The 144179-nt window shown below is 43.0% G+C and overlaps 5 pseudogenes; 1 reads left to right on the top strand and 4 right to left on the bottom strand.

Annotated features, from left to right (window-relative positions):
* Nucleotides 1–97722: 97722 nt before the first annotated feature.
* On the top strand, nt 97723–98688 carry LOC128046846 (olfactory receptor 5W2-like; annotated as a pseudogene).
* A 3745-nt stretch (nt 98689–102433) lies between these two features.
* On the bottom strand, nt 102434–103379 carry LOC128046845 (olfactory receptor 5D13-like; annotated as a pseudogene).
* Nucleotides 103380–109562: 6183 nt separating this feature from the next.
* Nucleotides 109563–110514, bottom strand: LOC128046844 (olfactory receptor 5D13-like; annotated as a pseudogene).
* Nucleotides 110515–116499: 5985 nt separating this feature from the next.
* LOC128046843 (olfactory receptor 1165-like) lies at nt 116500–120407 on the bottom strand (annotated as a pseudogene).
* An 11856-nt stretch (nt 120408–132263) lies between these two features.
* On the bottom strand, nt 132264–142863 carry LOC128046842 (olfactory receptor 1165-like; annotated as a pseudogene).
* Nucleotides 142864–144179: the final 1316 nt, after the last annotated feature.

Below are 144179 nucleotides of genomic sequence, written 5' to 3'. Positions count from 1 at the left end.
CTTCATCTTATGGGATATAATACAGAATTTCCTTCACCATTCATTTTCCCTCCCTCTTGGTGGACTCCTACTCTTCACACCTCCCATGCCTTCCCCCCATCCTTCTCAATGGTCACCCGACTTCCCTCCACTGAGAAAATAAAGCAGTTAAGGCAGGATGTCCACAGCTCCTTTCTTCACAGTTAGCCATCCACCTGAATCTGTGCCCACAGAGTTCTTTCTCTCCTATTAGAATACTGAAGCTAACATCTCAACTTGTTCACCACATCTCATTTCCTCTTGCTTACTTCCACCCAGCCTCTCTCTCTCTCTGATCCCCCTCTCCTGCATCAATAGTTTTTTCCCCACTCTGCTGGGTCACTCCTTAATTTTTCAAACAGCTTTATTATCCTTCCCATCAAAAGGAATTCTTTTGACACCACTGTGCCTCCCCCTTTTGTTTAAATTCTCAGCTCCTCTGTGCAACTAATCTTTTTATAAAGTTCTTGCTACTATACACTTGTGATTTCCAACTTTTCTCCTTCAATTCTCACAACTATACACTTGTCATTTCCAACTTTTCTCCTTCAATTCTTTCCATATCTACACCAATCAGATTTTTGTTCTCTCCATGCTAATTAGCTCCATGTTGCTATAGGCTTTGTGTAAAACCTACAGGAATTGACACCATTGAGATTCATCCCAAGTTCTGAAAACATTCTTTCTGTGTCTCTTAATAATGTGATGAATTTATGTCTTTTGGTGGGAAATTAAGGGGGTTGACCTCAGGAGCTAGACCTTAGGTAACAATTTAAAGCAAATCTTTTAGACTATATTTATTTCTCTCTCTCTCTCTCTCTCTCTTTTTTTTTTTTTTTTTTGAGAGTAGTGTTTATTTTATTATTATTATTTTTTTAAATTTTAAAATCTTTAATTCTTACATGCGTCCCCAAACATGAACCCCCCTCCTACCTCCCTCCCCATAACATTTCTCTGGGTCATCCCCATGCACCAGCCCCAAGCATGCTGTATCCTGCGTCAGACATAGACTGGCGATTCGATTCTTACATGACAGTATACATGTTAGAATGCCATTCTCCCAAATCATTGCACCCTCTCCCTCTCTTATTTTCTCCCTCTATTTTTTTCTCTTAACTTCATGGCTTGTTTTGACAAAATACTTTATGGACACTATTCTCTTAATAATTTCAATATCAAAGTAAATTTCAAGATATGTTTTTTAAAATATTTTAAATTATACAAATATTTACAAAAATTAATTGCATTCAGTAAAATGGATAATAGCTCAATTGCTATTAAGGAAAATACCTATAGTCTATCAGAATTTCTATCTTTGTTACACCTTATTGTCTGTGATGAATGTTGAGAAGCAGAGACAAAAGAGAACAAAGTGCTGAAGCTGTGAGTTAAAGTTATTCTGGATGTTTTAGCTAATAGAAAATACCTCACCAATGTGAATATAAATGCTATCAAAGAAAGGAAATGTGCAATATTTTCAAGTAATTTGTTTAACAGCTACTGGGATACTGTGCCTGGTACTGATCATCTATCTCATTATCCCAAATGGATGAAGTGAAAATTTTTGTATATATTGAATGTATATGGTGGCTTAGATAGTGGCAAGATATAAAATACACAAACACCAATTTATTTCCTATTAATATTCTAGCAATATAACCATAAGAAAACAGAATGGAAAAAGACACCGTTCACATGATACCAACCTCAGTGCAATATTGTCCAAGGTGTAGATGACAATATCTACACCAGGCTGAGGGAAGGCAGGTACACGTTCTTGAAATCCTCAGGATCAAAATCTCAGCACATAGGCCAAGGAATCTGAAATTTTAAACTATTTTCCAGGTAATTCTTCTGTTCTCTAAAATTTAGGTTCCCTGACACAGTAAGTAAGAGGACACATATGATGTGAATTTGAGCAAATTCCTAAAACTAGTTCAGTTCAGTTCAGTCGCTCAGTCGTGTCTGACTCTTTGAGATCCCAAGAATCACAGCACACCAGGCCTCCCTGTCCATCACCATCTCCCGGAGTTCACTCAGACTCACGTCCATTGAGTCCATGATGCCATCCAGCCATCTCATCCTCTGTCGTCCACTTCTCCTCCTGCCCCCAACCCCTCCCAGCATCAAAGTCTTTTCCAATGAGTCAACTCTTCGCATGAGGTGGCCAAAGTATTGGAGCTTCAGCTTTAGCATCATTCCTTCCAAAGAAATCCCAGGGTTGATCTCCTTCAGAATGGACTGGTTGGGTCTCCTTGCAGTCCAAGGGACTCTCAAGAGTCTTCTCCAACACCACAGTTCAAAAGCATCAATTCTTCGGTGCTCAACTTTCTTCACAGTCCAACTCTCACATCCATAAATGACCACAGGAAAAACCATAGCCTTGACTAGACAGACCTTTGTCGGCAAAGTAACGTCTCTGCTTTTGAATATACTATCTAAGTTGGTCATAGCTTTTCTTCCAAGGAGTAAGTGTCTTTTAATTTCATGGCTGCAGTCACCATCTGCAGTGATTTTGGAGCCCCAAAAAATAAAGTCTGACACTGTTTCTACTGTTTCCCCATCTATTTCCCATGAAGTGATGGGACCAGATGCCATGATCTTCGTTTTGGCCTTTTGGCTAAGATCAAGTGTAGTATCAAGTGTAAAACTAGTTAAGCTTTCGTTTCGTTTGTTTGTTGTTCCCCTTCAAAAAACAAATAATGATAATATCCACATCATAAGACATTTTGGAAAAATAAGTGAAATAAGATAAGTGAGTGGTTTGAGGCATTATAAGTAATGGTTGTTAGATATTGAATTTATGTATTGAAACAAGAATATAAAGTATGTAGAAAGAAGCTTCAGATGGAAAGACAATTCAGGTCTTAAATAAATAAAATAACAAAATTACTTAAGGATACTTTTTCCCCAAGATTTATTTTTTTATTTTTGGGTGAGATGGGTCTTCCTTGCTGCACATGGGATGTCTCTAGTTACGAAGAGCAGGGACTACTCTTCATTGCAGTGTGCAGGCTTCTCATGGCAGTGGCTTCTCTTGTTGCAGAGCACAGGCTCAGTTGCCTCGTGGCATGTGGAACCCTCCTGGGCCAGTGACTGTACCTATGTCCCCTGCACTGGCAGGCAGATTCTCAACCACTGGGCCGCCAGGGAAGTCCAGGAATACTTTTAAAATCATATAAACTGAGAAGCATACTATGTTCCTACTGGAATAGAGGTGGGGAAGACAAGGGAAAAGCAATATTTGTAAAGAAATGAATTTTTTCAAGGTCAATTTTTAAAATTTCAGATAGCTCTATACAAAATATCAGATAGATAATCTTGTAACTCAACAAAATGAAGTTAATGGTCATCTTAAAGTACATACAGTGGAGAAAAAAAAATTATCCAGCCCTTCACACACACACACACACACACAATGCAGAAGCAAGCAGATAAAAGGTCACTTTCATTGCCAGACGCCATAATGCATAGTTATAATACAATTAACAATATTGTATCACTATCAAACTGGGAAGACACAATGATCAAACTGAAGAGAAAATGCAGAAATCTACGACTTCAGGGAGATCCAACCAGTCCATTCTGAAGGAGATCAACCCTGGGATTTCTTTGGAAGGAATGATGCTAAAGATGAAACTCCAGTACTTTGGCCACCTCATGCGAAGAGTTGACTCATTGGAAAAGATTCTGATGCTGGGAGGGATTGGGGGCAGGAGGAGAAGGGGATGACAGAGGATGAGATGGCTGGATGGCATCACTTATTCAATGGATGTGAATCTGAGTGAACACTCCGGGAGATGGTGATGGACATGGAGGGCTGGCATGCTGCATTTCATGGGGTCGCAAAGAGTTGGACACAACTGAGCAACTGAACTGAACTGAATTGAAGAACAAGATAACAGCATATGATAGAATTTTTTCTTTTAGGTCAATAGAGAAAATATAAATTACTTAAGGCATAATAATTGGATTATTGATTAAGTAGTTAGAAAAATGGAACCTTATTTCAAATTTGTCTCAAAATTTATTAAACATAAAATTAAACTATAAAAAAGGAAATTGGAATGTAATAAATAAGTATATGTTTGGAAGCATTCTGTATATTATTTTTGTAGCAACAGAACCTAATATCAAAATTATCAATGACCTTAGGAAGTCAGGCTTGATTAGTAAAATGTAAGAAGAAATAGGCAAGAAAAGAAGGAAGAGGTGATGGAATATTTACAATCTTTTGATTATAAGAAAATGAGTCAAGAACATTCCAACAAGCGGAAAAAACTGCTGGCTAACATTAAACCACATCAGCACCACAGATGGTTGCTTAGGTTACTGGATGCTCTCACCTTGCTAAAGTGAAGTTGCTCATGCCTGACTCTTTGTGACCCCATGGACTGTTGCCTACCAGGCTCTTCCGTCCATGGGATTTTCCAGGCAAGAATAATGGAGTAGGTTGTCATTTCCTTCTCCAGGAGATCTTCCTGACCCAGGGATTGAACCTGGATCTCCCGCATTGTAAGCAGATACTTTACCGTCTGAGCCACCAAGGAAGTCCAGTCACCTTGTTAATAATATAATAATTAGCAAACCTACAATCAAATCTTCAAAGGCAATAGATATTAATCAGGAATGGAATGACAGGTAGAGCTCCAGGACTATCTATGGTCGGACCATTCTGAAAAATGCACCCTTCTATCCAGTATGGTGGCCATAACCTATTTCCCACATCTTCTGTCTTAGATGGGTCTTTGACTTGACCTCTGCTGTTTCAGCATATTCTCATGCCTCCTAAACCCAAGGACCATTTTAATTTCATGAGCATCCACAGCCAGCAAGGGATAGCCATGCAACATGCACATGTACATGCACTTTCCTCCACATTGTGATTGTTAAAATTGCGTCCCCTTCCTAAAACTTCCATAATCATATATACCTTCGAGAAGGTAGCAGTGTTTTACAAGCTCTCAAGGGACCTAATTAAAGAGTGGGTGGGAAAGACACGCACGAGAGAGGTACTTAAGCATAACAGTTTCTTAAAGGACAAATGACCCTTCCAATCAGCAAATAGGTACAAACTTTCTGTCAGTTTGATAATGGACATCAATGATTTTGACAATATGCATATATTTTAATCCAGCAATTTTACTTTTTTCCAATGTGTTTTATTGTGGTAAAATACACAGAACATAAAATTTGCAGTCTCAAACATTTTCAAGTACCCAGCTCAGTGGTATTAATCATATTCCTAATATTGTACAACCATCACCACTATCCATTTTCAGAACCCTTTTCATCTTGTAAAGTTGAAATTCTATAACCATCCAACAATTACTTCTCATTCTTTTCCCCCAAGTCTTGGGCAACCACCATTCTACATTTTATGGCTATAAGTATGATTATTTAGATACCTCATATAACTCGAATCATACATTATTTGCCTTTTTGTGACTGGCTTATTTCACTTAGCATAATATCTTCAAGTTTCATCTGTAGATAATGTACTGTAGCATATTATCTTCCTTAATGCTGAATTATATTTCATTGCACGTATACACCACATTTTTTTATCCATTGATTCACTGTTGGATACTTGGGTTGTTTCCATGTTTTAGCTCTTGTGATAATGTCACTAGGAATCTAGGTATACCAATATCACTTTGAGATCTTGTTTCAATTTTGGAATATATATATATATATATGGGTTAAGGTTATATGGGTTAAGGTTAGGGCTAAAGAATTTCTAGATCATATGAAAATTATATTTTGGTGAGGGTGGGGGGAGCCACCATAATGTTTTGCTTACCACAGTAACTATCCCATTTTATGTTTCCACCAACAGTGCACAAGTTTTCCAGTTTCTCAGCAACATTTGTTTTCTGCTTTTTTATAGTGACTATCATAACGAGTTCAGTTCAGGTCAGTCGCTCAGTCATGTCTGACTCTTTGTGACCCTATGAACCAAAACACGCCAGACCTCCCTGTCCATCACCGACTCCTGGAGTTTACCCAAACTCATGTTCATTGAGTAGGTAATGCCATCTAACCATCTCATCCTCTGTTGTCCCCTTCTCCTCCTGCCTTCAATCTTTCCCAATATCAGGGCCTTTTCAAATGAATCAGCTCTTCGCATCAGGTGGCCAAAATATTGGAGTTTCAGCTTCAACATCAGTCCTTCCAATGAACACCCAGGGCTGGTTTCCTTTAGGATGGACTGGTTGGAACTCCTTGCTGTCCAAGGGACTCTCAAGAGTCTTCTCCAATACCACAGTTCAAAAGCATCAATTCTTCAGCACTCAGCTTTCTTTATAGTCCAACTCTCACATCCATACATGACTACCGGATAAACCATAGCCTTGATTAGATGGACTTTTGTTGGCAAAGTAATGTCTCTGCTTTTTAGTATGCTGTTTAGGTTGGTCATAACTTTCCTGCCAAGGAGTAAGTGTCTTTTAATTTCATGTCTTCAATCACCATCTGCAGTGATTTTGGAGCCCCAAAAAATAAACTCTGACACTGTTGCAATTGTTTCCCCATCTACTTGCCATGAAGTGATGGGACCAGATGCCATGATCTTCACTTTCTGAATGTTGAGCTTTAAGTCAACTTTTTCACTCTCTTCTTTCACTTTCACCAAGAGGCTCTTTACTTATTCTTCACTTTCGGCCATAAGGGTGGTGTCATCTGCATACCTGAGATTATTGTTATTTCTCCCGGCAACCTTGATTCCAGCTTGTACTTCTTCCAGCCCAGCATTTTTCATGATGTACTCTGCATATAAGTTAAATAAACAGGGTGACAATATACAGCCCTCACGTCCTCCTTTTCCTAGTTGGAACCTGTCTGCTGTTCCATATTGTTCTTAATGAGTATGAGGTGACAAGTCATTGTAGCTTTGATTTGTATTTCCCTAATAAATAGTGAAGTTGAACATCTTTCCATGTGCTTATTGGCCACTCATATACTTTCCTTGGAGAAATGTCTATCCAATCCCTTGGCCTGTTTTTGAATCTGTTGTTTGTTTTTTTATTGCTGAGTTTTATAAATTCTCTACATATTCTTTCTGTTTTTACTTTTCTTTTCTTTTTAATTTTATTTTCTTTACTTTTAATTTTTTTTCCCAAAATTTCTGTTCCTTCAAAGCCTTGTGTCAAGGGCTGTTTTTCAACAGATAGCAGTGAGAGAGCTGCTCTGCTATTTACAAAACCCCGACCCAGAAGCAGGTCATCTACAAAAGTGTTCTCTATATATACCTGAACATGATTTGCTTACCTGATACCTAATTTCCAAATATTGTCTTCCATTTGGTGGATTGTCTCTTTTAGGCTGTTGATAGCATCTTTTTATGGTGAAGTTTTAATTTTTTAAATAAATTCAATGGGCCTGTTTTTCCTTTTTTTTTTTTTTTTTTTTTTTAATCTGTGCTTCTGGTATCATACCTAAGAAATCATTGCCAAGTCCAATGTTCTGAAATTTTTGTCCTATGTTGTCTTCTTAAAGTTTCGTTCGTCTAGGTTTTACATTTAGGCCTTTGATTCATTTTGAGTTAATTTTTCTACATGATGTTAAGTGTCCAACTTCATACTTTTGCACGTGGATATCCAATTCTCCCAACACCATTTGTTGAAAAGATTGCCCTTTCCCCACTAAATAGTCTTGGCATCCTTGCCAAAAGTTATTTGACCTTAAATTCAACATCTTACTCCTGGACTTTATTCTATTCCATTGGTTGATATGTCTGTCTTTGTACCAATACCACACTGGGTTTTTTGTTTGTTCATTTTGTATTTATTACCATACTGTTTTGATGACTGATTTTGTAGTAAGTTTGGAAATCAGGAAATATGAGTTCTTTAGTTTTATTCTTTTTTAAAGATTGTTTTGGTTATTCAGGGTCCCTTGAGATTTAAGGATGAGTTTTCCTATTTCCACAAAAGCCATCATTGGGATTTTGAAAGGGACTGCATCGAACACATAAAACTCTGGCTCTTCTATGACCGAGGTGATTTGCTCTTCCATTGCCCCGTGGCTTCAGTTCATCTCCAGCAGGAAAGCGAGGCTTCCTACTGGCACAGGGGTTGAGCTGGATCACAGTCCCCCTAGTCTCCTGAACAGCATTCAAAGGAGGGGCTCAATTTCAGGGATCCTCGAAGGGACACATTTGGGAGCTCTGAACCCGGTGTGGCATTTGGAGGTGGCTGTTTTTGAGGGGACGCAAGTGGCGTTAGGGACTCAAGGGTAGGACTTTGAAGTCTGTTTTCTGAGCGTCCCTCGGAGGCAGGGTTTATAGAGACTGGGTTTAGGTGGATGTTTGGGGAGACCCTTAGGATCCGTGTATGTATACTTTCATTCATGGGGTAGGATTTGGTGTGCTTCCCCAGGAAAGAGGCAAAGTTTGAGGTTCCTGAACTCAAGGCGGAATTTGGGGAGGGCTTGATTCAGGAAGGGTCTTGGTGATGGTGGGAACAGGCGGGACTGATGTGGCATGCAGAGGTATCTAATGACCTTTGTGACCTCTGCTTCTAATATGATGTCTTGGGTATTAAAGGCTGAGAGACTGGACACATTGGGGCTCACATGTTGTTTTAGGAAGAGGAGCTCCCAGCCCAGGCTGTAGAAGGAACGCTGGAGCCTAGCATGCTAGGCTCTTTCCAAGGGGCTTTCCTTTGCCATGGTTTTATTCGCTATGCATGAGGAGATGGGCTGTTGAGGGAGACCATTTTGGACCTTTTCGCACCTGGTTCGTTGGAAGTATCAGCTTGTGAATTATTCACAAGGGAGTGGTTCATTTTGCTTAAGGGGCGTGCTGAAAGGGGTGCCTTGCAGTCTGCCGGGCAAATTTAGATCACACTGATAAAGCATAAAAAGGTGAGTAGTGGCCCGAGTTTTCTGTGGCTTGTCTAGGGGCATTGTGCATAATTCATGAGGGGCGTAGCTTTTAGGGCTTCATCTGCATAATCAGCTGGTAGCCTTTCCTTAGAGGTTTCAGGATTTAAGTTTTGTGTATTGCGAAGGGATGAGGCCTGGCACATTGTTCATTCGTGGCTGCCCAATAATCCCAGATTATCAAAAAAGACTCTAGATTCAAGTCACATCAATCCTTGCCAGCTGTGTGATCTTTGGCAGATCTGTGAACTTGAAAAAATGAGTCTGAGCATAATGGTGATCAGGTTAGTTTGCACTCATTTAGCAGCTTTATTATACCGTTTAATCCCCACAACAACCCTGGGAGGTAAGTTATTATCGTCCCACTTTGTAGATAAGGAAACTGGGACACCAGGAGGCTAAGTAATTTTCTTAAGGTTACTCACAGTTAGTGAGTGGCTGAGCCAGGATTGAAATCCAGTTAGTCTAGTTCAAGAGTCTGTAGTTTTCAATACCATAATGTCTCTCTCCCACCCACCCAATTCACTGGTATATCTACTACTGTTAGTCGTATAGCACCAGGTGGCCAGGCACTGTTCTGAGCCTATTTAAACTTCATCACAAGGTAGGTGACTATTGTTCTCATTTTATGGGTGGGGAAACAATGGCCCAGAGACGTGTCTGGTCCCAGATCAGAAAGCTAGTCATCAATGTGTGGAACTGATTTTTGTGATGATTTGAGAACTCAGGAGGTCTCCTTTGACCTGAGACCTGAAGGAACTGATTCCCTGCTCTGCATTCCTGAGACAAATGGCAAAACGCTTGGAAAGGACTCCCCAAAGGAACCACCACATAGCAGGCAATCGGTTAACATGATCTATTATTACTAAATAGAAATGTAGTGGGTGTTTATCATGTGCCTGGGGCTTTGGTATACAGTTGTATCTCTGGTGACCTGGTCGTCTGTGCTACCTATTTAATGAACATTGGTGGCTTAGTGCTGTTTTACATTGTAAATCTGGAAGGGTATTTCAAGGCATTATTTTTTAGATAATGCCCCAAGTTGGGGGTTTCTCTGGTGTCTGGGTATACCCTCACCCATAACTAATTTTACATCAATAAAAATATTATATTTACATGTTACCTTTACACTAATGCTTAAAAAATGTAATAGTTCTCTGTGCCAGCACTGCTCTGAGTTTATTTCATAGTTTATACACTCTTTTCATAGTGACACGTTTTGCCTTTATGATGTAGGTGGGTTCTACTACTACCCCCATTTTACGGTTGCAGAAGCTGAGGCAACTGCCAAACACAGGTAGTAAACCTGGATTTGGGTGGACCAAAGCCGCTCTGGTTCACTTGCAGTTAGTTAACGGTGGGGAGGCGGCACCTCCACTTTCCCCTGGGTTTCCCCTCCGGCTCTGCAGCACCTTTCATTATTCATGAACAGGAAACGGTGACCATGTTGCCTTGGCTGAAATACCATAATCCTTACTTGCTGGGCAAGGGCTGTCTGGAGTATTTCTGTCCATCCAGCCTCATGCATAATTTATGAGTAACTGGGTGGGGCCTTTCTTGACCTCTCTGAGTTTCCAGGTTGGGCTGCTGCAGTATCACTATTCATTATTCATGAGCCAGGTGAGATTGTTTTCTTGTGTTAGCCCTATTTCCCTGTTTACAGGGTATTAGATGCAGCAGTGGGTGGTCCTGTCTCTTTTGTCCTTGCCCATCTTATGCATTATTCATGAGATGTGGCCTCAGTCTCCTTGGCTTCCAGGCTGCAACAAGATTATTCATTATTCATGAGCATTGGGGTGTGGCTTCCATGTTTCAACATTGGCTTTCTGGTTGCAGGGCGTTAGTCAACCAGCCACCTGGCCTCATACATAATTCACGATCAGAAAGTGTTGTTGGGAGCCGCGTTAGGCGTTACTGACAAAATGGAGACACAGTCCCCAGCCCCTTCTCCTCATTCCGCAGGCACGGATCCTGGGATGAAGGAGTTAGGCCTTGTAATTCTGACTTGTCTTTTCCTCTCCTCAGCTGAACTGACTGAAAAGGAATATAAAGGTGCTTATTGTTCTTGAGAGGAGCATGAGAAGGCACAAAGCCTGCTGCAGCATTGCTCAGAAAATAATTCATAATCATTGACATTTGTTCAAGGACTTTTACAAAAAAGTGTTCCAGGATGAGCACATAGGCTGCAGCTGGAGGCCATGGGAGAGATTGATATCTGAAGCCTATTTGCAAGGAGAATATTTATGGCAAAGGAGTTTACTGAATTTAGGGCTTAGAAATAACTTAAAAAGTTAGAAGTTAAAGATTTAAGGAGTGTTGTAAAGTTAGCATATTTTACTATAGCTAATAGAAGTTAGGAATTTTCAGAGACGCTATAGCTAGAAGCCTTTTTAAGAGATAGTGAGCTCAGGATGTTAGGGGCAAACAGGATTTAGGAAGAGAGGTAGTAAACTAAGGAATGTAGCATGAGTTACAATGTAATCACAAGTTAACTATAGGACACATTAGAAGAGGTAGATAATAGATGATAAGGCTGGTTCCGAGAGAATCACTGAAGCAGGAACTCTAAAGGACAACAATGATTTATGGAGATAATAAATCTGGGAGAGAGGGAACTGAAATGTCAAACCTCTGGCCTGATGCTTTTATAAAAGTATAAAAGAGAATCTTAAACTTGAAATAAACAGGCAGTCCACAAGAAAATTGGGAAGGCTGCCTCATTCGCCGACACCGTCCACCTCTTCAGGTTGAATCCCTGGCTGCTGGAGTTGAACTCCGGCAAGCGTGTCCTTGGTGGCCTTTCTGGGTTTCCATGGAAGCCTGGCTGTAACAATGTATTCATTATTTACGTTTCCCGGGAGTGCCCTCTATGTCGTTTTACCTGTTTGCTTAGTTACTGCCAGAGTAGCCACCAGATGGTGCTATTCCCCTTTGAATGAGTCATGATTCATTAATGTGAGCGGCCTGCCTATATACGGGTTTCTGAGGGGGTGGGGCCCAAGGTTTTGTTCTGGCCTGGGGCTCCGTGGCCGCCCTCTTGTGTCAGCGGCTGCGGAGGTGGCAGGAACAAGCAGAACCACTACGACCCGGGGAGGAGAAGTCGGCGGCGGCGATTCTAGGTGGCCCAGGCGGCGGGGAAGAGGAGGAGGTGGTGGCCGGGGTTGGCTTTGGCTCCTAGAGGATTTGGCGGCGGCGCGACCCGGGGAACCGGCATTGGTAACAAATGGCCTTTCTCAGCGCCTTGGCCGGGACAGGGGTTTCTGGATTGGATGGTGTTGGGCCGGTGCTGGGCCAAGCTAATGTCGGGGCGGGTGGTGATGACTCGGACGGAGGGATCGTTGAAGAGAAGTGGGGGGGTACATTTTGGGCGGGGCCGATATTCCCCATCTGGGACCAGCCCAGTCCCTCGGGCTCCAAAATCTGACCTTAGGCTCAGACCTCCAGAATCTGCTATTAGAGACTCAGCCAGCATTCCTAATCAGGGAACTGGCCCTGTGCTGCGTCTTGCATGGCAGATCGGAACTTCCCCCAGCAATGGAGACTTAAACGGGATCGACATTCCTGGTCAACGCCTCCTACCAGGGTATGTCATTAAAGACCTACCCCCAGAATCTTTCTTCATTCACCCTTCGTTCCTCAGAATTTGTCCTCGCAGCTTCCAAGAGGGGCCAAACCTCAGGGAGGGTCCATTTGATTTCATTTAACCTTCTCTGGCATCTTCCTTCAGAGCCACACTCCACAGGCGCGCGCGCGCGCGCGCACACACACACACACACACACACACACACACACAGCCCTTAGAGCTTTCAAGGAGTCTAGACACTGTAAAAGGCTATTTGTGCTTGGCCTCCATGTCAGAGACCACGCCTCCACATCCCACAGGTCTCCCAACCCACTTTGGCTCTAGCAACTTCCCTCCGAAACCCTTCTGGGCCAGCATATCTATTCAGAGGTCCACTTCAGCATTCACCTTTAGAGACGGCTTTCATTCCTAGAATCTGTCCTTAAAGTCTTCCTTTAAGAGAATGCCTCCTTTTTTTTTTTTTTTTTTTTGTGTGTGGTCCCAGTATTCTCTTTAAAGACTATCCTTTGCGAGCCTCAACATCTCTCCCATCAGACACTCCTAACCCCCAGTGTCTTCCCTCAGAGCTTCCCAGGGGACCAGACACCAAGGAGGAATTGCTTGGACACATAATCCTCCATCAGAGATCTCTCTGCCAGCCTCTGCCCTTGCAGACCCTATTGGCTAGCCCCTTGCATCAGAGACCTGCCTCTCAAATCCCACCCTTCACTCAACCTCTGCCTTCAAAAGCCAGCCAGGGTTCTAGCTTTTCTCAGATTGCTTAAGGTTGCATCAGGCCTCAGAATCTTCCCTCAGAGCCTTCCAGGATCCCAGCATCTTCATTCAGAGTTTCAGCTTCATAGAACCCCAACATCATGGTCAGTTGTCCCTTCCCACAACAGGTCTAGTTCTCCACAGAATAGAAAACCCCTCCTCAGCACCGACTCTCGGAGCCTCCATGGGCTTCCACATAATTGGTCAGAGAAACCCTGCTACTGAAATCTTAACGGCCAAAACTGTCTGGGCTCAACCTCTCCTTTCCACTCCTTGGAGCAGTTGTGGTACCTAGCATGTACCAATCAGAGATCAACACGAGGCCTTTGTGCTGTATTAGAAATCCCTCCATAACCCCACCCTGGGCCTCAGCATCCACACTTGTAGCCGCCTGGATCTCTGACATCAAGGTCAGAGACACCTTTTCCCCTGCAAGTCTCTGTTAATTTTGGTCAAAGATTTCCCTCTGCCACCAGTGTAGACCCCCAGGGCCCCAGCATCCCCCTCATGGAGAGCACCCCTGTCCCCAGACCCCATCATCTTCCTGAAACCTCCTTGGGCCCCAGAATCCCCCATCCATTCCCTGTGTAGCCAATGGGGCCTCCAGTGCAATTTCCCCGCCCTTTCCTTAAAGCTCCTTTTCCAAAGACCCGGATTTGAGTCTTAACAACCTTGCCCAGTCACACCCTGGCTGTCCACCACCCCCACCCCACCCCTGCCCCCCGCCCCAGACTTCTAACATCCCCTTTCCTGTATCCCTCTGATCCTCCAGAGGCTCAGGCAACTGCTTCCTGATGCTTCTCATTTATATTCCTAGGGATTTCTCAGTTAATCCCTCTTAGGAAGCTTGACAGGCCCCAGCATCCTGTGCCCTACCTTCTCCTCATGCTGATGACTTGACCCTGCAGCTGCCAACTCTGAAGCCTGCTCCAGGGCTCCTACCTCAAACCGTCTCTGGTTTGGGTGGTAGAGAATGCTCAGGCTTCAAAATCAGCAGTTTGGAGATCTCAGGAAAGCTCTGAAGCTGAGTCCTGGTTCAGGTTTGCTGAACATTTGGTAGTACATGTGTCTTAATTGGGGCCTGAGCATGTGTTGAGAGAGAAAAAGTATTGATTTTATACTTGTGGTGGAGGATCTTTAGATCTGCTCTGGGGTTTTTGCCCCAGACCCCTTTCTGCTTGCCCTAAGACTGGCCTGTTCCCAATCTCTGTAACTGAAGCCCTTTCTCAGACCATCTGCTGAAACCTGCTTAGACCCTCACTGCCGGCACTAGGGATCCAGATGTCAAAGTCTAGATAGCAGAGATCTCTCTGGCCCTGAACCATTTCTAATTTCAGGTGCAGGGAGACAGTGTGTGCTCAACAACCAAATCAGTGGCAAGGCAAGGAGATAACTAAGTAATGGAGACCTCTCTGGAGGTATCTGGGGAGGAGCTTAAGTCGCTGAGTTCTGACCACAGACTTTGACTTTTTTAACCTCCCTAGCAGCCCCTTGACCCCACTCCAGTGTTCTTGCCTGGAAAATCCCATGGAAGAGGAGCCTGGTAGGCTGCAGTCAATGGGGTACCGAAGAGTCAGACACGACTGAGCGATTTCACTTTCACTTTTCACTTTCATGCATTGGAGAAGGAAATGGCAAACTACTCCAGTGTTCTTGCCTGGAGAATTCCAGGGACGGGGGAGCCTGGTGGGCTGTTGTCTATGGGGTCACACAGAGTCGGACATGACTGAAGTGACTTAGCAGTAGCAGCATTGAACGCATAGGTGACATTGGTAGTATTGACATATTTACAATATTAAGTCTTTGAATCCATGAACAAGGAATATGTTTCCTTTTTGTAATAATTTCAGAAATGTTTCATAGTATTCATTGTAAAAGTTTTTCACCTCTTAGCTAATTCCTAAGTATTGTATTACTTTTGATACTATTGTAAATGAAATTGGTTTGTAATATCCTTTCAGACTGTTGATTGTTAGTACATAGAAATGCAACCGATTTTGTGTATTGACTTTGTATTTTACTAACTTTACTGATTTTCCATTGTTTCACTTTCGATTTTTTGTGTCTTTGAATCTAAAGTAAGTTTTAGGTATACAACTTACAACCAGACCATGTGTTTTCATCCATTCTGCCAAACTTTTTCTTTTGATTGGAAAGTATAATTGTTACATTTAGTAATTATTGATACAAAGTGACATCTGTCATTTTTCTATTTGCTTTCTATATGCCTTACAGCTTTTTCTTTTCTTTTTTTGTCTCTCATTTCCTACATCACTCTCTTATTTTATGTTTAGTTGATTTCTTTGCATTGAAATGTTTAAAATCATTCTCAATTATATATATATATATATTATGCAGGTATTTTCTTTATACTTACCATGGGAATTATATTTCACATCCCTAACTCTTTAAGTTTATATTACAGTAACTTCAATAACACAAAAAGCTCTTCTTCTTTACAACTCATCCCTGTCCCTCTCAGTTATCAATGTCAAAAAAATATATCTTCATACACAGTATGCCCAAAATCATAAACTAATAATTCTTTTAAATGCATTGTAGAAAACAAGATTTGAAGTTGCAAACCAAAGTTACTGCCGGGAGCCAGCATGAGGAACTCCGCCCATGGCAAAGGTCATGAGGAAAGAGGCTCGGCATTATGCAAAGGCGGGATCGAGCCTCAGGAGACCCCCTGTTCCCAAGCATTTACCCCCAAAACCAGAGTCTGCCTACTTTACTGTTTTTTGCTCTCACCTACACCTCTGACTTTATGGGGGGCTGTCCCCCACCACCTCTCTCAGAGAAGGAGTTAACTTGCAGCTCCAGTCAATAAAAATTGACATTAGTGTTTCAACTAACAAACTCCTCTGAAGGTTCTCTAGCCTGCCTGAACAGATTCGTCTGGCCACATGTGATTGTTTACAGCCTCCCAACAGTGAGAGGCACGAGATGCTTTAAGCTTTCTAAATACAGATTCTTTTGAGAAGTTAGAAAATTATTAGTATAGTGTAGTGGGTTGATTAGAAATTATATTGGTGAAGGGTTTTTCATTTGTTGAGCCAATATTTGCTGCTAAATCTCCATATTCCCTGCCCTTATAATGAATATAATTAGCATATAGGAGAAATAAGTATTAACCTTTGATATTAATCATGTTAAACCTTAGGCTAAGTAAATTCCTTTCTTGATTATAACCCCCTGCACCCTCACCCTATAGGAATGCAACTTTATCTGGTATGTTTGGAGGGTGGCGCCTAGGTTGGAGGATAATTACTTTACAATATATATATATATATATTTTGCCATACATCAACATGAATTGGCAACAGATATACATATTCAAGCTGGTTTTAGAAAAGGCAGAGGAACCAGAGATCAAATTGCCAACATCTGCTGGATCATCAAAAAAGTAAGAGAGTTCCAGAAAAACATCTATTTCTGCTTTATTGACTATGCCAAAGCCTTTGACTGTCTGGTTCACAATAAACTGTGGAAAATTCTGAAAGAGATGGGAATATTGCACCACCTGATCTGCCTCCTGAGAAATCTGTATGCAGGTCAGGAAGCAACAGTTAAAACTGGACATGGAACAACAGACTGGTTCCAAATAGGGAAAGGGGTATGTCAGGGCTGTATATTGTCACCCTGCTTATTTACCTTCTATGCAGAGTACATCATGAGAAATGCTGGACTGGAAGAAACACAAGCTGGAATCAAGATTGCCAGGAGATATATCCATAACCTCATATATGCAGATAACACCACCTTTATGGCAGAAAGTGAAGAGGAACTAAAAAGCTGATGAAAGTGAAATTGGAGAGTGAAAAAGTTGGCTTAAAGCTCAACATTCAGAAAACGAAGATCATGGCATCTGGTCCCATCACTTCATGGGAAATAGATGAGGAAACAGTGGAAACAGTGTCAGACTTTATTTTAGGGGGCTCCAAAATCACTGCAAATGGTGACTGCAGCCATGAAATTAAAAGACGCTTACTCCTTGAAGAAAAGTTATGAGCAACCTAGATAGCATATTCAAAAGCAGAGACATTACTTTGCCGACTAAGGTCCAACTATTCAAGGCTATGGTTTTTCCTGTGGTCATGTATGGATGTGAGAGTTGGACTATGAAGAAAGCTGAGTGCCAAAGAATTGATGCTTGTGAACTGTGTGGTGTTGGAGAAGACGCTTGAGAGTCCTTTGGACTGCAAGGAGATCCAACCAGTCCATTCTGAAGGAGATCAGCCCTGGGATTTCTTTGGAAGGGATGATGCTAAAGGTGAAACTCCAGTACTTTGGCCACCTCATGCGAAGAGTTGACTCATTGGAAAAGACTCCAATGCTGGGAGGGATTGGGGGCAGGAGGAAAAGGAGACAACAGAGGATAAGATGGCTGGGTGGCATCACTGACTCAATGGACGTGAGTCTGAGTGAACTCCAGGAGTTGGTGATGGACAGGGAGGCCCCGCATGCTACAATTCATGGGGTCACAAACAGTCGGACATGACTGAGTGATTGAATCTAACTGAACTGATACATGTGTCCCCTCCTATCCTGAAACTGTCTCCCACCTCCCTTCCTACTGTATCCCTCTGGGTTGTCCCAGAGCACCAGCTTTGGGTGCCCTGTTTCATGCACTGAACTTGCACTAGTCATCTATTTTACATATGGTAATGTACTTATTTCAATGCCATTCTCTCAAATCATCCCACCCTCACCTTTCCCCACTGAGTCCAAATGTCTGTTCTTATCTGTGTCTCCTTTGTTGCCCTGCATGTAGGATGGTCAGTACCATCTTCGTATTTGTCTTTCTCTTTCTACCTTACTTCACTCTGTATAATAGGCTCCAGGTTCATCCACCTCATTAGATCTGACTGGAATGTGATACTTTTTATAGCTGAGTAATATTCTATTGCTTTTGCTTTTTAATTACTGTTGGTTCCCTGACACTCTGTTCTGCTCTCTGTCTGAAAAGGGAAGACAGGGAGCCCTGGTCTTTGCAATTCCTCAGGATTTCAGTGCACTCAACTTTGCTGCTCCCTTCCAGTTAGCCAGAAAAGGGTCTAGGAAAGATGGAGACAGGTCAAGGGAAAAGCTGGGTGTGCCTCTCCCTTTTTGTCTTCCAGGCAGCGAAAATCCACTGTTTCAGACTCTTCATAATTCTAGGTTTTCTGGGATACTCTGGCTTTGGAGTCTGGGAGCATCAACTCACCATTTGTACCTCCAGCCCAGTTATTGTATTTTTTGTTGACATTGCCCCACAATCCTGTTCACCTTGTCAGCCATGGATGCATAAGCAATTTCCTGTGTTGCCTATGCAGTACAAAAAGCCCCTCTATTTGAAATGCCTCAAACAGTTATGATTGTCCTGTTAGACCCTGATTGATACAGAGGCAATTGCTTTAGTCCAGGCAAGAAACAATCCTGTTTGGGCCAGGATTTAATGGCTAGAGACTAAAATAGAAAAACAGAAAAACAATCACAACTTCGGGATTGGGGGAAACTTCAAAAAATTTATAAATACTCTCAGAGAGATACAAAAAAATATACTCTAAACATGAAAGAACACAACACTATGATAAAAATTTTAAAAAACAAGGTAAAACTATTTAAAGTTGGAAATATGATAGCTTAAAAAATAACTCAAGTGAAGTATGCTGTGGACTGAATGTTTATATCCTCATAAAATTCATAGCTTGAAGCCTAAACACCCAATGTGATGGTCCTCAGAGATGGGTCTTTGGGAGGGAATTTTCCATGATGGGATTGTGTTGTTATAAGAAAAAGGAGACCAGAGCCTCCTTTCTCTCTCTCTCTCTCTCTCTCTCTCTTTCTCTTTTCCATATGAGGACACAGCAATAAGATGATGGTCTGCAAACCATGAGGAGACTGATAATCAAATACCAGATTTGCTGGCATCATTAGCTTGGACATCAGCTTCCAGAACAGTAAGAAATTGAGTTTGCTGTTTAAGCCACCCAGTCTATGGTATTTTTGTTACAGCCTCCTGAGCTGACTAAAACAGGAATTTGCAAGGAAGTCTAAGAAACTCCCAGAAAGCAAGTCAAAACAACAGCAGAGACTAAAATTGTCAGAGATGGAAAATCGGGGAGCAATCTAGACAGTAGAGAGGACATTACTAAACAGTTAATTTGGTATTTACTCAACTTTCAAATCTGTAAGAAAATGACAACTGCCCGATGTCAAATTTTCCCACACAACTTCCCACACATGAGTGATTAAAAGCACACAAGAGATACACTTTCAGCATCACCAGAAAAGAGAGATTACCAAACCTGTAAACCAAATTCCAAATTCCATGCAGCTTCCACCACCACCAAGCTTTTGAGTGTGAAGAGCATGAAAAGGGTGATGAGAGAATCTGTACCAGCAGAGAGGACCACGGGGGACACAGAAAAGCAGAACAAATCACCAAAAGTGCTGGCGAACTTAGGGCCTGGAAAATTACAGAGAAGGACTTGGAAATATCTAGAACCAGAATGGTAGCTATAACAAACTAGTGCTGCATGGAAAAAGGAGGAAAGAAAGCAGAGACAGGAATGGGATTTAGGTCTTCTGATGGAATAATGGTGCATTAATATCACATTTACTAAGAATGCAGCTAAATGGAAAGAAAGAAAAGCAGGATCAGATCATTAATTGTTATATAGATAATAAGTAGGAAACAAGGATACCTCTAAAAACTCCAGATGGGATAGTAAAATGCTGAAAAAGAAAAAGGGTAAATTAGGAACACAAGAAACTTCTAGATAATATATGCTTCTTTACTAACTACCACGTGAAAATATTTAAGAACAAGAAAGACATACCAAAGAACTATCTCAGTAGAACACAGTCAATTCCTTTAGGATTGATTGGATTGATCTCCTTGCTGACCAAGAGACTCCCAAGAGTCTTCCCCAACACCAAGTTTTGAAAGTATGTGATAAAATACTTTGCAATAAACAGTGAGATTTGCAGATAGTTTTTATGAAATTAGATACATTTACTTTGCCAACAAAGGTCTGTCTAGTCGAGGCTATGGTTTTTCCAGTGGTCATGTATGGATGTGAGAGTTGGACTGTGAAGAAGGCTGAGTGCCAAAGAATTGATGCTTTTGAACTGTGGTGTTGGAGAAGACTCTTGAGAGTCCTTTGGACTGCAAGGAGATCCAACCAGTCCATTCTGAAGGAGATCAGCCCTGGGATTTCTTTCGAGGGAATGATGCTAAAGCTGAAACTCCAGTACTTTGGGCACCTCATGTGAAGAGTTGACTCATTGGAAAAGGCTCTGATGCTGGGAGGGACTGGGGGCAGGAGGAGAAGGGGACGACAGAGGATGAGATGGCTGGATGGCATCACTGACTCGATGAACGTGAGTCTGAGTGAACTCCAGGAGTTGGTGATGGACAGGGAGGCCTGGCGTTCTGCAATTCATGGGGTTACAAAGAGTCGGACACGACTGAGCGACTGAACTGAACTGAACTGAAATAGTATAATATTAACAAGAAATACATCTTCCTTATGTTTCAAGAGCCTTGAAAGTACTCTAAAATTTTACCAAATAATAATAATTTTAAACATATTAAACAGTGGAACTTATTAGAAACATGAACAATATCTACATATGGGGAAAAATATCTAAAAAGGAGGGGGTACTCATTATTTTCAAAAGCAAAAATTGTGGGGGAAAAAAGATTTAAACAAGTGTAAATAATACATCTATGTGATAAAATTGTTGTTCAGTCTCCCAGTCGTGTCTGAATGTTTGTGATCCCATGGACTGCAGCACACCAGCACTCCCTCTGCCTCACTATCACCCAGAGATGGCCAAAGTTCATGTCATTATATCGTTGATGCCATCTAGCCATCTCATCCTCTGTCAGCCTCTTCCCTTTCTGCCTTCAATCTTTCCCAGCGTCAGGGTCTTTTTCAATGAATCAGCTATTCACATCAGGTATCCAAAGTATTGAAGCTTCGGCTTTAGCATCAGTCCTCTCTACAAATTCAAGATTGAATTCACTTAGGATTAATTGGTTTGATCTCCTTGCTGTGCAAGGGACTCTCAAGAGTCTACCTCAGCTCCACGTTTTGAAAGTATGTGATAAAATACTTTGCAATAAATGGTGAGATTTGTAGGTACATTTTATGAAATTAGATACATTTATAGTATAATATTGGAGAAGGCAATGGCACCCCACTCCAGTACTCCTTCCTGGAAAATTCCATGGATGGAGGAGCCTGGAAGGCTGCAGTCCATGGGGTCTCGAAGAGTCGGACACGACTGAGCGACTTCACTTTCACTTTTCACTTTCATGCATTGGAGAAGGAAATGGCAACCCACTCCAGTGTTCTTGCCTAGAGAATCCCAGGGACGGTGGAGCCTGGTAGGCTGCCATCTATGGGATCGCACAGAGTCAGACACAACTGAAGCAACGTAGCAGCATAGTATAATATTAGCAATGCATAAAAATAATGTATAAAACTCAAATATGCAAAGAAAAATCAACAAAACTTTGGATTATTCAATAAAATTAGCATATTATTTTTTAACTGTATAGTTATTTGTGCACATTTTCACATATCAATGATTTCTAAATGTCTCCAATTGCACTTTCATAATGAAAGTAAAGGGATAACATAGAAAGACTATAAAAGGAAATTAAGACGTTATTAGACCCTTGAAAATAGAACTTGCTATACCTAGAAACCATGAAAGGATGAAATAGATAAATAGGCAAATGGCATAATCTAGTGACTCACATTTTATAAGAATATATAGTAAACAAGCACATGGGAAAATGCCCAGTCTCAGATAGGAGCAAAAAGAAAAACAGTGTAAAATTAGTAAGCTAAAGAATAAGACACCATCTTGACAAACTGAAATGAAGCAGAAACTTAAAAATCTTTGGAGTAAAAATTGGAAAGTGACCTATTAAAAGTATATATATTCATTGTGTATATATATTCATTGTGTATGCATTTGTGTGCACACACGTATGTATAAACACACCCATTGTTCCTAATCATTGATTGAAAAACTCCATCTCTATATTTCTACACTAAGCACCGAGTTCCAAAACAGATAATGCTTTCTCACAATGCAAACCAAAATATACTAACAGAAAAAACCAAAAATATATAACTGGAAAATGACAGGTTGACTCACCCACACATACACACACAGACATATATAGACACATTCACTTGTGACAAAAATGCTATTCACTCAGTTTCAAATTGTGTTTAAAATTTTTCAATAAAATATTTATATCTGAAAAGGAAAAAGTTTAACAAAACACAAAATTTTGCAACTGTGTAAATTAAAAAGTAACAGTTAATATTCATGAAATACTGTATGTTGAGCATTGCTCAATGTTTCATACATTTAAGTTTGTTCAATCTTCACAACTCTATAAGTAAAGTATTGCCCCAATCTTATAGATGATGGTACATCTAAAATTTCATAAACTAAAAACTTATAAAATTCCATACACTAAAAATTGCATATAATAAATTTGAAACATAGCAAATATTAGAGAACATGATGATAGTGGAGGAGGTGGATGTGGAGTACATCTCTCCATAGATACATCAGGAATGCACCTTCAGACACAGAAGTGCATGCAGAACACCAGCTGAGAATGAACAGGAGTACCTGACCAGCAGAAAAGAATATATAGAACTACACAAAACTCAGTAGGATGAAGGGACTAGGGGAAAAAACAGGAGTGTTAGTAGGACTGTACCTGCCCTCAGTGGGTGGGGGAACTGAAGCAGGGGTCCAATCCCCACATTGGGGCATTTGTCTGAGTCAGAGGAGAAATGATAAAGGTTTAGAGTGAAGCAGCTGATCTCTGGCAGCCTAAATGGAATGAGAATCAGACAGTCCTTGCCACAGCTATACATACCCCAAACAAGGAAGCAGGTCCCCCCAGAAGGCACAGCAGGTGGGAGCTGGAGTTTAGGGATTGTGGAGCAAACCCAGGGTGAGGGCTGCTGTTGACTGTGGAGACAGATCAAGGGGATGTAAGGGAGGAGATGGTGGTGGGAAATGCCTGTTTGGAGAAGCTGGGCAGGCATGGAAGCAAGCCGATACTGCTGAGTCACGCATAGAGGGTGGAACCATCACCATAGCCTCTCTCTCCCCAGCCGCCAGCATCAGCAGCTGAACAATAGGCTGGCCCATCAAATGCCTGATGCACCCACACAGGGTGGTACTTTAAGTGACTGATGTGCCAAACAACAGAGTAGGACCCCACCCAGGGTGCCCCTTTAAGTGCCTGACAAGCTAATCTACAGAGAAGGACCCCAGCCAGGGGGCCTCCTCCATGTGCCTGATGTTTCGAACAACATAGAAGGACCCCAGGCAAGGGAGCCTTCTAAGTGCCTGAACAGGCAGAACTACGGAGAAAGACTGATAGAGGGCTTCTGATTGCCAGCTGCAAGAGGCTCAAAAAAAGTCTCTGATAGGGCCATAACTCTTTCTTTCTTTCCTTTCTTCTCAACATATTTGTTAGTTTTGTTTTCATTGCTTTATTCCCCAATTAGCACCTTGTTTTAGTTTGGTTTTCCAGTTCATGCTTTAGTTGGTTTTGTTTTTAACTGGTAGGTTTAATTTTTGGTTTACATTGTTCACCAAGTCAATTTATTGTACTTTGTTTTTGTTGGACTGTTTTGATTTTGCTTATGTGTATATGTGTCTGTGTGTATATTCAGTCACACTTATTGTTAAAAACCTCTGCCTCTTTTGCCTTTCTGTGGAAATTTCTTCTTTGTTTCCTTTTTTTGTTGTTGTTCTTCCTTTTTATCTCTTTTTCTTTCTCTTTGTTATAATTTTAAGTCTTAATTTTTAAACCTGTTATATTTCTTCTACACTGAGTCTTTTGTTTGGTTTTTCTACTGTTCTTTTCCCCTTGCAGTTAATCTTTAATGTATATAAACCTTCATCTACCTCTATTCAACTTTGCCAGTTTATTCTTTTCTTTTATTTCCTTTCCTCTCAACATATTTGTTAGTTTTATTTTCATTGCTTTCTCCACACTTTGCACCTTGCTCTAGTGTTGTTTTCCAGTTTATGCTTTAATTAGTTTTGTTCTAAACTAGCAAATATAATTTTTTTATTTCCTTTGTTCGCTGGGTCAATCTACTTTACCTTATTTTTCTTGGATTCTTTTGGCTTTGCTTTTGAGTGTATATATGCGTATAGGTATAGCTTCCACTATTTTAAGCATTATTTGTCAGATTTTGTAACTGCCATTTGCCTTGGATTCCTTTTTGGTTTATTGCTTTTGGATATTTGTTTTAATCTCATGTAATGCCATAACAAACAACTTGTGGAATCTTTGTTCCTGACCAGAGATCAAGCCCTGAACCTTTGGAGTGGGAGCACTGACTCCAAGACCCTAGACTACCAGAGAACTAACCGTAAGAAGTATCAAATAGTGAGAACCCACATAAAGGAAACCACTTGAATACAAGGCCCTGCATCACCCAACCATCAGTAGAATCCTGTGCAGGACTACTCATCTAAACAACAAGCAAAACAAACATATAAACCCAACCATCAATAGACAAGGTTACCACCTCACTCAGCCTTGCCCATCAGAGGAAAAACAAACAAACAAAAACTCAGCACAAGTGTCACCCTATGCAAAGCTTACTTAAACCACTGGATCAGCTTTAGGAGGGAGGAAACCAAAAGAAGGAAAAAATTCAACACTGAAGACTGGGAAAAGAGACTTCAAGCACAAAACATTAAAAATAGTAATGAAAAGGCAGAGAAATACTACACAAATGAAGGAAAAACCTAGAAACAGAAGTGCAAATAAATGAAGAGGGAATAGGCAAACTACCTGAAAAAAATTCAGAATAATGATTGTAAAAAGATCAAAAACTGTGAAAACAAAGTGGAGAAAATACAAGAATCAATTAACAAAGACCTAGAAGAATAAAAGAATAAACATACAGAGACAAACAAAATGATTACTGAAATTAAAAATGCTCTAGAAGGAATAAATAACAGAATATCTGAAGCAGAAGAACTAATCAGTGAACTGGAAGACATGTTGGAAATAACTTCTGTAGAGCAGAATAAAGTAAAAATTAAAAAAAAAAAAAAAAGGATAGTCTCAGAGACCACTGGGACAATATCAAATGCACCAACATTTGAATTACAGGTGTCACAGAAGAGGAAGAGAAGAAGAAAGCATATGAGAAAATTTGAAGAGATTATAGAGGAAAATTTCCCCAGCATGAGAAAGGAAATAGCCATTCATGTCCAAGAGGCACAAACAGTCCCCTACAGGGTAAACCCATGAAGAAACACACTGAGACACATACTAATCAAACTAACAGACTAAACGCAAAGAAAGAATACCAAAAGCAGCAAGGGAAAAACAGCAAGTAACATACAAGGGAAACCCCATATGCTTAACAGCTGATCTTTCAACAGCAACTCTGCAGGCCAGAAGGAAAAGGGAAAAGGCAAGATATATTTAAAGAAATGAAAGGGGAAAATCTACAACCAAGATTACTGTACCCAGCAAGAATCTCATTCAAAACTAATGGAGAACTAAAAAGCTTTACAGACAAGAAAATTTAGCTATACAACGAATGTTAAAGGGACTTATATAGTCAAGAGATACAGGAAAAGAAATAAAGATCTACAAATTCAACCCCAAATAATTAAGAAAGTGGCAATAGGGACATATATGTCAATAATTACTTTAAATGTAAATGGATTAAATGCTCCAACCAAAAGACACAGACTGGCTGAATGGATAGAAAAACAAGACCCATATATATGCTGCCTATAAGAAATTCAATTCAGACCTAAAGATACCTGTAGACTGAAAGTGAGAGGATGGAAAAATGTATTCCATGCAAATGGGAAGCAAAAGAAAGGTAGAGTAGTAATCCATATCAGACAAAAGATTACCTTAAAATAAAGAATATTACAAGAGATAAAGAAGGACACTACACAATGATCAAGGGATCAATCCAGCAGGTAGATCTAATAATTGTAAATATCTATGCATCGAACACAAGGACCACCTCAATACATAAGACAAACAGTAACAGACATAAAAGGAGAAACTGACAGTAACACAATAGTAGTAGGAGAATTTAACACCAACTCACACCAATACACAGGTCATCAAAACAGAAAAGTAATATGGAAACACAAGTCTTAAATGATACACTAGATGAGGTGGATATCATTGATATCTTCAGGACATTCCACCCAAATACAGAAGAATATACCTTCTTCTCAAGTGCACATAGAACATTCCCCAGGATAAATCACACCTTGGGTCAGAAATCAAGCCTCAGTAAATTTAAGAAAATTGAAATAGTATCAAACATCTTCTCCAACCACAAAGCTATGAGACTAGGTATCAATTGCAAGAAAAAACCTGTAAGAAACACAACACATAGAGATTAAACAACACATTTATAAATACCCAACAGGTTACTCAAGAAATCAAAAGGAAAATCAAAAAAATTCTAGAAACAAATGAAAATGAAAACACGACAACTCAAAACCTATAGGATGCAGCAAAACTAGTTCTAAGATGGAAGTTCATAGCAATACAATCCCACCTCAAGAAACAGGAAAAATATTGAATAGACAACCTAACCTAAAACAACTGGAAATAGAAGAACAAAGAAAACACCAAAATTAGTAGAAGGAAAGAAATAATAAAGATATGAAAGAAGCAATAGTGAAGATTAATAAAACTTAAAATTGGTTCATTGAGAAGATAAACAAATTTGACAAACCATTAGCCAGGCTCATCAAGAAAAGCAGAGAGAAGAAACAATTCAACAAAATTAGAAATGAAAAAGTAGAGATTACAACAGACAATGCAGAAATGAAAAGGGTTATGAGACTATTATGATCAACAATATGGTAATAAAATGGATAACTGGGAAGAAATGGACAGATTCTTAGAAAAGTTCAATCTTCCAAGACTGAACCAGACAGAAATAAAAATTATGAACAACCCAATTAAAAGCACTGAAATTGAAGCTGTGATAAAAAGTCTCTCCAAAAACAAAAGCCCAGGACCAGATGGCTTCATAGGAGATTTCTATCCAACATTGAGAGAAGAGTTAATACATATCCGTCTAAAACTCTTTCAAAAAAATTGCAGAGGAAGGAACACTGTCAAACTCGTTCTATGATGCCACAATCACCCTGATACCAAAACCAGACAAAGAAAACACAGAAAAGGAAAATTACAGGCCAATATCACTGATGAGAATAGATGCAAAAATCCTCAACAAAATCAGCAAACAGAATTCAGCAACACATCAAAAAGCTCATATACCATGATCGAACTTGTTTTATTCCAGGGATGCAAGGATTCCTCAAAAGAAGTAAATCAATCAATGTGATATACCATATTAACAAATGGAAAGATAAATACCATATGATAACCTCAATAGATGCAAAAAAAAAATCCTTTGGCAAAATTTAGCACCCATTTATGATAAAAACCCATCAAAAAATGGGCATAAAAGAAACCTACTTCAACATAGTAGAGGCCATATATGATAAGCCTACAGGAAACATTCTTCTCAATGGTGGAAAAATGAAAGCATTCCCCCTAAGATCAGGAACAAAACAAGGGTGTCTACTTTCACCACTATTATTCAGCATAGTTCTGGGAGTCCTAGTTACAGCAATCAGAGAAGAAAATGAAATAAAAGGAATCCAGATCGGAAAAGAAGAAGTAAAGCTCTGTTTGCAGATGACATGATACTCTACATTGAAAACATTAAAGATTGTAACAGAAAATTACCAGAGCTAATCAGTGAACTAAGCAAAGTTGCAGGATACAAAATCAATACACAGAAATTACTTGCATTTATATATACTAACAATGAAAAATCAGAAACAAATTAAGGAATCAATCCCATTCACCGTTACAACAAAAGTAATTAAATATGTAGGAGTAAACTTACTTATGGAGACAAAAGAACTGTACATTGAAAATTATAAGACACTTATGAAATAAATCAAAGATGGCATAAACAGATGGGGAGATATTCCATGTTCCTGGGTAAGAAGAATGTGAAAATGACTATACTACCAAATACAATCGACAGATTCAATGCAATCCCTATCAAATTCCAAATGACATTTTTCACAGAACTAGGAAAAAAAATTTCACAATTCATATGGAGACACAAAAGACCCCGAATAGCCAAAGCAGTCTTGGGAAAGAAGAATTGAGCTGGAGGAATCCACCTTCCTGATTTCAGATTATACTATAATACAAGTATATACCATACATCAAACTAGTATGGTATTGGCACAAAAACAGAAATATAGACCAATGGAACAAGATATAAAGCCCAGAAATAAGCCCACGCACCTATGGGTACCTTATTTTTGACAAAAGAGGTAAGAATATACAATGGGGCAAAGAGAGCCTCTTAAATAAACAGTGCTGGGAAAACTTGACAGCCACCTAAAAGAATGAAATTAGAACACTTCCTAACACCACACACAAAGATAAACTCAAACTGGATTAAAGATCTAAATGTAAGACTGGAAACTGTAAAACTGTTAGAGGAAAACATAGGCAGAACACTTAGTGACATAAATTGAAGCATGATCCTCTGTGACCCACCTCCCAGAGTAAAATAAATAAAAATAAAAGTAGATTAGTGGGACCTGATTAAACTTAAAAGCTTTTTCACAGCAAAGGAAACTCTAAGCAAGGTCAAAAGACAACCCTCAGAATAGGAGAAAATAATAGCAAATGAAAAAATTGACAAAGGAATAATTTCCAAAATATACAAGCAGCTCATACAGCTCAATACCAGGAACCCAGACAACCCAATCAAAAAGTGGGGAAATGACCTAAACAAACATTTTTCCAAAGAAGACACACTGATGGCTAACAAACACATGAAAAGATGCTCAACATCACTCATTATTAGAGAAATGAAAATCATAACTACAATGAGGGCAACCCACTCCAGTGTTCTTGCCTGGAGAATCCCATGGACAGGGGAGCCTGCCAAGCTCTAGTCCATAAGGTAGCAAAGACTCAGACACAGCTTAGCAACTGCACAGACATAGAAAACAAATTAGTGGTTACCAAAGGAGAGACAGAAATGTGGTGGGACAAATTACATGTATTGGATTGAGAGATTAAAAATTCTTATGTTTAAAATAGCATCAAGTTTATTTTGTATCAGGTAAAGAATTATGGCCATTATTGTATGATTACATTTAAAAGTATAATCTGTAAAAATACTGAATCACTGTGTTGTACACCTTAAACTACTATAATATTATAAATCTACTATAGTTCAATAAAAAATTTAAAAAATAAAATTTAAAATAAGTAAAAACTAAGCAGTGAATTTTCCACAGAGAATTGATAAGGACTGTATTTTCTGGATGGTACAAATCACCAGACATTTAATAAAGGAAATTTCCATGAAAAAAAAAAAGTGAGATTACACCTCACACAGGTCAGAATGGCCATAATCAAAATTTCTACAATGAATACTTGAGAGGGTGTTGAGAAAAGGGAATGCTCTTGCACTATTGGTGGAAGTATAAACTGATACAGCCACTATGGAAGACAGTATGGAGATCCTCTGAAAAGAAATAGGAATAAAACCACCATATGACCCAGCAATCCCACTCTGAGGAAACCAAAATTTAAAAAGATACATGTATTCCATTGTTCATTGCAGCACTATTTACAATAGCTAGAATGTGGAAACACCCTACATGTCCATCAACAGCTGAATGGATAAAGAAGTTGTACATATACACACTGGAATATTACTCACCTATAAAAAAGAAAAAATTGAATCAGTTTTAATAAGGTGGATGAACCTAGAACCTTTTATACAGAGTGAAGTGAGTCAAAAAGAGAAAAATAAATATTGTATTCTAATGCATATATATGGAATCTAGAAAATGGTACTGAAGAATTTATTTACAGGGCAGCAATGGAGAAACAGACAAAGAGAATAGACTTATGGACATGGGGAGAGGGGAGGAGAGGGTGAGATGTAAAGAAAGAGTAAAATGGAAACTTACATTACCATATGTAAAATAGATACCAATGCGAATTTGCTGTATGGTTCAGGAAACTCAAACAGGGGCTCTGTATCAACCTAGAGGGGTGGGATGGGGGGAGAGATGGGAGGGAGTTTCAAATGGGAGGGGATATATGTATACCTATGGCTGATTCACTTTGAGGTTTAACAGAAAACAGCAAAATTCTGTAAAGAAATTACCCTTCAATAAAAAATAAATTTAAAAAACAAATATTAAAAGAGGATTATGTTTTAGATTTTGAGTTTTTCTTGTTTACTTTTTTGTATGTTTCCCATATACAATTTTTTTTTTTTTTGTAACTGGGATAAAACAACAATGACCTTTATTTTTTAAATTAATTATTTGACAAAAATATAAATCAAATAAATATAGTGAAGAAACAATAAAAAAATGTTTGCTCTCAGATACTAGCAACAAAGGAAATAAATTGGAGAGAATGTGAATAGTGTACCTACATTAAACATATGATTTAATCCATAGTGTCAAGATCAAGTATGTATTGAAATGTTATTGATTAAGATAATATTCTTTTTTTAAATTTAAATTTAATTTTAATTAGAGGCTAATTATTTTACAATATTGTATTGGTTTTGCCATACATCAACATGAATCTGCCACGGGTGTACCTGTGTTCCCAATCCTGAACTCCCCTCCCACTTCCCTCCCCATAACATCCCTCTGGTTCATCCCAGTGCACCATCCCCAAGGATCCTGTATCATGCATCGAACCTACACTGGTGATTCATTTCTTATATGATATTATAAATGTTTCAATGCCATTCTCCCAAATCACCCCACCCTCTTCCTCTCCCACAGAGTCCAAAAGACTGTTCTATACATCTGTGTCTCTTTTGCTGTCTTGCATACAGGGTTATTGTTACTATCTTTCTAAATTCCATATATATGTGTTAGTATACTGTATTGGTGTTTTTCTTTCTGGCTTACTTCACTCTGTATAATAGGTTCCAGTTTCATCCACCTCATCAGAACTGATTCAAATGTATTCTTTTTAATGGCTGAGTAATACTCCATTGTGTATATGTACCACAGCTTTCTTATCCATTCATCTGCTGATGGACATCTAGGTTGCTTCCATGTCCTGGCTATTATAAACAGTGTTGTGATGAACATTAGGGTACATGTGTCTCTTTCAATTCTGGTTTCCTCAGTGTGTATGCCCAGCAGTGGGATTGCTGGGTCATAAGGCAGTTCTATTTCCAGGTTTTTAAGGAATCTCCACACTGTTCTCCATAGTGGCTGTACTAGTTTGCATTCCCATCAACAGTGCAAGAGGGTTCTTATCTCTCCACACCCTCTCCAGCATTTATTGCTTGTAGACTTTTGGATCACAGCCATTCTGACTGGCATGAAATGGTACCTCATTGTGATTTTGATTTGCATTTCTCTGATAATGAGTGATGTTGACCATTTTTTCATGTGTTTGTTAGCCATCTGTATGTCTTCTTTGGAGAAATGTCTATTTAGTTATTTGGCCCATTTTTTGATTGGGTCGTTTGTTTTTCTGGAATTGAGCTGCAGGAGTTGTTTGTATATTTTTGAGATTAGTTGTTTTTCAGTTGCTTCATTTGCTATTATTTTCTCCCATTCTGAACCCTGTCTTCACCTTGGTTATAACACCTATCCTACTCAAACTCTTCCAGAAAATTGCAGACGAAGGTAAACTTCCAAACTTATTCTATGAGGCAACTTTCACCCTAATACCAAAACCTGACAAAAATGCCACACAAAAAAGAAAACTACAGGCCAATATTACTGATAAACATAGATGCAAAAATCCTTAACAAAATTCTTGCAATCAGACTCCAACAACACATTAAAAAGACCATATATCATGAGCAAGTGGGCTTTATCCCAGGGATACAAGGATTCTTCAATATCCGCAAATCAATCAATGTAATACACCACATTAACAAATTGAAAAATAAAAGCCATACGATTATCTCAATAGATGCAGAGAAAACCTTTGACAAAATTCAACATCCATTTATGGTTAAAAACAAACAAACAAACAAAAACAACAACAAAAAAAAAACCCTCTCCAAAAAGCAGGAATAGAAGGAACATACCTCAACATAATAAAAGCTATATATGACAAACACACTGCAAACATTGTCCTCAGTGGTGAAAAGTTGATAGCATTTCCCCTAAAGTCAGGAACAAGCAAAGGGTGCCCATTTTCACCACTACTATTCAACATAATTCTGGAAGTTTTGGCCAAAACAATCAGAGCAGAAAAAGAAATAAAAGGAATCCAAATTGGAAAAGAAGAAGTAAAACTTTCACTGTTTGCAGATGACATGATTCACTACATAGAAAACCCTAAAGACTCCACCAGAAAATTGCTAGAGCTAATCAATGAATATAGTAAAGTTGCAGGATATAAAATCAACACACAGAAATCCCTTGCATTCCTATACACTAATAATGAGAAAATAGAAAAAAAAATAAGGAAACAATTCCATTAACCATTGCAATGAAAAGAATAAAATACCTAGGGATATATCTACCTAAAGAAACTAAAGACTTAAATATAGAAAACTATAAAACACTGGTGAAAGAAATCAAAGAGGACACTAATAGATGGAGAAATATACCATGTTCATGGATTGGAAGAATCAATATAGTGAAAATGAGTACACTACCCAAAGCAATCTATAGATTCAATGCAATCCCTATCAAGCTATCAGCGGTATTTTTCACAGAGCTAGAACAAATAATTTAACAATTTGTATGGAAATACAAAAAACCTCGAATAGCAAAAGCAATATTCAGAAAGAAGAATGGAACTGGAGGAATCAACCTGCCTGATTTCAGGCTCTACTACAAAGCGACAGTCATCAAGACAGTATGGTACTGGCACAAAGACAGAAATATGGATCAATGGAACAAAATAGAAAGCCCAGAGATAAATCCACACACCTATGGACACCTTATCTTCGACAAAGGAGGCAAGAATACACAATGGATTAAAGACCATCCCTTTAACAAGTGGTGCTGGGAAAACTGGTCAACCACTTGTGAAAGAATGAAACTAGAACACTTTCTTACACCATACACAAAAATAAACTCAAAATGGATTAAAGATCTGTAATGGATGTAAGACCAGAAACCATAAAACTCCTAGAGGAGAACACAGGCAAAACACTCTCTGACATAAATCACAGCAGGGTCCTCTATGGCCCACCTCCCAGAATACTGAATAAGATAATATTCTTAATGTTTATCAATTGTGCACAAAAATTTAAGATAAATGCAAACAAAATAACTTCCAGATCAAGCAAAAATAAAACTTTAAAAGTATATAAAGAAAATCTACAAGTAATAGAATACTTATCAGCAATCTCAGTTTTGAAGCAACAGGAGAAACCGCAGAATGATAAACTAACATACTTGAACATAAAATATTTACAAGTTTCAAAAGGAAGAAAAAACAAAGAAGCAACAGATTAGTGGGGAAATTAGCATTACAGTTTGGAAATAATCATGTTTTAAATCTAATTTTGTATTTTAATTTATCTTTGTATTAACATCTCATTAGATATCTGGGAAAAGATTAAACTATCTCACACACAAAACTGTATAGAGGTTTACAAATAGTAAAACATAAGAGAATATGATCCCAAATAGTAATCAAAATATAACTAATTAGAACAATAGCTAGTTATATTTCACTTAATAGAAAAAAATATAGTGTAAAAATGATATAAACAGCCAAAAGATTGTATTTATCTCGAACCTAGATTATCATAGCTCATTTAAAATTTTACAAGGCTTTGAAGAAACTGTTTTGGCAGAAAATAATCTCACATCATTTGATTCCCTACTTCCACATAGGGGACTTTGATTTTATGAATTTATTTTAAACCCAATGAATTAAGTCTTGCATTCTATTTTCACAGCTATTCTTAAAAATAGGTATTATAATCCCCACTTGGAAAAAGAGAATGTTAAGGCTTAGAGTGGTAGAGTCAATCATCCAGTGCACGTATCAGAACTCTATCTCTGCTTCTGGAGATTAAGGTTTTCCATGGATATATACAGTCAGCAGTCCCCAGGCATCATGTGTGAGACAGGCCTCCTCTTGAAGTACGAGGGGGAAGTTGGGATTCCTCTCGAGTGAAAGCCGGGGAATTGGCCCTCATCTCGAAATGAGGTGGAGAAGACGGGGTTCTTCTCAAGTTGCGATGAGTATCTTGGGAATCTCTCGAGTTGCCAAAACGGTATCAAGCCTCCTTCCAAGTTGTGAGGGGGAACTTGTGATTGCTCTCGAGTCGCTGCAGGGAAATCAGGCCTCATCTCGCATTGAGGGAGGAATCTGGTGGTTTCTCTTGAGCTGTGGGGGGAAGCTCAGGATTCCTCTCAACTTGCAACAGGGACCTCAGGGAAGCTCTTGTGTTGCCTTAGGAGAGTCATGCCTCCCTTCAAGTTGCAAGGGGGAACTCAGGATCCCTTGCAAGTCACTGCAGGGGAATAGGGTGGGAAACTCGGGGTTCCTCTCCAATTGTGACAGGGATCTCAGGGTTCCTCTCGAGTTGCAACAGGGGAGTCAGGCCTTGTCTCATGTTGAGTCATGGAAATCCACTTTCCTCTCGAGTTGTGAAAGGGATGTCAGGTCTCCTGTCAAGTTGAGGTGAGAAACGGGATTTTTCTCAAGGTGCAACAGGAAAGTCAGACCTCCCTTCATGTTGTGAGGGGAAACTCGGGGTTCCATTCGAGTCGCTGCAGGGGAATCAAGCCTTATCTCGAGTTGAGGAGGAGCTCAGATTCCTTCCGACTTGCAGTGGGAAACACGGGGTTCCTCTTGAGTGGCAATGGGATCTGGTTATACCTCTCGAGTGGCAACAGGGGAGTCAGGACTCCTCTCGAGTTGAAGTGGGGAAGTCGTGTTTCCTCTCGAGTTGCAGCAGGGGTGTCAGGCCTCCTCTAGAGTTGCAGCAGAATCTTGGGTTTCTTCTCTAGTTGTTGCTGAAAAGTTGGCATTTCCTTGACAACTGCCACAGTGGCCTGAGAGCTCCTCTCAAAGTGCAAGAAGAAATCAGTGTTCCTCTGTATTTGCATCATGGGATGCAGGATTGCACTGGAGTTGTGGGGAAGTCAGGGTTCACTTCAAGCTTGGTTGGTACTCAGGGTTCCTGGAAAGTTGCGGTGGGACCTCCAGTCGAGTTCTCTTGGCACAACTCATCACTTACAGGGATGGGCAGGGAGGCTTCTGTCTTGCTTGTTGCAGTGATGGGTGACTACTCACTTGTTTTGGCAAGGGACTACTCTATCGTTTTGGTCAGGGTCCACTCTGTAGTTCCAGGGTTTTGAGTCTCTCTAGTGGTGTGCAAGCTCTTCTCTCCTTGTGGTGTGAGGTTCGTCCGTATTAGCAGAAGAGGGGCTCCTGTCTGTGTGTGATGTTTAGCAGGCTCCTCTCAAGTTGTGGTGGAGAGCTCCTCTTGAGGGGCGTGGCTGTGTCCTCTCTGGTTGGGGTGTCCATGTCTCAGTGGGGGAGGTCCTTCCTGCTTTGGCATTATGGGTTCCTCACTTCTATTCATGGGATTGCGGCTCTCTAGTTCTGAGGGCCTGCACTCGACTTTCGGATAAGGCAATGACAACCCACTCCAGTACTCTTGCCTGGCAAATCCCATGGACAGAGGAGCCTGGTAGGCTGCAGTCCATGGGGTTGCACAGAGTCGGACATGACTGAAGCGACTTAGCACCAGCAGCAGCAGCACTCGACTTCCTTCAGGGAGCTAGCCTCAATTGGAGGCAGAAGGTCTTCTCTCTAGGTGTGATATCCTGGGGTCACCTCTCAAGTTGTACCTAGGGAATCCACTTCAGTTTTGGCCAGAGAGCCCCTCCGTCATTTGGTGCAGTGGCCCCTTTTCTTGCGCCAGCCTTAGGATCCTGTGAAATTACAGTGGGGAACACGGGATGGCTCTTGAGTTGCAGCATATGACTCGGGGCTCCTTTACAGTTGTGGTGGAGACTCCTCTTGAGCTACAGTGTGGCAGATCCTCTATAGTAGTGAAGTGCAAGCTGGTCCCTGTCTAAGTGCAATGTGTGGGAGGCTACTCTCTAGATACGGCTTGGGGTCCACTCTCATTGCAGTGGGTGGCCACTCTATTTCCTGTGGATCAGCTCATTTCTAGTTGAATTTGCCGCCACCTCTCTCATTGTGGCTGGGGGACACCTCTTTAACCGTAACAGTTGGGATCCTCTCTAGATGTGGTAGAGTGCTCTTCTCAAATTGGGAGGTGGGTGACCTCTCTGTAGTTGTAATGAGAAGGGGCATTTTTTTCCTAGTTGAGAAGTGCAGGAAGCTACTGGCTATTTTTGGCAGGGCTGGCCTCCTGCTTAGTTGCACTATGAGGCTCCCTCTCTAATTGTGGTAGAGGGCTCTTCTCCAGTTGGGGTGGGATAGGCTCTTCTTGGTTATCCTCTGCAGTTGCATCAGGGTGTTGGGATGGGGAACTTGGGGTTCCTCCCGAGTTGTGGCAGGAAACTTGGGGTTTCTCTTGAGTTGTGATGGGGAACTCAGGGATCCTCTCGAGTTGCAACAGGCAAGACAGACCTTCTCTTGAGATGTGAGGGGGAAGTTGGGACTCCTCTCGAGTGGAAGCAGAGGAATGGTCCCTCATCTTGAGATGAGGCGGGGAAACTCAGTGTTCCTCTTGAGTTCCGCCGGGAATCTTGGGGAAACTCTCAAGTTGCCAAAAGGTAGTCAGTCCTCCTCTCGTGTTGCGAAGGGGAAATCATGATTGCTCTATAAGTTGCTGCAGGGTAATTGGACCTCATCTTGCTTTGAGTGGGGAATCTCATGGTTTATCTCAATTTGTGGATGGAAACGTGGGATTCCTCTCCCGTTGCAACTAGGACTTCAGGGAATCTCTCCTGTTGCCCAAGGGAAGTCAGGCCTCCTTCCGCCTTGCCATGGGCACCTCGGGATTCCTCTCAAGTCACTGCAGGGGAATAGGCCTCATCTTGAGTTGAGGCAGGAAACTCGGGGTTCCTCTCAAATTGCAATAAGTGAGATGAGGGGAATTTTTGGATTCATCTTGAGTAGAAGCAGGGGAAATGAGGTGGGAACACGGGGCTCTTCTCTTGTTGTGGCAGGTAACTCGGGGAACCACTGGAGTTGCATAAAGTGAGTCAAGCATCCTTTCAGGTTTTGAAGGGGAATGCGAGATTGATCTAGAGTCACTCTAGGGGAATCAGGTCTCATCTTGCGTTAAAGGGGGAATTTCATGGTTATTCTTAAGTTGCACTGGGAAGCTCGGGGTTCCTCTCGAGATGTGATGGGGACCTCAGGAAATGTCTCTTGTGCTTCAGAGAAGTCATTCCTCTTTTCAATTTGCGATGGGCAACTCGGGATTCCTCTCGAGTTGCTGTAGGGGATTGGGCCTCATCTCAAGTTGAGGTGGGAAACTTGGGCTTTTTCTAGAGGTGTAACAGGGGAGTCAGACCCCCCCTTCATGTTGTGAGGGGAACTCGGGGTTCCTTTCGAGTGGGATTAGGATTAGGGTTAGAGGTTAGGTTTAGGGTTAGGGTTAGAGGTTAGGGTTAAGGTTATGTCTGCAGGGGAATCAGACATAATCTGGAGTTGAGTGGAAGCTCGGTGTCCTTTGAACTTGCAGCAGGAACTTCAGGGTTCCTCTCGAGTTGTCATAAGTGAGACAGGCCTCCTTTTGAGGTGCAAGGGGAAAGCTGGGATTCCTCTCAAGTCAAAGCAGGGGAATTGGTCCACATCTCGAGATGAGGTGGGGAACACGCACTCTTCTCAAGTTGCAATGGGAACTCGGGGTTCCTCTCAAGTTGTGATGGATATCTCAGGAATCTCTGGAATTGCATAAGGTGTGTCAAGCCTCCTTTCATGTTGCAATGGGGAACATGGGATTGTCCTCAAGTCATTACAGGGGAATTGGGGCTTATCTCATGTTGAGAGGGGAATCTCATGGTTTATCTCGAGTTGTGGCAGGAAGCTTGGGGTTTCTCTAGAGTTGAGAGGAAGACCTCAGGGAACCTCTCGTGTTGCCTCAGGGGAGTCAAGCCTCCTTTCAGCTTGTGAGGGGAACCTTGGGATTCTCAAGTCGCTGCAGAGGAATAGGGCCTCATCTCGAGTTGAGGCATGAAACTCAGGGTTCCTCTCCTTTGTGACAGGGAACTCGGGATTCCTATGAAGTTTCAACAGTGGAGTCAGGCCTCGTCTCCTGTTGAGTCATGTAACTCCGCTTCCTTCTTGAGGGTAAAAGGGATGTCAGTCCTCCGATCGAGTTGAGGTGAGGATCTCACCTATTTCTAGAGGTGCAACAGGGGAGTCAGATCTCCCTTCGTGTTGTGAGAGGAAACTCGGAGTTCCATCCGAGTCGCTGCAGGGGAATCAGGTCTTATCTTGAACTGAGGAAGAACTCAGTGTCCTTTCAACTTGCAGCAGAAACCTCAGGGCTCCTCTCAAGTTGCAATAGATGAGACAGGCCTCCTCTTGAAATGTGAGGGGAAAGTCAGGACTCCTCTCAAGTCGAAGCAAGGGAATCAGCCCTCATCTCAAGATGAGGTGGAGAACATGATGTCCTTCTCAAGCTGCAATGGGTATCTTGGGGAACCACTGGAGTTGCATAAATGGAGTCAAGCTTCCTTTCAAGTTTCAAGAGGGAAATCAGGATCGCTGTAGAGTCACTGCAGGGGAATCAAGCCTCATTACACCTAAAGTGGGGAATCTTGTGGTGTTTCTCGAGTTGTGACAGAGAAGCTCTGTGTTCCTCTCAAGTTCAGATGGGGTCCTCTGGGAACCTCTTGTGTTGATACAGTGGAGTCAGGCCTCCTTTCGAGTTGCAAGGGGCACCTCGGGATTCCTCTAGAGTCTCTGCAGGGGGATAGGGCCTTATCTCTAGTTGAAGTGTGAAACTTGGGGTTCTTCTCCAGTTGTTACAAGGATCTCGGGTTTCTATTGAGTTTTAACAGCAGAGTCAGGCATTGTCTTGTTTTGAGTCATGGAACTCTACTTTCCTGTTGCGTTGTAAAAGGGGTGTCAGACTTCGTCTCATATTGAGGCATGAACTCTGTTTTCATCTCGAGGTGTAAAAGGGGTGTCAGGTTGTGGAAGAGAATTCAGGCATTTTCTAGAGGAGTCAGACCACCTTTCGTGTTGTAAAGGGAGACTCGGTGTTCCATTCGAGTCGCTGCAGGGGAACCAGGACTTCTCTCGAGTTGAAGAGAAACTCGGTGTCCTTCTGACTTGAGGCAGGAACCTTGGGGTTCCTTTTGACTTGCAATAGATGAGAAAAGCCTCCTCTTGACGTGCGAGGGGAAAGTCGGAGTTCCTCTCAAGTCAAGGCAGGGGAATCGGCCCTCATCTTGAAATGAAGTGGGAAACACGGAGCTTTTCTAGAGTTGCAGCAAGAATCAAGGGATTCCTTTCAAGTTGCCATGGGTATCTCGGGGAACCTCTGGAAATGCATAAAGGGAGTCAAGCCTCCTTTCGAGTGTTGAGGAGTAATGCGGGATTGCTCTCGAGTGGCTGCAGGGGAATCAGTTCTCATGTTGCATTGAGGGGGAAACCTCGTGGTTTTTCTCGAGGTGTGGCAGGAACCTCATGGTTCCTCTCGAGTTGTGATGAGGCGCTCAGGGAAACTCTCATGTTGGATAAGGTGAGTCAGGCCTACTTTCGAGGGTGAAGGGCACCTCGGGATTCGTCCTAAGTCCCTGTAGGGAAATATGGCCTCATCTCAAGTTGAAGCGGGAAGCTTGGTGTTACTTTCCAGTTGCAGCAGGGATCTTGGGGTTCATATTTGTTTCAACAGTGGAGTCAAACCTCATCTTGTGTTGAGGCATGGAACTCCGCTTACCTCTGGAGTTGTAAAAAGGGTGTCAGGCCTCCTATAGTGTTGAAGCAGGGATCTCGGGCTTTTTCTACAGGTGCAACAGGGGAGTCAGACGTCCCTTCGTGTTGTGAGGGGAAATTTGGGGTTCCACTGGAGTCGAAGCAGGGGAATCAGGATTTATCTCGAGTTGAGGGAGACCTCAGTATCCTTTCGACTTGCGGCAGGATACTTCAGGGTTCCTCTCGAGTTACAATAGGTGAGACAGGCTTCCTCTTGAGGTGCGAGGGGAAAGTCAGGATTCCTCTCGAGTCAGAGCAGGGGAATCAGCCCTCTACTCGAGATGAGGTTGGAAACATGGAGTTCTTCTCCAGTTGCTTCGGTAAACTCAGGGTTCCTCTCGAGTTGTGACAGGTAACTCGTGGAAAGCTCTAGAGTTGCAAAAAGGAATTCAGGCCTCATTTTGAGTTGAGAGAGGGAAATCAGTATTGCTTTCAAGATGCTGCAGGGAATCAGGCCTCATCTTACATTGAGGTGGGAATCTTGTGGTTTTACTCGAGGTGCAGCAGGAAGCTTGGGATTCCCTTCGAATTATGAAGAGGACCTCAGGAAACCTCTCATGTGGCTCAGAGGAGTCAGGCCTACTTTTGAGATGTGAAGGGCACCTTGGGATTTCTATCGAGTCACTTCAGGGGAAAAGGGCCTCATCTTGAGTTGAGGCAGGAGACTCAGGATTCCTCTCCATTTGCAACATGGATCTCAGGGTTCCTATCAGTTTCAACAGGGGAGTCAGGCCTCATCTCCTGTTGAGGCATGGAACTCCGCTTACCACTGGAGCTGTAAAAAGGGTGCCAGGCCTCCTATAGTGTTGAAGCAGGGACCTTGGGCTTTTTCTAGAGGTGCAACAGGGGAGTCAGACCTCCCTTCGTGTTGTGAGGAGAAATTTGGGGTTCCACTGGAGTCAAAGCAGGGGAATCAGGACTTATCTCGAGTTGAGGGGGAACTCGGTGTCCTTTTGCATTGCAGCAGTAAACCTCGGGGTTCCTCTCGAGTTGCCGTATGTGAGACAGTCCTCCTCTTTTGATGTGAGGGGAAAGTCAAGATTCCTCTCGAGTTGAAGCAGGGGAATCTGCCCTCATCTCGAGATGAGGTGGGGAACACTGGGCTTTTCTCGAGTTGCATCAGGAAAGTCGGGGTTCCTCTCAAGTTGCAAGGGGGATCCTGGGGAACCACTTGAGTTAATAATGGTATTCAAGCCTCCTTTCGAGTTTCGAAGGAGAACTCAGGATTCCTCTTGCGGTGGTAGAGGGGAATTGTACCTCATCACGACTTGATGCCAGAAATCAGTGTTCATTTCCTGTTGCAGTGGGAATCTCAGGTTTCCTCTCTCATTGTGAGAGGGATCTCAGGTAACCTGTCCAGGTCTCCTTTCCAGTTGTGAGGGGGAACTCAGGATTCCTTTTGAGGTGCTGCTGGGGAATCAGGCTTATCTCAAGTTTAGGCAGGAAAATTGGGTCTCTGTTCAATTTCTAACAGTATTCCCCAGATTCCTCTTGAGTTGTGATGAAAATTTTGGGGTTCCTCTTGAGTGCAATGGGGATCTCAGGGAACAACTCAATTTGCCTCAGGGGAGTCAGGCCTCCTTTTGAATTGCGAAGGGGCACCTCTGGATTCCTCTCCAGTTGCTGCAGTGAAATAGGGCCTCATTTCCAGTTGAGGCAGGATACTCAGGGTTCCTTTCCGGTTGCAACAGGCATCTTGGCGTACCTATTGAGTTTCAACAGAGGAGTCAGGTCTCGTCTCGTGTAGAGGCATGGAACTCCACTTTCCTCTCGAGGTGTAAAAGGGATGTCAGGCCTCCTATTGAGTTGAGGTGGAGAACTTGGGCTTTTTCTAGAGGGGCAACAGGGGAGTCAGACTTCCCTTCATGTTTTGAGGGGAAACTCGGGGGTTCCATTCAAGTCACTGCAAGGGAATCAGGCCTTATCTCCACTTGAGGGGGAACTCGGTGCCCTTTCGATTTGCGGCAGGAAATTTGGTGTTCCTCTAGAGTTTCAATAAGTGAGACAGGCCTACTCTTGAGGTGCGAGTTGAAATTAGGGATTCCTCTCTAGTGAAAGCAGGAGAATAGGCCCTCATTTCGAGATGAGGTGGGGAACACAGGGCTCTTCTCAAGTTGTGGAGGGAAACTCGGAGTTCCTCTTGAATTGTGTCAGGTATCTTGGAGGAACTTCTGGAGTTGCATAAAGGGAGTCAAGCTTCCTTTCAAGTTTAGATAGAGAAATCAGGATTGCTCTGGGGGTGCAGCAGATGAATCAGGGGTCATCTCGCATTGAGGGGGGAATCTCATGATTTTTCTCGAGTTGTGGCAGGAAGCTCAGCGTTCTTCTTTAGTTGTGACACAGACCTCAGGGCACCTCTCATGTTGCCACAGTGGAGTCAGGCCTCCATTCGAATTGCAAGGGCCCCTCGGGATTACTCTTCATCGCTGCAAAAGAATAGGACCTCATCTCCAGTTGCGGCAGGATACTCGGTGTCCTTTCAGCTTGCGGCAGGAACATCAGGGTTCCTCTTGAGTTGCAATAGGTGCGACAGGCCTCTTCTTGAGGTGATAGTGGAAAGTCGGGACTCCTCTCAAATTTAAGCAGGGGAATCGGCCTTCATCTCGAGATGAGGTGGGGAACACTGGGTTCTTCTCGGGTTGCAGCAGGAAACGGGATTCCTCTCGAGTTTTGATGGGTAACTCAGGGAACTTCTGGAGTTGCATGAAGAGACTCAAACCTCCTTTCAAGTGTCAAGAGGGAACTTGGGATTGCTCTCGAGGCACTGCAGAGGAATTGGGTCTCATCTCACGACGAAGAGTGAATCTCATGGTTTTTCTCCAGTTGTGGTGGGAAGCTGTGGCTTCCTCTCGAGTTGTGATGGGGACCTGAGGGAACCTATCTTGTTGCCTCAGGTGAGTCAGGCCTTTATTCGAGTTGCAATGTGGAACTGTGGTTTCCTCTCAAATCCCTGCAGGGGAACCTGGTCTCATCCCAACTTGAGGTGGGAAACTCTATGTTCCTATCAAGTTGTGGTGAATATCTCGGGATTCCTCTCCAGTTGCAATGGAGATCTCAGGGTACCACCTGGGTTGCCTCAGTGGAGTCATGCTTTCAAGTTGTGAGGAGGATCGTGGGATCCCTCTTGTGTCATAGCAGAGGAATTGGCCTTCATCTCAAGATTTGGTGGAAACATGGTGTTCTTCTTGAATTGTGGCAGGAACCTCGGGGTACCTTTCAAGATGCAGTGGGAAACTTGGGCTTCCTCTCAAATTGTGACGGGGATCTGAGGAAACCTCTCTAGTTGCAAATAGAGAGTCAAGCCTCATTTCAAGTTGCCAGGTGGAAATCGGCATTGCAATCTAGTCGCTGCAGTGGAATCTGGCTTCATCTCAGGTTGAGGGGGGATTTTGTGATTTTTCTTGAGTTGCGGGAGGAAGCTCGGGGTTCCTCTCGAGTTATGAAGGGGTTCGCAGGGTACCGCTTGGGTTACTTCAGGGAAGTCAGGACTTCTTTTGAGTTGCGAGGGGCACCTCGTGATTCTGCTAGAGTCGCTGCAGGAGAATAGGGCCTCATCTCGTGTTGAGGAGGGAAACTCAGGGTTCTTTTCTGGTTGTGAAGGTATCTCAGGGTACCTATCGAGTTTCAAACAAGGGAGTCAGGCATCGTCTCCTGTTGAGGCATGAAAGTCGGCTTTCCTCGAGAGTTGTAAATGGATGTCAGGCCTCCTGTTGAGCTGAGATGGGGAACTCAGGCCTTTTCTAGAGGTGAAATTGGGGAGTCAAGCCGCCCTTCATGTTGTGAGGGGAAGCTCAGAGTTCCATTCCAGTTGTTGCAGGGGAATCAGGGCTTATCTCGAGTTGAGAGGGAAATCAGTGTCCTTTCAACTTGTGTCAGGATCCTCTGTGTTCCTCTTGAGTTGCAATAAGTGAGACAAGCTGAAGCAGGGGGATTGGCCCTCATCTCGAGATGAGGTGGTTAACACTGGGTTCTTCTCATGTTGCAGCAGGAAACTTGGGATTCCTCTTGAGTTGCAATGGGTATCTTGGGGAACCTCTGGAGTTGCATAAAGGGAGTCAAGCCTCCTTTCAAGTTTTGAGAGGGAACTCAGGATTGCTCTCGAGGTGCTACAGACGAATTAGGGGTCATCTTACATTATGAGGGCAATCCCTTCGTTTTTCTTAAGTTGTGACTGGAAGCATGGGGTTCCTCTTCAGTTGTGACTGGGACCTTAGGGGACCTCTTGTGTTCCCACAGTGGAGGAAGCCGTCCTTCCAAGTTGCAATGGGTACCTCAGGATTCCTATCAAGTTGCTGCAAGGGAATAGGGACTCATCTCGAGTTGTGGTGGCAAACTCAGGGTTTCTCTCCAGCTGCGATAGGGATCTTGGGATTCCTATAGAGTTTCAACAGGAGAGTCAGGACTCGTTTCGTGTTGATTCATGGAAATCCGCTTTCCTCTAGAGTTGTAAAAGGGGTGTCAGGCCTCCTGTTAAGTTGAGGCAGGGAACTCTGGCTTTCTCTTCAGGTGCAGCATGGGAGTCAGACTTCTCTTCTTGTTACAAGGGGAAACTAGGGGTTCCTTTCGAGTCACTGCAGGGCAATCAGGCCTTATCTCGAGTTGAGAGGGTATTCAGAGTCCTTTCCACTTGTGACATTAATCTGGGGGTTCCTCTCGAATTGCAATAGTTGAGACAGGACTCCTCTTGAGGTGCAAGGGGAAAGTTGAGATTCCACTAGAGTCAAAGCAGAATTGTCCCTCATGTTGAGATGATGTGGGGAACACGGGGCTCTTCTCAAGTTGTGGCATAAAACATGGGGCTCCTTTAGAGTTACGATGGGTATCTTGGGGAACATCAGGAGTTGCATAAAGGGGATCAAGCGTCCTTTCAAGTTTCGAGAGGGAACTCAGGATTGCTCTCGAGATGCTGCCAACAAATTGTGCTTAATCTCACATTGAAGGGGTAATCTCTCCTAATTTCTCCTAATCTCTCCTAATTATTTTTCTTGAGTTGCTGCAAGAAACTCAGGGTTCCTCTCCAGTTGCTAATGGGAGCTCAAGGAATCTCTCGTGTTGCTACAGTGGGGTCAGGCTTCCTTTCAAGTTGCAAGGGGCCCCTAGGGATTCCTCTCACAGGGAAATAGAGCCTCATATCGAGTTGAGTCATGAAACTCAGGATTCTTCTCCAGTTATGACAGGGATCTCGGGGTTCCTATCATGTTTCAACAGGGAAATCAGGCCTCATGTTTGTTGAGGCATGGAACTCCACTTTTCTCTCGAGTTGTAAAAGGGATGTCAGGTCTCCTGTCCAATTGAGGCAGGGAGCTGGGGATTTTTCTAGAGGTTCAACAGGGGAGTCAGACCGCCCTTCGTGTTGTGAGGAGAAACTGGGGGTTCCATTCGAATCACTGCAGGGCAATCAGGCCTTATCTCGAGTTGAGGGAGATCTCAGTGACCTTTTGACTTGCGGCAGGCACCTTGGGGTTCCTCTTAAGTTGCAATAGTTGAGACAGGCCTCCTCTTGAGGTGTGAGGGGAAAGTCGGGAGTCCTCTGGATTTGAAGAAGGGGAATCAGCCCTCATCTCGAGATGAGGTGGGGAACACGGGGCTCTTCTCCAGTTACAGTGCGAATCGGGGTTCCTCTCGAGTTGCAACAGGTATCTCGGTGAACCTCTAGTGTTGCATAAAGGGAGTGAAGCCACATTTTAAGTTTCGAGAGGAAACTCAGGATTGCTCTCAAGGTGCTTCAAGGGAATCGGGCCTCATCTCGTGTTGAGGGTGAATCTAGTGATTTTTCTTGAGTTGCAGCAGGAAGCTCAGCATTCCTCTTGAGTTGTGATGGGGACCTCAGGGAACCTCTTATGTTTCCACAGTGGAATCAGGTCTCCTTTCAAGTTGCAAGGGGCCCCTTGGGATTGCTCTCGAGTCGCTGCAGGGGAATAGGGCCTAATCTTGAGTTGCAGCGGGAAACTCAGTGTTCCTCATGAGTTGTGACGGGTATCTCAGGGAACCTCATGAGTTTCATAAAGGGAGTCAAATCTCCTTTCAAGTTGCGAGAGGGAACTCAGGGTTGGTCTCACGGCCCTGCAGGGGAATAGGGTCTCCACGATGAGAGGTGAATCTCATTGTTTTCATTCATTTGTGGTGGGAAGTTCTGGCTTCTTCTCAAGTATCAACGCATATCAGAGGGAACCTATCCTGTTGCCTCAGGTGAGTCAGGCCTGTTTTTGAGTTGCAATGGGGAACTGGTGTTTCCTCTTGTGTTGCTGCAGTGGAATCTGGCCTCATCTCAAGTTGAGGTGGGAATCTTGAGTTCTTCTCGAGTTGCAACGAGTATCTCAGGATTCCTCTTGAGTTGTAACGGGGTTCTCAGGATACTGCTCGTGTTGCTTCAGGGGAATCATGCCTCCTTTCGCGTTGCAAGGGGGGGGGGGGCGGTCTCGGGGTTCCTCTAGTGTCAAAACAGGTAAATTGGCCTTCATCTTGAGATTTGGTGGGAGCACGTGGTTATTCTTGGGTTGTGGCCAGAAACTCAGAGTACCTCTCAAGTTGTGGCTGGAAACTTGGGCTTCCTCTCAAGTTGTGATGGGGATCTGAGGCAACCTCTCTACTTGCAACTCGAGAGTGAAGCCTTGTTTCCAGTTGTGAGGTGGAAATGGGCATTTCACTTTGTTGCTTCAGTGGAATCCGGCCTCATCTCGGGTTAAGAGGGGATCTTGTAATTTTTCTCGAATTGCAGGCAGAAACTTGGGTTTCCTCTCGAGTTGCAACGGGGATCTCAGAGCAACATTCGGGTAGACTCAGGGGAGTCAGACCGCCTTTTGAATTGCGAGGGGAACCTCATGATTCCTTTCAAGTCGCTGCAGGGGAATCAGGCCTTATCTCGAGTTGAGAGGGAATTCGGTGTCCTTTTGACTTGTGGCAGGATCCTCGGTGTTCCTCTCAAGTTCCAATTAGTGAGACAGGCCTCATTCTTGAGGTGTGAGTGGAAAGTCGGGATTCCTCTTGAGTTGTAGTAGGGGAATAGGCCCTCATTTCAAAATGAGGTATGGATCACAGGGCTCTTCTCAAGTTGGGGTGGGAAACTCGGGCTCCCCTCTAGTTGCGATGGGTATCTTGTGGGAACCTCTGGAGTTGCATAAAGGGAGTCAACCCTCCTTTCAAGTTTCAAGAGGGAACTCGGGATTGCTGTCGAGTTGCTGCAGACAAATCGGGCCTTATCTCGCATTTAGCGAGGAATCTCGTGGTTTTTCTCGAGTTGTGGCTGGAAGCTCAGAGTTCCTCTTGAGTTGTGACCAGGATCTCAGGGAACCTGTCATGTTGACACAGTGGAGTAAGGCCTTCTTTCGAGTTTCAAGGGGTACCTCGAGATTCTCGAGTTGCTGCAGGGGAATAGGGCTTCATCTCGAATTGAGGAGGGAACCTCAGTGTTCCTTTCCTGTTGGGACAGAGATTTCGGAGTTCCTATCAAGCTTCAACAGAGGAGTCAGGACTCGTTTTGTGATGAGTCATGGAACTTCGCTTTCCTCTCAAGTTGTAAAAGGGGTGTCAGGCCTCCTCTGGAGTTGAGGCAGGAAACTCAGGCTTTTTCTACAGGTGCAACATGGGAGTCAGACTTCCCTTACTGTTACGATTGGAAACTCAGGGTTCCATTCAAGTCGCTGCTGGGGAATCAAGGCTTATGTCGAGTTGAGAGGATACTCAGAGTCCTTTCCACTTGCGGCATTAATCGTTGGGTTCCTCTCCAATTGCAATAGGTGAGACAGGCCTCCTCTTGAGGTGCGAGGGGAAAGTCAGGATTCCTCTAGAGTTGAAGCACGGGAATCGGCCCTCATCTCAAGATGAGGTGGGGAACACTGGGCTCTTCTCAAGTTGGGGTGTAAAACTTGGGGCTCCTTGGGAGTTGAATAGAGTCAAACCACCTTTAAAGTTTTGAGAAGGAATTCAGAGTTGCTCTCAAGGTGCCGGGAGAAGGCAATGGCAACCCACTACAGTACTCTTGTCTGGAAAATCCCATGGATGGAGGAGCCTGGTAGGCGGCAGTTCATGGGGTCTCTGGGGGTCGGACACGACTGAGTGACTTCACTTTCACTTTTCACTTTCATGTATTGGAGAACGAAATGGCAACCACTCCAGTATTCTTGCCTGGAGAATCCCAGGGACGGGGGAGCCTGGTGGGCTACCATCTATGAGGTCGCATAGAGTTGGACACGACTGAAGCAACTTAGCAGCAGCAGCAGCTCAAGGTGCCACAAGGGAATCAGGCCTCATCTCATGTTGAGGGGGAAATCTCATGATTTTTCTCGAGTTTTGGCTGGAAGGTCAGAGTTCCTCTCGAGTTACAATGGGGACCTCAGTAAACCTCTCATGTTGCCACAGTGGAGTCAGGCCTCCTTTCAAGTTGCAAGGGGCCCCTTGTGATTCCTCTGGAGTAACTGCAGGGTAATTGGGCCTCATCTTGAGTTGCAGTGGGAAACTAGGGCTTCTTCTTGAGTTGCCATGTGTATCGGGAAACTTCTGGAGTTTCATAAAGTGAGTCAAGCCTCCTTTCAAGTTGAGAGAAGGAATTCAGGGTTACTCTGGAGGTGCTGTAGGGGAATGAGGCCTCATCTCACGTTGAGGGGAGAATCTCGTGGTTTTTCTTGAGTTGCGGCAAGAAACTCAGTGTTCCTCTCTAGTTGCAATGGTATCTCAGGGAACCTCAGGCCTCCATTCGAGTTGCAAGGGCTGCCTCAGGATTCCTCTCTCTTGGCTGCAGGGGAATAGGGCCTCATCTTGAGTTGCAGTGGGAAACTTGGTGTCCTTTCGACTTGTGGTGGGAACATTGGGGTTCCTCTCAGATTGCAGTATGTAAGACAGGCCTCTTCTTGAGGTGAGAGTGGAGAGTCATGACTCCTCTCTGGTTGAAGCAGGGGAATCACCCCTCATCTCGACATGAGGTGGGGAACAAGGCATTTTTCTCGAGTTGTGATGGGTATCTCAGGAAACATGTCAAGTTGCTTCATGGGATTCAGGTCTCCTTTCTAGTTGTGAGGGGGAACTCGGGATACATTTCGAGGTTTTGCAGGGGAATCAAGCCTCATCTCAAGGTGAGGCAGGCGACTTGGGTCCTTTCTCGAGTTGTAACGGGATTCCTGAGGTTCCTATTGAGTTGTGTCAGGAATCTTGGGGGTTTTTTTGAGCTGTGACAGGGATCTCAGGGAACCACTCGATTTGTCTCAGGGGAGTCAGGTCTTCTTTTGAGTTGTGAATTGGAACTCGAGATTCTTCTCAAGTCGAAGTACAGAAATCGGGCCTCATCTCAAGATGTGGTGCGGAACATGGAGTTCTTCTCGAATTGTGGCGAGAAACTCAGGGTTCCTCTTGAGTTGTGACAGGGATCTGGAGGAAGCCCTCGAGTTGCCAAAAGGGAGTCAAGCCTCCTTTCAAGTTGCAGTGGGGAACTTAGAATTGCTTTCTAGTCGCTGAAGGGAGAACGGGCCTCATCTCAGGTTGAGGGGGGATCTCGTGGTTTTTCTTGAGTTGCGGCATGATGGTCAGGTTTCATCTCGATTTGCTATGGGGATCTGGGGGAACGTATTGAGTTGCAAAAGGCTAGTTAAGCCTCCTTTCGAGTTGCGATGGGAAACTCTGGAATGCTCTCGAGTTGCTGAACGGGAATGGGGCCTCATTTCGGGTTCAGGGTAGATCTCGTGTTTTTTCTAGAGTTGTGGCAGGAAGCTCAGGATTACTCTCCACTTTCAACGGGCATCTGGAAGAACCTCTCGAGTTGCAAAATGGGAGTCAAGCCTCCTTTCCAGTTGCCTGAGGAAACTCTGGATTCCTCTCGAGGTGTTGCATAGGAATCCGGCCTCATATCCTGTTGAGGCAGGAAACTTGGGGTTCCTCTCAAGTTTTGATAGGGATCTCAGGGTTCCTCTCAAGTTGTGACAGGGATCTCAGGGAACTTCTCTATTTGCCTCAGGGGAGTCAGGCCTCCTTTTGTGTTGCATGGGGGAACTCGGGATTCCTCTAAAGTCAAAGCAGGGGTCTCAGGCATCATCTCAAGATGTGGTTGGAAACACGGTGTTCTTTGCAAGTTGTGGCTAGAAACTCATGATTACTCTCGAGTTTCTCCATGGGGATCTGGGCGAACCTCTCGAGCTGCATAAAGGTAGTCATGCCTCCTTTCCAATTGCCTGGGACCGGGATTGCTCATGTGTAGCAGCAGTGGAATCGTGCCTCATCTTGGGTTGAGATGGGATCTCGTGGTTTATCTTGAGTTGTGGCAGAAAGCTTAGGGCTCCTCTTGAGTTGCAGTGGTGATGTGTGGGAACCTCTTGAGATGAAAAAAGCAAGTCAAGCCTCCTTTCAATTTACAAGGGGTAACTCGAGACCACTATCTAGTAGGAGCAGTGGTGGTTAGGAACTCGGTGTTCTCGTTTCTACAGGAAACTCGGGGTTTCTCTGGAGGTGTGATGGGGATCTGGGGAAACTTCTCGAGTTGCAAAAGGGAGTCAAGCCTTGGGATTGCTCTCGAGTCACTGTAGGGGAATCAGGCCTCATATTGAGTTGAGGTGGGATCTGGCTTATCTCCTGTTGCATCAGGAAACTCAGGGTTCCTCTCAAATTGTGACGGGGATCTGGGGAACCTGTCGAGTCAATCTTCCTTTCGTGTTGTGAGGGGGAACTTGGGATTGCTTTCGAATCACTGCAATAAAATCCCGCCTAATTTCAGCTTGAGGGGTGATCTTCTCGTTTTTCTCGAGTTGCAGCAGGAAGCTCGGGGTTCCTCACGAGTTGCAACAGGAATCAGGTGGAACCTCTTGAGTTGCAAAAAGGGAGTGAAGCCTCCTTTCTAGTTGCCTGGGGGAATTTGGGATTACTCTCGAATATTTACAGGGGAACCGGGCCTCATCTCCGTTTCAGGAGGAATCTTGTGGTATTTTCTGAGTTGCAGTGGGAAGTTTTGGGTTCCTCTTTAGTTGCGAAGGGGATATGGGGAATCTCTGTTCTGCCAACAGTGAGTCAAGTCTTCTTCCCAGTTGTGAAGGGGAACTTGGGATTGCTGTTGTGTCGCTGCAGTAAAATTCCGCCTCATTTTGGGTTGAGGGTGGATCTTGTGGTATTTCTCAAATTGTGATGGGAAGCTCGACATTTCTCTCAAGTTGCCACTGGAATTTCGAGGTTCCTCTTGAGTTGTGACAGGGATCTCAGGGAACCACTCTAGTTGCCCTAGGGGTGTCAGGCCTCCTTTCCTATTGTGAGGGGAAACTTGGGATTCCTCTCGAGGTTCTTCAGGAAATTCAGGCCTCATCTCGAGTTGTGGGGGGAAGCTCGTTGTTCCTCTTGAGTTGCGACAGGTATCTGGGGGAACCTCTCAAGTTGCAAAAAGGGAGTCAAGCCACCTTTCCAGTTGTCTGGGTGAACTACGGATTGCTGTTGAGTTGCTGCAGGGCAATCAGGCCTTCCTCTCAAGTTGCCACAAAAACTCAGGGTTCCTCTATAGTTATTGCTGGAAACTCAGGGTTTCCTCGAGTATTGCTGCAAGGGACTCTGGGATCCTCTAGGAGTGCAGCAGGAAATCAGTGTTCTTCTAGATTTGCAGCAGGGGATGCAGGATTCCAGTGGACTCTTGGTGAGGAACTTGGAGTTCTCACAGTGCTTGATGACTTTGAAGAGGTGACATGAATATGGCACCCAGCCCTCTCAAACACATTCTGGTAACCTGCTTCCTCATAGGCAGTACTGCTATAACCTAGGAATGTATTTGAAGGCTCGGAAAGTGCACAGAGACATACAACCCTTACTCGGAAATTGAGGCCCTCAGGGCAGGCCTGGATATCTGACTTCTGAGAAAAGAAAGCATTGCTGCAAGATAGAGGTCTGAAAAACACTCTCTGGATGCCTTTCCTTCCATAAAGAAAGATAGCTTTCCCAGATTCCTGTGTGCAGAGAGTCACACACTGCTTGAAAGCACTTGCTTGGAAGTCATTTTTCAGTGGCAATGGCCCCTGAGGCCCTGCACCCAAGGGCCTCGCACCAAAGGAAAGTCAAGGCAACCTCCAAACAGCTGTTCTGTCATGTTTCCTCTGCAGAAGACAGCTAGTGAGCCTAGATTTGTCTAGAACATTCTTGGATATTGCAGTGACACACCCTGTGTTTCAATGCGTAGAGGACAAAATTCACATTTTTCTCTCGGGAAGTCTTAATGTAGTGCAGCCTAGCAACTGCTTGAATATCCATCAGGTTGCTGGGTGTTTTTTTTTTTTTTTTCCTTCTGACAGAGCTAGCTTTGTTCCCCACTTTGGGATTTCTGAAGCAAGGTGGTGGCCCGCAACTCCTTGCTTGGGGCCCATTTGAGGTGCAAGGTCACCTCAATGAGGTGACCACAGTATGGCACCCAGGCCTCTCAGATACACTCTGGCAGCCTGCTTCCTCATGGGCAGTACTGAGAGTGTCAATTCCTAGGCAGATTGATAAGAAGTCCAGGGTCCCCAAGGAGAAGAAAAGGGTCTGGGCTCTCGAAGGAGGAAGCTTCAAGAGAAAGGAGCTCTCGAAGGCTCTCTTCTGGAATTCTCAAGGTGGAGAAAAAGGCAAAAATTTTTTTTGTCTACATTCCTTCAGTTCAGTTCAGTTCAGTTCATTTCAGTCACCCAGTCATGTCCGAGTCTTGGCGACCCCATGAATCACAGCACGCTGGGCCTCCCTGTCCATCACCAACTCCCGGAGTTCACTCAGAGTCATGTCCATCGAGTCAGTGATGCCATCCAGCCATCTCATCCTCTGTCGTCCCCTTCTCCTCCTTCCCTCAGTCCCTCCCAGCATCAGAGTCTTTTCCAATGAGTCAACTCTTTGCATGAGGTGGCCAAAGTACTGGAGTTTCAGCTTTAGCATCATTCCTTCCAAAGAAATCCCAAGGCTGATCTCCTTCAGAATGGACTGTTTGGATCTCCTTGCAGTCCAAGGGACTCTCAAGAGCCTTCTCCAGCACCACAGTTCAAAAGCATCAATTCTTCAGTGCTCATCCTTCACAGTGCAACTCTCACGTCCATAGTCTTAGTCAATTACACAACTCAGCTTAAACTCTGTACTAGGGATTATACAACAGCAACGTATCCTGCTTGGCGACAGTTTCTCCTTTCTGAAAACCTTCTGACTAATCCTGATATTATAGAATGTATATTATTGGAGTGGGTCTTGTAGGATCTTTCTATTGTTAAATTCTAATCTTGTTATCCTAAACGGTAAATTGTGGGAGTGGGTCTGGTAGAATTTTCACAAACTTGAGACATTCTTTTGATTCATTGTAATAACTAGTTAAAAAGTATATAACTCCATTGCTAACACTAGCAAAGGGGTACTTTTCCTACCCTCTTCTGACGTCTATGTCAGAAGCTTTTCCTATCCCTTTTATACTTTAATAAAACTGTATAACACAAAAGCTCTGAGCCATCAATCCTTGTCTCTATCCCTGGATTGAATTCTTCTCCTCAGGAGGCCAGGAATCACAGTGTCTTCCATGGTTCAGCAATGACCTTTCATCTTGGGGTCTTGTCCAGGATTCTTCAGGAGAAGATAAGAATGCTCTGAGTTCTAGTTCTTTGTTCTCCTTGTAAACACATTTTCTGCTGTACTTTACTAACTATGATGTGCTTGCATGAATGAATGAAACACCCTGTGAGAAGCAAGTGAGGAGCCCTGCTCTGCGATTCCACGGTAATCTCATACGGCTTATGGCAGAAACCTGTCTGGGGGGTTATATTGACTTGCCAGTGCCAAGAGGCACCCAACGTCTCCTTCAGGGATCGATCAGAAGTAGGCAAATCATGTGGACTGAACTCTGCTTTCTCAGTCAAACTTTCTGATCTCTTTGACAATTTCATAACTTCTTGGGAATTAGAGGTACTAAACTAATCTGTTGGATCATAGACTTTCAAGGGACTTGTGATCTATGCCATTACTGTGTACTATTACTTAGGTCCTAAACTTGGATTGGTAGTCAGGAAACACCTAGCCTCGCTAGGAATCAAAAATTCAGAAGCTAAATGGAGCTCTAGCTTCAACAGCATCTCTGAGGTTAAAGGTTACTCAGATTGAAAGTACACTGAGTTTCTTCCTTTGGTAATGCTAGCTCTTAGTGGACCAGAGGAGGCTTTCCAGCGGCTTTTGTCCCAACTCCTTAGATATTTTTTCCTGTGGAATATGTGGGAATGAACTGGAAGGACTGACTCTATCAATTTTTCACTGGCCAGCCCTTCACCTTCTCTTTTTCTATTGCTTATACTGGTGTGGCGATGCTTGGAAGGGACATCTCAGTTTTATGTTCCTACAGGTCTTATTGTGGTCAGGAATATACTCAGGGGCATGCACAGGCACTCAGGTGACAAATGTTCTCTGCAGCAGTCTTAGCTTGGGAGGCATTCTGGAAGTTTACTCTGATTCCACCCTGGGTGGCATCAGAGGCAGCAAGGTTTTAATGGTGAGGAACTGCTCATCAGTCTGGGATGCCATCAGGTCTACCCCTGGCACATCTCCACCCCACCTCTGTGGTAGAACCGGGAGGGACGAGTATGGTGCCTGTGTCAGTAAGAGACAGACTAAGTCTGACCAGGAAGGGAAGCTTTCATGTAAAATCTGTCTCCACCCCCATCTAGAGTAGAGAGGGACACCTCTGGTAGAATAGTGGCACTGGTCGCTTCTTTCTCTCTTACAGATGGGAGCTAACGATTCCAGGCTTGCTCTTTTTAACTGTATCCAGAAAAACTGGGATAGATTTGATCCCCAGAGCTTAAAGAAAGCACACCTGGTCTCCCTATGTGATACTGCATGGCCACAGTATCCACTGGAGGATGGTGAATGGTGGCTGGTTGGAGAGTCTCTTAATTATAACACTGTTTTACAATTAGATTGATTCTGTAGAAAGAAAGGGAAATGGGTAGAAGTAGCATATGTATTGCCCTTTTTCTCTCTTCGAGATATGCCAGACTTATGTCCTAAGAGTATAGATTTGAGTGTGAAACCTTCAGCTACCTCCTGTCTTCCTATTTTGCCCCTGTATCAGGGGCCCCCAACTGAACAGGCTGAGACTCAGGGCACCCCTCCAGTAGGGGTTGCCTCAGTCTCAGTAGAAATTCAAACAGTATCAATTGTGGTTGAGACTATTTAGAGGACCCAGAAAAGTATATTAGAACTTTTCACAAACATAAAGGTGTTACTCTGCTTTATGACCTTACTTGAAGGATATGATGCATATCTTGGGACAAACGCTGACTCCTCACTCAAAATGACAAGCTTTTGGAAAAGCGGTTGCTTATGCAGATGAATGGCTTGGTAATGAATCAGTAGGAAAGAGGGAGGATGAGATAGCCGCCCTCCCCACTGGGAATCAGGTGGTTCCAACTATTGAACCAGACTGGGACTATACCATGGCTAAAGGAAGATGGGATCAGTCTTTTTTTCAGATGTACATTTGAAGGACTCAGGCAAGTGCATGCTAAGACTTTAAACTATGCTAAATTGGCAAACAAAGAACAGGAGGAAAAGGAAGCTCCTGGTAAATTCCTACATAGACTGAAAGAAGCCCTTTGCAGATTCACCGAGATTGATCATGAAAGTGAAGAGGAGAGAGTGATCTTAAAAGATTTCTCACTCAATCGGCTCCAGATATCCACTGTAAGCTATTAAAACAGGCATATGGACCAAATCAGTCTTTAGATAATCTGTTGCAACTGGCTCAAACAGTCTACTATGGTAGGGAACATGAGGGAAAGAAAGAAATGCAGAAAAAGACAAAGGAACAGGTGGAAGCCCTCATAATGGCTTTAAGAACCATTCTTAAACAGCCTGAGGAAATTCCCAGAGGGAACCAGGTGAAAAGGGATGAGCTTACTCTTACTGTGGAAGGGAGGGGCACCTCAAGCAGGATCCCTCAGGCATCTAGGCCACACCCTGCTCCATGTCGGATCTGCAAGGGATCACACTGGAGGAGAGACTGCCCCCAGAGGCGTAGGTTTCAGGGGTCGGACTCTCAAGACAATCAAGACTTAAGGTGCCTGGGGGGTCCCCACACACGTCCTAAGTACACCTGAGGAACCCAGGTATTAATAACTGTTGAGGGCCAATCCGTTGATTTCCTTTTAAATACTGGGGCAACTTTCTCTGTGCTTACTGAAGCCCCTGGCCCACTTTCTTCCCAATCTGCTTCTGTGGTGGGACTGTCTGGACAAGCCAAAAGGTATTATTTCAGTTGTTCTTTAAGCTATAACTGTAACTCTGTGCAATTTTCACACGAGTTTCTGATCATGCCAGTGTCTCTCTCACTCCTTTTGGGGAAGGATATACTGAGCAAGGTCCATCACTCTGTTTTCATGAATATGGAGCCCTCTCTTTCTCTCCCTTTAATTGAACAAAACGTAAATACTAGAGTGTGAAATGATGAAAAATCTGTGGGTCAAGCACAAAATGCTATTCCTGTAGTTGTCAAGATCAAAGATAACAATTTTAATCCATGAAATTATCCCCAAGTTTGGGCTGCCACAGAGCCTTCAGAGTGACAATGACTCTGCCTTTAAAGCTGCCATAACTCAGTGCGTGTTTAAAGCTCTAGGAATAGAATATCACTTACACTGTTCCTAGAGACCCCAATCCTCAGGAAAGGTTGAAAAGGCTAATGATATTATCAAAAAAGATCTGTGCAAATTAAGTCAAGAGATGCAGGACAGTTGAACTAAAGTTCTACCGATAGCCTTAATGAGGGCTCAGACTGCCCACCTAAAGAAGGGACTATCCTTCTTTAAATGTATTTATGGAAGGCCTTTCTTATACACAGACGTTGTTATAGACCCTGAAGCCTTAGCATTATCTTATTATGTAACTCAGCTCTCAGCTTTTCAACAGAACTCCAGGAGGTGACTCCTAACCCAGGCTCTGTGTCAATTAAGCCTCTATTTGAGCCAGGAACAGAGGTCTGATAAAAATATTGGGATCTGGGGGACAGTCCTTCGAGCCCCTCTGGAAAGGCCCTTACCAGGTTATTCTTTCTTCTCCCACAGCTGTCAAAGTGCCAGGAATTGATTCATGGGCACATCACACTCAAGTTAAGAGGTGGCACCCTGACCAGAACTAAGTGACATCATTTTATGTCTTTACTTTCTATGTTCTGACTTTGTACTTTTCAGATAATCTATGTGAGTCTACTTCTGCTGACCAAAAATCCTGAGTCTGCCAGTTGATCCTCAAGACAATGCCTTCCTGTCCTGGGCTCACTCCTACGCTGCATTCCACAATTGATCTAACTGCTTGGTCTGTGGAGCACTCCCCTCTTCATTGGTGGAAGGTTTCCTGTGGTGGTAGACATCTCTACTTCAAGGAAAAACTTTCTCCAAGTCTGTGAATACCTTCAACAACAATCATATGTGATGCCTCTTCTTAAACTGATGACATCTAACAACCCTAAGATGTACTGGTGCAACACTTTGTACTTTAACTATGGACATAATGTGACTTTTAATTTTGATTCTACATTGTCTCGGTTTAATGACTATTTCACTACACATAAGGCAAACGAGTCTAAATCTAATGGTTTTTTACCTGACGTTTATCAAATATGGGATAAGATTAAATGGGTAACTTCTGAAAAAGGACATCTAATATCTACTGCCCCTATATGCTGGGAACAAATAGAGCCATCCCCAGAAGTTAGCCAACAACTTAGTTATAATGATTGGAAACAATTGGGATTTTTGCCTCAGAAAATATGCAACATAATCATTTCCATGTTTTCAAACCCCAGCTCAGGTCCTCCCTTTGGCTGGCCAGGCACTAATTAAGACTGGATATCTCAGTCACACTGGCTTGCTCCAAACGGGACCTATTGGATATGTGGCTCTTACCTATGGGCATGGCTTCCCCTTGGTTGAATAGGGAGATGAACCCTAGGTCTTGCTTTTACTCATGGCTTTATATTTCAGAGCTTCCAAAAAAGCCTGCTAATTTACCACACCTTAAAACTCGGTGGGCAAAGTCTGTATTTCACTGGTATGGTTATTTGGCTGCAGTGTTTGTTCCCTCTCTGAGAAATACAGATGTTATGCTATGAGCAGATGCTTTGACTAATTTTACACAACAGGCATTACAAGAGTCTCTTAATTCAGCTCTTAATGCTAAACAAGCACAAATTAGAAAGGGGGTCTTACAAAACATATTGGCCTTAGATATTCTGACAGCTGCACAAGGAGGAGCTTGTGCCATTATTCATACCCAATGCTATACATATATGTCAGATAGGAGCACTAATGTTTCTAATTTTACTAAATATATGAACAAGATGTTTGAGGCTATGGATACTCCTGAAGCCTCAATTACCTCACTTTAGGGGATGTTAACTAGCTCCCCATGGTGGAAAACTATCTTAATTACAATAATTCTGATTGTTCTTTTTTTGTTCTTTGCTCCCTGCATCTGTAACTGTGTAGCTGGATTTTCTTCTAGTTGCATGAAAGCTTTTAAGTTACAAATGGTTGTCCAAGCTCCTATGAGTGCCACAGCCTCCTCCAACTATTACTTGAGGCCCCTGGATCACAAACCCTTAATATGAGGGTTAAGAGAATATGTTGCCTCAATATAGGGACAATGCCCCTTATCAGCTCTGAAGCAGTTATGGAATGAGAATGATGCCCCTTTCCCTAGGCAACATAATTCTCCTAAAAGAAAAGGGGGGGATTAAAGAGTCGATTCCTAGGCAGACTGATAAGAAGTCCAGGGTCCCCAAGGAGGAGAAATGGGTCTGGGGCTCTTGAAGTGGAGATAGGGTTCCAGAAATCTCAAGGAGGAGGAAAGGACAAATTATTTGTTTGCATTCCTTAGTCTTAGTCAATTACACAATTTGGTTTAAACTCTGTACTAGGGATTATACAACAACAATGTATCCTACTTGAGGACAGTTTCTCCTTCCTGAAAACCTGACTAATCCACCTGATGAGAAGAGCTGACTCATTTGAAAAGACCCTGACTCTGTGAAAGATTGAGGGCAGGAGGAGAAGGGGATGACAGAGGATGAGATGATTAGATGGCATCACTAACTCAATGGACGAGTTTGGGTAAACTCCAGGATTTGGTGACGGACAGGGAGGCCTGGCAGGCTGTGGGGTCACAAAGAGACCAACACAAATGAGCAACCAAACTCAACTTAACTGAATCTTGATATCTTAGAATGTATATTATGGGAGTGGGTCTGGTAGGATCATTGTATGTTTAAATTTAATCTTTTTATTCTAAATGATAAATTGTGGGAGTGGGTCTTGTAAAATTTTCAGAAACTTGAGAAATTTGATTGAATCATTGTAATAACTAATTAAAAGGTATATTACTCCATTGCTAAGACTAGCAAGGGGGTACTCTTTCTGCCCTCTTCTGATGTCTATGTCAGAAACTTTTTCTATCCCTTTTATACTTTAATAAAACTCTATTACACAACAGCTCAGAATGATGAAGCCTCGACTCTGACCCCAGATTGAATTCTTCTCCTCCAGAGGCCAAGAATCCCGGCACCTTTCAGCAAGAAGTTTTCAGTAGTGCTATGACCGAGGAATGTGTTTGCAAGGCTCAGAAAGTACAGGGAGACACACGGCCCTGACTCTAGAATTTAGACCCTCAGAGCAGATCTGGAGGTCTGACGTCTGAGAAGCAAAACAGTTGCTGCAATATAGAGGTCTGAAAACACACTCTCCGTGGATGCTTTTCATTCAAAGTAAGATAGCTTTCCCAGACTCCTGAGTGCTGAGATACACAACTTCTTGAAAGCACTTGCTTCAAGGTCATTTTTGGGTGGCCCCTGAGGCCCTGAACCTAGGAAAGGATCCCACACTCACAGGGAAAGTGAAAGTAACAAACAAATGTCTGCTGCATCGCAGTTCCCCTGCTGGAGAGATCTAGTGAGCCTAGGCCTGTTTGGAAAATTCTTGCATCCTGTGAGTATGCACACTGTGTGTCAACCTGGATAAAAGCTTTGGGGGCAAAATTCTCATTTATCTCTCCAGGAGCCCTAACTGGATACGGCCTAGAAACTGCTTGAAAATCCATCCAAAGTCTCCTTTCTTCCTTCTGAAAGACCTAGCTTAGCTCCCCACTTTGGGAATTCGGGAGCAAGGAGGCAACCTGGAATTCCTTGCCTGGGGCACATTTGAGGTGCAAAGTGACCTCGACCTGGAGACCACAGTATGGCACGCAGCACCCTCAGAAACACTCCCACAGGGCAGTAACTCTATAAACTAGGAGTATTTTTGCAAGTCTCAGATAGTGCAGGGATACACATGGCCCTGACTCTGGAATTTAGGGCCTTGGAGCAGGCCTGGAGGTCTGACGTCTGAGAAGCAAAACAGTTGCTGTAAGATAGTGGCCTGAAAGCACAGTCTTTGAGGATGCCTTTGTTTCCTGAAAAGAAGATAGCTTTCCCAGCCAGCTGCAGGCCGAGAGTCACAAACAGCTGGGAGGCATGGTCTGGGGGGTCATTTTTCAGTGGCAATGGCCTCTGAGTCCCTGAGCCCAGGGAGGGCTACCACACTCCCAGGGAAAGTCAGGGCAACCTCCACATGGCTGTTCCATCACGTTTCCTGTGTAGGAGAGAGCTCATGAGCCTAGGTCTGTTTGCACCGTGCTCGGATCCTGCAGGGAGAACCTCCTGGTTGTCCAATTGTATCCTGGGACTAGGGGCTAAAAATCGCATTTTTCTCCCGGGGAGCCCTAATTCGGGGTGGCCCAGTAACAGCTTTCAAATGCATCCTGTTGCTGTTTTTTTCCTTCTGACAGACCTACCTTTGCTCTCCACTTTGAAATTTCAGAAGCTAGGGGCCAGCCCGCCACTCAGCCTGGGGCCAATTGGCGGTGCCAGGTGCCCTTGACCAGGTGACCTCAGCATGGCACCCTGCCCCCTCAGATACATTCCCAAAGCCTCCTTCCCTGTGGGCAGGACCGTGCTGACCTAGGAATGTGTTTGCAAGGCTCAGAAAGTGCAGGGAGACACATGGCCTTGACTCAGTAACTGAGACACTCTGAGCAGTCCTGGAGATCTGACGATTGAGGAGCCAATATCTGCTGTGAGATAGAGACTTGTAAACACACTCTGTGTGGCTGCCTTTCATGCCTCCAAGGAAGATAGCATCCCCAGCTTCTGGTGGGCTGACTGTCACACCCAGCTGGGGAACACTGGCTGGGAGGTCATTTTTTAGTGGCAGTGGCCCCTGAGGCCCTGCACCCAGGGAGGGCTCCCACACTCCCAGGGAACATCAAGGCAACCTCCACAAGGCTGATCCGTCATGTTTCCTCTGCAGGAAAGAACTAGTGAACCTAGGTCTCTCTGCACTGTGCTCGGCTCCTGCAGGCAGAACACCCTGAGGGCCCACCTGGATCCCTGGTCTTGGGGCCTAAATTCACATTTTTCTACTGGCAAGGCCTAACATGGGGCAGCCAGGAATGGCTTGAAAAAGCATCCTGTTACTGTTTTCTTCCTTCTGCCACAGGAAGAAAAGGCAACCTCCACAAGGCCATCTCCACAAGGCCATCTCCACAAGGCTGTACTGTCACGTTTGCTCTGCAGGAGAGACTCATGAGCCTAGGCCTCTCTGCACCATGCTGTGGGTAGAACATCCTGGACACCCAGCTGGAGCCCGAGCCTAGGGGTCAAAATTCTCATTTTTCTCCCACAGAGCCCTAATGCGGGACTGCATAGCAACTGCTCTCAAAAGTCTCCCATTGCTGCTTTCTTTCTTCTGACAGAGCTAGTTTTGCTCCCTGCTTCAGCATTTCGGCAGCCAGGGGGCGGCCCACCACTCCTCGACTGAGGCCTATGAGGGTGTTAGGCACCCACTGCCAGATGACTCCAGTATGGCTCCGAGACCTCTCAGACATGCCCCTGCAGCCTCCTTCCCCATGGGAAGGACCGCACTGACCTAGGAATGTGTTTGCAAGGCTCAGAAAGTGCAAGGAGACACAAGGCCCTGACTCAGGAATTGAGGCCCTTGGAGCAGGTCCAGAGGTCTGGCGTCTGAGGAGCCACGCACTTGCTGTAAGATAGAGGCCTAAATACGCACTCTCTGAGGCTGCCATTTCTGCCTCCAAGGAAAATAGCATCCTCAGAGACCTGTGTTCTGAGTCAAACTCAGCTGAGAAGTGCTGGCTGGGAGGTCACTTTAGAGTGGCAGTGGCCCCTGAGGCCCTGCGCCCTGGGAGGGCTCCCACACTCCCAGGGAACATGAAGGCAACCTCCACACAGCTGTTCTGTCACGTTTGCTCTGCAGGAGAGAACTCGTGAGCCTAGATCTGTCTGCACCATGCTTGGATCCTGTGGGGAGAACACCGTGGGTGCCCAATTGGATCCCGGGCCTAGAGGCCAAAATTCACATTTTTCTCCCAGGGAGCCCTAATGTAGGGCGGCCCAACAGCTGCTCTCAGCTGTCTCCCATTGCTGTTTTCTTCCTTCTGACAAAGCTAGCTTTGCTTGCTGCTTCGGCATTTCAGCAGCCATGGGGAGGCCCACAGCTCCTCGCTTTAGGCCCATGGGGGTGCCAGGTGCCCTCGACTAGGTGACCTCAAAATGACTCCTGGCCCCCTCAGACACACTGTCACAGCCTCTTTCCCCATGGGCAGAACCATACTGACCTAGGAATGTTTTTACAAGCCTCGGAAAGTGCAAGGAAACATACAGCCCTGACTGGGGAATTGAGGCTTCCAGAGCAGGCCCAGAGGTCTAGCGTCTGAGAAGCCAAGCACTTGCTGCGAGATAGAGGCCTGAAAACCCACTCTCTGGGGCTTCCTTTACTGCCTCCAAGAAGATAGCATCCCCAGCCGCCTGTGGGCTGAGAGTCACACCTGGCTGGGAAGCAATAGGTGGGAGGCCATTTTACAGTGGCAATGGCCCCTGAGGCCCTGCACCCAGGGAGGGCTCCCACACTCTCAGGGAAAATCAAGGCAACCTCAACAGGTCTGTTCTGTTACGTTTGCTCTGCAGGAGAGAGCTAGTGATCCTAGGTCTGTCTGCACCATGCTCAGATCCTGCAGGGAGTACAACCTGGGCGCCCACCTGGATCCCGAGCCTAGGGTCCAAAATTCACATTTTTCTCCTGGGGACCCCTAAAGCTGGGTGGCCCAGCAATGATTGCAAATGCCTCCAGTTGCTATTTTCTTCCTTCTGACACAGCTAGCTTTGCTCCCTGCTTCGGCATTTCAGCAGCCAGGGGGCGGCCTGCCACACCTCTCCAGGTCCCCATGGGGTGTGTCAGTTGCCATCAACCAGGTGAACCCAGCATGGCTCCTCGGCCCCTCAGACACACTCCCGCAGCCTCCTTCCCCATGGGTAGGACAGCACTGACCTAGGAAGATGTTTGCAAAGCTCAGAAAGTGCAGGGAGATACAAGGCCCTGACTCGGGAAGTGAGGCCCTCAGACCAGGCCTGGAATTCTGGTGTCTGAGGAGCCAAGCACTTGCTGTGAGGAAGAGGTCTGAAAATCCACTCTCTGGGGCTTCCTTTCCTTTCTCTAAGGAAGATAGCATCCCCAGCTGCCTGTGGGCTGAGAGTCTCACCTGGCAGGAAACACTGGCTGAGAAGTTATTTTTGGTGGCAATGGGCCCTGAGGCTCTGTACCCAGTGACGGCTCCCACACTTCCAGGGAAAGTCAAGGCAACCTCCACATTGCTGTTCCCTTTTGTTTGTTCTTCAAGAGAGAGCTAGTGTGCCTAGGTCTGTCTGCACTGTGCTCGGATGCTGTAGGGAGAACACCCTGGGTGCCCACATGGATTCCAGGCCTAGGAAACAAAATTCGCATTTTTCAACCAGGGAGCCCTAAAGCATGGCAGCCCAGCAACTGCTTGCAAGGGCATCCCGTTGCTGTTTGTTTCATTCTGCCAGAGCTAGCTTTGCTCCCCGCTTCAGCATTTCTGCAGCCAGTGGGTGTCCTGCCACTCCTCACCAGGGGCCCACAGGATGTTCCAGGCTCCCTCCACCAGATGATCCCAGTATGGCACCTGGCCCCCTCAGACACAGTCCTACAGCCTCCTTCCCCATGGGTTGGACCACGATGACCTAGGGATGTGTTTGCAAGGCTTGGAAAGTGCAGGGAGACAGAAGGTCCTGACTCGGGAATTGAGGCCCTTGGAGCACACTCAGAGGTCTGGAGTCTGAGGAGCCCAGAACTTGCTGTGAGACAGAGAAATTGGTCCTAATCTTGAGATGAGTTTGGTAATGTGGGGCTCTTCTAAAGTTGTGGTGGGGATCTCGGGCTTCCTCTCGTGTTGTAACGGGTAACTTGGGGGAACCCCTTGAGTTGCATAAAGGGAGTCAAGCCTCCTTTCAAGTTGTGAGAGAGAACTCAGAATTGCTCTCGAGGTGCTGCAGAGGAAAAGGCCCCCTACCTCATTGAGGTGGGAATCTTGTAGTTTTCCTCGAGTTGCAGTGAGAACCTTGGGGCTCCTCTCGAGTTGCGATGAAATTCTCAGGGAACCTTTCATGATTCCTCAGTGAAGTCAGGCCTCCTTTCAAGCTGCGAGGGGCACCTTGAGATTCCTCTTGAGTCACTGAAGAGGAATAGGGTATCTTCTCTACTTTAGGCGGGAAACTGAGGTTTCCTCTCCAGTTGCAAGAAGGATCTCGGGGTTCCTATCGAGTTTCAACAGGGGAGTCAGGCCTCGGCTCATGTTGAGGTATGGAATTCCGCTTTCCTCTCATGTCGTTAAAGGGGTTTCAGGCCTCCTGTTAGGTTCAGGTGGGGAACTTGGGCTTTTTCTAGAGGTGCAACAGGGGAGTCAGACCTCCCTTCATGTAGTGAGGGGATCCTCGGGGTTCCATTTGAGTCGGTGTAGGGGAATCAGGCCCTGTCCCATGTTGAGGGGGAACTCGGTGTCCTTTTGACCTGTAGCAGGAACCACAGGGTTCCTCTAGAGTTTCAATAGGTGAGACAGGCCTGCTCTTGATGTGCTAGGGGAAACTTGGGATTCCTCTCGAGTCTAAGTAAGGAAATCGGCCCTCATCTCACAATGAGGTGGGGAACAGGAGGCTCTTCTCGCATTGTGGCAGGAAACTCGGAGTTCCTCTCTAGTAACAACGGGTATCTCAGGGAACCTCTTGAGTTGCATAAAGGTAATGAAGCCTCATTTCAAGTTTCAAGAGGGAACTTGGGATTGTTCTTGAGGTGCTTCAGGGGAAAAGGGCCTCATCTCTCATTGAGGACAATGGTTTTTCTCGAGTTGGGACGGGAAGCTTGGGGTTCCTCTGGAGTTGTGATGGGGACCTCAGGGAACCTCTCCTGTTGCCTCAGGGAAGTCAAGTCTCCTTTCAAGTTGCGAGAGGGATAGGGAATTGCTCTCAAGGCACTGCAGGGAAATTGGCCCTCATCTCGCATTGAAGGAAGAATCTCGAGGTGTTTCTCAAGTTGCAGCGGGAAGCTTTGTGTTCATCTCGAGTTGCAACGGGGACCTCTGGAAACCTCTCATGTTGCTTCAGGTAAGTCAGGCCTCCTTTCAAGTTCCAAGAGTTACCTCGGGATTTCTCTCGAGTTGCTGCAGGGAAATCGGGCTTCATCTAGAGTTAAGGCAGGAAACTCAGGGCTCCTCTCAAGTTGAGACAGGAATCTCAGGATTCCTATCCAGTTTCAAAAGGGGAGTCAGTCCTCCTCTCATGTTTAGGCATGAAATTCTGCTTTCCTCTTGAGTTGTAAAAGGGGTGTCAGGCCTCCTGTCGAGTTGAGGCAGCAAACTTGGGCCTTTTTAGAGGTGTAACAGGGGAGTCAGACCTCTCTTCTTGTTGTGAGGAGATATGCGGGGTTCCATTCGAGTCAGTGCAGAGGAATCATGCCTTATCTCAAACTGAGGGAGAATTTGGTGTCCTTTTGAATTGCAGCGGAAACCACAGGATTCCTCTAGAGTTTCAATAGGTGAGACAGGCCACCTCTCAAGGTGCTAGGGGTCAGTTGCGATTCCTGTTAAGTCGAAGCAGGGGAATCGACCCTCATCTCGAGATGAAGTGAGGGACATGGGGTTCTTCTCGAGTTGTGGTGGGAAACTCGGGGTTGCTCTCATGTGCTGATGGGTATCTCCGGGAACCTCTTGAGTTGCATAAAGAGAGTCAAGCTTCCTTACAAGTTTGAGTGAGAACTCGGGATTGCTCTTGAGGCATTGCAGGGTTAAAGGGCCTCATCTGGGGTTGATGGGGGAATCTCATGGTTTTTCTCTATTTGCAGAAGGAAGCTTAGTGTTCCTCTTGAGTTACGATGGGGATCTCAGGGAACCTCTCATGTTGCCTCAGGGAAGTCAGCCCTCGTTTTAAGTTTCAAGTATCACCTCAGGAAATCTCTCGAGTCTCTGCAGGGGAATTGGGCCTCATCTCGAGTTAAGGCTGGAAACTCAGGGCTCCTCTCCAGTTGAGACAGGGATCTTGGGATTCCTATCAACTTTCAACAGGGGAGACAGGAATCGTCTCGTGTTGAGGCATGGATCTCCACTTTCCTCTCTAGATGTAAATGGGATCTCAGGCCTCCTGTCGTGTTTAGGCTGGGAAGTTGGGCTTTTTTGTAGGTGCAACAAGGAGTCAGACATCCTTTCTTGTTGTGAGGGGATACCAGGGTTCCATTCGAGTAGGTGCAGGGGAACAAGGACTTATCTCAAGCTGAGGGGAAAGTCGGTGCGCTTATAACTTGTGGCAGGAACCTCGGGGTTCCTCTCGATTTGCAATATATGAGACAGGCCTGCTCTTGAGGTACTAGGGGAAAGTCGGGATTCCTCTTGAGATGAAGCAGGGGAATCGGCCCTCACCTCAAGATGAGGTGGGGAACATGGGGCTCTTCCCCAGTTGTGGTGGGAAACTCAGGGTTCCTCTCTAGTAGTGACCCATACCTTGAGTTACATAAAGGGAGTCAAGCTTCCTATTGAGTTTTGAGAGGGAACTTGGGATTGTTCTTGAGGCGCTGCAGGAGAAAGGGGGCTCATCTTGCGTTAACAGGGTAATCTCATGATTTTTCTCGAGTTGCAACGGGAAGCATGGGATTCCTCTCGAGGAGTGACAGGGACTTCAGGAAACATCTCATGTGGCCTCAGGGAAGTCATGTCTCTTTTCGAGTTGCAAGGGGGAGCACGGGATTGCTCTCGAGTCACTGCAGGGGAATGGGGCCTCATCTTGAAGTGAGGGGGGAATCTCGTGTTGTTTCTCGAGTTGCGTCAGGAAGCTTTGGAATCATCTCAAGTTGAGACAGGGAACTCAGGGAACCTCTCATGTTGCCTCAGGAAAGTCAAACCTCCTTTCAAGTTGCAAGGAGCACGTCGGGATTCCTCTCGAGTCGTTGCAGGAGATTAGGGACCCTTCTCGAATTGAGGTGGGAATTTCAGGGTTCCTCTCCAGTTGTAACAAGGATCTCAGGGTTCCTATCGAGTTTCAACAGGGGAGTCAGGGTTCATCTCATGTTGTGTCATGAAACTCGACTTTCCTCTTGAGTTGTAAAAGGTGGGGTCAAGCCTCCTTTTGAGTTTCGAGGGGGAACTCAGAATTGACCTCCAGGTGCTGCAGGGGAAAATGGCCTCATTTGGCATTGAGGAGGGGAATCTCATGGTTTTTCTCGAGGCGTGGCAGGAACAATGGTGTTCCTCCCGAGTCGTGATGGGGACCTCAGGGAACATTTCCTGTTGCCTCAGGGAAGTCAAGTCTCTTTCGAGTTGCAAGAGGGAGAACAGGATTGCACTCGAGTCACTGCAGGGTAATCGGGCCATATCTCGCATGAAGGGGGAATCTCCTGGTGTTTCTCAAGTTGGTGGTGGAACCTTGTGTTCCTATCGAGTTCCAACGGTGACCTCAGGGAACCTCTCATATTGTGTCAAGAAAGTCAGGCCTCCTTTCAAGTTGCAAGGGACACCTCGGAATTCCTCTCAAGTTGCTGCAAGGGAATAGGACCTTATTTCGAGTTGAGGTTGGAAATTCAGGGTTCCTTTCCAGTTGTGACAGGGATCTTGGGGTTCCTATCTAGTTTCAACAGGGGAGTCATGCCTTGTCTCATGTTGAGACATGGAACTCCGCTGTCCTGTCAAGTTGTAAAAGGGAAGTCAGGCCTCCTATCCAGTTGAGGCAGGGAACTTAGGCTTTTTTGGAGGTGCATCAGGGGAGTCAGACCTCCTTTCCTATTGTGACGGGATACTCCATGTTCCATCCAAGTTGGTGAAGGGGAATCAGGCCTTATCTCGAGCTGAAGGAAAACTGGTTATCCTTTCGCCTTGTGGCAGGAAAAGCGGGGTTCCTCTCTAGTTTGAACAGGTGAGACAGGCCTGCTCTTGAGGTGCGAGGGGAAAGTCAGGATTCCTCTTGAGTTAAAGCAGGGGAATTGTCCCTCCTCTCAAGATGAGGTGGGCAACACGGGGCTCTTCTCAAGCTGCAGCAGGAAACTAGGGATTCCTCTCGAGTTGCGACAGGTAATTCTGGGAACCTCTTGAATTTCATAAAGGGAGTCAAGCCTTCGTTCACATTTCAATTAGGAACTCTGGATTGCTTTCAAGTCTCTGCAGGGGAAAAAAGCCTCATCTAGCTTTGAAGGGGGAATCTCGTGGTTTTTCTTGAGTTGCGGCCTGAAGCATGAGGTTCCTCTCGAGTTGTGATGGGGGCCTCAGGGAACCTCTCATCTTGCCTCAGGGAAGTCAAGTCTCCTTTCGAGGTGTGAGGGGTGGGTGGGATTGCTCTCGAGTCACTACAAGAGAATTGGGCCTTATCTCTCATTCAGGGGCAAATTTCCTGATGTTTCTCGAGTTGTGGCAGGAAGCTTTGAGTTCCTCTCATGTTGCGACATGGTCCTCTGGGTGCCTCTCATGTTGCGACATGTTCCTCTGGGTGCCTCTCATGTTCCTCTAGGGAAGTCAGGCTTCCTTTCCAGTTGCAGGGGACACCTCATGATTCCTCTCGAGTCCCTTCAGGGGAATAGGGCCTCATCTCGAGTGGAGGTATGAAACTCAGGGTTCCTCTCTATTTGCGACAGGGATCTCAGAGTTCCTATCTCATTTCAACAAGTGAGTTGCCTTCATCTTGTTTTGAGGCATATAACTCCTCTTTCCTTTCGAGTTGTAAAAGGGATGCCAGAACTTCTGTCAGGTTCAGGTGGAGAATTTGGGCTTTTTCTAGATGTGCAACAGGAGAGTCAGGCCTCCCTTCGTATTGTGAGGAGATAGTAGTGGTTCCATTTGAGTTGGTGCAGAGGAATCAGGCCTTGTCTCAAGCTGAGGGGAAACTCGGTGTCCTTTTGATTTGTGGCAGGAACCACGGGGTTCCTCTTGGGTTTCAGTAGGTGAGAAAGGCCTCCTCTTGATGTGCTAGTGGAAAGTTGTGTTTCCAATGAGTCGAAGCAGAGGAATCGGCCCTCATCTCGAGATGAGGTGGGGAATACGGGGCCCTTCTTGAGTTGTGACAGGAGACCCAGTGTTCCTTTCAAGTGATGACATAATCTCGGGGAACCTCTTGAGTTCCATAAATGGTGTAAAGCCCTCCTTTCGAGTTTTGAGAGAGAACTCAGTATTGCTCTCGAGGCGTTGCTGGGGAAAAGGGCCTGATCTTACGTTGAGGGGGGAATCTCTTTGTGTTTCTTGAATTGTGGTGGGAAGGTTTGGGATCCTCTCGAGTTGCAATGGGGATGTCAGGGAACCTCTCATGTTGCCTCAGAGACATCAGGCTTCCCTTTAAGTTGTGTGGGACACCTCGGGATTCTTCTCGAGTCACTGCAGCTGAATAGGCCCTCATTTCTTGGTGAGGGGGGAATCTTGTGGTTTTTCTCGAGTTGCGATGGGAAGCTTGGGGTTCCTCTCGAGTTGAGATGGGGACCCCAGGGAAGCTCACCTGTTACTTCAGGGAAGTCAGGCCTCCTTTCAAGCTGTGAGAGGCACTTCGGAATTTCTCTCAAGTTGCTTCAGGGGAATTGGGCTTCATCTTGAGTTGAGGCGGGAAACTCAGGTCTCCTCTTCAATTGCGCCAGGATCTCTTGGTTCCTATCGAGTTTCAACAAGGGAGTGAGGCCTCGTCTCGATGCGGCATGGATCTCTGCTTTCCTCCCAAGTTGTAAAATGGGTGTCAGGTCTCCTGTCACGTTGAGGTGGAGAACTTGGGTCTTTTTGTAGGTTCAACAGTGGAGTCAGACGTCTGTTCATGTAGTGATGGCGTATCTGGGGTTCCATTCTAGTTGCTGCAGGGGAATAGGGCCTCATATCGAGTTAAGGGGTAACCTTGTGGTTTTCCCCAGTTACGGTGGGAAGCTTGGTGTTCCTCTCGAGTTGTGACAGGGACCTCAGGGAGCCTCTCATCTTGCCTCAGGGAAGTTAAGTCTCCTTTCAAGATGCACGAGGGAGCATAGGATTGCTTTCAAGTCGTTGCCGGGGAATAGGACTTCATCTCAAGTTGAAGCAGGATTCCTTTCCATTTGGGACAGGGATCTTGGGATTCCTATCGAGTTTCAGCTGGGTGTCAAGCCTTGGCTCGTGTTCAAGCATGGAACTCTGCTTTCCTCTTGAGTTGTAAAAGGGGTGTCAGATTTCCTGTCCAATTGAGGTGGGAAGCTGAGGCTTTTTCTAGAGGTGCAACAAGGGAGTCAGACCTCCTTTCCTGTTGTGAGGGGATACTCAGTGTTCCATTCAAGTCGATGCAGGGGAATCAGGCCTTATCTTGAGTTGAGGGGGAACTTGGTGTACTTTTGACTTATAGCAGGAATCTTGGGGTTCCTCTCGAGTTTCAATAGGTGAGAAAGGTCTCCTCTTGAGTTGCAAGGGGAAAGTCGGGATTCCCCTCGAGATGAAGCAGGGGAATCAGCCCTCATCTCATGATGAGGTGGGGAACACGGGGCTCTTCTCAAGTTGTGGTAGGAAACTCGTGGTTCTACTTGAGTGGTGATGGGTATCTCTACACTTGAGTTGCATAAAGGGAGTCAAGCTTCCTATTTAGTTTCAAGAAGGAACATGGTTTGTTCTTGAGGCGTTGCAGAGGAAAAAGGCCTCATCTTGTGTTAATGGAGGAATCTTGTGGTTTTTCTCGAATTGCGGCAGTAAGTTTGGGGTTCCTCTCAAGTTGCAAGGGCAACTTCGGGGAACCTCTCGTGTTGCCTCAGCGAAGTCCTTCTCCTTTTGAGTTGGGGGAGGGGGAACATGGGATTGCTCCAGAGTCCCTACAGGGGAATCAGGCCTCATCTTTTATTTAACGGGGAATGTCTGGTGTTTCTTGAGTTACAGCAGAAAACTCGGGGTTCCTCTTGAGTTTCGATGGGGACCTCAAGTAGCCTCTCTCCTGGCCTCAGATAAGTCAAGTTTCCTTTCGAGTTACATGGGGAGCTCAGTATTGGTCTCGAGTCCCTGCAGGGTAATTGAGCCTCATCACACACTGATGGGGGAATCTCGTGGTTTTTCTCGAGTTGCCACAGGACTCGAGGTGCGATGGGGACCTTAGAGAGCCTCTTGTCTTGCCTCGGGGAAGTCTAGTCTCATTTCGAGTTGTGACGGCGAGCGGGGGAGAGCTCTCAAGTCACTGCAGGGGAATCCCACCTCATCTCATTTATCAGGGAATCTTGTGGTGTTTGAGTTGTGGCAGGAAGGTTTGAGATCTTCTCGAGTTGTGACTGGGACCTCAGGGAACCTCTCATGTTGCTTCAGGGAATTCAGAGCCCCTTTCAAGTTCCGAGGGACACCTCGGGATTCCTCTAGAGCTGCTGCAGAGAAATAGGGCCACTTCTTGATTTGAGGTGGGAAACTCAAGGTTCCTTTCCAGTTTCAAGAGGAATCTCGGGATTCCTATCGAGTTTCTACAGGGGAGTCAGGGCTCATCTCTTTTTCAGGCATAGAATTCTGCTTTCCTTTCGAGTTGTAAAAGAGGTGTCAGGACTCCTATTGAGTTGAGGCGGGGAATGTCGACTTTTTCTAGGGTGCAACCGGGGAGTCAGACCTCCCTTCATGTTGTGAGGGGACACTTGGGGTTCCATTCAAGTCAGTGCATGGAAATCAGTCCTTATCTTGAGTTGAGGGGAACTCGGTGTCCTGTCGACTTGGGGCAGGTACCGCAGGGTTCCTCTCGATTTTCAATAGTTGAGACAGGACTCCTCTTGAAGTGAGGGGAAAATTGGGATTCCTGTCGAGTCCAAGTTGGGTAGTTGTCCCTCATCTGAAGATGAATTGGAGAACACGGGGCTCTTCTCGAGTTGTGTCGGGAGACCCAGGGTTCCACTCGAGTGAGGATGGGTATCTCGGGGAACCTCTTGAGTTGCATAAAGGGAGTCAAACTTCCTTTCGAGTTTCGGTAGGGAACTTGGAATTGCTCTGGATGTGCTGCAGGGGAAAAGGGCCTCATCTCGCATTGAGGAGGGAATCTCATGATTTTTTTCAAGTCGTGGCAGGAAGCTTGGGGTTACTCTCGAGTTGTGATGAGGACTTCAGGGAACATCTCGTGTTGCCTCAGGAAAGTCAAGTCTCCTTTCAAGTTGCAAGGGGGAGCGTGGGATTGCTCTCAAATCACTGCAGGGGAATCGGGGCTCATTTTTCTTTGAGGCAGGAATCTCATGGTGTCTCTCAAGTTGCGGCAGGATGTTTTGAGTTCCTCTCGAGATGTGATGGGAACCTCAGGGAACTTCTCATGTTGCCTCAGGGCAATCAGGCCTCCTTTCAAGTTGCATGGGCCACCTCATCCTCTCAAGTCCTTGCAGGGAAATAGGGCCTCATTTCGAGTTGAGACGGGAAACTCAGGGTTCCCCTTCAGTTGCAATATGGATCTCGGGGTTCCTACTCAGGGGAACCCTCCCATACTCCCCCTCCCAACTCGAAAGGAGACTTGACTTTCCTGAGGGGAGTCAAGTCTCCTTTCAAGTTTAGAGGAGCAGCACATGGTTTATCTCGAGTCACTGCAGTAGAATCGGACCTCATCTCACACTGAGTGGGCAATCTAGTGATGTTTCTCGAGTTGCAGCTGGAAGCCTTGGGTTTGTCTCAGGTTGCGATGGGAACCTCAGTGAACCTCTCATGTTCCATCAGGAAAGTTAGGCCTCCTTTCAAGTTGCAAGCGGCACCTTGGGATTCCTCTTGAGTTGCCGCAGGGGTATAGGGCCTCATCTTGAGTTGAGGCGAGAAATTCAGGTCTGCTCTCCAGTTGCAACAGGAATCTCAGGGATCCTATCGAGTTTCATCAGAGGAATCAGGCCTCATCACATTTTGAAGCATGGAACTCGGTTTTTCTCTCGAATTGTAAAAGGGGTGTCAGTCCTGTCGATTTGAGGTGGGGAACTTGGGCCTTTTCTAGAGGTGCAACAGGGGAGTCAGACCTCCCTTCAGGTTGTGAGGGGATACTCATGGTTCCACTAGAGTCGGTGCAGGGGAATCAGGCCTTATCTCATATTGAGGGGAACTTGGTGTCCTTTCGACTTGAGGCACGAACCTCGGGGTTCCTCTCAAGTTTCAATAGGTTATACAGGCCTCCTCTTGAGGTATGAGGGGAAAGTCAGAATTCCTCTTGAGATGAAGCAGGAGATCTGGGCTTCATTTCGAAATTAGGTGGAGAATACAAGGCTTTTCTCGACTTGTGGTGAGATACTCGAGGTTCCTCTCTAGTTGTGACAGGTATCTTGGGGAACCTCTTGTCTTGCATAAAGGGTGTCAAGCCTCCTTCTGAGTTTTGAGAGGGAACTTGGGATTGTTCTCTAGGGAATGCAGGGGAAAGGCCTCATATTGCATTGAGGGGGGAATCTTGTGGTTTTTGTGGACTTGTGGTTTGAAGCTTGGGGTTCCTCTCGACTTGCAACAGGGACCTCAGTGAACTTCTCATAGTGCCTCAGGGCAGTCAGGACTCCTTTCAAGTTGTGAAGGGCACCTCAGGATTCCTCTTGAGTTGCTTCAGGGGAATAGGGCCTCATTTGGAGTTCAGACAGAAACCTCATAGTTCCTCCTCAGTTGGAACAGGGATATCTGGGTTCCTATTGAGTTTCAACAGGGGAGTTGGGCTTCGTCTCGTATTGTGGCATGGAACTCGACTTTCCTCTAGAGTTGTAAAAGGGGTTCAAACTTCCTTTCAAATTTCGAGGGGGAACTCAGGATTGACCTCGTGGTGCTGCAGGGTAAAAGGGCCTCATTTTGAGTTGAGACGGGAAATTCAGGATTTCTCTTCAGTTGCAACATGGATCTCAGGGTATATAACTTCGCTTTCATCTCGAGTTGTAAAAGCAGTATCAGGCCATCTGTCGAGTTGAGGCGGGAAAATGGGCCTTTTCTAGAGGTTGCAACAGGGGAGTCAGACTTCCCTTCATGTTCTAAGGGGATACTCGGGTTTCCACTCTAGCTGGTGCAGGGGAATCAGGCCTTATCTCGAGTTGAGGGGGAACCCGGTGTCCTTTCAAATTGCAGCACGAGCCTCGGGGCTCCTCTGAAGTTTCAATAAATGAGACAGTCCTCCTCTTGAGGTGCGAGGGGAAAGTCGGAATTCCTCTTGAGACGAAGCATAGGATCTGGGCCTCATCTCTAGATGAGGTGGAGAATATGGAGTTCTTTTCAAGTTGTGGTGAGAAACTCGAGGTTACTCTTGAGTTGCGACAGGTATCTTGGGGATGTCCACAGCCTCCACGGTGACCCTACCTTCCAGTCATATACCTAGGGTCATATATTCACAGTCTCCTGGGTAGAGCCTCCCCAGACTCTGAACATGGGGTCACACGTCCACAGTCCCCGAGTGACCCCAACTTGCATGCCCTGAACCTGGGTTCTCACATCCACGGTCTCCAGGGTGAAACCTTCTCATGCCCTGCACCTGAGAGAACATGCCCACAATCTCCAGGGTGACCTTACCTCCCAGTCAGGTACCTGGGGTCACTTGTCCAGTCTCCTGGGTGAGAACTCTTCCCAGAATCTGCACAAGGGGTCACATGCCACATTCCCCGAGTGACCCCAACTCCTAGACCCTGTACCTGGGGTCACAGGTCCAGTCTCCAGGGTGACACCAGTTCTCCAAACCTTGTACCTGAGGTCAAATGTCCACTCTTTCCAGGGACACCGCACTTCACATACCATACACCTGTGGTCACACCTTCACAGTCTCCATGGTAACCTCCTCCCCATTCTGTACCTCGATCATGTTACCACAGTCTATAGGGTGACACACCTCTCAACACCATGTACCTGGAATCACACGTCCAGAATCTCTGAGGTGGACCACTTTCAGAACCTGCACCTTGGGTAACATGTCTGGAGTCCAGGCTGACACCCCTCTCCAGACCCTGCACCCGGGGTCACATGGCCACAGTCTCTAAGGTGATGCAACCTGCTAGACCCTTCACCTGGGGTCACTTGGCCACAATATTCAGGGTGATACCGTCCCGACCCTGGACCAAGGGACACATTTCCACAGTATCTAGTATGACACTCCTCTGCAAAAATTGTACCTGGGCTTACATTTCCAGAGTCTCCAGTGTGACCCTACCCCCCAGACTGAGTAACAATGATCACATGCTCACAGTCCAGGGTAATCCCACCTCCCAGGACTTATGGTGACCCCCCTCCCAGACCATGCACCTGGGATCACCAGTCCACAGTTTCTGGGTGATCCTACCTCTGGCACTTTACACCTGGGGTCACAGGTCACAGGTCACAGTCCTCAGGTTTACCCCTCCAAGTCCCTGTACTTGGGCTTACACATCCATAGTCTCTATGGTGACTGTCGAGTCCAGCTCAACAGCACAGGTTCCTGAAAGTACAGCATGGCAAAAGAATGAGAAACATTCAAAAAAGTTACAGTGGAGATCAGGGGATCAACACCACCATGAGGTGAAGGTGCCCAAATTTATCACATGTCTGCTTTATTATACTTTTTGAGACTACTTTGTACGTGCTTAAAGGAGCATAGCAGGTCAGATGGCCTTCAGTGATAATCTTGTGCAGTTAATATTTAGCATGTTTGTATCCCTGCTTTTCCGCCTCAAGGACAAAAACCCAGGTGTCACAAAAGGGCAGACACACTGAAAGCATAATCACAAAAAATTAGTTAATCTAATCACACTAGGACTACAGCCTTGTCTAACTCAATGAAACTTAGCCATGCCCTGTGGGGCCACCCAAAATGGGCGGGCATGGTAGAGAGGTCTGACACACTGTGGTCCACTGGAGAAGGGAATGGCAAACTACTTCAGTATTCTTGCCCTGAAAACCTCATGAACAGTAGGAAAAGGCAAAATGATAGGATACTGAAAGAGGACCTCCCTAGGTCAGTAGGGTGCCCAATATGCTACTGGAGATCAGTGGAGAAATAACTCCAGGAAGAATGAAGGGATGGAGCCAAAGCAAAACAATACCCAGTTGTGGATATGACTGGTGATAGAAGTAAGGTCTGATGCTGTAAAGAACAATATTGCATAGGAACTTGGAATGTCAGGTCCATGAATCAAGGCAAATTGGAAGTGGTCAAACAGGAGACGGCAAAAGTGAATGTTGACATTCTAGGAATCAGCGAACTAAAATGGACTGGAATGGCTGAATTTATCTCAGATGACCATTATACCTACTACTGCAGGCAGGAATCACTTAGAAGAAATGGAGTAGCCATCATGGTCAACAAAAGAGTCTAAAATGCAGTACTTGAATGCAATCTCAAAAACGACAGAATGATCTCTATTCGTTTCCAAGGCAAACCATTCAATATCACAGTAATCCAAGTCTATGCCCCAACAAGTAACGCTGAAGAAGCTGAAGTTGAAAGGTTCTATGAAGACCTACAAGATCTTTTAGAACTAACACCCAAAAAAGATGTCCTTTTCATTAGAGGGGACTGGAATGCAAAAGTAGAAAGTCAAGAAACACCTGGAGTAACAGGCAAAATTGGCCTTGGAATGCAGAATGAAGCAAGGCAAAGACTAATAGAGTTTTGCCAAGAAAATGCACTGGTCATAGCAAACAGCCTCTTCCAACAACACAAGAGAGGACTCTAAAAAAGGACATCACCAGATGGTCACCACCAAAATCAGATTGATTATATTCTTTGCAGCCAAAGATGGAGAAGCTCTATATAGTCAGCAAAAACAAGACCAGGAGCTGACTGTGGCTCAGAACATGAACTCCTTATTGCCAAATTCAGACTCAAATTGAAGAAAGTAGGGAATACCACTAGACCATTCAGGTATGACCTAAATCAAATCCCTTATGATTATACAGTGGAAGGGAGAAATAGATTTAAGGGACTAGATCTGATAGAGTGCCTGATGAATTATGGAATGAGGTTCATGACATTGTACAGGAGACAGGGATCAAGACGACCCCCATGGAAAATAAATGCAAGAAGCAAAATGGCTGTCGGAGGAAGCTTTACAAATAGCTGTGAAAGGAAGAGAAGCGAAAAGCAAAGGAGAAAAGGAAAGATATAAGCATCTGAATGCAGAGTTCCAAAGAATAACAAGAAGAGATAAGAAAGCCCTCCTCAGTGATCAATGCAAAGAAATAGAGAAAAACAACAGAATGGGAAAGACTAGAGATCTCATCAAGAAAATTAGAGACACCAAGGAAATAGTTCATGCAAAGATGGGCTCAATAAAAGACAGAAATGGTATGGACCTAAGAGAAGCAGAAGATATTAATGAGAGGTGGCAAGAATACACAGAAGAACTATACAAAATAGATCTTCATGACCAAGAGAATCACGATGGTGTGATCAGTCACCTAGAGCCAGACATCCTGGAATGTGAAGTCAAGTGGGCCTTAGAAAGCATCACTAGGAATAAAGCTGGTGGAGATGATGGAATTTCAGTTGAGCTATTTCAAATCCTGAAAGATGATTCTGTGAAAGTGCTGCACTCAACATGCCAGCAAATTTCGAAAACTCAGCACTGGCCACAGGACTGGAAAAGGTCAGTTTTCATTCCAATCACAAAGAAACACAATGCCAAAGAATGCTCAAACTACCACACAATTGCACTCATCTCACAGCTAGTAAAGTAATGCTCAAAATTCTCCAAGCCAGGCTTCAGCAATACGTGAACAAGCTGGTTTTAGAAAAGGCAGAGGAACCAGAGACCAAATTGCAAACATCTGCTGGATCACAGAAAAAGCAAGAGAGTTCCAGAAAAACATCTGTTTCTGCTTTATTGACTATGCCAAAGCCTTTGACTGTGTGGTTCACAATAAACTGTGGAAAATTCTGAAAGAGATGTGAATACCAGACTACCTGACCTGCCTCTTGAGAAACCTATATGCAGGTCAGGAAGCAACAGTTAGAACTGGACATGGAACAACAGACTGGTTCCAAATAGGAAAAGGAGTACGTCAAGGTTGTATATTGTCACCCTGCTTATTTAGCTTCTATGCAGAGTACATCATGAGAAACACTGGGCTGGAAGAAGTACAAGCTGGAATCAAGATTGCCGGGAGAAATATCAGTAACATCAGATATGCAGTTGACACCACCCTTATGGCAGAAAGTGAAGAGGAACTAAAAAGCCTCTTGAAGAAAGTGAAAGGGGAGAGTGAAAAAGTTGTCTTAAAGCTCAACATTCAGAAAACGAAGATCATGGCATCTGGTCCCATCACTTCATGGCAAGTAGATGGGGAAACAGTTGCAACAGTGTCAGACATTATTTTTGGGGGCTCCAAAATCACTGCAGATGGTGATTGCAGCCATGAAATTAAAAGACACTTACTCCTTGGAAGAAAAGTTATGACCAACCTAGATAGCATATTGAAAAGCAGAGACATTACTTTGCCAACAAAAGTCCGTCTAGTCAAGGCTATGGTTTTTCCTGTGGTCATGTATGGATGTGAGAGTTGGACTGTGAAGAAAGCTGAGCACTGAAGAATTGATGCTTTTGAACTGTGGTGTTGGAGAAGACTCTTGAGAGCCCCTTGGACTGCAAGGAGACCCAACCAGTCGATTCTAAAGGAGATCAGCCCTGGGATTACTTTGGAAGTAATGATGCTAAAGCTGAAACTCCAGTACTTTGGCCACCTCATGCAAAGAGTTGACTCATTGGAAAAGACTCTGACGCTGGGTGGGATTGGGGGCAGGAGGAGAAGGGAACGACAGAGGATGAGATGGCTGGATGGCATCACTGACTCGATGGATGTGAGTCTGAGTGAACTCTGGGAGTTGGTGGTGGACAGGGAGGCCTGGCGTTCTGTGATTCATGCGGTTGCAAAGAGTTGGACATGACTGAGCGACTGAACTGAACTTAACTGGAGAAAGAAATAGAAACAGTCTGTTGATGGCTTTCCAACCCCAGGCATACATCCTGCGTTTAAGATATTTTTTTGTTCCTTCTTGGATTCCTTTAGGAGTGACATGCTGATTCATGTCTTCTCAGCAAGTTTGATTAACTCTCTTGCCAGGCCTTTAAGTAGGCCTGTCTCCTACAGGTGACCCCCTCCCATATCCTGCATATTGATAACTGGTCCAGAGTTTACAGGGTGACAAACCACCCCAGACACTTTACCTGGGGTCACATGTCCCAGTCTCCTGGATGAGCCCATCTCCAGGCCCTGTACCTTGGGTCACATACCCACAGTGTGTGAGGTGACAGCACCTCCCACACCCTGCAACCAGGGTCACATGTCCACAGTCTCCAAGATGACTCTATCCCAGACCATGCACCCAGGGTAACCCAAGAGTCAATAATCCCAAGAGTGAGCCCACTGTTCATACCCTGCACCTGAGGTTACATGTCCAGTCTCCATGATGACCCCATCCCAGACCAAATACACTGGGATACACGTCTATACTTTCCACGGTCAGTCTCTTCCCCAGACACTGCACTTTGTGTCTCATGTGCACATCCCAGAATCTGTACTGGGGGACAAGCATACAAAGTCTCCAGGGATAGCCCACCTCACAGACCCTTCATCTAGGGTTCCATGTCCAAAGACACCAGGGTGACCCCACTTCCTAGACCCTGCACTTGGGGTTATATGTCCACAGTATCCAGGGTGACCCCTTCGACCCTGGACCTGGGGACACATTTCCACAGTGTCCAGGGTGACACCCCTCCACAGATACTATACCTGGGGGTCATACATTCACAGTTTCTAAGGTGATCCTGACCCCCAGACTGAGCAACTAGGATCACACATCCCACAGTCTAGGGTAACTCCACCTCCCAGACCATAAACCTGGCGTCACACGTCCACAGTCTCCATGGTGACCCCTTCCCAGACCATTTCAGTTCAGTTCAGTCGCTCAGTCAATGTGGCTCAGATGGTAAAGCGTCTGCCTGCAATGTAGGAGACTGGGTTTGATCGCTGTGTCGGGAAGATCTCCTGGAGAAGGACATGGCAACCGACTCCAGTACTCTTGCCTGGAGAAGTCCATGGACTGGGAAGCCTGATGGTCTACAGTCCATGGAGTCGCAAAGAGTTGGACACAACTTCACTTTCACTTTCACTTATCTAGGTAGAGCCCTATTCCCAAACCCCACACTTTTAGTCACATGTCCACAGTCTCCAGGATGACCTCACCTCCCAGACCCTGTACCTGGAGTCACATGTCCACAGTCGCCAGGGTGACCCCACCTCCCAGACCCTGTACCTGGAGTCACATGTACATAGTCTCCTGGGTTGCCCCCTCCCAGATCATATACATATTGTTGCAAGTCCACAGTCTCCTGGGTCAGCCTCTTCCCCAGACACTGCACTTTGTGTCACATGTCCACAGTTCCCAATGAACCCACCTCCCAGAACCTGTAACAGAGGACACGTGTACTCAATCTCCAGGGAGACCCCAGCTCACAGACCCAGCACCTGGGGCCCCATACCCAAAGTCTCCAGGATGATGGCACCTCTATACCATGAGCCTGGGGTCACATGTCCACAGTATCCAGGGTGACCTCCTTTTGACCCTGGACCTGGGGTCACATTTCCGTAATGCCTAGGCTGACACCCCTTCGCAAACACTGTACATGGGGTCACACTTCCATAGTCTCCATGGTGACTCCCTCATAGACCATGCTCTTGGATCATACGACCACTGTTTCCAGGTTGACTCCCACCCAACCCTGCACCTGGGGTCACATTTCCAAAATCCCTAGGGTGACACTTCTCCCCAGATCCTGTACCTAGGATCACAGCTGCACAATCTCCAGAGTGACCCTACATCCCAAACCCTGCACCTGGGATCACATGTCCACAATCGGCAATATAACCCCAAGTCCTACACACTATATCTGGATTTGCAGGTCCAGTCTCTATGGTGACCCCCTCCCATACCATGCACCTAGGACCACACATCCATAGTGTGCAGGGAAAACCGCCTCCCCAAACCATGCACTTTGAATCACACATCCACAGTCCTCAGGAGGCCACACCTCCCAGACCCTGTACCTAGGGTCACATGTACGGTCTCTGGGGACACCACCTCACAGAACCTGCACTTGGGGTCACATGTCCACAGTGTCTAGTGTGAACCCACTTCCCAGACCCTGTACCTGGGACACATGTCCACAGTCTTCAGGGTGAACCCCTCCCAGACCCTGTACTTGGGAAGAAATATCTTCAGCCTCCCAAGTGACACCTTCCCAGACCCTGTACATGGGGGTCACACTTCCATAATGTCCTATGTTACAGCCCTTCCCAGATCCTGAACCTGGTGTCACATGTCCAGAATCTCCAGCATGGCCTCCACCACAGGTCCTGTACCTGGGGTTACGTGTCCATAGTCTCCAGGGTGACAACACCCTCCCATATTTTGTACAAGATGTTCACATCCACATTCTCCAGGGTGACCAAACCTTCTTGTCCCTCTACTAGGGTCTTGCAACCACAGTATACAGGGAACTTACCCTCCCAGACCCTACACCTGGGGTCACATGTCCATTGTCTCCAAGATGACCCCACATCCCAGACCATATGCCTGGGGCCATATGTCTAACAGTCTCCCAGGTGAGCTCCCTCCCCAGAGCCTGCACCTGGAGTCACATGTCAACAGTCTCCAAGGTGACCAGTCTCCATACACCCAGGACCTGGGGTCAAACGTGCACACTCTCCAGGATAACAACCCTCCCAGACCTTGTTCCTGGGGTTATACATCCACAGTCTCCATTGTAACACCCACCTACCAGACCCTTCACCTGTGGTCACCTAACCACAGTCTCCAGGGTGACAATACCCCCCAGATTGTGTACATGGGGTCACACATCCACATTCTCTAGGGTGACCCAACCTCCCTGACCCTGTACTGGGGTATCACAATCACAGTCTTCAGGATAACCATCCTCCCAGACCCTACACCTGGCTTCTCACATCCACGGTCTCCAGGGTATATCCTTCCCAGACCCTTCACCTGGGGTCACACTTCCACAGACTCCAGGTTGAACCTTCAGAAGTACTTGCACCTGGGGTCACATGTCCACAGTCTCCTTGATGACACCCCTCCCTGACTGTGTACCTGGGATCACATTTCTAGTTTCCAGGGTAACCTCCCCTCCCAGAATCTACATGTGGGGTCACATGTACAGAGTCTCTAGGGTGACTCCACCTCATCAGAACTTTTAGCTCTGGTCACATTTCCACAGTCGCCAGGGTGACACACTCCTAGACCCTGTACCTGTGGTCACATGTCCACAGACTTCAGGGTGACTGACCACACCTGTTTGAGCAGCTGGGATCACCTGTCCATAGTCTTTAGGGTAACCTGCCCTCACAAACCCTACACCTGATGTGACATGTCCAGTTTCCAGGGTGACAAATTCTCAGACCTTGTACCTGAGGTCACACGTCTTCAGTCCCCAAGGTGACCCCTCCCAAGCACTGTCTTTGGGTTCACAGGTCCACAGTCTCTTCTGTGACCTTCCTCTCATATGCTGTACCCAGGGTCACATGCCTACAGTCTCCAGGGTGATACCCTTTTCCAGACACTGTACATGGGTCACACATCCAATCTCCAGGGTGACAACCCTCCCAGACCCTGTACCTGTTGTCATACTTCCACAATATCCAGGGTGATTCCCTACCCAGATATAGCACCTGGTGTCACATGTCCACAGTGTGACCTACCTCAAAGACTTTGCACCTGGGTAACATACACCATCACCAGGTGACCTCACCTCCCAGATGATGTACCTAGGGTCAGATGTCACTGACTGCAGGGTGAGTAACCTCTCAAGTCCCTGCACATAGGGTTACACTTCCACACTCCTCAGAGTGACCCCACTTCCTAGACTGCCGGGGTCCAGCCCTGGTGGATCCAGGGAATTTGAAGCGGGGAGGGAGTCACCAAGGAGAGACTTATTTAATTAGAGATATAAAGAGAGATTAGAAAAGAATAGTGTAGTAGGAAAATTAGCGGAGAAAAGAGGCTGAATAACTTGGTCTATGTGGAAAACCAATAAAACTCCGAGACAAGGAGTTTGCACCACCCACGTAGGCCACAGCCATCTTCCTGAAAGCCCAGGCAAAATTAGTAGGCTTGGGGAGCCTCCATGCTCCAGATGGGAATTCAGCCAGAAAAGAAGAGAACAAGAAAAGACCACATGGGGGAAACCAGTCTTTCCAGGAACTGGTCCATTTCTTTATGTTTCAGGTCCACTTTTATACTTTTAGTTGTACATAGGGATAAATGTAAGAAACAGTCAGGCAGGGTCAGCTGCTCCGACCCTTATCTAAAGACAGTGTTCTCAGCATATCTTTGTTCTTACAAAGGTCTTACATTTGTTTTACAATATCTTCTGGTCTGGAGACAGATTAACATTTCATGGCCCCACCTTTCTTTCTATTGATAAAGGTTAATCAATCAAAAAACGTGTTTCCCCTTAAGATCTACTTAGTCTTAAGATAGTGATAAAGTTACTTTCTTACATAGCAAGGACACAATGATTTATAACAAAGAAAGAGGAGTACAGTGATCTATAACAAAGAGAAAATTCATTAACTCAAAAGTCTAGTATTGCTAACATCAGAACTACTATATTTCTTTTTCTACATCCCAATTACATCGATTAACATACTCCCAGGTGCCTAAGGATATGCAGGCCTGGCGGCAGTCATTAACTCAGCAATGAAACCCTTTGCCAACATGATTTTTATCTTTAGAAAAAACCCTATGCTAAGTAAGACTTTCAAAACACTCCAAACTCTCTGTGCTGTTTATGGTTGAGAAGTTGTAAACAATCAGGTAGGTAGTAGCAAGAGTGTGGATAATCCTGTCACACAAGCTAGTGTGCCAGCAGAGAGGTTTTTGGACTGAAACACCCTTGTCATGCCCAGGAGATTTATTAACTGGAGTCCGAAGTTAACTCCTTTTCAGAGAGAGGTGGTGGGGGATAGCCCCCCGTATAATGTCAGAAGAGTAGGTGAAAAGCACAATTAAGTAAGGCAGGCAGACTCTGGCTTTGGGGCAGATGCATGAGCAGATCCAGAGAGGCTCCCTTAAGGCCCGACTCACCTTTGCCTGTCGGGCCCCTTAACCTCATGACCTTTGCCATGGGCGGGACTCCTCGTGCTGGCTCCCGGCACTAGAGCTTACACCTGGATTCAAACGTCCACAGTCTCCAGGGTGACCCCACCTCCAAGACCCTGACCCTGGTGTCACACATCCAGTCTCCAGGGTGAACCCACCTCCCAGACCATTTACCTGGAATTACATTTCCAGTTTCCAGAGTAAACCTGCCTCCCAGACCCTACACCTGGGGTCACATATCCACAGTGTCCACGATGAAACCCTCGCAGCCCTCCACCTGGGTCACACGTCCATAAGCTCCAGTGTGACATCCTCCCAGACCCTGGTCTGAGGTCACATGTCTACAGTCTGAAGGGTGACCCCACCTTCCAGACTTTGCACCTGTCTCACATTTAAACAGTCTTCATGTGACTGCTCCTGATCCTGCACCTGGGGTCACATTTCTACAGACCCCTGGATGACACCTCTCCCAGGTCCTGTACCTGGGGTCCCATGTGCATCGTCTCCATGGTGACCTCCCCTCCCAGACCCTGTCCCTGGGGTCAAATATCTGCAGTGTCAAGTGTAACTCCCCCCAGACCATAAACATGGGGTCACACCTCCACAGTTTCCAGGATGAGCCCACCACCAGACCCTCTACCAGGGGTCACATGTCCACAGTCTGCAGGGTAACCCCAACTCCTAGGCCCTATATCTGAAGTCACAAGTCCACAGTTTCCATGGTGACCCCCTTCCAGACCCCTTGGATCACACATCAGAGTCTCCAGGGAGAGTCCCCTCACCAAATTTGGCACTTTTAGTCATATGTCCACAATGACTCCACCACACAGACTCTGTTCCTGAGGCCCAGGCACTACTGTGTGACCCCACGTTCAACACCCATTACCTGGGGTCAAACGTCTACTCCTAAGTCCCTGCATATGTACACACTCCACAAAGTGACCCCACCCACCAGAACCTACAGCTGGGGTTAAAGGTCCACAGTCTCCAGGGTGACTCCACCTCCAAGACCCTGACCCTGGCATCACTCGTCCAGTCTTCAGGGTGAACCCACCTCCAAGACCATGTACCTGGCATTACATTTCCAGTTTCCAGAGTAAACCCGCCTCCCAGGACCTACACCTGGGATCACATGTCCACAGTCTTCGTGGTGAACCCCTCCCAGAACCTACCCTGGGATACATTCACAGTCTTCTGGGTAACACCCCTTCCCAGACCCTGTACCAGGGATCAAACTTCCAGTCTCCAAGGTGACCCCCCTCCACACACCGTGCACCTGGGATCACACGTCCAAAACTTCCAGGGTGACCCACCTCCCAGATCCTGCACCTGCAGTCACATGTCCACAGTCTCCATGGTGAAACCCTCCTGACCTTGCACCTGGGCCGCATGTCCACAAACTCCAGGGTGACACCCTCTCAGACACTGGACCAGGGTCACATGTCTACCGTCTGAAGGGTGATCCCATCTCCCAACCCTGTACCTGTGGTCACACATAAGCAGTCCCCAGGGTGACTGCTTCTGATCCTGCACTTGGGGTCACATTTCTACAGTCCCCTGGATGACACCTCTCCCAGGTCCTGTACCTGGGGTCACATGTGCATAGTCTCCATGGTGACCTCCCCCCTGCAGATCCTGTCCCTGGGGTCAAATATCTGCAGTATCCAGAGTAACCCCCTAGACCATAAACATGAGGTGACACCTCCAGTCTCCAGGATGAACCCACATCCAGACCCTCTACCAGGGTCACATGTTCACAGTCCTAGGGTAACCCTAACTCCTAGACCCTATACCTGGAGTCACAAGTCCACAGTCTCCATCGTGACCCCCTCCCAGACCATTAACCTTGGATCACAAGTCAGAGTCTCCGGGGAGACCTGCCTCACCAAATCCTTCACTTTTAGTCACACGTCCACAGTCCCTGGGGTGACCCCACCTTGCAGACTCTGTACCTGGGGTCACATGCCTACAGTCTACTGTGTGACCCCGCCTCCAACACCTAGTACCTGGGGTCCCACGTTCACAGTCTCCAGAGTGACACCACCTCTCAGATCCTGCACCTGGAGTCACACATCTACAGTATTCAGTGTGACACCCTCTAGACCCTGGACCTGGGGTCACGTTTCCACAGTGTCTAGTGTGATACCCATCCACAAACTCTGTATCTGGGCTCACACATCCACAGTCTCCAGTGACCCCACCTCCCACACCGAGTCACTGGGATCACATGTCCACAGTCCAGGGTAACCCCACCTCCCAGGCCATATACCTGGAGTCATCCAGTCTCCATGGTGACCTGCCCCCAGGCCATGCACTTGGGATCACATGTCCACAGTCTCAAGGTGATGCCACCTCTGAGTCCCTACACCCGGAGTCACATGTCCACAGTCCCCAGGGTTTACCCTTCCCAGGCCCTGTACCTTGGGTTACACATCCACATTCTCCACGGTGACCCGCTCCCAGACCCTGCACGTTGGTTACATGTCCAGAGTCTACAGCATGCCAAACCACCCCAGACACTTTACCTGGGGTCACACATCAACAGTCACCTGGATAAACCCACCTCCAGACCCTGTACCTGGGGTCACATGACCACAGTTTTCAGGGTGATAGCACCTTCCTGACCCTGAACCTAGGATTGCAAGTCCATGGTCTACAAGGTGACTCTTTCCCACACCAGGCACCTGAGGTAACCTGTCAGCAATCCCAAGAGTGATCCTACTTCCCAAACCCTGCACCTGGGGTCACACATCCACAATCTCCAGGGTGAACCCCTCCCAGACCCTATACCTGGGGTTACATGTCCACAGTCTCCATGGTGACACCGCCCCAGACCCTGAACCTGGGGTCACACATCCACAGTCTTCAGGGAGAGGACTCCCAAACAGTGTATGGGGTTCACATATCCAAAGTCTCCTTTGTGAAACCCCTCCAGACTATGCACTTGAATTCACAAGTCCACAGTCTCCAGGGTGACATCCCTTCCAGACCCTGCACCTGCGGTCATCCGTCCATGGTCTCCATTGTAACACCCCCTGCCACAACCTGTATCTGGGGTCACATGTCCACAGTCCACCATGGAGAGTCCTCCCCAGATTTGTACATAGGGTCATACGCCCACATTCTCCAGATGACCCAACCTCCCTGACCCTGTACTGTGGTATCACGACCACAGTGACCAAACTTCACAGACCTGGCACCTGGGTTCTCAGGTCCACGGTCTCCATGGTAAACCACTCCCAGACCCTGCACCTGAGGTAACATGTTCACAGTCTCCAGGGTGATCCCACCTCCCAGACCAGGTCCCTGGGGACATATGTCCACAGTTTTTTGAATGAGCTCCCTCCCCAAACTCTGCATATGGGGTCGCATGTCCACAGTCCTTGTACCTGGGGTCACACTTCCACAGTCTCCAGGGATCTGGAGAGCCCCTCCCGAACCTGCACCTGGGTCATACTTCCACTGTCTCTATGGTGGCATCACTGTACCTGTGATCACATTTCCACTGTCTTCTCCCAATCACTGCAGCTGGGTTCACATATCCCAAAGTCTCCTACATGATCCCTATCCTGTCCCTGTACATGAAGTCACACGTCCACAGTCTTCAGGGTGACCCCAGTTTCCAAACCCTTTACCTTGTATTACATGTCCACAGGCTCCAGGGTGAACCCACCTCATCAGAATTTTTAGCTGTGGTCACATATCCATAGTCTCCAGGGAACACACCCCCAGGCCCTGTACCTGTGGTCACACATCCAGAGTTCAGGGTGACCCCACCACACCAGTCTGAGCACCGGGGACCATATGTCTACAATTCATGGTAACCACTCCTAACAGACCTACACCTGGGGTCACATGTCCAGTTTCCAGGTTGACATCCTCCCAGAACATTTTCCTGAGATCACATACCTTCAAATCCCAGGGTGTCCTCTCCCAGGCATTGTTCTTGAGGTCACATATCCAAAGTCTCTACTGTGACTGTCCTCCCAGACCCTGAAATTAGGTTCACATGTCCACAGTTTCCAGGTTGACACCCTTTCCCAGACACTGTACCTGGATCACACATCCACAGCCTCCAGACTGATGCCCTTTCCCAGACCCTGTACCTGGTTCACACATCCACAGTATCCAGGCTGACACCCTTTCCCAGACTCTGTACCTGGGGTCACACTTCCATAATTTCCATGGTGACACCCCTGCCCAATCCTGCACCTGGTGTCACATGTCCACAGTCTCCGGTATTACCTCCCTTCCAGACCCTGCACCTGGGATCATACTTCCACAGCGTGACCCCCCACCCAGACTCTGTACCTGGGGTCAAATATCTGCAGTCTCCGGTGTGACACCCTTACAAAGCCTGCACCTGCAATCACACATCGACAGTCTCCAAGGTGACCCACCTCAAAACACAGTGCACCTGGGGTAAAACATGCACAGTTTCGAGGGTGACACCCCTCCCAGACCCTGAACCTGGGATCACACATCCACAGTCCAGGGCAAGGACCCCCACACACAGCACCTGGGTTCCCATATCCAAAATCTCCTATGTGACCCCCCACCAAATCCTGCATTTGGGTTCACATGTCCATAGTTTCCCAAGACACACTCCCAGACCCTGTACCTGAAATCACATGTCTTCAGTCCCTAGGGTGACCCTCCCAGACCCTGTACTTGGGGTCACATGTCTACAGTCCCCAAGTGACCCCACGTCCCAGACCTTGTGCATGGAGTCACAAGTCCACTGTCTCCAGGGAGACAACACCTCTCAGACCATGCACTTGGGGTCACATGTTCACAGTCTCCAGGGTGACCCCTTCCTGAACCTGCACTTGGGGTCACATTTCCACTGTTTATAGGGTGACACATGTACCCAGAGGCTGTACCTGGAATAAGATGTCCAGAATCTCCAGGGTGACCTCCTTCAAGAACCTGCACCTGTGGTAACATGTCCAGCGTCTTCAGGCTGACACCCTACCCTAGACCCTGTACCCACATGGCCACAGTCACCACAGTGAACTCCCTCACAGAGGGAAGTCATATTTCCGCCATCTCCAGGGTGACCCCCTTCTAAGACCATGTACATGGTGTCTCATATCCAGTCTCCAGCCTGACTCCACCTCCCAGACTCTATACTAGGGTTCAAAACTCCACAGTCTCCAGTGTGACCCCACCTCCCAGACACTATACCTGGGGTCACATATCCACAGTTTCCTGGGTAAACCTCCTCTCTGGTCCTGCAACTGGGGTCACAAGTCCACAGTCAGCAAGGTGCCCCACATCAGCAAACCCTGCACCTGGGGTCACATGTTAGTCTCCAGGGAGAACCCTCTCACCAGATCCTAAATGTGGGGTCACACATTCACAGTCTCCAGGGTGACCCCACCTCCCAGACCCTTCACCTAGGGTAACAGGTCCATAGGCCCTAGGGTGACCCATTTGAAATACCTGCACCTGGGTCATACATCCAGACTGTACTTGATGACACCCCACCATGACCTGGGGTCACATTTCTAGTTTCCACAGTAACCTCCCCTCCCAGACCCTGCACCTGGGGTCACACCACCACAGCCTCCAGGGTGACTGCACCTCACCAGTACTTGTACCTTGGGTTACATGTCCACAGTCTCTAGGGTGACCATACCTCATCAGAACTTTTACCTGTGGTCACACTTCCACAGTCTTCTGAGTGACCACCACTCCCAGACAGTGAACATCTAGTCACACGTCCATAGTCTCCAGGGTGACACCACCCAGGACACTGAACCCATGGTCACATATCCACAGACTTCAGGGTGACCTTCCCTCATAGACACTACACCTGGGGTTACATTTCCACAGTCTACTGTGACCATCCTCCCAGGCCCTGTACCTGGGGGTCACATTACCACATTCTCCAGGGTGACACCGTCCAGGACACTGAACCTGTGGTCACATGTTCACAGACTTCAATGTGACCCCACAACTACAGTTCAAGCACTTGGGATCACACATCCACAGTCTCCAGGGTAACCTTCCCTCACAGATACTACACATGGGGTCAAATTTTCAGTCTCTACTGTGACCATGCTCCCAGACCCTGTATGTGGGGTTACATGTCCAGTCTCCAGGGTGACAACCCTCCGCACATACTATATGGAGTGACACATCACATTCTCCAAGCTGAGCCAACCTCCCTGACACTGTACTGGGGTCACATCCACTGTCTCTAGGGTGACCAAAACTCCCAGACCCTGTACCTGTATTCTAACATCCATGGTCACCAGGGTAAATTCCTCCCAGACCCTGCACCTGAGGTAACATATCCACATTCTCCAGGGTAACCCCACCTCCAAGACCCTTTACCTGGGGTCACATGTCCACTGTCTCCAGAGAGACCACACTTTGCAGACCATGCACCTGTGGTCACACCTTCACAGTCTTCAGGGTGACCCCCTCCCAAACATGCACCTGAGGTAACATTTCTACTGTCTATAGGGTGACACACATCCCCGGACACTGTTCCTGGAATCACATGTCCAAAATCTCCAAGTTTACTCACTTCCAGATTCTACCTCTGGGGTAACATGTCCAGAGTCTCCAGGCTGACACCCCAGCCCGAACCCTATACTTGGGGTCATATGGCCACAGTTTCCAGGGTAAACCCCCCACAGACCGTGTACCTGAGGTCACATGTCCCCCATATCCAGGGTGACACCCTTCCAAATCGATATACATAGGGTCACATGTCCCATCTCAAGTGTGAACCCACCTCACAAAACCTGTACCAGGTTTCAAAACTCCACAGTCTCCATGGTGGTCTCACACATCAAACCCTTCACCTGATGTCACATGTCCACAGGCTCCAGGATGACCCCTTCGAAATACCTGCACCTAGGTCACAAGTCCAGAGTCTCCTTGGTGACTCCCGTCCAAGACTCTGTATCTGGGGTCACATTTTCAGCTTCAAGGTTAAACTCACTCCCAAACTCTGCACATGGGGTCACATGTCCATGTCTCCAAGCTGACTGCACTTCACCAGAACTTGTACCTTGAGTCACATGTCCAGTCTCTAGGGTAACCCCACCTCATCAGAACTTTTACCTGTGGTCACACCTCCACAGTCTCCGGGGTTACCACAATTCCCAGACTCTGAACGTCTGGTCACAGGTCCATAGTCTCCAGGGTGACACCACCAAAGACACTGAACCTGTGGTCACACATCCATAGGTTTCAGGGTGACCCCACAACACTGGTCCAAGCACCTGGGATCACAAGTCCACAGCCTCCACGGTAACCTCCTGCTCAGTCACTACACATGGGGTCACATGTCTGCTGTTTCCAGGATGACAGCCTCCCAGACTCTGTACCTGGATTCTCACATCCATGGCCCAGGGTAAACCCCTCCCAGGTCCTGAACCTGAGATAACATGTCTACAGTCTCTAGGGTGACCCCACCTCCCCGACTCTGCACTTGGGGTCACAAGTCTACAGGCCCCAAGTGACCTCACCTCCAAGATCCTGTTCCTGGGGTCACACTTCCACAGTGTCCAGGATGACCCCACCCACTAGACCCTGCACCTGGGATCACATGTCCACCATCCCCAGGGTAACCACAACTCCCAGACCCAATTACTGTAGTTGCAAGTCCACAGTCTCCTTGATAATTCCCTCTCAGATCGTTCGCCTTGGAGCACATGTGCACAGTCTCCAAGGAGAGCCCCCTCCCCAAATGCTTCACTTTGAGTCACACGTCCACAGTCCCCAGGGTGATCCCACCTCCCAGACCTTGCACTTGTGGTCACATACATAGTCTCCCAGGTTACCTTGCTTCCAAGACCCAGTACTGGGTTCACATGTCCTCAGTCTCCAGGGTGATCCCTTCTCAGACCATGCATCTAGTGTCACATGTCAAAGGCTTTAGGGTGACCCCCTTCAAATGCTGCATCTGGGATCACACGTCCACAGTCCCCAGGACGACAATTCTCCCCAGACCTTGTACTTGAGTCACATGGTCACAGTCTCCATTGTGACCCCCCTCGCAGGCCCTATCAGTTCAGTTCAGTTCAGTCACTCAGTCATGTCTGACTCTTTGCGACCCCATGAATCACAGCATGCCAGGCCTCCCTGTCCATCACCAACTCCTGGAGTTCACCTAAACTCATGTCCATCGAGTTGGTGATGCCATCCAGCCATTTCATCCTCTGTCGTCCCCTTCTCCTCCTGCCCCCAATCCCTCCCAGCATCAGGGTATTTTCCAATGAATCAATTCTTCACATGAGGTGGCCAAAATATTGGAGTTTCAGCCTCAGCATCAGTCCTTCCAATGAACACCCAGGACTGGTCTCCCTTAGGATGAACTGGTTGGATCTCCTTGCAGTCTAAGGGACTCTCAAAAGTCTTCTCCAATACCACAGTTAGAAAGCATCAATTCTTCAGTGCTGAGCTTTCTTCACAGTCCAACTCACATCCATGCATGACCACTGGAAAAATCATAGCCTTGACTAGACAGACCTTTGTTGGCAAAGTAATATCTCTGTTTTTAATATGCTATCTAGGTTGGTCATAACTTTCCTTCCAAGGAGTAAGTGTCTTTTAATTTCATGGCTGCAATCACCATCTGCACCTGGTGTTAAATGTCTGCAGTATCCACAATGACCTCCTCCCAGACCATATATATGGGTCACATGTCCACATTCTCCAGAGTCAGACTCTTCCCCAGACACTGCATTTTGGGTCACATGTCCACAGTCCCCAGGGTGACCCCACCACCGAGACCCTGTACCTGAGTTCCCACATCCAGTCTCCAGGGTTACCCCAGCTCTGAGACCCAGCACCTGGGTTCACATCCACAGACTCAAGGTGACCCTCCATCCAGACCCTACACCTGTGGTCTCATGTACATAGTCTCCATGGTTACCCCCTCCCAGGCCATATACATGTTGTCACAAGTCCACAGTCTCCAGGGTCAGCCTGTTTCCCAGACATTGCACTTTAAGCCACATGTTCACTGTCCCGGAAATGAACCCACCTCCCAAAACCTGTACCAGGGGACACGTGTACACAGTCTCCTAGGATACCCCACTTCACAAACCCTGTATCTGGAGTTGCATATCCAAAGTCTCTAGGGTACCCCACCTCCTAGACCCTACATCTGGGGTCAATGTCCACAGTATCCAGGGTGACCCCCCTCGATCCTGGACCTTGGGTCACATTTGCACAGTTTCTATTGGTGACACCCCTCTGCAGACGCTGCCTGGGGTCACATGTCCACAGTCTCCAGGGTGACCCCACCCACCAGACTGAGCAACTAGGATCACATATCCACAGTCCAGGGTAACCCCACCTCCCAGACCCTATACCTGGAGTCACACGTAAATAATCTCCATGTTGACTCCCTCTCAGACCATGCACCTGGGTTCATATGACTACCATTTCCAGCATGATCCCATCCTAACCCTGCACCTGGAGTCATATTTCCACAGTTTCTAGGGTGACACTTCTCTCCAGACTCTGTACCTTAGGTCATACATGCACAGTCTCTGGGTGACACCACACCCCAGACCCCGCACCTGGAATCACATGTTCCATTCGAGTTGCTGCAGAGGAATCAGGCCTTATCTCTAGTTGAGGGGAACTCATTGTTGTTTCAACTTGTGGCGGGAAACTCGGGGTTCCTCTTGAGTTGTGATGGCGATCTCAGGATTCCTCTCAAGTGGCAACAGGGGAATCAGGACTCCTCTCAAGCTGAGGTAAGGAACTTGTGTTTCCTCTCAAGTTGCAGCAGGGGAGTTGGACCTCCTCTCGAATTGCAGAAGATACACGGAGTTCCTCTCTAGTTGTTGCTGGAAACTCAGGGTTTCCTCTAGAGTTTCTGCAGGGGACTCAGAACTCCTCTCCAATTGCAGCAGGAAATCAGTGTTCCTCTGGAGTTCCAGTGTGGGATGCAAGATTCCACTGGAGTCATGGTGGGAAACTCGGGGTTCTTTCCGAGCTTGGTTGGTACTCAGGGTTCCTGGTGACTTGTGTTGAGGCCTCCTCTCGAGTTCTCTTGGGGAGACTCGTCTCTAGCAGGGATGTGCGGGGGTGGGGGGTGGTGGGGGGCTCCTGTCTTGTTGCAGTGATGGGTGGCTGCTCCTTAGTTTTGGCAAGGGATTACTCTCTCTTTGTGGTCTGGGTCAACTCTGTAGTTGTGGGGGTTTCAATTCTCTCCAGTGGTGGTGTGCAAGCTCTTCTCTCCTTGTGGTGTGAAGTTCGTCTGTATTAGCAGAAGAGGGGTTCCTCTCTCTGTGTGATGTCCAGTGGGTTCCTCTCAAGTTGTGGTGTAGGGCTCCTCTATAGGGGTGAGGCTGTGTCCTCACCGGTTAGGGTGTGTGTTTTTCCATGGGGGAGGTCCTCTCTGCTTTTGGTGCTATGTGTTCCTCATTAATGTTAGTGAGATTACTGTTCTCTAGTTTTGAGGGCCTCAACTAGAGTTCTTTTAGGGAGCTTATCTCCATTGGATGAACAAAGTCTTCTTTCTCAGTGTGATATCCCAGGGGACACCACTCTAGTTGTGCCTGGGGAATTTGCTTCAGTTTTGGCTGGGGAGCCACTCCGTCATTTGGTCCAGTGACCCCTTTTCTTGTTCCAGTCTAGGGATCCTGTGAAATTTCAGCAGGGAATTTGGGGTGCCTCTTGAGTTGCAGCATGTGATTCAGGGTTCCTTTAGAGTTGTGGTGGAGACTCCTCTGGAGCTGCAGTGGGACAGATCCTCTGTAGTAGTGATGTGCAGGCTAGTCCCTGTCTAAGTGCAATGTGTAGGCTACACTCTAGATGCAGCATGGGCTCCATTCTAATTGCAGTGGGAGTGCGCTCTTTATTTGCTATGGGTCGGCTCGTTGTGACAGGGGAACTTCTCTTTAATCGTGGTAGTTGTGCTCTTCTCTAGATGTGCTAGAGCACTCTTCTCAAATTGGGAGTTGGGTGACTCCTCTATGGTTGTAATGAGAAGGGGAGCTTTTTCTAGTTGTGATGTGCAGAAAGCTCCTATCTATTTGTGGCAGGGTGCACCTTCTGCTTAGTTGTGATCTGAGGCTTCCTGTCTTGTGGCGGTAGAATGCTCCTTTTGAATTGTGGTGGGGTAAGCTCATATTGGGAATCCTCTGGAGTTGCATCAATGGGCTAGTGTCTCTACTAGTGTTGTGATGGGAAACTTGGGGTTCCTCTTGTGTCACTGCAGGTGAATCAGGAAGTTGTGAATCACTAAGTGGGAAATCTTGCAATTCCTCTTATCTCTGCTTTGACTAGGTAAGGAGGATTTAGATTCAGCGTAACTGTGCAGGTTGAAATAAACATAATCTGTATCTTTCTTACTGTCAGATCAATATGTTGACAATAGTGAAGAAATAAAGCTTAATTTTTCAAAGGTTGTTACTGTTTTCACAGGGGAAAATACAGAGCAGAAAATATAATTAAACAAATGTTAGCAAACACTGAGCCAGACGGTGGACGCTTCAGAGACTTAAGTCCAAATGCTACTTGGCAAAATAAAAGATTACTGCTGTTACTGCTGATAAGTCGCTTCAGTCATGTCCGACTCTGTGCTATCCCATAGATGGCATCCCACCAGGCTCCACCGTACCTGAGATTCTCTAGGCAAGAACACTGGAGTGGTTTGCCATTTCCTTCTCCAGTGTATGGAAGTGAAAAGTGAAAGAGAAGTCTCTCAGTCTTGTCCGACTCTTCGTGACCCAATGGACTGCAGCCCACCAGGCTCCTCCATCCATGGGACTTTTCAGGCAAGAGTACTGGAGTGGGGTGCCATTACCTTCTCCAAAAATAAAAGGTTAACTATTTTTTTTTAGAAATCAGTAGCAAGGACAGAAAGACCTGCCCATTCCAGATGTGTTCTTGAGTCTACAGATTTAAGAATATAGGAGAAAGACTTAGGATTAAAAAAAATGAGAGATTTGTCAATTAATTACTTATGGCTTCCAATTCAATATAATAAACTCATGAATTTAAAAGTCAGAAACTATTTTCTTCTCAGAACTGGAATAATCTGTCTCTAACATCTATAAAAAGATTGTTTAATTATTTTCTTTTAATTTAGATTCACAGGAAAGCCTTTACTCTTTGTCATTGAGGAAGTATATACATACATTTTAGGTTTTTTATTTTATTTCAAAAATAATATAGGTAGAACGCTATAAATAGCAATATGTGAAAAATTAACTCCAAGTAAATTATATGCCAATATATACTTAAGGAAAATCTGTCACCAATATGCTAATTTTTATATCAACAGACGTGCATACATGCAGACATAACACATGCAAATACATACACACAAGGAGGAGACTCTATATATCAGAAGTGTTTATTATACCTTATCTCATTTTCTTTTTTTCAATATAAAAGTCAATTAAAATCTAAGAGACACAAATGTGTGTGCTAAATTATGTTGTTTTCACTTCTTTGTATCATTTTCCTTTGGCTGGTCAAGGGATCCATCCTATGGCACCAGGGTGCTGCAGAGATCGGTAATGAGAACTGTGGCAAAGCAGAAACACATTTCTGTAGTAAAGGCCAACAATGCTTATTTTATGTCTATCAAATGCTGAAGGTCACTTAGACCAGGATGGTAACATAATAATTTCTCTTATGAATAGTTGCTGATGTACTCTAGAATGTATAGAAAATAATTTTAAACCAACATTACCTGAGCTGTTTTTTTTGAGAAACATAACAGTGGTAACAAATTTTTGTGTCCAAATGACTATTTCCAGAGATGGACAATGCTTAATCCTATAACTGACAGCCAGGCCTCAAACACTGGTGTCTCTTCTATGGTATTTTGAACATAAAATAAGACATTAATTCTTCCAATTATATCTCCAGAGGTAAGAAAGCAAAAACCTAGGAAAATGAAAAACTCATAAAGTTTTATATACATCATAAAGACATGCAGACTTAGATAAAAGTTTTTCAATGTGTATTACAGTTTTTTGTTTGTTTTTACTTTTTCAGGTAGGTAACAATGTTCCTTCAAAAAGTAGGTACATGATTAAGTAATTTTCTGAGTATAAAATGACATTTACATAAAGAGACTGTGTTCTGCTTTACAGATATTTTGCAGATGTCCATATGTTTATCTATAATTTTCCTGATCGTTTTGTCAAAATTTTAGATAAAAAAAATTAAAGAATGGAGAAAGAAAATTGCTGCTCTGTGACTGAATTCATTTTCTTGGGGATTACCAGTAATCTGAAAGTGAAAGTGACCTTATTTGCCATGTTGCTACTTGTTTATTACATTAATCTTCTGGGAAATCTTGGAATGATAATTTTGATTAGAATGGATCCCCAGCTTCAAACACCAGTGTTCTTTTTCCTCAGCTACCTTTCCTTGTGTAATGTCTGCTATTCCACAGGAATTGGGTCCAAGATGCTGGTTGACCTTTTGGCCAAGAACAAACAAACCCCCTTCTATGACTGTGCCCTACAGTTCTTGATTGCCTGTACCTTTTGCAGATTCTGAGTGTCTCCTGCTGGCAGTGATGGCCTATGACTGGTACAAGGCCGTTAGCACCCCCTTGCTTTATGAGGTCAGCATGTCCAGCAGGGTGTGCTCCCTGCTCAGGGCTGAGGTTTGCATGATGGGGATGGTAGATGCTCTGATACACACGACATTAACATTCCACTTATGCTTTTGTGGGTCAAATGAGATTAATTACTTCTCTTGTGACTTACCTCCACTCTACCTTCTTTCCTGCTCTGATACACAGGTCAATGAATTGACAGTATTTATTGTTTTTGGAGTTATTGAATTGAGCTCGATTTCAGGAGTTCTTGTCTCTTATTGTTTTATCATTCTTGTAATATCAAAGATCCATTATGCTGAGAGGAGGTTCAAAGCTTTCCCCACCTGCATCTCCCACCTAAATGCTGTGGCAGTTTTCCAGGGGACTCTGCTTTTCATGTACTTTAGGCCAAGTTCAATCTACTCTTTAGATCAAGACAAAATGACTTCATTGTTTTACACTCTTATGATTCCAATGTTAAATCCTCTGATTTATAGCATACGGGACAAGGATGTGAAAAATGTCCTAGGAAAACTAAGAATAAAAGACGACTTCAAAGATTTATATCACACATATGCACACACATATAGTAATTACTTTTGCAAAATTATATGGTATAACACATGAGAAATATAATTTTATCAAATTATTTAATAAATGAGTAGCTATACTAAAGTTCAGCTATAGGAAATTGTTGCAGTTTTCAAAACTCATCATGCTTATTATATGTCTTGACCTTATCTATGAAACTTTCCCTGTGCAAAACTTCCTGGCTCTTCAAATTATATCATATTTTTTGTGTATATCCATTTATTCAAACATTATTATTTCAAGTATATTAATATTTATCAACTATGTAATTATTCTTTGCCTGCCTCTAAGTGCTTTACATTTCTTGAAAAACTGATAGTTTGTATAAAAAAGAACCTTATAATCTAGATGAATAAAGAAACAATTATTAACTAACCACACATATAATTCATAATAAAGTTTAAGACTTTCATTAATTGAGAAAAAAAAAACAGGGTTAAAAATCTAGGAACAAATGTTAAAACACAGTGTGCAGAAGAAATGTTTTCTTGAATGGAGATATTAATTGTCAGATTCAAAAATAAATTTGGGAAGGAAATGATTTTAGGAAGATGATTTGACACTTACAGAGGTCTTGAGTTGAGCAGCTGTATACCTTTTCAGGGAATTTCCAGTGGCTCAGTGGTAAACAATCTGCCTGCCAATGCAAGAGATGCAAGAGACTTGGATTCAATCCTTGTGTCAGGTAGAGCCCCTGGAGTAGGAAATGGCAACTTGCTCCAATATTCCTGCTTGGAAACTTCCATGTACAGAGGAGACTGGCAGGCTGTTGTCCCTGGGGTCACAAAGAGTTGAATGTGACTGAACATCCACACGCACACATACACACACCTTTTTAGAATTAAGAAATCCAAAACTGAAAGCAATTTAAAGTGCCTTGGTAAATTGCATAGTTTTCTTTAATAATTAGCTAGCAACTCCTTCCCTTCTTCGTTCTGATTAAATGTTCCTTTTTATAGTTCATAGACAACCATTTCCTTTAATCATTCTATTTGATATCGTCCTGTTTGTGAAATCATGGCCTACAGTATGAGATTTTGAACAATCTTTGCTAAAGGATTCTGCATTCCATCTGTATTATCTAAAGCACTTACCTAATGTTTGGGACACAAATGGAGAAAGAGAGAGAGAATGAAGCAAAGAAAAAGGAAGGAACAAAAAGAGTAGATAACATTTTTGAGTGTTTATTAGACATCAATAATTAACAAAGTAAAAATTAACTGAAGATATGGTATGTGGCTTGAATACATGTATATAATAGATTTTAAGAAAGAATATAAAATGTCTGTGAATACTAGGGTGCTGATCTATAAAGAAGATACATAACACACTAGAAGTAAAGAGCATTCATCTGTATACATTCTTAATGTGTATCTATTTTGTGGGTTTCTGCTATAGAATCTGATGCTAAAGCACTGAATCAGCATGTCTAAATAATACAGATTTATTTGAAGAAACATGTAAAATTCATGTACTTATTGATTACAGTTTCAAAAATTAAAAAACCACTGTTTCTTGGATTTTTCTAACTATCATTATGGAGTGTCTTTGTGCAGAAACATTTCAGAATGAAATTAAAGCCCAAGAAGATTCTCTGGCTTCCACAGGGGGCATTTGTGAGAAACTGACCTCTTACACAGAATCATGCTGGAAAGAACTTATGAAGAATTTTTTTTTTTAATAAAAGACTTCAGGGGTTTTCACCTGTGCTATGTTTTCTCAATTCACACACAATATTTTCAAACCGTTATTTATGAGCAGAAACATGGTACAAATCATTTTTTGAGATATATTGTCCAAGAAAAATGAAGTGTTGGTGGGTTATTGTTAATTTAGAGAATAAAAATGTGTAATCTGGTTAGATAATCTCTCTCTTTTTGACTACTCTGTATCAGAGCATCTAAAGATTCATTTGATCTACATACTGGCTGTTATTATGAGGTCTAGTGGATGTGAACTAAAGGTAAGAATATTTTAAGTCCTATAAATGGAATTATAAAATTAAAATAGACTTATTCAATTATCTGTGGGCCTCCTATCCCAATTTACCAGTATCTCCCTGGAAGGAACTTGTACACATAGATATACCTCAGCTATTGTGACTATCCTAGGGATATGGTAAAGAATTTCTCTGGAATATGGGAGACCTGGGTTTGATGCCTGGGTCAGAAAGATCCCTTGGAGAAGGGAATGGCTACCCAATTCAGTATTCTTGCCTGGAAAATTCCATGGACATAGGTTCCTGGTGGGTTACAGTCCATTTGGTCACAAAGAGTCTGACACAACTGAGTTACTAACACTTTAAAGGTCGACATGTCTTCAGATTATCTGACTCTGACAGACAGTAAGACCTTCATTCAAGAATGTCACAGAAAATTTAAACCATATCATATATCTGGTCCCATCACTTCACAAGAAATAGATGGGGAAACAGTGGAAACAGTGTCAGACTATTTTTGGGGGGCTCCAAAATCACTGCAGATGGTGACTGCAGCCATGAAATTAAAAGTCACTTACTCCTTGGAAGAAAATTTATGACCAACCTAGATAGCATATTCAAACGCAGAGACATTACTTTTCCAACAAAGGTCCATTTAGTCAAGGCTATTGTTTTCCCAGTGGTCATGTATGGATGTGAGAGTTGGACTGTGAAGAAAGCTGAGCACTGCAGAATTGATGCTTTTGAACTGTGATATTGGAGAAGACTCAAGAGTCCCTTGGACTGCAAGGAGATCCAACCAGTCCATTTTAAAGGAGATCAGTCCTGGGTGTTCTTTGGAAGGAATGACGCAACAGCTGAAACTCCAGTACTTTGGGCACCTCATGGGAAGAGGTGACTCATTGGAAAAGACTCTGATGCTGGGCAGGATTGGGGGTAGGCGTAGAAGGGGACAACAGAGGATGAGATGGCTGGATGGCATCACTGACTCGATGGACGTGAGTTTGAGTGAACTCCTGGAGATGGTGATGGACAGGGAGGCCTCAGTTCAGTTCAGTTGCTCAGTCGTTTCTGACTATTTACAACCCCATGAATTGCAACACTTCAGGCCTCTCTGTCCATCAGAAACTCCCAGAGTTCACTCAAACTCACGTCCATCAAGTCATTGATGCCATCCAGCCATCTCATCCTCTGTCGTCCCCTTCTCCTCCTGCACCTTATACCTCCCAGCATCAGAGTCTTTTCCAATGAGTCAACTCTTCGCATGAGGTGGCCAAAGTACTGGAGTTTCAGCTTTAGCATCATTCCTTCCAAAGAACACCCAGGACTGATCTCCTCTAGAATGGACTGGTTGGATTTCTTTGCACAATGCTTCCATGTTGGCTCAGAAGTTGAAAAACCTCCCTGAAATGCAGGAAACCCAGGTTTAATCCCTGGGTCAGGAAGATCTCCTGGAGAAGGCAATGGCTACCCACTCCATTATTCTTTACTGGAGACTTCCATGGACAGAAGAACCTAGCAGGCTACAGTCCATGGGGGTGGCAAAGAGTCAGACATGACTGAGCAACTCACAGTTTTTCTTTTCATACACCCACAACACACATCATTTTATAACACACACACACATGATATACAGCTATTTTATCTGTCATTGAACTGAACAAAAACTAAGAGATCAAACAGCCAATATATGACTCTAAATTTATGATCTAATGAATTGACTATATAATTTGAGTCATCATTTCTACAAGAAGATTTAATCAACACTGTATAATAGATCACATTTCTGTTGGAAATATAGATCTTCAACCAAATTGTATTAAGTGATTCATTAATTTCCTGACACTCTCTTTCACGTCTTCGTTCCTGAGGCTATAGATCAGAGGGTTCAGCATGGGACTAATGACTGTATAAAACACAGAACCTACTTTGACCATGAGCCATCAGTTTTTGGAGCTGGGTACACAATAAAGGAACAGGACAGTCCCATAGAACATGGTGATGGTGGTCAGATGGGAGGCACAAGTAGAGAAGGCTTTTCAGTGAATCCCAGCTGAGGGCATTTTTATGACAGTGGCAAAAATGGAAATATAAGTAGTGAGGATAATTACTAGGCTGCTCACCTCATTGAATATGGCAATAGCAAAAGAGAGCACTTGGCTGATGAAGGGGTTAGAGCAAGAGACGGAGACAATGGCAGAGTGCTCACAGAGAAAAAATATTTATGATGTTAGACCCAGAGAAGGATAATGTCTGGAGAGAACAGGTGAGTACCAGGGAGGAGACTACACCCCACGTGTAGGGACAGGCCACTAACGATGCAAAAAGCTCTGGGGACATGACCACTGTGTACAGTAGAGGCTTACAAATGGCCACAAATCAGTCATAGGCCATCACTGCCAACATAAATGCCTCTACCGCTGCAAACATACAAGCCGAGAAGAATTGCATGATGCACCCCGTAAAAGAGATGGTTCTTTCTTCCACAATCAAATTCTGCAAGAGTTTGAGCGTAACTGTGGTGGAATAGCAGAAATCAGCAAATGACAAGTGACTGAAAAAAAATTACATGGGGGTATGGAGTTTGGGACTGATCCTGATGATGGTGATCATGCCCAGGTTCCCCACCACGATGACTGCATAGACGGTGAGGAAAACCAGGAACAAGGGAACCTGGAGGTCGAAACATTCTGAGAAGCCCAAGAGGGTGAAGGTGGCCCTGGCAATCTGATTTCCTTCAGCAAACCACATATTATTGTTGGAGAAAATCTGAGACAGTGATAATAAAATGGTAACTATGATAATGATGATAATCCATGGATATTACATTTATTGTGTGGCGGGCATTGTGTTAAAATATTGGTACATTAGTTTTGACCACTAAATAAAACTTTGAATTTCAAAACAACCAGTCTCATATTTTGCAAAAGGAAATGGAAGCGTATATGATTTAAGACACTTGGTTGAATTAACACAGCCTGCTAGTGATGAGTTAGGTTTGAAGCTGATCATGAGTGACAGAAATTGAATTTAATGTAGAGTGAGAGAGAAATATTTTCTATAGTGTTGTAAGAAAACATGGCTTTCATAGTTCCACCATTCTGAAGGTCTGTGTTGTTTAGCAGGAGTAACATAACAATAAATGAAAACATAACACTCAAATTAAAAAAAAAAAAAAGCAGGAGTAATATTTTTAGAGGCCGTAGTACTTCTATCATTATGTTCAAACTAAAGATGATCGAAAAGGAAGAGGTCATGAGTCACCACAAGAATTTTCACATTTTGGAAAACATAAATGAACATTGAAGGAAATACAGCTCTATCTTCAAGTTTTCCAAAGATTCCAGTTTGATGCTGAAATTGTCGGCTTTGTGTCAGTGCAGCGACCTGGCGAAGCAATGACGCTGCATTATAGTTTGTAGCACCCTCACTGTTGTTTTCTTTCCTGTTTGACTGTTTATCGTTTTTCTCACATAGTGCCACTGATGCTCTCAATATAGTCTTTTACATTCTTTGATCAATATCTCTTAACTTGCTATCAATACTTTTAACCTAATAAATTTCTTAAGAACATTATAGCATTAAATGCTTATAGAAAATCTGAATTACAGAGTAACTTAAAATATATTTTGCTCAACTCTTTCACATTCTATGCTGTGTCTCAAGAAAATCAGAGAATACACTAATAAACGGAAGTGGTTACATTATCAGTCTCGAAAGTTCTGGTGACAGGAATACTGAGTTTGATTAAAACTAAAGGTGATAATCTTGCTTTGAGTCATATAATCATTATTTGTATACATTATTTTGAGAAAACAAAAGCATCTTGTACTGGTAAGCAGTTTATAACAACAGAATTATATTTATTTAGCAAAGATTTTAAAATAAGTTAACCAATAGCAAGCACACATCTGAAATATTCATTAATAAAGGGACTATTAGTTCGACTCTCATAAACACAGGTGCAATTTTAGTTTTATATGACCATGTGAAGGGAGAAATAATTCATTATTTCTTGAATAGCTTTATGGTACTTTTGACACTCAAAAAAGGTATTTCCTATATGCAGAAAAGGGAATGGGTGGGAAGTGAAAAAGAGTTAGTGACAGACAGACTGACACAATGAAAGAAGCAAGGAGTTGGAAACACAGATTTAAATTCAGTTCCAAGCTTTGGCATTTACCAGATGATCTTTGGTGAATCACTCAGATTTTATGAGCCTCAACTTCTTTATCAGTAATAATGACATGATAATATATATTTTGTAGGTGTATAAGTATTAAGTTAGGAAATGACATTAATATAATTAGCCCAAAGTCTGACAGTTATTTGGTTCAAAATATGTAGGTTTTCCCGCCCTCATCCATTTTAATTCTTAATACTCTGAATAATTGGTGTTATTTTTAAACACATATTATTTAAAACAATCTAAGAAAAAGATCAAGTTTCAAAGTTGGCAGCAATAAAACTGCAGGAACAATTTGTGATGTCAAAGAGTAACTCAACTCTTTTTCTGAATTGCTTCTTGGCCCTGTTCATGTTAATTCATCGATCTCCATCCTTCAATAAATTGTCTCTGTTTCCCCTGTGTTTTCACATTATTATCTGACTCTTCTTAATCATCCCTTTTTAAGCTTGTGGTTACCTAGGCTCAGCCAACTTCCCTGTGATGCTGCTAACCTGCACTTTGAGAAAATCAATTTCTTCTTTTCTTGATTACTGTGGTTATTATGACAGTTTCTGACTCTTAAAAACTTTAATTTCTCCCTACTAACTAATTTATCAAATCTAAATTTCTCTGCTCCAGTTTTACCTAAACCCTTATCCTAGCTTTATTCTTCAGTTTTCAACCTTCTCTGCTCATGTCAGTAATCTCAGAATATAATGCCTGTAATTTCGTCTTTTTTTAACATACTGATGAAGCACTTGAACAATATATAAAGCATTTCATGAAAATTACTATCACGAGACACTTCTCCTTTTCACTTCAGCCATATTTTCCACACCCTTGACATACTTGAAGACATTACTTTCAGAAAAATGGAATTGTATATTATGGTGTTTATTATTATTTTATACTTATGATTCTTATCTTCTTTCGACTCAATTTTGAGGTGTTGAATTACCAGGCATTATAATATTCTTTTTAAAAATTACATTGCGACTACTCTGAAAAGCACAGTGTGGATATCCTCAGAGCAAAAATCAGGAGGATACCCGAGTGAAGGGGGAGGATATCAAAGCTCACCCCTCAGGGAAATGGACTCAGGAGACATTATCACACAAAGACTGACAAAGAGTGTCCACTGCTTTAGAGGTTTCAGGATCTCAGAGTTCCCCAAAGGAGAGAAAAGAAACAAGATAGATAATCCCACCTGGAACCAACTCACTCGAAGATCCCATTCCTACTGTTAACTGTCTCCAGGGCAGTTCCCACTTAGAATCCAAACATCATGTAAAACATTAAGGAGCTAATCAATATAGCAGGAGCCCACAAAAATTTAATGTGACTGGAATATACTTCTTTCATAATATCCAGAAAAACTCAGAGAAAGGAAGAAGCAGAGAGATTTGGAAGCTGAATCTGATTTCTATGGACAAAATGTACAGCTTACGTATGCTTCCATGACCTTGGGGATTTAGACCCCAGAGAATTTCTCAAGCTACTTGTTTTTATATCACATATCAAGAAATTATCTTGAATGTTTTTTAATGTGGCAATTTGCAGAAGGTAGTTTTTTTTTTTTTTCCTGAATCACTGGAGATGACACCTCAAATAGTCTATTTCATGAATTTCTTTTAAAATTAATGATAAAAAATACATGAACTGAATAAGAAAACTTGATGACTATAGTAAAACCCAAAACGAAAGATAAATAAGCTAAAATGAAACTGTTCAGAGATATTAATTGCTATTATATATATTTACTGTGTGATTTTTCTTTCCCATTCTGTGTATGAAGTGCATGTGTTTTTGAGATGTATAAGCAATATACCTTGGTCTCTGATTTTGTTGCTTAACCTAAGTAAATATTATTGTCTCCAGAAACAGTGATGTTCTTTACTGAAACTAAATTATGTTTTCTTCTAAAAATAAGCAATGCACACTTCCTAGCTTATACTAATACAATTAAATAATACAGCCTCTTAAAAATGGCAAATGCATTTTGGAAACATGTTTAAGTCTCTAAAACCTCGGAGTGTCAATCAATCTACTGGTTCTACTACAGTGAAATATCACAAAATTAGACCACTGACTTGCCTGGTGGTTCGGTGGTTAAAAAAAAAAAAAAAATTCATCTGTAGTGCAGGAGACGTAGGTTCTATCCTTGCCTGGAGTTGGGAATAACACTTGGTGAAGGAAATGGCCACTCACTCCAGTAGTCTTGCCTGGGAAATCTGTTGGACAGAGGAGCCTGGTGGGATGCAGTCTATAGATACACAAAAGATTTGAACACAATTTAGCGACTAAACGGTAGCAACAAATGCTTCCCCTAGGCTCCTGACAACCTGACTAACACTTGCCAGACTCTAACAGAAAGCCATAACACACTAGAGGCTGTTTCCCACAAGGCACAGAATTTTTGTACATAGTATGGTCTTGATCCAAAATCCTACAAGTCTGCATGGTTATTCTCTCAATGAGATAGGCTTGAATTCCACAATACATCTTCCTCCCATTGCTGACACCTCTGTACTCTGGACTAACTTTGGAGCCAGTATCTACACCCTAGTCACCCAGAGCTAGCAACCTTGTTGGATATTAGTTTTCCATGCTGCACAACCAATTGCCACCAACTTTGAGGCTTAAACTGCTATCACAGTTTCTGTAGCATAATAGTCTGGGACGTGCTTGTGTAACTTCATAAGATACTGGTAAACTATTTTCAAAGTTATTTAACCTGGTACTCTTATCTGAAATGCATAAGCATTAAACTTGCTACACATTTTCACCAGTATTTGAAACTATTATTCATTTTAGCTATTCTAAATGGAGTACCAATAGTTTCTCCTCGTGGTTTAAGTTTTAATTTTAATAAGAATGTCATTGATGACTAGCTATACTTACTATTTTTTCATGTGTTTTTTTGCATGTTCTCTTTTGTCAAATGTGTGCTCAGATAGTTCATCAAAACTTTAAGTAGGCTTTTTTCTTGTAAAGAGTATAAAGACTTCCTCTGTATGTTTTATATTGAAATCATTTATCAAATATAAGTTTTGCAAATACTTTCTCATAATCTATGGCTTGTATTTTCACTTTATTAATGTTGTCATTTATGCTTAAGAAACTTTTACCAAACATTTTTAATTGCAATGAAGCTCCTTTTATTGTTTTTTAAAGATCCATCCTTTTTATGTTCATTCAAAGAATTATCATCATAACTTTTGAAAGATTTTTTCTGTTTTATGCTAAATATTTTTCAGTTTTCATTTTTATGTTTACATCTATGATTCATTCATCTATGATTCCTTGGAAAGAAAGCTATGACAATCCTAGACAGTGTATTAAAAAGCAGAGGTATCACTTTGTTGACAAAGGTCCATATGGTCAAAGTTATGTTTTTTCCAATAGTCATGTATACATGTGAGTTTTGGACCATAAAGAAGGCTGAGGGCCAAATTGTTGCTGTCAAATTGTGGTGCTGGAGAAAACTCTTGAGAGTCCCTTGAACAGCAAGGACATCAAACCAGGTCAGTCCTACAGGAGATCAACCCTGAATTCTCATTGGAAGGACTGAGGCTGAAGCTGAAGCTCTGACACTTTGGCCACCAGTTGAGAAGAGTTGACTCATTGCAAAAGACTCTGATGCTGGGAAAGGTTGAGGGCAGGCAGAGAAGTGGGCAACAGAGGATGAGATAGTTGGATAGCTTCACTGACTTAATGGACATGAGTATGAGCAAACTCTGTGATATTATGAAGAACAGATTGCTGTCATGCATGCCTAAACACTTTAGTCTAAGACAATACTTGGTCATTGTATGATTGGAATAACTGTGTTGTTGATTGGTTACTCATATTTTATTGTTACTGTGTGTTTGATTGATTAGTTCTTGGAGTCCATGTTGCCCTCCTGTCTAATTTTCCCAGACTTGTGTTTTTAAGAGTATGTCATAAACAGTTTTATGTCTTCTTTGTATGAAGCTTGAACTTTCTCCTTAATCATTTTTCTTATGATGTACATGTCAAATGGCCAAAGTAGAAAAAAATAGCTTATTTCATCATATACCCATAAACTTTTAATACATTTGAATTCACTCAAAAATAATTTATAAATACTACAAAAAGAAGTCATTAAAAAAAAATTTGATTGTATGGCAAAACCAATACAGTATTGTAAAGTAAAATAAAGTAAAAATAAAAATTAAAAAAAAAATAGAAATAAAAAATAAAATTCCTCTATTAATGGATAGAGATTTAAATTAAAATTTTTTTTTTCATTTACATATGGTTTACAGCTATTTTCAGAGAAGGCAATGGCACCCCACTCCAGTACTCTTGTCTGAAAAACCCCATGGATGCAGGAGCCTGGTAGGCTGCAGCCCATGGGGTCGCTAAGAGCCGGACACAATTGAGTGATTTCACTTTCACTTTTCACTTTCATGCATTGGAGAAGGAAATGGCAACCCACTCCAGTGTTCTTGCTGGAGAATCCCAGGGACGGGGGAGCCTGGTGGGCTGCTGTCTATGGGGTCGAACAGAGTCGGACACGACTGAAGTGACTTAGCAGCAGCAGCAGCACAGCTATTTTACTAAACATTGATGTATGCAAAAATCAATAATCATCAATAAAATTCTATCCTGCCATAGATATATTAACTTAAAGCTTTATATTTATCAAAAGATTTGAATCATCAGTTATATCACAAGAACTGAACAATCTGTAGCATAGGATATCAATTTTTTTCAGAAATAAAATAATGAATTTAAAAATATTATGTGGAGTGACAAAGTGGTTTTGAGAAAACTAACCTTGTGAATGTATTTGTTACTGCTTTGTTCCTCAAGCTGTAGGTCAAGGGGTTCAGAACAGGAATCGCTACTGTGTAAAACACAGAAGTCGCTTTGACTGTGAGCCAAGAAGTTTTTGGATTAGGAATCCAGTAAAGGAAAAGGATGGTTCCATGGAAGATGCTGATGGCTGTCAGGTGGGAAGCACAGGTGGAAAAGGTTTTCCAGTGCTCATTTGCAGAAAGCATCCTCATAACAGTGATAAAAATGAATATATAGAACATCAGAATAATCACCAGGCTACTTGCCTCAGTAAATATGGCAATAATGAAACATAACATCTGACTGATACAGGGATCTGAGCAGAAGACAGAAACAATTACAGAGTGGTCACAGATAAAATTATTTATGCTGCTAGATTTGCAATAGGATAATGCAAAAAGGAAATATGTGAGTGTCATGGAGCACACTACACCACATGAGTAAGACCCAGCCATCAAGAGAGCACAACACTTCAGACACATTGCAGAGGTATAGAGCAAGGGGTTTCAGACTGCCACAATGTGGTCATAGGACATTGCTGCTAACATGAAAGTTTCTGCTACACCAAATAGGCAAGCGAAACAAAATTGCACAATGCAGTCAGAGAAAGAGTTGGTTCTGTCCTCCACAATCAAATTCTCAAACAGTTTGGGTGTAACTACAGTAGAAAAACAGAAATCAACAAAGGACAAGTGACTAAGGAAAACAGTACATGATCGTGTGGAGTTTTGAATTGACCTTGGTGATTATGATCATGCCTAAATTCCCCACCACAGTGACTGTGTAGATAGACAAGAAAACAAGGAAAAGTGGGACCCAGAGTTCTGGATATTCTGAGAAAACCAGGAGAATAAGTGTGGGTATGATACTCTGATTTCCTTCTGATAGCAGCATGATTCCTGTTGAACAAAGGGCCAAGCATTATTCCTGAAAAATAGAAATGAATAAAACAGAGAAACAGAGAAGGCAGAAATTTCATATGTCTCTATGGAGCTGGTATATATTCTCCAGGTATGGTCCTCAAACCAGCAGCAGCAGGGACACCTAAGAATATGTTAGGGATGCAAATTCTAAACTCCCATCTCCAACTGCCTGAATCAAAAACTCTGGAATGTAGCCCACAATTTGTGATTTATCCAACACTCCAGGTGATTTCTGATGCATGATAAATTATGAGAACCACTAAAATACATACTATTCATGCTATCATTTAAAATTCAACCCTTAGTATTTTTAATATACAACTGAAATATAAATTTGGGACAAAAAAGAAATTGTAAATCTCAAAATTTTGACATGCCAAAAAGAAGAAGGGTACTGTGTTATGTTTCTAAGAGTTACACTAAGGATCAAGGAGATCACATGATGTGTAAAAGTGCCATATAAATCTTAGTATAATATTTTTATATTCTAGTCATATTAAAGAATTAAGCACCCACAAAGTTTGTAAACTGGCATAAATCTTAAGTTGTAACTAGTTCATCCCGTCTGTCTTGTGCTTAAATTAATTATGGAATCCTATTCACGAAATAATCATGTACCTTCCATCAAAGCCTCCATTAAGTTTACACTGCCTCCTGGGATAATTTTTGGGTTTTTATATTGACATTTATATTGATATTTCATTCATTAATTGAATCTAATTAATCTAATTATATTAATTATTTGTAAATATAATTTTAGATCATCTATTTTAATATAAAAGAATTCCACAGTTGCTTAATGGTAAATAATCCACCTTCAATGTAGGAGACACAGGAGACACAGATTCAATTCCTGGGTGGGGAAGAGTCCTTCGAGAAGGAAATGGCAACCCACCCCAGTATTGCCGTGGTCCTCCCTGATGCCTGAGACAGTAAATAATGCACCTGCAATGTAGGAGACCACCTGCAATGCAGCAGATCTGAGTTCAATCCCTAGGTTGGGAAGATCCCCTGGAGAAGGAGATGGCAACCCACTCCAGTATGACGTAGCAGCTAAACCTTTTGGATATATATCTAAAATTATAAGCGAGTGCTAGTTGCTTTCTCAAGTATGACTCTGAAAAACCATGGACTGTAGGCCACCAGCTTTCTCTATGATTCTCCAGGTAAGAATACTGGAGTGGATTGCCATTCTCTTCTCCAGGGGATCTTCCAAACTCAGAGCTCAAAGCCAGGTCTACAGCAGACAGATACTTTACTGTCTCAGCCCCAAATATGTAATATAAAGTATATATAATGTTATAAGAAACAAAGTGATATAGTTTATATTTATAAATTATGTATCAGTTCAGTTCAATCACTCAGTCGTGTCTGACTCTTTGCGACCCCATGAATCACAGCACGCCAGGCCTTCCTGTCCATCACCATCTCCCGGAGTTCACTCAGACTCACGTCCATCGAGTCCGTGATGCCATCCAGCCATCTGATCCTCGGTCGTCCCCTTCCTCTCCTTCCCCCAATCCCTCCCAGCATCAGAGTCTTTTCCAATGAATCAACACTTCACATGAGGTGGCCACAGAACTGGAGCTTCAGCTTTGGTAACATTCCTTCTAAAGAAATCCCAGGGTTCATCTGCTTCAGAATGGACTGGTTGGATCTCCTTGCAGTCCAAGGGACCGTCAAGAGTCTTCTCCAACACCACAGTTCAAAAGCATCAATTCTTCGGCGCTCAGCCTTTTTCATAGTCCAACTCTCACATCCATACATGACCACAAGAAAAACCCTAGCCTTGACTAGACGGACATTAGTCGGCAAAGTAATGTCTCTGCTTTTGAACATACTATCTAGGTTGGTCATAACTTTTCTTTCAAGGAGTAAGTGTCTTTTAATTTCATGGCTGCAGTCACCATCTGCAGTTATTTTGGAGCCCCCAAAAATAAAGTCTGACACTGTTTCTACTGTTTCCCCATCTATTTCCCATGAAGTGATGGGACCGGATGCCATGATCTTCATTTTCTGAATGTTGAGCTTTAAGCAATCTTTTTTGCTCTCCTCTTTCACTTTCATCAAGAGGCTTTTTAGCTCCTCTTCCCTTTCTGCCATAAGGGTGGTGTCATCTGCATATCTGAGGTTATTGATATTTCTCCCGGCAACCTTGATTCCAGCTTGTGTTTCTTCCAGTCCAGCCTTTCTCAATATGTAGTCTGCATAGAAGTTAAATAAGCAGGGTGACAATATACAGTCTTGACGTTCTCCTTTTCCTATTTGGAACCAGTCTGTTGTTCCATGTCCAGTTCTAACTGTTGCTTCCTGACCTGCATACAGATTTCTCAAGAGGCAGGTTAGGTGGTCTGATATTCTCATCTCTTTCAGAATTTTCCACAGTTTATTGTGATCCACACAGTCAAAGGCTTTGGCATAGTCAATAAAGCAGAAATAGATGTTTTTCTGGAACTCTCTTGCTTTTCCCATGATCCATCAGATGTTGGCAATTTGATCTCTGGTTCCTCTGCCTTTTCTAAAACCAGCTTGAACATCAGGAAGTTCACGGTTTACGTATTGCTGAAGCCTGGCTTGGATAATTTTGGGCATTACTTTACTAGCATGTGAGATGAGTGCAATTTTGCGGTAGTCTGAGCATTCTTTAGCATTGCCATTCTTTGGAATTGGAATGAAAACTGACCCTTTCCAGTCCTGTGGCCACTGCTGAGTTTTCCAAATTTGCTGGCATATTGAGTGCAGCACTTTCACAGCATCATCTTTCAAGATTTGAAACAGCTCAACTGGAATTCCATCACCTCCACTAGATGTCTGGCTCTAGATTAGAGATCACATCATCATGATTATCTGGGTCGTGAAGATCTTTTTTGTACAGTTCTTCCGTGTATTCTTGCCACCTTTTCTTAATGTCTTCTGCTTCTGTTAGGTCCATATCATTTCTGTCCTTTATCGAGCCCATCTTTGCATGAAATGTTCCCTTGGTATCTCTAATTTTCTTGAAGAGATCTCTAGTCTTTCCCATTCTGTTGTTTTCCTCTATTTTTTGCATTGATCGCTGAAGAAGGCTTTCTTATCTCTTCTTGCTATTCTTTGGAACTCTGCACATTCAGATGCTTATATCTTTCCTTTTCTCCTTTGCTTCTCACCTCTCTAATTTTCATAGCTATTTGTAAGGCAAATTATATATAATCAATTATTCTATTTACCAACAATAATTTTATACAAAATGCATTCAAGATACAGTGAAAATTACAAATTTTCTCTACCAATGAGTAAACCTCTGTTATGATGATGCAAACTTGGAAAAGATGGGGAAGCAACAGCTGCAATGTCTTAAAATGAATGGCCCCAACATACAGACATAAAACTTAAGTAAAAGTAGATGGATGGTCTGCTTCATCTTAGTTTCGTCCAGATAAAGTGTCAGGCTACAGAGTCAGCTCCATGAAGGCCAAGTTGATATCCATTACAAACAACACTAGACATAAATAATATGTCATCAGAATATTTTTTTTCCGATAGCAAGAGGGACTGGGCAAATACATTGTAAATATCCATTATTATTCATGTTATTTTAATAAATGGTTTTCCTTCAACACTGGAAAATATAAGCAACACCTTGGTATATTAAGAAGACTGGAACCACTGTTTTAATTTACTGATTCAATTCAGTTCAGTTCAGTTCAGTCGCTCAGTCACTTCCAACTCATTGCAACCCCATGAATCAACACATCAGGCCTCCCTCTCCATCACCAATTCCCGGAGTTCATTCAAACTCATGTCCATCCAGTCGGTGATGCCATCCAGCCATCTCATCCTCTGTCATCCCCTTCTCCTCCTGCCCCCAATCCATCCCAGCATTAGAGTCTTTTCCAATGAGTCAACTCTTTGCATGAGGTGCGCAAAGTACTGGAGTTTCAGCTTTAGCATCATTCCTTCCAAAGAAATCCCAGGGGACTGGTTGGATCTCCTTGCAGTCCAAGGGAATCTCAAGAGTCTTCTCCAACACCACAGGTCAAAAGCATCAATTCTTTGGTGCTCAGCCTTCTTCACAGTCCAACTCTCACATCCATAAATGACACCTGGAAACACCATAGCCTTGACTAGACGGACCTTTGTTGTCAAAGTAATGTCTCTGGTTTTGAATATGCTATCTAGGTTGGTCATAACTTTTCTTCCAAGGAGTAAGTGTCTTTTAATTACATGGCTGCAATCACCATCTGCAGTGATTTTGGAGCCCAAAAAAGTAAAGTCTGACACTGTTTCTACTGTTCCTCCATCTATTTCCCATGAAGAGATGGGACTGGATGCCACGATCTTCGTTTTCTGAATGTTGAGCTTTAAGCCAACCTTTTCACTCTCCTCTTTCACTTCACTGTGTAGCACCATAAGTTATAGCTATTATCTTATGTGTTCTGTGCTGTGCTCAGTCACTTCAGTTACGTCCAACACTTTGTGAACCCATGGACTGTAGTCCACCCGGCTCCTCTGCCCGTGGGATTGGGTTTCTGTGCCCTCCTCCAGGGGATCTTCCCCACTCAGGAATCAAACCCATATCTCTGGCATTGCCTGCATTGCAGGCAGGTTTTTTACCCACTGAGCCACTACGTTTTAATAGTGTATAGTCTAAAAATATAATGAATCACTATGTTGTGCATCTAAAATTACTATAACACTGTAAATAAATAATACTTCAATAAAGAAGAGGAAATAGCCAAATTCCATTTGTAGTAGTAGTATGAATAAACATATTATCATATTAATATATTTATTTTGTGGAACATTCTTCAGCGACAAAAATGGAACTACTGTTAGAGTCAATTACTTTAAAATTCTTTTGAAACAAAATGCTGAGCCAAATAAGCCAGATATAAGGGAATATACTCTAGAATTTTAATAATACAAATTTCAAAAGCAACAAAATTAAGTTTATACTCTCACAACCTATTCTCTGGTTAGAAGAAAAAGTTTTTAACATAGCAGTGAAGTTTGCTCCTAGAGGTATCAGAGAGACACAGTGACTAGAAAAATGCTTACAAAAATGCTGTAAAGAGCTGATAATGTCTTTAATTTATTGGAGAAAGTAACATACAGGGTGATTATACAGAATTACTTGTCTACCTATTTATCACATGTCATAATTTGAGAGAGAGAAAAAAAGAAAGGAAAGGAAGAGGGGAAAAAAGAAAGAAGAAGTGGAACAGAAATCATTTGCAAATTCTGAGGATTTTAGGATCTGGACAGCCTTTTGCTGTGTTGTGCTTAGTCGCTCAGTCTTATCCGACTCTACAAACCCATGGACTGTAGCCCACCAGGCTCCTCTGTCCATGGGGATTTTCCAGGCAAGAACACTGGAGTGGGTTGTCATGCTCTCTTATAGGGGATCTTCCCTACCCAGGGAAAGAACCCAGGTCTCCCATATTGCAGGGAGATTCTTTACCATCTGAGCCACCAGAGAAGCTCATGGACAGTATTAGATGTATGATCATTATTTTTTCTGTAACACTATGAAAGTGAGACATAAACATAATTTTATTTCTTTTTTTTCTTTTAAGCTAAAGGTGATATCTTAAAATCACATTGCAGTTTAAAAATCAAGTTATATTCATTATATATATATATATATATATATATATATATATATATAATTTTATCAAGAGATTGTATCCCATTTTGTCTCAGTCACTAAAGAATCAACATATACTTCAGGAGACATGAGTTCCATCCCTGGCATGGGAAGATTCCCTGGAAGAGAGCATGGCAACCCACTCAAATATTCTTGGCTGGAGATTCCCCATGGATGGAGAAGCCTGGTGGGCTGCAGTCCATGGGGGTCACAAAGAGGAGGACATGAATGAGCGAATAAGCACATGATGTTTGAAAAAAAATTTAATAACCATCAACACACTGTATAAAGAACATTTAAGAAAGTGCTCTCCTCCATCTCTCTTCTCACTCAAAATTGCATTGGGTGAGAAAACATTCTGGTGTTGGCTAATTTTCTGATGGTCTCTTTCATATCATTATTTCTAAGACTATAGATAGGGGATTTAGCATGGGGGTCACTATTGTAAAAAGCACAGTGTCTACTTTGATGAAGAGCCATGAGTTTCAGGAGTTGGTTAGCCAGTAGACAAGAAGGATGACCCCATGGAAAATGGTGATGGCAGTCAGGTGGGAAGCACAGGTGGAGAAGGCTTTTCGGGGTTCACTGGCTGAAGGCATCTTGACAACTATAAAAACATAGGAGGCAAGAATAATCAGGAGGTGACACACATCATTGAGAGTAAAAATGATAAAACATGTCATCTGACTGAAGTAAAAGTCAGAGAAAGAGGCAGAGATGATGGCAGAATACTCACAGCCAAAGTGATGTATGACGTTAGACCGCAGGACAGCTCCAAAAGAGAACATGTGATTGTCAAGGAACACATTCCACCCCATGTGTAGGTTCCAGCGACCAGGAGGCTGCAGAGCTTAGGAGACACAGCAACTGTGTAGATCAGGGGGTTACAAACAGCCGCAAACTGGTCACAGGCCATCACTTCTAGCATGAACATTTCTGTATTCACAAGCGTGCAACCAAAAAAGAATTGCATAATGCAACCCATGTAGGAGATAGTCCTTGTGTCCACAACCAAGATCTCTAAGAGTTTGGGTGTGGTTATAACAGAGTAACAAAAATCAAGAAAGGAGAGATGACTGAGAAAGAAGTACATGGAGGTGTGAAGTTTGGGGTTGATTCTGATGATCACAATCATACCCAGGTTCACCACCACAGAGACAGCATTGATGGTGAAGAAGACCAAGAATAGGGGCCACCTGGAGCTGTGGATATCCTGAGAAGACTGAGAGGATGAAGGTGATTCCAGCACTCTGATTTCTCTCATCCATCACTATGGTTTCTGGCAGAGAAAACCAGAGTTCACCCTAAGCAACCAGACACGACAGAAATAGAGGGTATTTTTTTTCCCAGCCTGGACAGGGGACTGGTCTGTAGTGGTGAAGTCTGGGATTTCCCAGGAATGCGAATAAGACATGGTTGGAGCCCAAATGGTATACCGTGTGTCTACAGGTGTGGAGAGTACAAGTTAGCTTCTGATGGAGGGGCAAGGAGAGGATGGACTGGGAAGAACTGAATGTCCCAGTGACTCAGAAAATGTCCTTGTTTGAATTTTCTCAAACTTCTCATCTCTGTCTCCCTTTTCTCCACATGGATAATTCCTTTCTTTAGCTTCATTTAATTGAAATTGTTGATTACACTTGCAAATTCTTATGTTCAAGCCATTCTAGCTCCTCAAGATGTCCTCTGTTTTTCTCTCACTTTTCCTTAGTGCTCTCCAATCAGAGAGAGGCTTCCCAGGTAGTGCGGTGGTAAAGAATTCTCCTGATAGTTCAGGAGATGTAAGAGATGTGAGTTCAATCCCTGGTTCAGGCAGATCCCTAGGGGAAAGAATTGGCAACCCACTTCAGTATCCTTGCTGGTGAAATCTGATGGATGGAGCAGCCTGGCGGGCTACAGTCCATGATCCAGCACCCATCTCATCAGAGAAGCCTCAGGTTTACAGTCCCTTAATGATTTCACCAACTGGCCAAACCTTGGTAAAAAGTCATATATTGTATCTCCTAGAGAATATGAATGATGTCTTGTTAACAATCTAGACTCTTTAATCAAGTCAACTTGCCTTCAAATTTAACCTCAGTCACTTATTAATATGTCTCTGACAAGTTAAGCTCTCTGAAACCTTACCTATAGAATATAATTCTAAGAATTTGTTTTTACTACATAATTAAGTATAAAATTTAACTTAAATTAGTGAGTTACTTTCTAAAATGTTTAAGACTTTAACTTCACATGTAATACATACCTCCCACCAAATTTAGTTTAGAATACTGGAGTGGATAACCATTCCCTTCTCGAGGGGGTCTTCCCAACCCAGGGATTAAACCCAGGTCTCCCATAATATAGGCTGATTCTTTACCAGCTAAGACACAAGGGAAGATGAGAAATACTGGAGTGGGTAGACTATCCCTTCTCCAGCAGATCTTCCCAACCCAGGAATCGAACTGGGGTCTCATGCATTGCAGGCGCATTCTTTACCAGCTGAGCTATCAGGGAAGTCCAAATTTAATTATTTTCTAAAACATTTAAGACTATAATTTCACATGTAATAAATGTCCCCCACCAAATTTAGTTTCTTCTCTTGTATTTCCAGTGCTGTTTTTTTTTTCAGTTATATATAAATATATTTTCTTTTTCATATTATTTTCCATTATGTTTTATTTATTTATTTATTTTTATTTTACTTTACAATACTGTATTGGTTTTGCCACACATCAACATGAATCTGCCACGGGTGTGCACGTGTTCCCAGTCCTGAACCCCCCTCCCACCTCCTTCCACATACCATCCCACTGGGTCACCCCAGTGCACCAGCCCCAAGCATCCTGTATCCTGCATGAAACCTAGACTGGTGATTTGTTACTTATATGATATTATAAATGTTTAAATGCTATTCTCCCAAATCATCCCACCCTCTCCCTTTCCCATAGAGTCCAAAAGACTGTTCTATACATCTGTGACTCTTTTGATGTCTGGCATACAGGGTTATCGTTACCATCTTTCTAAATTCCATATATGTGTGTTAGTGTACTGCATTGGTGTTTTTCTTTCTGGCTTACTTCACTCTGTATAATCGACTTCAGTTTCATCCACCTCATTAGAACCAATCCAAATGTATTCTTTTTAATGACTGACTAATACTCCATTGTGTATATGTACCACAGCTTTATTATCCATTCATCTGCTGATGGACATCTAGGTTGCTTCCATGTCCTGGCTATTATAAACAGTGCTGTGATGAAGACTGGAGTACATGTGTCTCTTTCAATTCTGGTTTCCTTGGTGTGTATGCCCAGCAGTGGGATTGCTGGATCATAGGGCAGATTCAGTGCAATGCCTATCAAGCTACCAGCAGTACTTTTCACAGAGCTAGAACAAATAATTTCACAATTTGTATGGAAATACAGAAAAACCTCGAATAGCCAAAGCAATCTTGAGCAAGAAGAATGGAACTGGAGGAATCAACCTGCCTGACTTCAGGCTCTACTACAAAGCCACAGTCATCAAGACAGTATGGTACTGTCACAAAGACAGAAATATAGATCAATGGAACAAAATAGAAAGCCCAGAAATAAATCCACACACCTATGGACACCTTGTCTTCGACAAAGGAGGCAAGAATAGACAATGGATTAAAGACAATCTTTTTAACAAGTAGTGCCAGGAAAACTGGTCAACCACTTGTAAAAGAATGAAGCTAGAACACTTTCTAACACCATACACAAAAATAAACTCAAAATGGATTAAAGGTCTAAATGTAAGACCAGAATCTAATGCTGTTTTTCATGTTTATTTTGAATTTAAAATATATGACCTCAAAATATTCTACAGTGTAGCATCGCCTATAATTTTATGAAGTCTGAATTTTCAAATAGTGACTAAGAAGTAGAAAAAAATGCATACACAAAGGACATCTTTTTCTTACTTAATTATTTTCTAATGTTTCCTTCTTAGCTGCACATTTCCATTAATGTCTCAAGCCATCAAGGCATAAGCTTTGTTTTGTCCATTTTTCCTTGTCCTTGTCTGTATCATTATGATTTCCTTTCCATCCAAGGTTAAGGCTGTGAAATATGTAATTAGGGCAAAATGAACATATTCTTCAAAATACACTCCCATTTTTATTGCTAGCTACCACCCATCTACTCAGCAGCTATCTTTGTTTAGCCTACCTACAGCCATCCTTCTGGACTAATTTTTATTCAATCTTAGTTTAAAATCATGCTCACATGCTTACCCATATTCAAAATCATCACCATACAAATTACCTGCAATCTGAACGTGTCTGTCTGGATTTCTGTGATCTCTAAAAGAACTAAATTACCAATGCAGCAGACATAAGAGACACAGGATCTATCCTTGGATTGGGAAAATCCCCTGGAGGAGTGTATGCATTCTTGCTTGGAGAATCCCATGGACAGAGGAGCCTGGTGGGCTATAGTCCATAGGGTTGTTTATAAAGAGTCAGAAAGGACTGAAACGACTTATCATGCGCAGTATCACTGCATTATCTAGACTGCTTGATAGCTACTTCTTTCATTTTACTCACTGCAGGAATTTTTATTTTTGTGCACAAAATACACACATTTTGGTATTTAAAAGCATTATTACCTTTTAATATCAAATGCCAGGCAACATATTTCAGACTACTTTGGGGTTTAATTCAGAACTCAAATTTGCTGTACTGCTCCAACCTGCATAATTTTAAACTCAAAAAAATTAATGCTAAATCTGGCATATTTCTCTATAGTTTTATAGATTTCTTTTTAATATTTCCCTAATTTTTTATTATTTTTAATTGAAAACAAATACTACTACTTGAATGTCCACTAAGGACATCATTCAACTATATAAGCAAAGTTCAAAATTAAGTGCATCCCATGAATCTTAAAGATATAAGAAATAAGTTCAATATCTTGTATTCTTACCCTTAAGTGAATTAAATGAATACCATTTCATTGCTACTGTTGTTGCATAGGTGCTTCTCTGCCAAAATTATTGTTAATTTCAGTTTCCCAAATCAGAATTAAAGTAAATCATTTAATTTAAACAACTCGCCAGAGGCCATAGTCTTTATACATTGATTTACTGAAGAATTCTTTAATTTAAATAAGAATCTTAAAAAATATTTAACAAAAATACTTACATTTAATTAAAATTGTTGTAGCTTGTAATAAGTATTGTAACCTCTTCTGAAGTATATTTCAGTAAAGTCGTCAAGAAAATTACATTTTTTCTCATTAAAAAATAGAGACACTCTCAAGGGTAAGCAATACTTGCAAACTAAACTTAGGGATCATGCTGTATATTTATGTCTACCTGAAAAGCAGCAGCAGAAGAATGATTTTGGGGATTCACACTCCAGAGAATTTTGATTAGGGTGTTTTCCATGAGCTACAAACAATTTAAAGAAAATCCCATACTCCTCATTTAAAGTATAATTTATTTTAAACCATTAAATTGTATAGGAAGCTTAAGCATGTTTATCTTCTCATCTTAGATAAATAACACCAGCAATCTACCTGTTTATGTTTATCATGGAAGACGTGAACTCCAAAATTCAGAAAGAGAAAATCACAATTACTGTCCAATAAACCAAGCATAGTGTTGTTCCTGTATTGTGTTTATTTCAGTCTTTCCTCTAAGTTTTCTTATTTGGACATCTACATTTTTGTAAAAAACACATTCAATATCACACTGAATAGAAATATGATATTATGGCATTTGCAGTTATCATTGTATCCCAATGTTTCCCTGTTTTATGAAAACTTGTTGAATATACATTTTTTAATAATGCAATTGATAAAACCTATCAATTATGTGGTATATTAATGGCCTATTTCATCGTAACAAACTGCTACAGATTCAGTGGATTGAAAAATGCTCATTTCTTAATTCACAATTTTGTGTGCCCGAAATTAGGCACAATACACCTGGTCCCTCTTTTCAAGTTATCACAAGGCTGAAATCAAAGTGTCATCAAGTTTTTCATCTAGAAATTGGTTCTCTTCCAAGCTCATTCGTGTTGTTGGAATAATGTAGTTCCTTGAAGTTGTAGGAATAAGGTCTTGTTTCCTTGACATCTGCTTTGGGGTTATTCACAATTCCTAGAATCCACTCTTAGGTATCCTCGTTGTTTTCTCTGCTCAAGTAACTCTTACACCTCAAGTCTCTCTTTCAACACCCTCGTATAATTCATCAGTTCAGTAGCTTAGTCGTGTCTGACTCTTTGCGACCCCATGAATCACAGCACGCCAGGCCTCCCTGTCCATCACCAACTCCCGGAGTTCACTCAGACTCACATCCATCGAGTCAGTGATACCATCCAGCCATCTCATCCTCGGTCGTCCACTTCTCCTCCTACTCCCAATCCCTGTCAGCATCAGAGTCTTTTCCAATGAGCCAACTCTTCACATGAGGTGGCCAAAGTACTGGAGTTTCAGCTTCAGCATCATTCCTTCCAAAGAAATCCCAGGGCTGCCCTTCTTCAGAATGGGCTGGTTGGATCTTCTTGCAGTCCAAGGGACCGTCAAGAGTCTTCTCCAACACCACAGTTCAAAAGCGTCAATTCTTTGGCACTCAGCCTTCTTCACAGTCCAACTCTCACATCCATACATGACCACAGGAAAAACCATAGCCTTGATTAGACGGACCTTTGTTTGCAAAGTAATGTTTCTGCTTTTGAATATGCTATCTAGGTTGGTCATAACTTTTCTTCCCAGGAGTAAGCGTCTTTTAATTTCATGGCTGCAGTCACCATCTGCAGTGATTTTGGAGCCCCCAAAAATAAAGTCTGACAGTGTTTCCACTGTTTCCCGATCAATTTCCCATGAAGTGATTGGACCGGATGCTATGATCTTCGTTTTCTCAATGTTGAGCTTTAAGCCAACTTTTTCGCTCTCCTCTTTCACTTTCATCAAGAGGCTTTTTAGTTCCCCTTGACTTTCTGCCATAAGGGTAGTGTCATCTGCATATCTGAGATTATTGATATTTCTCCCGTACATCTCTTTAAAGAGGGATTCAAGAATTTTTAACAAATCATTGGATTATATGAGACACACCGATCAGGACAGTCTTTTTTTCTTATAATCAACTGATTTAAAACTAGTTGTAATTAAAAATTATTTGCTAGCAGCTCCCAGATAAATGTATAAGTGAATGGCTAGTTGAAGATATGTGTACACCAAATGGTGGGGAATCTTAAGGACTAGTTTAGAGTTCTACTCGTCACTCATGAGGTCAACATTTTTGTAATCTCTCTATTAATACCTCATTCTAATTAAAATAGCACCTATTTGCTTGAATGTTTCACTTAAGAGAAGAAACTTGATGATCTGTGACTCCATCTTAAGAAGATAAAAAAGCATAGTTTTTAATGTCACAATAAATAGAAGGAGGAAAAGATGAGAATGGTGATCAAAAATAGAAAATGGACAGTGAAATAGAAATAAAGGATTGAGTAAAACTAAAATTCTGATGTTTAAAATGGTACATAAAATCAATCATGTTAGATAAATTGATTAAAAATAACAGATCATAACACAATTGCTACTCAAGAAAAAAAAATGGGACTTCATTACAGATTCTGTCAATGTAGAAAAAATAATTAGGGAGAATTATATATAATTTTCCTCCAAAAAAACTGACTACTTAGTTGATGTAGAAAAATCATTTGAACCATACAAATAAACTTACCAAAGATGAAATACAAAATAAGAATAGCTTCTATCTTCTTATGAAATTGAATTCTTGGTTAAAAATCTTCCCACAAGAAGAACCCCAGTCCCATACTATTAAATGGTAAATTCTGTCAAGCATTTAAGTAATAAATAGCACAAAAAAATGTACGGATATTTGAATAAACAGAGCAATAAGAGATATATGCAACACTTTTTCTTCATCCCATTAATATAGATCATACTCAAACTAGAGGCACTGGGATTTGAATTCAATCAGTCTGGCCCCAGAATTTGTGCTCTTAGTTAAAAAATTATGTCATTTGATTACAATTGGGCCATAAAGATTCTTAAAGGATAAGCTTATGATCATGGGTTTTATAGTCTCACAATTGGAAAGGTTTTGGTTGAAGGAAGGACTTGATTAGAATTTTGCTCCAGGAGGATGATTCAGACAGGAAGGGGAGGAGGGGCTACAAGAGGAAAGAAGACTGGAAACCAAGTTATTTAAACCTGATGCTGTTACTATCTTGCCTATACCTTGTGTGAAACATGTACTTAGGATTGTGTTTATTTGTACGTGACAGCTCTCTAATTCCCAAACATCTATGTACATAAGAATATTCTAAGAGGCTTGTTTAAAATGAACATTCCTGGTTTCTCTGCCAAATATCCATGAGTTCAACTGATTTCCCAGGTGATTCTGACAGAGGTTCTAAGAAATCTCTATGATAGAAACCAAAGATTTCTGGATTTGATTTTCAGCCACAAATATCTAGAACCCAGCACTGTGCAAGCACATGATAAAATTCTTCTGCCTGCTTCCTGACCCTCGGGAGATAAGGATTTGGTTGAAGAGGCAAAGACAATTCAATCAACAAAGTGCAAAACCTGAAAATGATTAATTTGTTTAGAATGTGTGAATCATAACTCTATAGTTTAAAAACTGATAGCTGACATGCAGGTTACTGGCAATCATCAGTATACATATATATATTTTTTGTCCCCAGTAAAAAATGCATTTCTCAAGGAGGCAAAAATTTTAAATGAAGGTATGAAGTTTATTTTTAGAGATATAGCACAAGTGGGAGAGCAGGCAGAGAAACTGTTTAGTTATGATCGAAGCAAGGCAGAGAGGCACACCAGGAAAGAAAAGGTGTGGGTGTCCCCTACAGTGAGGAGAGGCCACCACCAATATTTCTGATCATTTTCTGAGTTTTTGGACATCTCTGGTGTTTCATGGGTTTCCCTGGTGGTTCAGAGGCAAAGAATCCATCTGCCAGGCAAAGGACACATATTTTATCCCTGGATCAGGAAGATCCCCTGGAGAAGGCAATGGAAATCCACTCCAGTATACTTGCCTGGAGAATCCCATGGATAGAGGAACTTGGCAGGCTACAGTCCATGGAGTTGTAAAAGAGATATGACTTAGTAACTAACCAACAACCATCAAGAAAACCAGACAAAGATGTTGTTTAAAAAAAAAGAAAAAAGATCAAGATAACTAATGTACTTCATTACAGAAATACTGAATAAAATATTAGAAAATAAAATATCACAGTATATGATAGAAAAACAAATAATAACTTGGGAGGGGGGAACTAAAATAATTACCTGTATAGCAGCAAACAAGATATATAAGAAAATTCCTTCAATCTGCTGAGGATCATCTACAAAAATACCTCTAGCTATCATTATGTTTAATGTAAAAATGGAAAATAGAAAAAAAAATCTACATAAAGTAAAATAATTTGATTTTCTACTGACCCTGTGTATAACAACAACCAAAAAAATAATGTCTTCAACCACTTTTATTAAACATCTTGTTTTACATTTTTGCTGAATGAGGAAAGAAAATTATAATTACTGGAAATTAGAAAGTAAAACTGTCTTTATTTGCCAGCTAGATTCTGTATATAGAAAATTATAAGGAATCTGCAACCAAAGTATGAAAAAATAATAACAGAATGCAGTAGTGTTGCATAAATGAGTATATATAAAAATATTAATTGCATCATTGTATTCTAATGGTAACAAATAAAAATGACTTTTTAAAGTATAATTTGCAAGACTTATTCATGCACGCATGTATGTGTATGTGTTAGTCTCTCGGTTGTGTCCAGCTCTTTGCAACCCCATGGACTGTAGCCTGCCAGGTTCCTCTGTCCATGGAATTCTCCACTCAAGAAAACTGAAGTGAGTTGCCATTTCCTTCTTCAGGGATCTTCCCGACCCAGGGATCGAACACAGGTCTCCTGCAAGCATAAGGATTATCAATAAACTGTTGATAGCTAAGCTGTAACCCCTGAATACCTTAATTACACCAAAGGCAATCCATTTCTAGTATTCATGGTCAGCAGTTCATATTTTTCACAATGATAACCTATTTCTGACATTCTATACTCTAACAAGAAAGTGAAAGTGTTAATCACTCGGTCATGCCTGACTCTTTGGGCCCCCATGGACTGTAGTCTGCCAGGCTCCTTTGTCCATGGAAATCCCCAGGCAAGACTGCTGGAATGGCTGACCATTCCCTTTTCCAGGGAATCTTCCCAATCTAGGGGCTGAACCCAGGTCTTCTGCATTGCAGGTGGACTCTACCATTTGAGCCACCAGAGAAGCCCACACTCTTATATGTCAGTTCAGTTCAGTTTAGTCACTCAAGTAGTCTTCAACTCTTTGTGACCCCATGAATTGCAGCATGCCAGGCCTCCCTGTCCATCATCAACTCCCGCAGTTCACTCAGACCTATGTCCATCGAATCAGTGATGCCATCCAGCCATCTCATCCTCTGTCGTCCCATTCTCCTACTGCCACCAATCCTTCACAGCATCAGGGTCTTTTCCAATGAGTCAACTCTTTGAGTGAGGTGGCCAAAGAAATGAAGTTTCAGCTTTAGCATCATTCCTTCCAAGGAACACCCAGGACTAATCTCTTTTAGAATGGATTGGTTGGATCTCCTTGCAGTCCAAGGGACTCTCAAGGTCTTCCCCAACACCACATGTCAAAAGCATCAATTCTTCAGCACTCAGCTTTCTTCACAGTCCAACTCTCACATCCATACATGACCAGTGGAAAAACCACAGCCTTGACTAGACGGACTTTTGTTGGCAAAGTGATGTCTCTGCTTTTGAATATGCTATCTAGGTTGGTCATAACTTCTCTTACAAGGAGTAAGCATCTTTTAATTTCATGGCTGCAGTCACCATCTGCAGTGATTTTGGAGACCCAAAATATAAAATCTGACATTGTTTCCACTGTTGCCCCATCTATTTCCCATGAAGTGATGGGATCGGATACCATGATCTTTGTTTTCTGAATGTTGAGCTTTAAGCCAACTTTTTCTCTCTCCACTTTCACTTCCGTCAAGAGGCTTTTTAGCTACTCTTCACTTTCTGCCATAAGGGTGGTGTCATCTGCATATCTGAAGTTATTGATATTTCTCCTGGCAATCTTGATTCCAGCTTGTGCTTCTTCCAGTTCAGTATTTCTCATGATATATACTACATAGAAGTTAAATAAGCAGGGTGACAATATACAGCCTTGACGTACTCCTTTTCCTATTTGGAACCAGTCTGTAGTTACATGTCCAGTTCTAACTGTTGCTTCCTGACCTGCATATAGATTTCTCAAGAGGCAGGTCAGGTAGTCTGGTATTCACATCTCTTTCAGAATTTTCCAGTTTATTGTGATCCACACAGTCAAAGGCTTCAGCATAGTCAATAAAGCAGAAATAGATGTTTTTCTGAAACTCTTTTACTTTTTCCATGATCCAGCAGATGTTGGCAATTTGATCTCTGGTTCCTCTGCCTTTGATAAAACCAGCTTGTACATCTGGAAGTTCATGGTTCATGTATTGCTGAAGCCTGGCTTGGAGAATTTTGAGCATTACTTTACTAGTGTGTGAGAAGAGTACAATTGTGTGGTAGTTTGAGTATTCTTTGGCATTGCCTGTCTTTGGGATTGGAATGAAGACTGTTTTCCAGTCCTGTGGCCACTGCTGAGTTTTCCAAATTTGCTGGCATATTGAGTGCAGCACTTTTACCACATCATTTTTCAGGATTTGAAATAGCTCAACTGGAATTCTATCACCTCCACTAGCTTTGTTCATACTGATGCTTCCTAAGGCCCACTTGACTTCACATTCCAGGATGTCTGGCTCCAGGTGAGTGATCGCACCATCGTGATTCTCTTGGTCATGAAAATCTTTTTTGTATAGTTCTTCTGTGTATTCTTGCCATCTCTTCTAAATATCTTCTGCTTCTGTTAGGTCCATATCATTTCTGTCCTTTATCAAGCCCATCTTTGCATGAAATGTTCCCTTGGTATGTCTGATTTTCTTGACGAGATCTCTAGTCTTTCCCATTCTGTTGTTTTCCTCTATTTCTTTGCACTGATCACTGAGGGAGGCTTTCTTATCTCTCCTTGCTATTTTTTGGAACTCTGCATTCAGATGCTTATGTCCTTCCTTTTTTCATTTGCTTTTAGCTTCTGTTATTTTCACAGCTATTTGTAAGTCCTCCCCAGACAGCCATTTTACTTTTTTGCATTTCTTTTCCATGGGGATGGTCTGATCCCTGTCTCCTGTACAGTGTCACGAACCTCATTCCATAGTTCATCAGGTACTCTATTTATCAGATCTAGTCCCTTAAATCTATTTCTCGGTTCCACAGTATACTCATAAGGGATTTGATTTAGGTCATACCTGAATGGTCTAGTAGTTTTCCATCCTTTCTTCATTTTAAGTCTGAATTTGGCAATGAGGAGTTCATGATCTGAGCCACAGTCAGCTCCCGGTCTTGTTTTTGCTGCCTGTATAGAGCTTCTCCATCTTTGGCTGCAAAGAATATAATCAATCGGATTTCGGTGTTGACCATCTGGTGATGTTCATGCGTAGAGTCTTCTCTTGTGTTGTTGGAAGAGGCTGTTTGCTATGACCAGTGAGTTGTCTTGGCAAAACTCTATTAGCCTTTGCCTGCTTCATTCTGTATTCCAAGGCCAAATTTGCGTGTTACTCCAGGTGTTTCTTGACTTCCTACTTTTGCATTCCAGTCCCCTAAAAAGAAAAGAATATCTTTTTTGGGTGTTAGTTCTAAAAGGTCTTGTAGGTCTTCATAGAACCGTTCAACTTCTGCTTCTTTAGCATTACTGGTTGGGGCATAGACTTGGATTACTGTGATACTGAATGGTTTGCCTTGGAAACAAACAGAGATCATTCTGTCGTTTTTGAGACTGCATCCAAGTACTGCATTTTTCCATAATGGCTACTTCATTTCTTCTAAGGGATTCCTGGCCACAGTAGTAGATATAATGGTCATCTGAGTTAAATTCACTCATTCCAGTCCATTTAATTCGCTGATTCTTAGAATGTCAACATTCACTCTTGCCATCTCCTGTCTGACCACTTACAATTTGCTTTGATTCATGGACCTAACATTCCAGGTTTCTATGCAATATTGCTCTTTACAGCATCAGAGCTTGCTTCTATCACCAGTCACATCCACAGCTGGGTATTGTTTTTTCTTTGGCTCCATCCCTTTATTCTTTCTGGAGGTATTTCTCCACTGATCTCCAGTAGCATATCGGGCACCTACAGACCTGGGGAGTTCCTCTTTTAGTATCCTATCATTTTGCCTTTTCATACTGTTCATGGGGTTCTCAAGGAAAGAATACTGAAGTGGTTTGCTATTCCCTTCTCCAGTGGACCACATTCTGTCAGATCTCTCCACCATGACCCACCTGTCTTGGGTGGCCCCACATGGCATGGCTTAGTTACACTGAGTTAGACAAGGCTGTGGTCCATGTGATTAATTTGACTAGTTTTCTGTGAGTATGGTTTCAGTGTGTCTGCCCTCTGATGCCCTTTCACAACACCTACTGTCTTACTTGGGTTTCTCTTACCTTGGAAGTGGGGTATCTCTTCATGGCTGCTCCAGCAGAGCACCGCTGCTACTCCTTACCTTGCACGAGGGGTATCTCCTCACCGCCACCCCTCCTGACCTTGAATGTGGAGTAGCTCCTCTTGGCCCTTCTGTGCCCATGCAGCCATCATTCCTTGGACATGGGGTTGCTCCTCTCGGCTGCTGCCCCTCTATCAGGAAGAGGTTAATTTCTATTCAACACATGGATAGTAGAAATATTTGTCACAGCCATCTAGGAAGTATGAACTTTTCAATTAAAACTCTAGGGGACTGCCTTTGGATATATACATTCTTGGGTAGATGTTAGTTTAGATATACACATAGTATTACAGCCAAATTATTTTAAAATTAATCACAGTAATTTTAATAGTTAATATGAGGATTACTTAGAGTTTCTTATAGCTAATTAAAATTTTATTAAATGTGAGTTGAGAAAAATCATCCATTCAGAATGGAATGAGTTTTGTATTTAACCAAATTATTTTTCTAGAACTGTAAATTGCAAGGATGATATATCTTCCCTTTTGCTTTAACATGTTGATTTGTGGTTATTAATTCATGACTGTTAAACCACTTTTCAGTTTATGGAGTAAAATCCAGTGTGTTGATATTCTGCTTTGAATATTGATTATCTAAACCCATGAGAAAGATTGATCTATAAATTTATTTCTGATAAAAGATTTGTTTGAATTGATTGTTAAAAACTCAGTGAATATAATGCGTTTGAGGCGGCCTTTCTGTAATCTGGGAATTTGTGGAGTTCTTTTTATTATGGAGTTTCCTCACTGTGGCTGGGGTTGTAATATATAGTGTATATATATATATATATATATATATATGTATATATATATATATATATATATATATATTACTTTACAAGAGTGTATTGGTTTTGCCACACATCAACATGAATCCGCCACGGGTGTATACGTGTTCCCAATCCTGAACCCCCCTCCCAGCTACCCCCGCCAACACCATCCCTCTAGGTCATCCCAGTACACCAGCCCCAAGCATCCTGCACTCTGCATCGAACCTCAAACTCAATATATAACATGCCTTTGTTGTCTCTCTTTTCCCTCAGAAACTGAATCAATCATAGTAATGATAATGAGAAATAAATGAAATAGCAAAGTCACATCAATAAAAGCAATGGTGGGATTTCCCTGGTGGTATAGGGGTTAAGATTCTTTGCTTCCACTGCAAGGAGCACAGGCTTTATACCTGGTTGGGAAGCTAAGATCTCACATGTTGTGCAACACAGCCAAAAATAAAAATAAATAAATTAAAACAATGGTAAAATAAAAACCAGCTAATATGATCTTATCATTATGAAGGAGTATAGAGGAATGAAGCAAAGAGGGCATGACTATAGTCGAGCATGCTTTATCATGCAGAGCTAAAGAACAAGTGACATAAATTTTAGAGCCCCTAAGAGTCTCAGGGTTTAAAAGAATGAACAAAATAAATACTGAAGTCTATATGAAAATGAAATGGTCAAGGATAAACAGGATCCACTTACAGGGAAGAAAAGATGTCAGAAGTTGCTGTAATGGATAGTGAGATTTACTTCAAAGTTATTATAAAGAATATGTGGTAATGGCAGTTACTTCAAAGGAATATAAGAAAGACTTATTAAACTGAATGAGGTAGATTCATGATTAGGTCGTTATTCAAAAACATCTCTGTTAATCTATTATAATTTTTTCATAATTCATTATTGATAAGTAGCATTTCTTCTTGTTTGCATTATGAGTGCAAAGCTGAGACATGAACGAGTATATATGTTAGAAGAAGAGAAGATAGAGCAGTTCTTAACTTGGGCTTTATCACTGAGTAATCATTGTATCTCCTTAGAAATAAATTTAACTTTTTCTCAGTATTCAGTATCATCTTAAATATCTTTTATTAAACTATATTATACTGGTATTCAAAAAGTTAGTGATGCATACAGAGACTAGATATTATTTTCAGGATCTTCTTGCTTAAAATCAGGTAATATTTTTATAATGCAAACTCAAAGTCCTAATTTTACCTGGAATAAAATAAAGTTTTGAGAAAAGTTAAACGTTGCATTCTATAGAACTGAATCAAAAGAGTTAGTTATGAGAAGCTGAGTGCAAATTTAACCCTAACCCTAACCTTAACCCTGACACTAAACAGAGTTATCATCTGTGTTTGCAGCAGTATTACAAATCACAACATAAACTGTAGCATAAGGAATGAGTCTCTAATAATATATATATTTTCATCACTCTGACTTTCATAATGTATTATTTCTATATTAACTCAGAAATCATTGTAGCTCATTCTGACCATCAAAAAAAAAATGTAAAATGCAACACACAATCTATTTGAAACATAATCATACATTTACTTAAAATAAAGGTAAATTAGCATCAGAAATATATAAGAAAATTATTAGGCATAATATGAACATAAACATGTTTATTTGAGTTATTCACAGCTTGACTTTAATTCAACTACCTATTGGAATTCTGAATTATATTGAGGGAGAAAGCAGTTTCATAGTTATCAAACTCCTGACTGTCTCTTTCACATCTTTATTCCTAAGGCTATAGATAAGAGGGTTCAGCATAGGAACCGTGACAGTAAAAAACACGGTGGCTACTTTGACGAGGAGCCATGAGCTTTTGGAGTTGCGTACACAATAAAGGAACAGGACAGTCCCATGGAAAATGGTGATGGCGGTCAGGTGGGAGGCACAGATGGAGAAGGCTTTTCAGAGTCCAGTAGGTGAAGGCATCTTGATGATTGTGACATCTATGAAAACATAGGAAGTGAGGATAATCAGGAAGCTACACACCTCATTGAGTGTAGAAATGATGAAACACATCAGCTGACTGAAATGTGTGTCAGAACAGGAAGCAGAGATGATGGCAAAATATTCACAGCCAAAGTGATGTATGATATAGAACTGCAGAAGGACAGCTCCAAAAGGGAACATGTGATTGTCAAGGAACACATTCCACCCCACGTGTAAGTCCCAGCGACCAGGAGGCAGCAGAGCTTAGGAGACACAGTTACTGTGTAAAGCAGGGGGTTACAAACAGCCACAAACCTGTCATAGGCCATCGCTGCTAGCATGGACATCTCCATAATCACAAACGTACAGCCAAAGAAAAACTGTGCCATGAATCCTTTGAAAGAGATAACTCTGTCTTTCACTACCAAGATATCTAGGAGTTTGGGTGTAAATACACTGGAAGAACAAATATCCAAAAAGGATAAATGGCTAAGAAAAAAGTACATGGCTGTGTGGAGTTTGAGACTTGTCCTTATGACCACTAGTATGCCAAGGTTCCCCACCAGAGTGACTGTGTAAATGGTCAAGAACACCAGGAAAAGGGATGCCAGGAGGTGTGGATATTCTGAGAAGCCCAAGAGGATGAACATGGTCACAGAGCTCTGACTTCCTTCACTCAGAACCATGGATCTTGATTTAAAAGATAAAAATAAAGAAGAATTAAAATTGAGCAGTGAAACATGAGAAGGCGGAGTGAAAGAAGTTCAAGATTGCTCAACCTAAGCTAGTGAAGGCAGTGTGATCAGTGTATACCCAGGAATGTTATGAAGTGTCAGGTTGAAGTCTTAGCTTGACAACTTGAGTAAATTTGATTATGAGAAATTAGTTTTATCCTTTAAAATTTTAGTTTCTTTATCTGAAAAATAAGAAATAATAGTATTTATCAATAGTAGTATTGTATATAAATGATTCCTGAATGAGTATAATGCTTAGAGTATTAAATATCCCCAAGATAGAATATAATTATATGAGAACACAGGCTACATAGAGGAAATTAAAAAAGAAAAAAAAAACTAAACAAATCATTGATTGGGTTATGGCAGTCATATAGTAACAGCAGAATTGGCCTGGGAAAGATTAAACATTTTTAACACATAAAGAAAAATATATTAGTAAATTTCTCTGGGGTTTAACATATAACTGCACATGTATGATGGTCTTGTGACTAATAAAAATAGAACTTAGCCTGTATATTGCTGTTTTCAGTTCATATAGGTTTCCTCTGCCAAAATTCTTCTGGATCCATATCCCTCAGATCAGAGTGAAAGGATGATCCTAGGTTAAATCAACTCACCAAATGCCAGATATCCTTGGTGTATTTCTATGATGGATTCCTTGCTAACATTAATATGCTGCATATACATTTTATATCAAAATTGAAATGTTTGTTTAAATGTTTCCAGTCCTTGAATCAGAAAGTTGATGATTCTTGCAAAATATAGTTAATAACAATAGCAAGAAATATAATCTGTTATTTTTGCAACAGTCAAGGAATTACAGAAGGAGAATGAACATGTTCTCGGGTAATAGGCAGACCTAGAAATTATACTTCATGATGGTGTTTTAATTTGTTTTATATCTAACCACCTAAGCCTAGGGACTCAAACCCTGAAGAATTCTTACAGAGTTTATTGTCATGAGCTATAGACAGAATAACTAAAGGAAAATTCCTCTTCTGTAATTTACAGGATGATTTCTTTTGTCATTGACCTATTTCTGATGTTTTTAAAAATAATTCACCTCCATACAGAGGCTGTGTTTGTGCATGCTAAGTCACTTCAGTCGTGTTGGAGTCTTTGTGACCCCATGGACTGTAGCCCACCAGGTTCCTCTGTCCATGGGATTCTCCAGGCAAGAATACTGGAGCAGGTTGCCATGCTCTCCTCCAGGGATCTTTCTGACTCAGGAATTGAACTCCTGTCTCTTTATGTCTCCTGCATTGGCAGGAGGGTTCTTTACCACTAGTGCCACCTGGGAAGACCATACAGAAGCTATACTTCTTTAAATCATAAAAAATTATGTTAATATATTTTCCAATGAACGTAACCCAAATTATGACTGATACAATGTGCTTTTTGTCTTATATATCTCCACATATATTGATATGGAAACACACTTAACATTACACTGTACAAAACACACATTATACTATACATATTTTTGCATTTAGCCAGTTAGGCTTATTAATCGTCATGCTCTGAGTATGAGTGCCATCAGCTGTGGGTTGGTAGAGTGGATATTGATTAGCTGTCATGATCCTAGCTTGGACAGCAAGGAGATCCACCCAGTCCATTCTAAAGGAAATCAGTCCTGAATATTCATTGGAAGGACTGATGCTGAAGCTGAAGCTCCAATATTTTGGCCACCTGATGCAAAGAACTGACTCATTGGAAAAGACTCTGAAGCTGGGAAAGATTGAAGGCAGGAGGACAAGGGGCTGACAGAGGATGAGATGGTTGAATGGCATCACTGACTCAATGGACATGAGTTTGAGTAAGCTCCAGAAGTTGGTGATGGACAGGGAAGCCTAGCATTCTGCAGCCCATGGCGTCACAAAGAGGCAAACATGACTGAGTGACTGAACTGACTGACTTATTGATGATACTGCTGATAGATCCAGCTATATTTCTGTACTACAGTCACAGAGGTCATAGCACTAATATTTTTAATTCATCCATGCCATCTCTGCACCTACTCCTTTATGTCACAATTATGTGACATATGTATCAAGAAAGAAAAAATAAGACCATATAAAATACTGACACAATAAGATGATACTACACAGTTTCTTTGGAGGAGGAAATTGCAACCACTCCAGTATCCTTGCCTGGACAATTCGATGGACAGAGGAGCCTGGAGGGCTACAGTCTACGGGGTCTCAAAAAGTAATACACAACTGAACATACAGACATATTCATTCACACACACGCATAGTTTCAGGAAATTTTGATATACACATATGTAGGGGCATTGGAAAACAAAGGTTACAAATTATTCGAAGGGAATGACAAATCTGGTGCAGCTAATTTTGGAAGATTTAGCCAAATGGGCAACCTATAACTCACCAGCTAATTGAGGTTCCCATTTACAAGTGTAAGCTATTTTTAATATATGGCTAAGAAATAAAGAAAGTATCTACTTACTTGTTAGAGCATCTATTGTCACCACATCAATGCACTTCAGTCGTATATGACTCTGTGTACCTGTGGACTGTAGCCCACCAGGCTCTTTTGTCCATTGGATTCTCCAGGGGATCTTCTCCACCCAGGGATTGAACCCAGGTCTCCTGTGTCCTCTGTATAGCAGGCCACCAGAGGAAGCCCAGGCTGCAGTCTATGGACTCACAAACAGTTGGACATAACTGAGCCCCTAACACACTTTAGTTACATACAGAAACTTTAGTTATGTAACTTTAGCTATGTAACTTTAGTTATGTAAGGAAAATGTCTTCTAATAGAATAATGTAGTAAGATATGTGCCTAATATCAATCAGTATATTGGCTGTTGCCTTCTTTACTTAGTCAACTTATTAACATTGGCATGTATACATCATGCACCAGATCCAGGTTTTGTAATTATTGCTCCAGAAAGAAGTGAACATTGAACTGTACAATTCTTGGCAGTATTGTATGTATCCTCAGTAACTGTTTAGTCATAGTCTTTCAAAGAAGAAAAGTTATATTTATACTTGCTACATCCAAAAGTTTTAAAGATAAGTAGCATGTAAATCCATCTATAGAAACAGTACTTCATAAATGTTACTTAATATAACCATTACTGAACTAACCTATGTTATCTAATATATCAATGCATTGAGCTTCATAGTTAAAATGTTTATTTTAGGATTGAAAGTGCAACCTAAAAATTTTTGGAAAAAAGCTTGAATTGAATTTATATAAATAAACTGCCTATTCAAGAGCATTTACCAAGCAAAAATAATCTATACTAAAAGGATTTTGCAACTATTTGATCCTTTTCTCTTTTGTTTTCTTTCTACTTAATATAAAAATTTAATGAGAACCAAATTATAAGTTACATAACTTCAAATTTGTTATTTAAAACAGTATATTTTCTTTACTCCATTGTATATTCTTGCCTCCTTTGTCAAAGATAAGGTGTCCATATGTGTGTGGACTTATCTCTGGGCTTTCTATTTTGTTCCATTGATCTATATTTCTGTCTTTGTGCCAGTACCATACTGTCTTGATGACTGTGGCTTTGTAGTAGAGCCTGAAGTCAGGCAAGTTGATTCCTCCAGTTCCATTCTTCTTTCTCAAGATTGCTTTGGCTATTCGAGGTTTTTTGTATTTCCACACAAATCTTGAAATTATTTGTTCTAGTTCTGTGAAAAATATCGCTGGTAGCTTGATAGGGATTGCATTGAATCTGTAGATTGCTTTGGGTAGTTTACTCATTTTCACTATATTGATTCTTCCATTCCATGAACATGGTATATTTCTCCATCTATTAGTGCCCTCTTTGATTTCTTTCATCAGTGTTTATAGTTTTCTATATATAGGTCTTTAGTTTCTTTAGGTAGATATATTCCTAAGTATTTTATTCTTTTCATTGCAATTGTGAATGGAATTGTTTCCTTAATTTCTTAAAGACAACCTCTTTAACAAGTGGTGCTGGGAAAACTGGTCAACCACTTGTAAAAGAATGAAACTAGATCACTTTCTAACATCACACAAAAATAAACTCAAAATGGATTAATAATCCAAACGTAAGACCAGAAACTATAAAACTCCTACCGGAGAACATAGGCAAAACACTCTCCGACATAAATCACAGCAGGATCCTCTATGATCCACCTCCCAGAATTCTGGAAATAAAAGCAAAATAAACAAATGGAATCTAATTAAAATTAAAAGCTTCTGCACAACAAAGGAAAGTATAAGCAAGGTGAAAAGACAGCCTTCTGAATGGGAGAAAATAATAGCAAATGAAGCAACTGACAAACAACTAATCTCAAAAATATACAAGCAACTTATGCAGCTCAATTCCAGAAAAATAAACGACCCAATCAAAAAATGGGCCAAAGAACTAAATAGACATTTCTCCAAAGAAGACATACAGATGGCTAACAAACACATGAAAAGATGCTCAACATCACTCATTATCAGAGAAATGCAAATCAAAACCACAATGAGGTACCATTTCACACCAGTCAGAATGGCTGTGATCCAAAAGTCTGCAAGCAATAAATGCTGGAGAGGGTGTGGAGAAAAGGGAACCCTCCTACACTGTTGGTGGGAATGCAAACTAGTACAACCACTATGGAGAACAGTGTGGAGATTCCTTTAAAAATTGCAAATAGAACTGCCTTATGACCCAGCAATCCCACTGCTGGGCATACACATCGAGGAAACCATAATTGAAAGAGACACATGTACCCCAATGTTCATCGCAGCACTGTTTATAATAGCCAGGACATGGAAGCAACCTAGATGTCCATCAGCAGATGAATGGATAAGAAAGCTGTGGTACATATACACAACGGAGTATTACTCAGCCATTAAAAAGAATACATTGCAATCAGTTCTAATGAGATGGATGAAAGTGGAGCCGATTATACAGAGTGAAGTAAGCCAGAAAGAAAAACACCAATACAGTATCCTAACACATATATATGGAATTTAGAAAGATGGCAATTATGACCCTGTATGCAAGACAGCAAATGAGACACAGATGTGTAGAGTGGACTTTTGGACTCTGAAGGAGAAGGAGAGGGTGGGATTATTTGGGAGAATGGCATTGAAACATCTATACTATCATGTAGGAAACGAATCGCCAGTCTATGTCCAATGCAGGATACAGCATGCTTGGGGCTGGTGCACGGGGATGACCGAGAGGGATGTTATGGGGAGGGAGGTGGAAAGAGGGTTCATGTTTGGGAACGCATGTACACCCGTGGTGGAGTCATGTCAATGTATGGCAAAACCAATACAGTATTGTAAAGTAAAATAAAGTAAAAATAAATTTTTTTTAAAAAAACAGTGTATTTTAATTGTTATCTTAAAACATTACTGAATTTGTCAGACATTACATGATGCATTCTCAAATTTTCTAAATCATTTTTGTATTAGTAACAGATCTTTATTAAACTACACAGAGACACACAGCACACTATTTTTGTTTCTGATTTTTTTTTCTTTAATGTTTGCAGTGCTGTGCTGGTTTCTGCCATGCTGCTGCTGCTGCTGCTGCTAAGTCTCTTCAGTGGTGTCCGACTCTGCACAACCCCATAGACGGCAGCCCACCAGGCTCCTCCGTCCCTGGGATTCTCCAGGCAAGAACACTGGAGTGGGTTGCCATTTCCTTCTCCAATGCATACAAGTGAAAAGTGAAAGTGAAGTCGCTCAGTCGTGTTAAACTCTCAGCGACCCCATGGACGGCAGCCTACCAGGCTCCTCCATTCATGGGATTTTCCAGGCAAGAGTAATGGAGTGGGATGTCATTGCCTTCTCCAGGTTTCTGCCATACAACAATGCTAATCAGCCATGATTATACACGAATCCCTTCCCTTTCTAGGCTCCCTCTCCTCTCCTCATTCCATTCCTCTGGGTCATCACAGACCACCAGACTGGGCTCCCTATACTGGATAGGAACATTTGGTTATGACCCTTGGATGACAAACAAAAGTTAAATTCCTATCTCTATTGCCATGAATAAAGAGGGTCGGTAATTTTGTTGTATATTCATAAACAATAAAAGACATATGATTTAGTATAAAGAATTATGGTAAATATTTAATTTTCATGGAAAACTCTAAATCATGGAAGGAAACGTAATATTTAATATGTTGAATTATAACTACAACACATGGTCCCTCCCTACTTTCTGCTTATAAACCTTAATCACGATTGAAGTAAAGTGAAGTGAAGTCGCTCAGTCATGTCCGACTCTTTGCAACCACATGGACTGTAGCCCACCAGGCCCCTCTGTCTATGGAATTCTCCTGGCAAGAGTACTGGAGTGGGTTTCCATTTCTTCCTCCAGGGGATATTCCCAACCCAGGGATTGAACCTGGGTCTCCCGCATTGCAGTCAGACACTTTACCATCTGAGCCACCAGGGAAGCCCATTAGTAAGACACAAATAGGAAAGGCAAATTCTTATATTTAATCACAATCAGTCATTGGAGAAGGAAATGGCAACCCACTCCAGTGTTCTTGCCTGGAGAATCCCAGGGATGGGGGAGCCTGGTGGGCTGCCGTCTATGGGGTCACACAGAGTCAGACACGACTGACGCGACTTAACAGCAGTCATTTGCTTAAAGCAATCCAGTGACCCATCAATTATTAAAACCTTAGGTAAAACAAGTCATAGTCATGAATTCTCTATTTGCTATAGAATTACCTGGAATTATCAAGAAAGAATATCTTTGATGAGGTAAATGTTTTAATTAATCTTTGGTGGATATTGAGCCAGGGCTTCCCAGGTGGTGCTAGTGGTAAAGAATCTGCTTGCTAATGAAGGAAACGCCAGAGACTCTGGTTCAATCCTGAGAGGGCTGGATTTGATTCCTGCATTCGGAAGTTCCCCTGGAGGAGGAAATGGTGACCCACTCCACTATTCTTGCCTGGGAAATTCCATGAACAGAGGAGAGTGAGGGGTTACAGTCTATGGCATCACAGTGTCAGACCTGACTGAGAAGGCACGCATCACACATGCACAAATGTTGAGCCAACTTCTTCATGTCACCCTATAACCCTGACATAAAACATAACAGCTCTACAAGAAGCAAAGATTTTCAAACCTTGCCTTTGAGTTTAGCCTTTAAAAAAAAAAAAAACTTTGACCCATACATAGATGAGACCCAAACAGGGACTTGATTGTCTCCAACATAAGAATGGTCCAAGGAGGATGATTTACATACAGGTCTGTAGGCTGAAGATTAGTTGGTCCGATTAGCTCAGCCCTGAACCTCGAGTGACCTGTCTCATATCATCAGAGCTGCCTCAGTAAAGTCACTATTTCAAAAATAGCTGTTGTGGCAACCTACTGGAGTTCATAAATGTTTCTTTTTCATCATAAATAGCTAATACTTTAATGAAATCTGTACACTAAATCATAATCAATTTGTTGGTTGTTATATTATACTATACATGGGAGAACTGGTTTAAAGATACTGTAACTTAAAATGAATTGAAAATTACCTAAGTAAAATTTCTAGTAAAAGAGACAGATGATAAATACATTTTAAAATGTACAACCAAATGATGTACATGGAAAAACTTAAGTGATAGGTATACATTATATTTCCAACATTTGTATCATTTTCTTGCACTAGCACATAGAAAATAATTTATGTCTGGTTATATTATCGATTATATTTAAACTATACCATATTATGAACTATTTAAGTTAAATATATTTCAAATTTGTCTTTGTTTGCCTGGGAATCTTCCAAAGTCAAAGTGTTTCTTATGGAATTAATAAAGTCTTAGTCCCACAAAAGGATAATGTTGATTAAAAAAAAAGTATGTGTATTACTCCAAGAGTATAATGCAGACATCAACAAGGAACAAAGCTTCTGGGACATCACAATGGCCTACAGAAGAGGATTACAAATGGCCATAAATCGGTTATATGCCATCACTGCCAACAGGAATGTCTCTGTTACCACGAATATGCAGACAAAGAATTGTATGAGGCATCCTGTGAAAGAGATGGTTCTGTCTTCCACAACCAAGTTTTCTAGTAGCTTGGGTGTAACTACTGTCGAGTAACAGAAATCAATGAAGGATAAGGGGCTGAGAAAGAAGTACATTGGTGTGCGGAGCCTGGAACTGGACTTGATGATCAGGATCATGCCCAGGTTCCCCAGCACAGTGGCTGTGTAGATGGTCAGGAAGATCAGGAACAGGTGCAGCTGGAGCTGAGGATATTCTGAGAAGCCCAAGAGAATGAAAGTGACCTCAGCACTCTGGTTTGTTTGGTTCCTGTGGACAAAATATCAATTTTCATCCAGAAGAGTAAAAACTAAACTTTGAAATAGACGGGAGAGTAGAAAATGTGTTGAGAAGCTCACTGGATCTCTGTTTACAGTGTTTCTGTAAATGCTATATTTCTGCTTTATTTCAAATGCTAATGTTCACTTATATGTCAATTATATGGCCAATAATAATTTTCATTGTGTGTGATCTTCAGAAACAAAGAAATAAAACAGATTAGATCCTGCTTTATTTCAAATAATAAAATTCATTATTACCAGCTGTTTTCAGGAGACATGGTATTTGCGTGAATCTGAGCTTTGTGAAACCACCTGCTATGACAATGCAATTACATGTATTGGAGAAAAACATGTCATTAGGTTCCACAGTTTCTTACCTGCCTCACCTCCTGAGCTATGAGACAATTAACTTATATGCTAATTTGTATAATGGTAACATCTCTGAAAAATTGTTAATATAATATTCTTTTGGTTGTTCTATCTCCTTTCAATTCGTTTCTTATTCCTAGTTATTCCAAATTCTCAACCCATTCTAGAGCTATTCTATAAGACATACTAAACTTTTTCACTTATGTTGCATTAATTTTGAAAATATTTAAATGTATTCTTCATAGCCAGTTGTATTATTCATCAGAAGTTTCAAAACAAAATATGTGCTATGCTTCCTATGATCATAATTGAAACAATATTGAACAGAAAACTCTTATTTTTTTCCATTGTAGCAGATTTTGGAATTTGGGTGACAAAAATAAGAACTGTGAAAATACTGGAGAAAGCATATAGGCTTCAGAATGGATCAAATATATACTCTGCCATTTTGAATTAAGTTTTTAGTTCTTCCAAAGAAAAGTGGCTGGAAAACACCTATTTCAAATGGGACACCAGAATATTTCTTGATTATTACTGATCACAATGTATTTCATCTATAGTAAGATAAGAATATTAATATAAATTATAAATCATTAGATTGGAACTAGATACTTCAATAAAGAATTCCAATGCTGTAAGACATGGTAGAACAGATATTTACCTTTTTATATATTAGAATTATGAATAATTGTTATTATTTCAAACACCTGATATGTTTGTGAAAATCCAGCACAGCATGGACATCTATCAACTGGTAGACACATTGGGGAAGACAATGCAGAAATCCCTTCTTCTAGAAGCCACACAACAGAAACACTGTACAATTTCATTAGAACAGTTGGTTTAAGATGCATGTTTCCTTATTTTCCTCTAGATTTTCTCACAACACTATAGTTTTCTCTGATTCCCACATGATGAACTTGTAAGAAAGATCTCTTCCAAAGACCATGTCCACAACAGATCTGTGGGTGGTGGTGGTGGGGGGTGCTCCGCAGAAAGAGAGAAGCAGTGGAACTTCCCTCAGCAGAGCTGAGGGGTCCCAAGGAAAAGTGAGCCTGCTGTCTGCCAACCCAGCCCCTCCATGAGCGAGAAACAATCAGACCAACAGGTGTTCTGTCTGAGCAGTTCCACTTTATTGCCGCAAGCTCCCAGCTTATAAAGGCAAGGTGCCGGGGGGGGGGGGGGGGGGGGGGGGGGGGGGGTTGTGAGGGACTTTCCATAGTTGCACCAATCACGTTAAAGGTCAAATCGTCATGTGCCATCATTATAACAGGAATCTATGGTGATCACGCACTGTCCATGTGCACGGAAATCAAGAGAGCCAATCAAAAGTTTTGACAAACAACATAGACCACGCCCCATCTCTTCCTCCAGGCGCCATCTTAGTTTCGGACAGCAAAGCTAGCCCTTCTCTTTTCTTTTTTAAGGTTTCCCATTTAGGGCCACACACAGATCATCTGTAACAATAGTTTGTAAGGTCTCAGCACTGCAAAGATTGATTATGACTATATTATTCCAGCCACATTCCTTCAATTTAAAATGCTCTGTGCAATACCTCAAGAAACAAGAAAAAAGTCAAATAAATAACCTAACTCTACAACTAAAGCAACTAGAAAAGGAAGAATTGGAGAATCCCAGAGTTAGTAGAAGGAAAGAAATCTTAAAAATTAGGGCAGAAATAAATGCAAAAGAAACAAAAGAGACCATAGCAAAAATCAACAAAGCCAAAAGCTGGTTCTTTGAAAGGATAAATAAAATTGACAAACCACTAGCCAGACTCATCAAGAAGCAAAGAGAGAAAAATCAAGTCAATAAAATTAGAAATGAAAATGGAGAGATCGCAACAGACAACACAGAAATACAAAGGATCATAAGAGACTACTATCAGCAGTTGTATGCCAATAAAATGGACAACGTGGAAGAAATGGACAAATTCTTAGAAAAGTACAATTTTCCAAAACTGAACCAGGAAGAAATAGAAAATCTTAACAGACCCATCACAAGCACGGAAATTGAAACTGTAATCAGAAATCTTCCAGCAAACAAAAGCCCAGGTCCAGACGGCTTCACAGCTGAATTCTACCAAAAATTTCGAGAAGAGCTAACACATATCCTACTCAAACTCTTCCAGAAAATTGCAGACGAAGGTAAACTCCCAAACTCATTCTATGAGGCCACCATCACCCTAATACCAAAACCTGACAAAGATGTCACAAAAAAAGAAAACTACAGGCCACTATCACTGATGAACATAGATGCAAAAAT

Source organism: Budorcas taxicolor, chromosome 4 (genome assembly GCF_023091745.1).
Source record: "Budorcas taxicolor isolate Tak-1 chromosome 4, Takin1.1, whole genome shotgun sequence".
NCBI classification, from domain to species: Eukaryota; Metazoa; Chordata; class Mammalia; order Artiodactyla; family Bovidae; genus Budorcas; species Budorcas taxicolor.
This window is presented reverse-complemented; position numbering and strand designations above follow the sequence as displayed.